The sequence below is a fragment of the Cibotium barometz genome, chromosome 58 (genome assembly GCF_041138505.1).
Source record: "Cibotium barometz isolate CiBa-2024 chromosome 58, ASM4113850v1, whole genome shotgun sequence".
Classification (NCBI taxonomy): domain Eukaryota; kingdom Viridiplantae; phylum Streptophyta; class Polypodiopsida; order Cyatheales; family Cibotiaceae; genus Cibotium; species Cibotium barometz.
This window is the reverse complement of record NC_141103.1, coordinates 33,735,503-33,879,681: the sequence shown is the minus strand read 5'-3', so window position 1 is coordinate 33,879,681 and position 144,179 is coordinate 33,735,503.

The following is a 144,179-nucleotide window of genomic DNA, read 5'->3' as shown; positions in this document are numbered from 1 at the left end:
ATAATACAATGGTCGGCATCAATACCATAGAGGTCTTCGGCAAGGGCTAACAATGACCTTCGAAACCGCCACTCGTCCCTCTATGCTGCTTGGTACCTAATGAGGCCATCCGGATAGCATCTTTTGAGGTGATAGTTTTGATAAGATGGGGTATGTGATTTCCAGTGTCCCCTTTTTGTTTTCATTGAGGAAACCAAGTAGTGAGTCATATTTGGAGATCACATACATGGAGATGATAAAATGGGGTCCTACATTGTGTGTAGTGAATGACCAGTTTAAAAGGTAGCTCACAGATGGGTGGAGAGATTTGTTTGGCAAAAATTTGGATGGCAATCACAAGGTCAAGGCATGGTATACACATGTAAGGAAAGGTAAACTTTGACATAATGCATTAACTCCATATATTTTATTAGCCTGCATTAATTCCATATATTTTATTAGCTTGGTCACATATGAGAGTGCGGTGCCAATTCATTGCTCTTGACAAGTTTAGGGAGGGGGAGCTCCTACTGGCACTTCAATGTGAGAGTGTGGTGCTAATTCATTGCCGTTGACAATTTTAGGGACGGGGAGCTCTTGCTAGCACTTTAATCATAGCATGAGTGAGTCTTGACAAGTTTAGGGAGGGGGAGCTCCTACTGGCACTTCAATGTGAGAGTGTGGTGCTAATTCATTTTGCCGTTGACAATTTTAGGGAGGGGGAGCTCTTGCTAGCACTTTAATCATAGCATGAGTGAGTCTTGTCTCGCAATGGTTATCACTTATATGTATTGCATTGTGTCATCTCATGTACAACGATGATGTTTGTTGTAGATTAACTTGTTTACATGTAGCTCCAATGATCTCGCACGAGATCTTTCTCTTCCAAAAGTTTGGATTAGCGGACAAGTCCTCATAATAATAATTGATCTATTGAGTGACGATATAAAGAAGTGGATAGAAATGGAAATGGCACTTAAGAAGAGAATGATAAATACATGGTATACTGCACCAACAACCGTGTTTGGAAAGTAATGATTTTTTCAATATTTGCATTGTCAATCTTCACACTGTTTACATTCATTCTATGACATTAATTAAGGTGTTTACTTTGTGAATGTAGACTGAATATTCTACGGCTATAAAAATTGATGTAGAGTCACTCAAAAGGCAATCCATGACACTCGAAGAATATACTAAGAAATATGAGAAGGGCGTGAGGGGAGTGGAGACAACCTTTACAAATAGAGCATACAAAATGCTTGCGATTGCAAATCCAACAAATGGAATGGTTTCTTTTAGATGCTCTAAAATTATGATTGGTCAAAGAAGGGGCTTGTCAATTTGACAAAGGATAAGCTGTATACCCTAGCAAGCATAGGTCGCAGTCTAGAAAGGTAATTAAGACCCTTTTAGACTACATTTTAGAGTACATATTTATGTGTTTTATCTAAACCCTAAACATGTGGATGTAGAAAAAAAGAGGTCCTCCGACAACAAAAGTGAAGAATGCTACAACCTTGGGAAAGTTTGTGGATGCTAAAAAGCTCCTCAACTATGTAAAGAAGGAAGTATAGTGGGAGTACCTTAAGGGTTTGAGGCCTTCTAGAAACGGCAAAGGGCATCACATCTTTTTTATTCTTCCCCCCTAATATTTGGAAAGATATGAGTGAGACAAAGGATTTGGAGAAGCATCCCTAAATGGAAGAAAGCTCAAAGCACTTGGTTTATAGGTACAAAATGGAACTCTTAAACATGTTTGTCTATTATATCTAGTTTGCCATTTATGCTTGATAAGAACTTTGTACAAACTTGATATCCATATATAGGGGTGGTACTTTGGAGAACCTCCCAAACCCTCTACGTGCATGGATAAATGTGAATAGTGTAGATTCCATGCACTCGGCATCATGGAATGACAAGGAAACCACTAGTGGGAAATTCAAGAATGCCCATAGTGGCTTGACTACCCAATGGATTCAATCCATGAGTTCAAGTATGATTTGTGGACAGGCTACTACTATTTCAAAACTGTACAAATGCATATATGCTATTATAAAATGTAGTGCTAATGTATCGTTTCTTGCTATTCTTATGTTGTAAAATTTGAGCAATATCACAAATAGGAAGGAAATGCAATAGAAAGAGATTTTCATGGTGTTGAGAAGGATAACAAGAACATGACATTGGACCTAATATAGTACCTCTAACTGAGTAAGCCTCTGCATCAAAGCAATAAAGACCTCCAGGGAGACACAGTAGAGACCTCTCAAGAGATACATAGCAAGAGAGGGCTTGACTTTCAAGGTCATGAACATTCTAGGGGAACAAAAAGAAAAAGTATGTATGGAGTCTTTACATGTGTTGATGTTAATGTATGTGATAGCTATAAGAAGAAAATGTATTTGCAATGTTTCTTATATTCTTTCCATCCTAGAGTGGCATATTATTTCACTCGAGCAACGATCATACCAATCGATGTAGCTGCTATATTGGAAAACCAGAAATTGTGAGTTCCTTTTTCCCCTTATGCTATACATCTCCCTCCTATACATCTATATGTTAATGGGTTACATGCAAGTTAGCCATACTTAGCATATATATCCACCAATATGTTGTCAAGCACATATCTTTTTTGTTAACTCATAAAATCCAAACAAAGGTATAGGCTACCAAAGCATTTTAGATGTTCTTAATTCATATATTTGTAAAGAAGCTTACTATTTTATTTTGTTTACAAAAAATCTCACCTAATGAAGCTCGCTAAAAAAATAACACCCGTGTCAGAGGTAGGGTATGGGCATTTCCTTTGGTCCAACATTCTGAGTGCTCGGTTAATATCTATCTCATTCTCGAGAGGATCATGCCAGTTGAATGGGCGGTTAGGTGGGTGCATTTGCTGCTCTGGTCGATTGTTGTTCTTCAATGGGGGCTTCAAGGATCTCACCCTCTTCCAAGACTTATGGTGGGAGAAAGGGGTGGTTATCTTGTGAGGTTGAGGCCTTGTTGGTGAGTCCATTAAGGAAGTCCTTGAGAGAGGTTGGTGGTGGGGCCAGCTTGGGAGATGAGGGCCTTTGATGATAGAGTTAGAGAGACAGGTAGGGATATCCAAGGAGGAGTAGCAAGTGGTGAAGTGAAGGCGAGGATAGGTGTAGCTGAGGTAGAGGGTTGGTGGAGGAGGAAAGGCACTGAGGCTTGTTCCTTATCATTGCCTTTCATTGAGGGGCCCAAAGTAGGTGCAGTGGAAGAGGGCCTCTTGATGTTGAAGGACCCTGGGAAGGTACATTAGGACCACCTACTTCCCTACTAGGGAGCTTTCTTTGGAAGATAGGTCTTTTCTACCAGCAAAGATGCATCATCATCCTCGCATTGTCCTTGGTAATTTTGTGGTGTCCTCTTCCTATTCTTGACTTCAAATGTAGGCTTCATGGTCTGATAAAATTATAAGGCCTATTGGGATTCCTCAATCAGAGATGTCCTAGTGTAAGCCACATGGACCATGTCGAAAAGGTGGCATTTAGCGATTCACATCAACTGCAAACATATGCGATAGTTTAGTACAAAGATTTTGATAGGGTTTAGTGGTGCATGTCAGGTTGCTTCCAAATGCAATGGTATAGTAAAAGGATTCCAAAGTAATGCGTGCCTTGGTACTGGTGAGATGGTGATAGGCATCATTAGCAACATGTCAGTCATGTGTGTGTATCCACTATATTGCTCGATTGTTGATCTAGGCAAGGTATGGGTATAACTCTTGTGGGACAAAGAAATCCTCCTCGTATGGGCAATCAAAAAAGTTGAGGACATGGCACCAATATTGGAGGTTTAGGCAAAGGACATGGTGAGAGAAGTGAAAGATGGTGGAGGGCTCAGTGAGGGAGATAGAATTTTGGAAGAAGAGTGAGGGTGGTGTGGGAGGCATAAGGGACCTTAGAGAGGATGGTGGAGAAAGCTCGTCGTCAAGAAATCTCTCTGAAGTTCAAGAGGAAGTGGCATGGTTGAGCTCTTCCTGGGTTTAGGCTCTTATGGCTTACGTCCCTTCAACCTCCATGTGGAAGGACTTCCAGTTCTTGCCTTTACAGCCGAGTGTTGATCGCAGAGTTAGCCTCTAGGGCATGGACCTATAATTAATCATTGAGGGCAATGGCCACATTTTTCTAGGTATCCAACTGGGCAAGATTGGCATGGGGTGCCACGAGGAGGGCTTGATGTGCTGCATCCATTTACTCCTTCTACTAAGCCATACAAACTAGCATGTTCCCTACAAGGTTCTGGCGAAGGGAGGAGAAGGTAATTGGGAAATCTGGAAGGCAGTCCTGTAAATGGAAAAGGGCTATGAAAAGATTGAGGTTACTTATAACCCTCTCCATTTGGCCATCCATCTCAGGTTGGTAGGCCGTGCTTGGAGTCAATAAGGTGCCATACTCTCAAACAGAGTTCTCCAAAATGTACCCATAAATTTCACATCCCAATTTACTGAGGCATCCATGCAATTTGAATACATATTCCATGTTGAGAGCGGTGATGTGTGTATGTGGGAAAGCACCCTAGAGGTGCAAGATATTGTGGTGAGATAGGAATGCCACATGTAATATTGAATGGTGTGTGAGTGTTGACCAAAAGAGTGGAAAAGGAGTTGCCACATGGATGATGACATGTAAAGTGGGATAAGGCTAGAAAGCTTATATCATTGTATGGTTCATTGTGATATGAAATAGAATAGAAGAGATCAAGTGTTGAGTGTGCAATCTCTCTCTCTCTCTCTCATGGAGTTTTTAGTGTGGTTTAATCCACCTTAATTATGTTGCTTAATCATGTCCTTCACCATGATCAATCCCAATTTTAGATTGTTAACATGGTATCAGAGCTTGGGTGCTTGGTCATGGTGAATATTTATGTATAGATTTAATGGTTATGAGTTCTTTGATTAAGCATTATTTTTAGTTATTTATGAAAAAAATTATGCACACTCATATTATCATTTGGATTTGCATTTGTGAGGATTTGAGAGAGATTTGGAGCTACCATTCTCAAGTTTGAGAGGAGATTTGCAACAAGGAGGTTGCATAGAAGCTGCCCAAGAGAGTTGCAAATGGGAGCTTGCAACATGGAGAGCTTGCTCATCATCAAAGAAGCTGAAAATGGAGATTTCAGCAAGTATGAAGCCTATGGAGCCTTCGGTGTCAACAATGAAGCTGCCCACCAAGGAGATTTGTGAAGGTATTTTGATGATATTGCCTCAATTTTTGTTTTGGGCATAGGAGAATGCTCATTTCTTGATAAGGGTTGCTTGATGGGATGGAAGAATCCCAAGGTTCTTTGCTTGCAAGCAAAGAGTGGAGGAGGTGCATGCTTGTCAAGTGATGGCAAGCAAAGAGTGGAGGAGGTGCATGCTTGTCAAGTGATGGGCTGATTTGTAGCTCATAATGGAGCATGCTTGAAGGGCATTGCTCATGGAGTTCGCTCATGGAAGATGAGTAAAATGGTGTGGAGGCCATTTAAGGCTTTCATTTTGATATGCACCTTTGGTTTTTCAAAAGAGAAACCTTGCATAAAAGCACCCTTAATACCATCACAATAATAGCAAGCAAATGGAGGTCATAAGAGTTCAATGAGGAGCTCAAATGGGAGCTCTAGCAACAGGCAAAGACCACATTGATGGTCATCACAGAAACCTCAAGGAGGTTGTGGGTTTCTAGAATTAGTAACTATGGAAAGGTTACACCAGAAGAGGTTGCTGCAGCAACCATGTTCCTCAAAGGTAGTCTAGGCCAGGAGGAGCAGGTCCGCTTCTTATGATGCAAGGAGGGTCTCGGCCTATGAGTAGAAGAGCACCACGCTCAGAGAAAAACATGCAGCCACCCTGAGAAGAGGAGACAAGCAAATGCCTTCAGCGCTTGTTTGCAGGCACAAGAGCAAGTGAGGTGCAGTAGTAAGGGAAGCATGATAGAACACAACAATGTAGATGAGCGGCTGGGCAGCTGGAGAAGAGGAAGGATGACAACACCGAGGAGAGGAAAACAGGTTCAGCACTTAAAACTATGAAGAGGGCAAGGGAGGAAGACGCGGATGATCATGATGCAGCTCAGAACGGGGATGTCAATGGGTATGTAGGAAGGGACCTTAAAATAGGGCTGGCTCGTTGCGTGGTTTTGCCTATGGAGATGTGGAAGACGATGAGTATGACAAGATTGTAGGCAATGAGCGCACCTAGCGAAGAGGGCCACGAGCGTAGGTCATCGTCCATGCAAAGTGCTAGATCTGCAGGTCACCACGAGAGCTCAATTGCAGAGGAGAAGACTGGCAGCAGGCAGCATTCAATATAAAAGCTGGCCAGGTGTGCAGATGAGACAGTGGTGGCAGAGCTGGCAGCATGCATTAATTTGAAGAAATTTTATTATTTTTTTAAAAAACTCTTAGCCATTATAAGGGTGTATTCACACACAACCAATTTTTAAAGCTTTTAAGAAGATGTTCACACACAACTCGAGGGTCCCTTGCCTAGTTTTGTGACCAAAATGGTTTGTATGATTTTTTACCCACAATTGATGATGGGCAATCATCCACGAGCCTGCGTGTCAAAACAAAAATTTTTATAATCACCCGTGGTATGAGGGTCGCCCTGCCCGAGCTCACCTAGAAGCTCGAAATGGTTTTCGTGTGATGTGTGCATGAGCGACGCACGTGTGAGGTGCATGTGCATGGGTTGGTTCCCACCCAAACTTCTATGTTCAAATCGGACTCAGTGGTTCCGCTGTGAGCGAGTCGGCTCAAAATGGACTTGGTGTCTAAGATGGTAGACCCACGCACACATGTTTGGTTGATGGACACTCCAATGTATCATTGAGAGTGTAAGATTCCTCTCCCAACCCCTTTCTGATGTCTAGTATCTTTCCCTGTAATCAATCCCTCTTCAGAAATATAAAGACCTTGTTTCTATCTGTTTTAGCCTAGAGAGAGAAAAATATTCTAGAGAGAGAATATTCAGATTTTGAATATTTTTGGATAGAAAAATATCTCTTCTAATTCAGATGAGTTCCCCTGAAACAGAAATTCAAAAAGAATTTTCCAATGTGCAATTGGAATTAATTGAAAATAGCTATAAAGAACCTTAGCCTAAGGGTCTAGATTTTCAGAAATCTTTAGACTATGGTCCAATTAAGGTTCCTATGGACCAATAGCATCAATCCATGTGTAGGGAGGAGATAAATCCAACTTGTAAAAAGAAAATACCCAAAAATGAGTAAATGCTCACATGAGGTGAAGAGTTGAAAATGTACAAGGTTTATTAGTAAAAAAAAACTATGAGCAATATTAAAAGTATGACATATGTAAGGAAGAGGAGTTCTTTAAAGGAGGTGCATATTTCACATAAGATGAAGAGTTGAAAATGTACAAGGTTTATTAGTAAAAAATTATGAGCAATATTAAAAGTATGACATATGTAAGGAAGAGGAGTTCTTTAAAGGAGGTGCATATTTCACATAAGATGAAGAGTTGAAAATGTACAAGGTTTATTAATAAAAAATTATGAGCAATATTAAAAGTATGACATATGTAAGGAAGGGGAGTTCTTTAAAGGAGGTGCATATTTCACATAAGATGAAGAGTTGAAAATGTACAAGGTTTATTAGTAAAAAACTATGAGCAATATTAAAAATATGACATATGTAAGGAAGGGGAGTTCTTTAAAGGAGGTGCATATTTCACATGCTTGAATGAGTTTTAAACTCATAAAAATTGAGATATTTCATCTCTCCTCTCTCCTCATTCAAGTCTAGTTCCAAAAAGTTAGCTTAACTGACCTAAAAATGGTCAAATATTGACCAAACTGATTTAGAAAATTCTAGAATCAGTTTGTTTGGTTAGGAGCTCAATTTTTCCTATAAATAGAAGCCTCACCCTTGTTGAAAAATATATAGTGTTTATGCATCGTTACTCTACTCCACCTAAGCCAAGAACTGTGAATTCATTTAATAATTCACTAGTTTTTGGAGCTTCCCTCTTTCTTTAATCCCCATTAGTGGCTCCATCAACATACTTAACCAATTGATTGGTTGGGGGCCTCTACCGTGAACAAAGAATCAAGCAAGTTGTAAGGTAATTAGTGAATATTCATCTTTCTATAATTTCTCAATGTTTCTCTCTTCTCAACCCCTCTCAAGCTTGAGAAGTTTAATTGGTATGGTTTTTTTTTTAAATGCTATTGAAGTTTGAATAGTAGTGAAGAGTTACATAATTTAATAAATGCTATTGAAGTTAATTTTCATTTATGTTTAAATTCTAATGATTCTTATGTAAATTCTCTCTCTCACTCAAGAAATGGTCATACTCATGACCCATTCTCAATCCAAATCAAGCTTTTCATAAAGCTTTTCCTTAACCCAAGATAAAGCTATGCTTGAGGCCAAATTAATGGCTTTTTCTTATGCTTTTAGTTTATGTATATTGATGATTCAATCCATTATGGATTAAGGATCCAATTAGAGAATCATTTTAATTATTTCCTTAATGATAAGCTTTATCCCTTAGAAAAATTGAGATTTATCAGTCATAGCAGCGGAGCTATGGCAAAATTTTTATAAAAATTATGCATAAAAATTTTTCATTCAAAGCATAAAAAGAGGACTTCCTACCATATTCTAGGAATCATCATCCTAGATTAATTGAAAGAATTTCATTATAATCATGGAGAAATTAAATTTTAATATTATGCATAAAGGATAAATTTTTATATCAAAAGTGTTATTTTTACCATTTTTATTTTCATGCATAGAAGTATGCATAATGGATAAATTTTTATATCAAAAGTGTTACTTTTATCATTTTTATTTCATACATAAAAGTATGCATAAAAGAAAATTTTTATATCAAAAGTGTTACTTTTATCATTTTTAATTTTCATGCATAGAAGTATGCATAAAGGAAAATTTTTATATCAAAAGTGTTACTTTTATCATTTTTAATTTTCATGCATAGAAGTATGCATAAAGGAAAAATTTTTATATCAAAAGTGTTACTTTTATTATATTGGATTTCATGCATATAGGTATGCATAAAAGATATTCTTTTTATACTAAAAGTATGATTTTCCTCATAAATGCATTTTATGCTTAACTTAGATGCATAAGAGAAATTCTTTTATTCTAAAAGTATAATTCCCTACCAAATTGAAATCATGCATAAGAAGGTGCATAAAAGATTGATTTTAATTTCGAAAGTGTTAGTCTCCTTAAATGGAATTTATGTATAAATAAATGTGTAGAGAAATCTTATATCAAATAAAAGAATTCTCTTTAAAAAAAAAAGAAAGATATGAAATGTGATAAGATGTGATAAGAGGTGTATGAGATGTGATAAGAATTGATAAGATGCGTATGGAAAGTGATAGGATGTGATAAGAGGTGTGTTAAGAGGTGATAAGATGCTAGGATGTGATAAGATGAATTAAGATGTGTATGGGGGGATGAGGTAAGAAGTGTATGTGATAGGATAAGATGTATATGGGTTGTGATAGGGCGAGAATGGATGTGATGTAAAAGATTAGATGTGAAGGTATATGGGGTTATATAAATGGGAATGTGAAAATGGATGTATGTATGTGGATGTGTGGATATGGAGATGGGAGTGTGGATGTATGAACATGAAAATGGATATATGCATGAAGATGTATATGCATAGATGTAAATGTGGATGTGGAATGTGGATGTATAGATGTGAATGTGGAATGTGGATGTGGATGTATGTATGTATGGGAATGTGGATGTGGATGTATGTGAATGTGAATGTAGATGTGGATGTATAGATGTGAATGTGAAATGTGGATGTGGATGTATGTATGTATGTGGATGTAGATGTGGATGTATGGATGTGTATGTATGAATGTGGATATGGGATGTGGATGTATAAATGAGGATGTGAAAATGGAGGTAAGCATGTAGATGTGGATGCATGTATGTGAATGTGAATGTAGATGTGAATGTGGAATGTGGATGTATAGATGTGGATGTATGGGAATGTGGATGTGGATGTATGTGAATGTGAATGTAGATGTGGATGTATAGATGTGAATGTGGAATGTGGATGTGGATGTATGTATGTATGTGGATGTAGATGTGGATATATGGATGTGGATATATGGATGTGTATGTATGAATGTGGATATGGGATGTGGATGTATAAATGAGGATGTGGAAATGGAGATAAGCATGTAGATGTGGATGTATGGATGTGAATGTGGATGTGGATGTGGATGTATGGATGTGGATATGGATGTGAATATATGATATGTGATGTGAAGGAATCTGAAGTGAAGAGATGGAAAAGGAGGTGATTGGATGAGTACACATATACATGGAATGTGGAATAAGTAATGTGGATTAATGAGGGATAATGTGGAAAAATGAGAGTTAATATAGAAACTGTATTTGTAAACTGTTGTAAATGCTGTTTGTAAATGGCTGTTTTATGTCAAGAATGCTGGGGAAGCATTTTGACCGTCTTGTGATTAAGGTCGTGGAGACCTAACTGATAAAGTTGCAACTGCTGACGGAGAGTCAATGGAGGACGTCTCGCGTAGCAAGGTCGACCGAGGTCTTGACCAGCCTCGGTTCGATTAAAATGGTGAGCTTCCGGTACGGTGGATGAGGGACCAAGGAAGCGGCCTATGAGTGAAGCGCTAGGTCACCTGCGAAGGATCCTAGAGGGTGCTGACCATACGGTGCTCGGGCTCTGGGTCGCCTAGGATACCCACGCGTGCGTCGAGGAAGATATTGGAACAAGGAGTAAGAGTTGTTTTGTGAAACCGGGCATGGATCTGGTTGACTGACCTTGCTGGTCCTCAACGGATGAGTCCATGGCTCTTTTATATGGATCTGTTGGTTGATCTTGCTAATCTTCAACGAGAGTCCATCTTGATAAGTGATTATATTGCCGAGTATTATGGGCTAGGAACTATGGAAACGGCCTCTGTGTGGACAGGTGGTGAGCGTTCTAGTTGCCAATGATGCCATAGATACTCTGATGAAGGAATGATGGGAAATTATGAATCAACTGGATAAATTGGGAGATTGTGATCAGTGGTACTATGGTTTCATTAAAGGATTGTTTTAAAGTTAGCTGATGCTAAGAAAAAGGCAATTTTCATATTGGGTGTGTAAGTGGTGTGGCTAGTTTTATGTTTGCATGAAATTCCGGCTAGGGGGCCTTGGAACTCTTTTCCTTGGTACCCGGGACAAAACCTAACCAAATTCCAAATTGGATCCCATCACTACAGTGGTTGGGCGGTTGGCTAACCCATGGGATCGGATGGGGTTAGGCTGGACTGATGGATCCATAAATCGAGACTCAACTTTGTTTTTACGATAGATAAAGTAAATCCCGGATAGAAATTGTTCTATGGATAGGAATCAACGGCTGTGCCTCTTGATGGGAAAAAAAGCGTTGATCCCAATGATCCAAGTGCAAGTTTCTACCTTGATTTGACCAAGTACCGTTAAAGGTGCAGTCAGATCAGTTGATCCGTAATGATCTTGACTACGTTAGAGTAAAGAGTTATCCTAGTGGAATCGCCCATGCTTTCCGAGTAAAGGAAGTTTTTCCAGTTTCGGTTTTGGACAAACCGACGGATTAGTCTCTTGTCCGGATATCCGTGGGCGAGGCCCCGAGTGTGAGACCCCTACCCACGCATGATGTGCTACTTCCGCTGCAAGTATCCCGAATCCGTTGATCGGTGGGGAACAGGGATCTCACAGAGAGGGAGTGTTGAGAGGTAGCGATTGTGTTTTTTGCAATGCTACATTGATATTATGCGTGATGGGTGAGTTGTAGAACACCACGATTAAGAGGGGGTATTGAGAGATGTAATCGCCGTGATGTGTGTGTGGGAAAGCACCCTAGAGGTGCAAGATAGTGTGGTGAGATAGGAATGCCACATGTAATATTGAATGGTGTGTGAGTGTTGACCAAACGAGTGGAAAAGGAGTTGCCACATGGATGATGACATGTAAAGTGGGATAAGGCTAGAAAGCCTATATCATTGTATGGTTCATTATGATATGCAATAGAATAGAAGAGATCAAGTGTTGAGTGTGCAATCTCTCTCTCTCTCTCTCATGGAGTTTTTAGTGTGGTTTAATGTGGTTTAATCCACCTTAATTATGTGGTTTAATCCACCTTAATTATGTGGTTTTAGTGTGGTTTAATCCACCTTAATTATGTTGCTTAATCTATGTCTATCACCATGATCAATCTCATTTTAGGATTATTAACATTCCATTAATTGCTTGGCAATCACTGATCCCATATATGTGACCTGTGTGGGAATGAAACGGGCTATCTCTATCAACCTATTCACACCGCTACATAAATGTTGTCTCGACCCTTCCTTGTGCCAGGGAGACTTGTAATAAAATCCATGGCAATGTGTGACCATTTTCCATCCAACATGGGCAATGGTTTGTAACAATCATCTAGGCTTGTGAGTTGGATCCTTGTTGAGTTGACAAGGCATACATTTTGACACATAAACATGTACGCCCTTCCACATAAACATGTACGCCCTTCCACATGCCATTCCAACAATGAAAACTTTTCCTCAAATCATCATAGGTCTTCAAGAGTACCAAATGCCTCGCCATTAGAGAATAGTGCATCTCCTCAAGTATTTTTAGCTTGTAGGTTGAATTGGTAACAAGATACACCTTATCCTTATAGTAAAGAAGACTATTTTGCAATTGAAAATGAGGAAATTCTTCATGTGACCCTTGCTATAAATTTTCCAACATGTGAACATCATTCTCATCATTCATATATTCCTCTTGTATGCTCATATCCAATCATTATGGACTTTCAAAATTGCCATAAGTATACATGCCCACATCCTTGACAAAGATTCGACCACCACATTATCTTTTCCATTAGTAGATGTGATATCAAAGTCATAATTTTGCAAAGTTGCCAACCACCTCTTTTGCTTGGGTGAGAGAGTGGTTTGAGAGACATAAAGTACTTCAAGACTCTATGATCACTTCTCACATAGAATCGGCTACCATAGAGATAGTGATGTCATTTCTTGATTGCATACAAAATAGCAATCATCACTTGATCATATGCATGCATTGCCACTTCCTTATCATTTTACTTGAGAAATGACCCCATGATCTTGATATAAAGCAGCCCCAACTCCTCTACCACATATGCATCCACTCATATGGCTAAAGGTTTAGAGAAATCTGGGCATTCTAAGATACGGATGAAAGAAAGCAACCTCTTGAGCTCTTCAAAACTCTTATTGGCAATGGCATCCCAAAAGAAAGCCTCTTTCTTGAGCTTATCATGAGAGGTGTCACCACTTGAGCATGCTTCTCAATGAATCTCCTATAAAAGAAGATAAGCCTAAGAACCCTCAACAACTAATCATTTCAAACTATAACAAAACCGCCAAAACTACACCTCACCTCACCTCAATCTTTACCTAAAAATTGCACCTCACCTCAATCGCCAAAACTACACCCCACCTCAATCTTTACCTAAAAATTAGAAACACACATTTTGGGAAAAAATGGCCAAAATCCACAAAAAGTAGCAAAACATGCATCAAAAAATAGTTAGATTTGCAATTTCTTTCAAAAATTGACATCACCAAAAGAATAACCATGTATGCATGTTGCCCATAATGACCTCATTTACGTTTCCTTTTCTTTTTGCTGACACATTGAGTTGACTTTCTTGCACCAACATAGGCCTCTCTTGTGTCTCCATGAACTAATGATAGTAATTCTTCTGTCATGGGTACAAAACCACTTACATCATTTGCAAGATTCTCTTTACTACCAAAAACATGATATTCACACTAAATAAATGGACCTTTCATCTGAAATAAATCATTTTTTAGATCTTCAATGAGTGTTTCTTATTCTGCAAATAACCTTGCCACCAATGTAAAGAGCTTGTTGGAAAATACACATGTGCCTACTGTCTCTTTAATCTCTACCAAAAGCATTGAAGATAATCAATTACACGGTTCTCTTTTTGAGCTTTAAGTGCCTCATTTGTTGAAGACAGAAGCATGTACCTTGCCCATGGAACTGGATGCTAAAAACTTCAAACCCTCTTCTGGAAGCCAAGACTCTGAATTATAATGTTTCTTGAAAGCTATGATTGTTAAGTTGCATAAATGAAGCAAAGCTTGAGTCTCCTTGTGTTGCAAAATGTCTAAAATCATACGTCTCCTTGATAATTTCTACCTCTAGTTGAGGAACATATGCTTTCTTGAGAACAAAGTAAATTTGAGGAAGATCAAATGCATTTTTCTTTTCCAATTTCACTGAAACCTTGCTAAACATATGATCAATTTGATTATGTGTGTGACCCACCAACAAAAAAACCAAGTTTTATATTCTTAAAGAGAACACTTGTGGTAGAGATCCTTGCTAGTCAAAGATAATCTTTTGAATGATAGAGACTGTTGAATTTGGATCATTGTGAATGTTAGGAAAATTGATGAACACTTTAGATGACAAACTCTGAATTAGAATGCTTCTTGCACCATAACCTAGTTTCAATGTCTTTCTCCTCAATATTGAATTGATGTTGAAAGCTATGATTGTTAAGTTGCGCAAATGAAGAGAATCTTGAGTCTTGCCAAGTTGCAAAATGTCTAAAATCATAAGTCTCTTTATAATTTCTACCTCTGGTTGAGGAACATATGCTTTTATGGAGCAGTAAGAGGCAGTCATATTTTGCCTTATCTACGACAGAGGCAGAGTATCGGGCTGCTTGTGATGCTGCTTGTGAGGTGGTGCGGCTACAAAGATTGCATTGCAGGATTGGGCTTCCAGTGGAGGAACCCATGGTCATCTAGAGGGACTTTGTTTGTGAACAGATCGTTGCTAATGACATCTTGCTAGAGTTCTGTTCAATGGAGGACAGTACGGTGGACCTCTTCACAAAGTCGTTATCTCAGGATTTGCTCAGGTGGCACCCCAACTCCTTGTGGTTGGTTTCACAGCCAGGCGCTGAGAGGGGGTGTTAGAAGTCATCTCCTGTCTTTCTATAGACACCAGGGCCTTTGTTGTGGGTGTGCCCGCCCTTGTAGGTGTTGTTCTCATTTTTCCCCACTCTCCATATTTTTTTCCCATTTTTCCCTATTTTTCCATGGTGTACTTAGCAACCCAATACTTTGGGCTAGGGACGTGAACCAGACAACTAAAAGATCACCTATACAGTGCTACAATTGTGGTGGACCTCACCGAGTGGCTGAGTGTCCCAAGTGCACTATAAGTGCTCCTGGCTTGCTCCATTGTGTGTAGGGTGTGGTATCGATCACCTTTACAAAGATTGTCCACTGAGACTAGGATTCTTTGGAAAGTCTCATGAAGCTAATCCCAACACCATCCTTAACCTACTGAGTGTTGGATATGGTTTCATTATTCGAGCAGTCCCTCTCAATGCAGTGGGGTGAAAGCATGTATAGGTGGTACCAAAAAGGAGTGTCTTGGACACTCCTTTTAGCCACCCCTTCGGGAGGAGAAAGAGGCTTAAAATTGAAATAGAGGTGGGCTTGAAAATGCAACTGAACATTCATTAAGGGAATGGCGTGCCCATTAAACGCTTCTGAATATTCACTCTCCTCTGCACTCGTCTAGCAATCCATTGGCCTGCCCCGTGACTCTCTCTCTCTCTCTCTCACTCTCTCACTCTCCGCCTCTCTCTCTCTCTCTCTCTCTCTCTCTCTACCATAGCCTCTGCTTCCTACCTACACAGAAGGGCCTCTCTTCCCGCCTAAGCGCAAGCTGTATTCATCTGTACTATCTCCCTCTCTCCTTTCTCTCTCTCTCTCTCTCTCTCTCTCTCTCTCTCCATGAAGACTACAGTTGTGCTTTAATGGTCTTCTTTGCAATAACCTCAGCCTCCTAGCTCCCTCATAACTGCCTCCACATGGAGTCTCATAGTGTACAGAATGGCAATATAGGCTCCGTATATCTTCCCCCATTGTCTATCACACAACACATCCCGAGAGAACTTCGAGAAGAGGATGGCACGTACGCGCGAGGATGGTGACATTGATGAGCGAGAGGCAAAGAAAATCTGCAGAGCAGTTTCTCAGTGCTGGCACAAACAAACAAACGAGCTTTTTGAGGGCCTTCAAACAAAGATTCTACAACAGCTCCTCCGTCATCCAACGTTCTTAGTGTTGCAGCACACATCAGAGATAGTTGAGAGACTCATTTTCTCTAACGTTTGTCATACATTATCTGAGGTGAAGACACCCCATTCAAATAACGAGTTGTTTTTAAAGCGGGCTACTGTCGTGGCATGCCTCAATCAAATGAGTGGTAGAGAAGTTGCCAAGGTTTTAGGAGTTCATGGAAGGAATGTCATTGCGGCCAATTTTCGGCTGCAACATGAAGCGGAGGAAGGGTCACTTTCCTTGGATTCTTGTCACTGTCAATTGCATAGGGCAAGCACCATCACCAGTGAAATCAGGGAAATCGTGTTTCAGTTTTGGTCGGTGGAAACTCGCATCTCCCCAAACAAGAAAGATGTTGTTCGAAAGAGGATAGGCAAGAGTGCGCATGTACTGCATCCAATGCATCTACTCAATTTGCCTTAGGTATATCACTGTGTTGAGAGTGTGTTGTAAGAGCTACACAGTTGCTCGCATATGATTGATAGTGTATCCGGATATGCTCTTCTATACGATATTGATTTCTAAATGTCAGTGGTTTAGAGTGAAAGTACTAAAATTTTGTATGATAGGGCATTAGAGTGCTTTACCATGCTTCCAAATGTTTGCAAGTGTCTCATAGTGCATTACAATGCTTAACCATGCACTATAGTGCTTTACAAAGCTTTACAATTGATTTCAGATGCTTCTGAGTGCTTCATAGTGATTCCAAGAAATTCCAAGTCATGAGTGCATCTTAGTGCTTCTGAGCATTTTCAGACCACTTCTGAGCATTTTCAGACCACTTCTGAGTGCCCGACAGTGCACTATATTGCTTAACCATGCTCTATAGTGCTTGACATACTTCTTCAAGTGATCACAAGTGCTTCTAAGTGGTTCATAGTGGTTCCAAGTAATTTTATGTCATTCCAAGTGCATCTAAATGTTTCTGTGTGCTTCTAAGTGCCTTTTGTTGCTTCTGAGTGCTTAGTAGTGCTTCAAAAAGTTGCCAGAGGTGCTTGAGAGTTCTTCCAAATGCTTCCAAGTGCTAATGCTCGTAATGGCTTAACAGAGCTTCAGAAGTGATAACAGGAGCTTCTAACTGCTTCCAAGTGCTGCTTGTAAGTGCTTGTAAGTGCTTCCAAGTGCATCTAAATGTTTCTGTGTGCTTCTAAGTGCCTTTTGTTGCTTCTGAGTGCTTAATAGTGCTTCAAAAAGCTGCCAGGTGCCTGAGAGTTCTTCCAAATGCTTCCAAGTGCTTATGCTCGTAATGGCTTAACAGAGCTTCAGAAGTGATAACAGGAGCTTCTAATTGCTTCCAAGTGCTTGTAAGTGCTTGTAAGTGCTTCCAAGTGCATATAAATGTTTCTGTGTGCTTCTAAGTGCCCTTTGTTGCTTCTGAGTGCTTAATAGTGCTTCAAAAAGATGCTAGGTGCTTGAGAGTTCTTCCAAATGCTTCCAAGTGCTTATGCTTCGTAATGGCTTAACAGAGCTTCAAAAGTGATAACAAGAGCTTCTAATTGCTTCCAAGTGCTTGTAAGTGCTTCCAAGTGCTTGCTAGGGCTTCTAAATGCTTGCTAGTGCTTCTAAGTGCTTGCTAGTGCTTCTAAGTGCTTGCAAGTGCTTCCAAGTGCTTCTAAGTGCTTGCTAGTACTTCCATGTGCTTCTAAGTGCTTCCATGTGCTTCCAAGTGCTTCTAAGTGCTTGCTAGTGGTTCCAAGTGTTTGCTAGTGGTTCTAAGTGCTTCCAAGTGCTTGCTAGTGATTCCATGTGCTTCTAAGTGCTTCCATGTGCTTCTAAGTGCTTCCAAGTGCTAACAAGTGCTTCCACATGCTTTACTTGCTTCTAAGTGTTTGCTAGAGTTTCCAAGTGCTTCCAAGAAATTCCATGTTATTCCAAGTTCATCTAAATGGATCCTCAGGCTTCTAAGTGCTTGTAGGTGCTTGAGAGTGCTTTATAGTGCTTTACAACCATTTACAAGTGCTGCCAGGAGCAGAAAGTGCTACTAAGTGCGTCTAAGAGCTTTACCCAATGAGTGTCATAGCTTTACACTAATTGAAAGGTCGTCATAATGCTTACCAATGCTATAGGTTGCTTCAGAATGATTTATAATGCTTGATAGTGTGTCTAAATTTGTCTTCTTTGTCACAGAGGGACTTCTATATGCGGTTCCAAGTGGCTCATCCTAACATAAGGATCTCCCTCAGATGTTTTGAGGGTCTAAAGCCATACTTCGTACGCTTCAACACTTGTTGCTGTGAATACCATGTGCAGTTTGTCTACTTCAAGGAAGCTCTTAATCAGATGCGCCAGGGAAGATATGGGCTACATGGCCGGCCATGCAGTTGTTTGCAGGTGCCTTGTTTGCAGTTCTCATGATGGAACAGCGTAGTGCACAGCCTCTAATGCCACATTTCCAAGCTTAACAGACCTGTGGGAGTCTGTATTGTGCCCAAAACCCATTGACTGTGCTTATCACCGTAGACAATGTCTTTTGGGTACATGCCAACATTTTGGCATTAAACAGATCTCCTTGTGTCCACATGAAAAAAGCGATGACATCTCTATGATGACTGTCAAGCTTTTTGACGACGTTCCTACACAGGAAGTGGATGAGAACGATCAAGCAAAAACTCGAAAAGATCTTGTTGTTCGCCAAGTAAGCCCGAGGACTTTCACTTCCTTGCTTCAAAACAAATTGGAAAACTTCATCAAACACAATTATAAGTACAGAGATGGCAAGCTGAACAATTCAAAGAGTGTTTGGATAAATTTCTAGATGATGTAGTGGTGTCGATAGTGGATTTTGTAGAGAATTACTCCTTCAAGGTGTAGAATGAAATTCAGTCAATGCATTGGTATTCAACTCAGGTGACAATCTTGGTCCACATTTCGTACCTGCGTGATGTGCTTGGTACCATTTGGAAGACAACCCACTTCTACATCTCTGATGACAAAATCCACGACACTTTGTTTGTGCAGCACTGCTTTCTTTTGCATAATGAGTGGCTAAAAGCTCAAGGATGCAGTGTCAAGCGACACTGGGTGTCTTCACAATTCAAAGCAAGGCGCCCTTTCTATTTTATAGCCCGATACTTCAATATGACAGGTATTGAGATGATGCACAGTTTCTTTGCATCCGGCCATGGGAAGGGCGAGCACGATGGGGCTGGTGTGGTGCTCAAAAGAGCTCTCATATAGGAGCAGCTGAAATCTGACGGAGGGTGTTACATAACGCTTTAAGTGTGGTGGCATTCCTTAACGCAACCCTCAGGAAAGAATGTCCATTGAGACAGGGAAGAAAGTCGATCGTAGATTCTGGGAGGTCAAGCTCGATGATGTAGACAGAGATAGAGAGTGGGATTGCATGCGGATCAAAGGGTCTCGATCCTTCCACTGTGTCAACAGCTACAGTCAATCAGATATGCACAGGCTACGGTGCAGACCATTGTCCTGCTTTTGCCATGCGTGCATGAAAGGCCAATGGAGGAGATGTGTAAACAAGGACCACATTGAGAGGTGGCAGTACTTGCGAATACAACCGACTATCAATGTTCAAAATGATGGAGAAGCATCCAGTGATGATGAGTTACCAGGAGCCCCCCATGTATGCTGGCCACCATGACGACCTAGTGATGCCTTGATGGTTGGCCAGAACTTCGCAGCAGTGAATGCAGAAGAGCTAAGTGCAGACTTCTACATCTTGAAGTGCACTAAAACCAAGTGCTTGACCATCAAATCTGAAAGGGATGAATGGCATAACCGTATTCAAAAGAACTCATTTGTCTCGTTGACTCTTCTTGCGACAAGGTAAATGGCCAAGATGATACCTACGTTCTTTTGGATGACAAGCCCCCTGCTTTTATCTACTCCCACCTGGTGCGATGCATCAGGTTTCCGATGTGCTCGGTAGAAGGTGAGCCTAATGTATATGAATTGTCAAATGATGTATTTGAACAAATCTATAATAGCATGCCCCCAGAGGAGAACTTGTAAGTTCTAACTTTCAAGCTAGCACAATGTGTCCTCCTAAGAAGCACTATTTCGCACGTTCAACTCTTTGACAACACTTTCAGTAGTAGACAAGCACTTTAAAACCACTTGACAAAGCACTTCTAGTACCTACATAAGAACTTCTAGGATCTACACAAGCACTTTCAGATTACTTGAAAAGCACTTTAAGTACCTAGACAAGCACTTTAAGTAACTAGACAATCACTTTTAGACCACTTGACTAGCACTTCCCAAACAATTGAAGTACCTACACAAGCACTTGACAAGCACCACATGGTAAGCACCTGTCAGGTACTTTTAGTACTACCTAGACAAGCATTCCAGACCACTTGACAAGCGCTTTAAGCACCTTGACAAGCACTTTCAGATTACCTGACCAGCAGTTAGCCAGCACTTTCTAGTACCTAGACAAGCACATGTTTAGTACTTTCAGACCACTTGAGAAATTCTTGTCAAACACTTCAGTACCTGGACAAGCACTTTTAGTATCTAGACAAGCACTTTCAAACCACTTGACAAGCACTTCAATACCTAGACAAGCACTTTCAAACCACTTGACAAGCACTTTTAGTGTCTAGACCAGCACTTTTAAACCACTTGACAAGCACTTCAGTACCTAGACAAGCACTTTCAGACCATCACTTTCTTAATAAGAGTCCACAAAATGCAACCACAGTATAAACTAAAGAAAATGACACCAGATCAACAAAATTGTTCCAAGGTCAAAACCATTTTTGTTTGTATATATGTCAAGGAGTGTTGAAAGTTAGCCACACAATAAAGGCACGATGTCAGAGTACATTAAGCTACACACAGTAAGGGCATGGTGTCATGGCAGTGAAGGGGCTACAGGCAGTCCTCTGTACAATGGGAAAAATGCCAGCAAAAGCACTTCTAATTTGCTGTTTTACTCTTTGGACGCTTATACTTTCTTTCTTTAGGATCCAGGTTGGGGGTAGTTTTCGGCAATGTGGGGGCTTCACTTTTTTTCATTTCCTCAACATTGTTCCACACGATTCTCCAATTCGACCGTTGCAAGGCATCATCCCTGACATCAAAAGGGCACTCTCTTACAGTTTTTGCTCTGTCAGCACTTTCTGCCCACCGCTGTAACACAAAGTCAGCCACATCTTGTTTCAGAAAATTTTCCCACTGCCCCTCAGTCTGCTTCTCCACTTCAAGAAGGATCACATAGCATGCAGGATCATTAGAGTACATTTTATACAATGAGTCATCTAGCAAAAGTGTATTTGTCTTATTGAGAAAAGATGTCAGAAGGTATCCAGGTTTTTCAAGAACATTGGCCTAGGAGGATTATCAAAGCGCCAAGTGCAAACATGGCAAGTGGTTTGCGACAGCCATCCACTCATGCATTTCTTGGCTTGAGGCAGGCACTTATCCATGGCTGTCTCCAATTCCCTGCCTCTGTGGGAGGTCCACACAAATACCTCTGCAACCTGACTCAACACAAGTAAGAACACCTCTGCATCCTGCCGTACGTAATAGGTGATATTCTCATCCTCACGGACTTTGGAAAAGTATAGCATTGAGACATTTGGGGGAATCTCTGTCTCACGCTTATCGTGCATGCACAAAAGAACCTTGTGGAAGTCAACAATGACTGCCAAGTCTCGAGAGTCATTGAAGCATCGAAACTGATAGCGTGGAGGACAGTGCTCAATGTGCTCTACCTCATCAGTGGGGTGGTAAGGTTTTTGAGCCAACAACTTGAATTTTAACTACATGCACAACAATTAAGATGGTCAAGACACGCACAGACACTGAGACAAAGGAATTATATATTATATTGTCGCAAAATAATGTGACTTGCATGAGCAAAAAGCTACAAAGTTGCAAGAAGCTAAAGCTTCTTGCATGCTCGAGCTTTGGGGAAAATTGGGTTAGTACTTTTCTTGGGGTCCCAAAGAGGCCCATCCTCCACCTGCCTTTTCTTCTTCTTCCGCAGCTCTCCTGCAACAACAAATCGGAGGGTCTCTTCCATATCTGGGTCCAACTCCTCTTCAGTATGTACACCTTTGTCAACGCGACTTGGCTCTCCAGTTGGAGCACTAACATGACTTAATGTCTTAATGACATCAGTACCTGGGATAGCAATAGGAAATCAAGTTAGGAGCACATGTAGTTAATATGATCACAATGATCATGGATAATCATGGCCCACTATTTTCCATATTACGAGAAGGGGGCGCCAAATCATTGCATGCTTTGAAGAGGGTGGCCCAATCCTTTTCATGATGGCCCACTATTTTCCATATTACGAGAAGGGGGCACCAAATCATTGCATGCTTTGAAGAGGGTGGCCCAATCCTTTTCATGATGGCCCACTATTTTCCATATTACGAGAAGGGGGGCGGCCAAATCAATGCATGCTTTGAAGAGGGGGGCCCAATTAATTTTATGATGGCCCACTATTTTCCATATTACTAATTTTAAAAACACTAAACTTCCCTCCTTTTAGGGGCTATTGGTGGTACCACCAAAAGGTGAAAAAAGTGGTACCACCTATACATGCTTTCACCCAGTGCCAGACTACAAAACAAGCAAAGGGCTACGGCACATACTATAGCAAAGGCATCAACCTCACAAAATCAGGGTTAAGCAAGAGCCCTTGAACAAGCACGAGCAACTCGGCGCTCGCGAAAGAAAGCCACCAAGGTTGGAAAGGGAGAAAGCCAAGTGATTATCAAAAGCGGTTCTAACTCTGGCACAACAACTCATCCTTTGACTTCTTCAACTAAAGAAGAAGATATGCTACGTGCCGTCACCTGAGCCCAAGAACCCATTGACACCTGTCAACAACTACCTAAAAAGCTTATAGAATATCCAAATCCTATTGAGGAAAAAGAAAGACTCCTAGCCGTTCAAGGGTTAGTTCCTGAGTGCCAAGCTCAGTTGGAAGCTGATCCTCCTATTGCCTAACTTGAACCATGCCCGTCTGTCTCAAACTAGAGACCTGCGCATGCAGAGGCCACTTTAAAAGCTATCCTTTTCAAAAAATAACGAAAAAAAGACCATGAGGATATGAAAAAAATTGTGCAAGAAGATGCCAAAGCGAGGCAAGCCAAGCTTAGGCAAAAACATATTATGGTCAACATGGCCCAACTGGTCGACTTAGAAGAAGAAGATTGGGAGGTGAAGCCATCTTGGTTATGGTTAGGAATGACCACCCCGACCAGCTTTGTCCAAAAATTAGCTCTTGTTATATAGGGACTAGTTATAATTTAATGTCATATGAAACATGGCATTCCCTAGAGGAACCTACAGTGAAAGTAACCCCAACCATTGTTACAACAGTTGCCTCTCACAGTATGTTGCATTGGCATAGTCACACTTTTATTCCACATCGAAAATAATCCCTTGGAAGGGAACTTTTATATTATGCCTACAGGAACAATGCGGGAAGAAATCCTCCTAGGCAGGGGATGGATGTACCATAACGGATGCAACATCGACTGGGATGTGCAGACAACGACCCTACAACTGGCCTCTGGCCACCTCTAGCCAAGTCACTGTTCTCATAATAGATGAAGAGCGAGTTCCCACCGCTCCCCCCTGCCAAGCACTCCCCAACACCCACCACTCACAATCACCCTGATAGCTCACCCTTCTCACTCCATTCCCCCAAAAAATAGGCCACTCATCATGCCAAATACATCAATGCCTCTCACACCCACACTACCACCATGCACAATGCCAGATCACTTCCACATTACCACCTCACCAGCTGCTGCTGTCTGTTGCCTCACACTAACCCCACTAACATGTCTGACCATACTAACAAATCTCCACAAGGTTCGATATTTCACCACTGGGTGCCCAAGCAACTTCTTGTTTGCAGGACAAGGCTACTATGATGGCGCATCTCAATTGTGGATCCCTAAAAGGTCCCACCATCCCCCTCACCACCACAGGCATTCAGAGCTCCTCGTCCCCAGCATAGGCCCCCCATTCTCGCCAACCTCAAGCCTACAAAGTACAAAATCAACACAAACCTAAACGCTCTTCAAGGCATTTTGACCCTCGACCAAACCCTAAACCCATGCACTCAACCTTTCGATGGATCCCAAAACCCCTTCTCCGCGCCCAAAATTTCTATGAAGGAAATCATACCATATGGATCCCCAAACCTCTCCAGGCTAACCCCCTACCTTGTGTCACACCACAGTCACCCACACTTCAGGGTACCTAGGGTCACATCTACAGTGAAGATTACTCGGGATAAAGGAAAGTAGAAGGTCCAGTGTAACACACCCACCCCCATGCTACCGCTGACACACCTTCTTTTACAGATACACCTTCAATGTCAGCAATTCCTTTGCCTATGATTCAAAGCCTCGACAGAACTACAAAACTCCCATCAACTCCCTCAGCCCAGCTACTCCCTCACCTCCCTCATCGGAATCTCTTCAGGAAGCGCTACCACTTACCTCACCATTGCCTAATTGGAATAGACTCCTCTCCTTGGCAAATTGGGCACACGGTTAGTACAAAACCCGTAATGGGGTGCTGATAGCCTAGCCTTTGTGCATAAAACCTATTTACAAGGTGCACCAAAAAAAGAGAAAAAAATGCCATGGCTGTACCAAGTTTGCCACGACCATTCTCTTCTCAGAATCTGGATTGCCGGACGTTCCAAGATTTGTACGGCTGTTCTTTCTTGCACATGTTGCCATGGACGTTCCAAGATTGGTACGGCCGTTCCTTCTTCCACCTGTTTCCACGGACGTACCAATTCTTGATCCAAAGCTCCCGGCCATTCCAACCTTCTTTGGCAAGCCTGTGGACATTCTACAAGATCCCACACCCGTTTGCTGTGCTGATAATCCCACGGTCGTACGCTGAAGTTCCCATGCTTGTGCACTCACCCTGTCTGACTTTGCACACCTATTCCTTTACAGTCGCATGCCCGTTCCCTGGATTTGACACGGACATGTCTTTCCCCTAGAACTATAAATATGCCCCCCCCCTCTTCCAATTCCTCACTTCCACCCTGGCCAAACTCTTGCAAAATTTCTCTTAAAATTTTCCCTTCACCAACTAACCAACACTATGTTAGAAGCTTCCGACTCATCTCAGGAAGCTTGTGACTCATCTCAGGAAGCTTACGACTCAACTCATCTCAGGAAGCTTACGACTTATCTCATGTTAGAAGCTTCTGACTCATCTCAGCTCTGCTGTTGCTGCCGGGGTGAATGCTTTGAAGAATATGCCAAGGACCCAACCCAACTTTCCCTTTTGGGTGAGGCATTGATGAAGCAGGTCAATGGACACACAATCCATTCTTTGATGAAAGAACAATCATAAAGTTGAGAGCATAAGCTCCTTTACTACGTAGGTCCTTGCTATAGAACCATTGCCGCCATTGACCCCATGGTGGTGCATAAGTTAGAGCTGCTCGGATTGGGGAGACTACCCACCCTGGAGCCTTGGGGGCCAGACCTCTATATGTCACTATTTTTCATAGAGACTTATGACACCAATCAACACACTGGCGAATGTAAGATTCCTCCCTCCGGCTTTTGAGGTGTGCAGGTGTAAGAACCTCCCCTTCTGATCTTATAATTATTCCCCTCTCTGAAATAAAAGAAAGATCTTGTTTTACCCTGTTTTAGCCTAGAGAGAGAAAATGTCTAGAGGGAGATAATTCAAAATTGAGATATTTTTGGATATAAAAATCCTCCTAGTGTCTAAAATGGTTTCCCCTGAAACAGATATTCAAAAAGAAATTTCCAATGTGCAATTGGAATAAATTGAAATCAGGTAAAAAGGACCTTAGCCTAAGGGTCCAGATTTTCTAAAAATTTTGAATTAAGGTTCCTATGGACCAATTAGATTAATCCAAATGTAGGGAGGATATAAATGAAAGAATAAAAGAAAATCCCCCAAAAATGAGTAAATGCTCACATAAGATGAAGAGTTGAAGAGTTGACTAAGGACAAGGTTATTAGTTAAAAAAGAAGAGATATTTAGAAGAAAGGATGCATTTTGACACCTCAGTGTGGGGAATTCCGCTCATGAAGGAGGCACCTATTTCACATGTGTGGTTGAGTTTTAAACTCACAAATAATGAGATATTTTCATCTCTCCTCTCTCCTGCTTCAACTAGATCCAAAAAGTAAGCTAAACTGACCTAAAAATGGTCAAAAATTGACCAAACTAATATGTAAAATTCTAGAATCAGTTTGCTTGGTTAGAGGCTCACTTTTTCCTATAAATGAAGCCTCCCCCTTTGTAAATGGTTAATAGTGTTTTATGCACTATTACTCTACTCCTCCCCCCAAAAAACAGTGAATTTATTGATAATTCATTAGTTTTTGACCATTTTCTCTTCATAAGAATTGGTGGCCACTCTTGTTGCAAACAAGAGTAGATCCCTCAAACCATCAAGCCAAAGGAAAGCTCACAAAAATTCATGTAAGCTAGGAATCCTACTTTTTCTTTATTCCATTTAATGGTTTTCTAATTTTTATTTTCTTTAAAATGAAAAATGATGTTATGCCTTGTTGGAAAGGCTTTCCCCCTCTCTTCATTCTTAAATTCAGCCTTTCTTTATCCTAGATATATAATCAAATTGTTAGAATTAAACTTTTCAGAATTTGATTAGTTTAGAATGCTTTAAACCATTTGGGATAATTTCTAAGTAACTTGAGAATGAAAAAAATTAAAAAATGGTCAGCCATACAAATGAGGTTATGGCAAAATTTTCTTAAATTTTGTGAAATAAGTTTTATCTTTTATTATTCAAAAAGAGTAATCCCCACCGTTTGTGTATTCTAAAAGTGTTATTTTCATTCTAGGCATAGAAAAATGCATAAAGAAATATTTTTATTATAAAAGTGTTATTTCCATTAGAATTAATTTCTATGCATAGAAAGATGCATATTGGATATTTTTTATTATAAAAGTGTGATTTTCATTAGAATTAATTTCTATGCATAGAAAGATGCATATTGGAAATATTTTTATTGTAAAAGCGTTATTTTCATTAAAATTAATTTCTATGCATAGAAAGATGCATATTGGATATTTTTTTTATTTATAAAAGTGTGATTTTTATTAGAATTAATTTTTATGCATAGAAAGATGCATAAAGAAATTTATTTTTATTCCAAAAGTGTTATTCTCATAAAATTTTGATTTTATGCATAGAAAGATGCATAAAGAATTTATTTTTATTTCAAAAGAGTTATTCTCATTAATTTTAATTTTATGTATAGAAAGATGTATAAAGAAATTTATTTTTATTTTAAAAGAGTTATTCTCATTAATTTTGATTTTATGTATAGAAAGATGCATAAAGGAATTTATTTTTATTTCAAAAGAGTTATTCTCATTGATTTTGATTTTATGCATAGAAAGATGCATAAAGGAATTTATTTTTATTTCAAAAGAGTTATTCTCATTAAATTTTATTTTATGCATAGAAAGATGCATAAAGGAATTTATTTTCATTCCAAAAGTGTTATTCTCATCAAATTTTGATTTTATGCATAGAAAGATGCATAAAGAACTTATTTTTTTTTCAAAAGAGTTATTCTCATTAATTTTGATTTTATGTATAGAAAGATGCATAAAGAAATTTATTTTTAGTTCAAAAGAGTCACTCGGATTAATTTTGATTTTATGCATAGAAAGATGCATAAAGAAATTTATTTTTATTTTAAAAGAGTTATTCTCATTAATTTTGATTTTATGTATAGAAAGATGCATAAAGAAAATTATTTTTATTTCAAAAGAGTTATTCTCATTAAAATTGAATTTATGCATAGAAAGATGCATAAAAGATTTATTTTTATTTTGAAAGTGTTATTCTCCTTAAAATTGAATTTATGCATAAATAGATGCATAAACGGATTTTTATAAAAGTGTTATTTCCCACTGAAGTTGTTCTTATGCATAAATAGATGCGTAAAGAATCTTTATATCAAAAATAAGAATTCTCTTACATTCTATAAATAGATGTGATATGAATTAGATAGATGAGAATGAATAGAGAATGGATGTGATGAGTGAATGATATAGGATGTGAATGAATGATAAGGGATGTGAATAGATGTGATGTGATGTGAATCAAATAAATGTGAATGAATAGATGAGATGTGATGTCATGTGAATCAGGATGTAAATGAATGATATAGACGTGAATGAATGTGTTAGCATGTGAATGAATGATATAGGATGTAAGGTTCCTCCCTTCTACAATAGGGGAAACACTTAAGATAGTCCACTAAGTCTTAACTTGGAGAAAATTTCCTATTCATCGACACCTTGACCATGTAGAGATTCAAGGATACGATTCATAGGTGAGACCTAGTTCTATCCCGCAGGGGGAGCGTAATCTTCTAAACATCAAATCACCCATAGGGCAATTGATCATAAATTGGGCAACTACTAGACTTGATTCCTAGAGGCAACGCTTTTTTCCTCATCTTATGCAAGGCACAGCTGCTAGCCTAGTCTTCTAGAATAGAGTTGCCCAAGAACCTATTTATCTAGCGTAGGGCTTTCTCTTAATTTGTTGGAAAGCTACCCGACTAATCGGGTCCACCCGTCCATAGGATGGTGCCGTCGGGCTCGGGGGGGGGGGGGGGGGGTCACTATATGTAAATCCTCTATATCACATGCGTTCAAGGCCTATTTAAAAAGTCCCTTATCTGTGAATTTTTTAGTGAATATAATGTATCCTTTCCTATTCAAATCTGTAAATTTTTTTAAATACAATAAATAAATCCCCTCTGTAAATATATTTCTGTAAGTTTTAAATATTTAAAATGTCCTTCTGTTGAACCCACGTGATACTTACATATTTATACGAGTGACCCCCCCAAGCCGTCGGGGCATTCCATCCTCCCACTTTCCACCCTACTCACGCATCAATTTGTTTTCTAATTAATCCTACCACACTGTTTGACATAAATAAACATATTCCTTAATTAAGGCCCTTTTCACAAGGTTTGTTAAAACAGCCTTTTTACACAATGCAATCATGCCAAAGACAAGATATATTTATATAAAAAGTTTATACATGAGTCAATTCCATATAAGCCAAACTGGCTCTCTTATTCATTTCCTTTATTCTGCCGATGATCTAGAATTCGGCCTTCCAGCCTCTACATGCTGGGCAAAACCCTACGGGACCATACACCTCATCGTCGGCCGCCGCTGGCGAGGACTCAAGCCGGCCTGTCGCCCTCTCAGGCTCCATCGCTTGATCCTCCCGCCCCTCAGAGGGATGTCTGCACACTAGGGTGGGCTTATTTACCGCACTAGCCTGGGCCCTCAGAACTAGGCAGCCTCATAATCTCTTGCCTCAATCGGCGATCCTTATTTCTCCCAATGGTATGAGGGATACCTTGGGCCGTTTCCGGGCTTTGCTAACGACACCGCCCGTCTACACAAGCACGGAACGGAGTTAGCGTTGAAGCCAAAAAAAATCTTGAATTCTAAAGATAACAACTTCAATGCAATTTATTAACTATAGCATTCACAATTCATGAAGATAACAATTTCAACGCAATTTATCGAATACAGCATCACATAATTCGTAACTTCATACAATTTTTATGTTATTATTTTAAAAGGAAAAGATACCATTCATTAATACTAAATTAAGGAAATTCTCTTCTTTTAAAAATTAACCAAGCTAACCTGGCCACCATTTCCTTGAGGAGCTTGAAAGGGCGGCTGTACTACAGCAAGTACGCTGCACGGGGACAGACGGCAGCACAATAGGGCATACGCAGCACAGAGATGCGTGCCGTCTGTGGAGCACCCCGGGGGTTTATATAGGTGAGGGATGAGGGTACGGGCACTGCGCAAAGCAAGGATGAAAGGACGGTGTACCATCAAAGGCTATGGATCAGTGGCCTGCATGGGTCTACGGGAAAGGTATGGTGTCAGTTGTCTGGGAAAGGAGTGGTACGCATGTACCTTATTTGGTCTGAGGCAGCATGGGTGTCCACGTAAGGGTACGTGTGGACCACATAGTGGGCGACCGTCCTTAGGTTCTTGGGCAGCCATCGTACGGGCACCCTAGTAAGTGTGTACGGACCAAATTTTGGGACGGGGTACCCAAATTTGGGACGTCCGCCTCGATTTGTGTGCCGGCCGCCCCGGGGGGCGATTTTTTTTTGTCCGAGAGGTTCTCTTGGTCGTAGGGGTTCAGACCGTTCGTCAATCGGACGCCCGGTCGTGCATTTATTAAGGTTTAAAGGTCGCCGTTTTTTAACTAAAATGACTGAAATTTGCGTATAGGCTTGATCCGGTGTCCGTTTTGGATGCTGTAAAATCCTATATTAGGGTAAAATCACGTGCAGATTTCAAATTTGGGCTCAAAATTTGAAGATTCTAAGTAGAATTGACTCAAATAATAAAATCATTGATTTTTATATCATAAAAACTCATAATTACATGGACATTTCTTTATTAGTGAAGATGGGTATGTTACATCCTTCCCCCCTTAAAGAAATCGAGATGTCCTCATCTCGTCATGAATTTGGGATAATCCTTTAAGAGTGTAGCTTCATCTTCCCAAGTTGCATCCTCTTCAGGGTAATCTTTCCACTGTACTAGATGTTCTACAAGAGTTCTATTTCGGAGTTGTCTTTCCCTAGAATCTATGATGCTACTGGGCTGTAATTCAAGGACTCCTTGAGTAGGGATTACAACTTGTTCATCATCAAGAATATGATCGAGACTGGGGACATATGGTTTTAACAAACTTACATGAAATACATTATGGACTTTATAGGGACCACAATACCTAGGGCTGAGCTTCTTATATTTCCCAAGTGATAGAAGAACTCTGTCTCCTTCCTTGAAGATCCTTTCAGACCTCTTGTTTGTCAGCATAATGCTTTTGTCGATCTTGGGCAGCTTTAATATCCTTTTGGATTGCCTTGGTTTGTTCCTCCATTTCTTCGAGCATTTTCCTGGATGCCTCGACTCTTATGGTTGGATCAGAGAAATTTAGAGGAGATAGGCATTCTTGCCCATAGAGTGCCTTGAATGGTGACATTCCTATGCTTTGATGATAAGACGCATTGTAGGCAAATTCTACCAGAGGAAGGTATTGAATCCACCTTCTTGGTTCCCACAGTATGCTCTGAGAGAATGTCTTCAATTACTTGATTGACTCTCTCAGTCTGGCCATCGGTCTCTGGATGATAAGCTGTGCTAAAGCAAAGTTGAGTTCCCAGGGCTTGAAATAAAGACTGCCAGAACTTTGAAGTGAAGTCAGAATCCCGATCACTTACTATCCTTTTTGGGAGACCATGAAGTTTGAGGACTTCCTTGATGAATATTCGAGCAACATCAGAAGCTTTGAAGGTCTTCTTTGCTGGTATAAGGTGAGCTACTTTGGTCTTCTTTGCTGGTATAAGGTGAGCTACTTTGGTAAGTAAGTCCACTACTACCAGAATGGAGTCATATCCTCCTTGAACAGTGGGGAGACTTGTGACAAAATCCATACTAATGCACTCCCACTTCATTTGGGGAATATCTAAGGGTTGAAGTTTCCCAGGCATCTTGACCCTTTCAGCTTTGATCCTTTGGCATGAGAGACATTGCTTCAAGTACCGAAGGACATCATTTTTGAAGCCTGCCCAATGAAAGCTCCTTCTTACAGCATTTAATGTTTTTGCATAGCCTAGGTGTCCTGCAGAGCAGGGCTATCATAAGCTTCATGGAGGATTAGTTTCTTTAAAGCAGGATCCTTAGGGATACATAGCCTGTGATTGAAGTAGAGGCTTCCTTCGTGAGTGGAGTACCCCTTGATTAGATTCTTCTCTTTCTCTGAATTTCCCCCTTCTTCTACTAACTTCATCATTCTCTGATAATCTGGATCATGAGATGAGACTTCTTCCACCTTGACTAGAATGGGATTATTTGGCATTGAAATAGCACTCAAGAAAGATTTGCGGCTAAGTGCATCTGCTACCACATTATCTTTCCCAGGGCGGAATTTGATGTCGAAATCATATTCTTGTAGAATTTCAATCCATCTCCTTTGCCGCATGTTGAGGTTAGGCTGGGTGAAGATCTACTTTAGACTTTTGTGATCAGTTACAAGCTGGAATTTGCCCCCCAAGAGATAATGTCTCCATAATTTGAGGCAATGAACAACTGCCAAGAGCTCCAAATCATGGGTGGCATAATTTGCCTCATATTGCTTCAGCTTGCGGGAAGTATAAGCAACTGGTCTTCCTTCTTGGCCTAAGACACCACCAAGTGCTAGACTACTAGCATCGGTAATAACCACTTCAAATTCTTTGGAGAAATCAGGAAGCTTTAAGACTGGGGCAGAAGTAATAATGACCTTCAGTTGATCAAAGCTGTTTTGATGGATTGGCAGCCACACTATTTTGCAATCCTTCTTAAGAAGATTCGTCAAAGGTGCAGCTACCAAGGCATAATCTTTGATAAAAATCCTATACCAACCCGTGATTCCCAAAAACCCACGAACTTCACGAACTGATTTAGGGGGTGGCCATTCTAGAATATCCTTGACCTTGGCGGGGTCTACTGAGATGCCATCTTTGGAGATGATGAATCCAAGATACTCAATTTGATGAGTAAAGAAGGTACATTTGCTTTTCTTGGCATAGAGTTTGTGTCTGCGCAGCAATTACAGAACTCTACGCACATGCTCCTCATGCTCTTCCATTGATTTGGAGTAGATTAAGATGTCATCAAAGAAAACAAGCACAAATTCATCCAAGTAAGGACGAAATATATCTTGCATTAGAGGCGGTTGAAGGTTACAGGAGCATTGGTTAACCCGAATGACATTACAATAAACTCATAGTGGCCATAACGGGTATTGAAGGCTGTTTTGGGTATATCTGCTTCCTTGACTTTGATCTGATAGAACCAGACCTCAAATCTATTTTTGATAAGACTTTGGCCCCATGAAGCCTGTTAAGAAGTTCGTGTCGATGCGAGGGATAGGATACTTATTCTTGACAGTGACTTGATTTAGCCCCATGAAGCCTGTTAAGAAGTTCGTGTCGATGCGAGGGATAGGATACTTATTCTTGACAGTGACTTGATTTAGCCCTCGATAATCTATGCAGAGGCGGAGAGTTCCGTCCTTCTTTTTTTGGAAAAGAACAGGTGCTCCCCAAGGAGAGCTATTAGGGCGTACAAAACCTTGTTCAATGAGTTGGAAAAGTTGCTCCTTAAGTTCAATGGCTTCAGGAAGGGACATTTTATAGGGAGTTTTTGAGACGGATTGAGCTCCAGGGATCACCTTGATTTCATGATCGACTTCACGAGGAGGCGGTAACCCTGTAAGCTCGTCAAGGAAGATGTCAGAGAATTCTTGGAGCCAAGTGGGTTCTGTCTCCATACTGGGTTGACTAAGAAAACTTACTGACCCTTACGTGTTCCCTTGAGAAGATGTTTTGCCTTGACTACCCTAGATTTAGGTTTTCCTGTTATCACCTGAACAGATGTTACTTGGCCATGCTCATTTTCAAAAGTGATACTCCCCTGGTTACAATGAATGCTAGCTTTGTTTGCAATTAACCAGTCCATCCCAAGGATTCCATCATAAATTCCTAATGGCAAGACTCTAAAGTGGCCATGAGTTTGCTCATTACCCAGCTCAAAATCAAGGTTTCCTATAGAGTGGCGAGATACTACTTCTTTTCCACTGGCTAACTCTACAATCATTCTTCTAGCTGTTTTTTGACCCAAGTTTAATTTTTGTAAACACCTAGGAGAAAGGAATGAATGGGTACTACCACAATCAATCAAAAGCTGAAATGGCTTACCATGATGAGTGGCGGGGGTTTGGATTACACCAAATTGTTTATTCGGACCTTGGTGTTCTACTGCCGCATGGACGGTGGCGCGCTCTTCTTCGGCCATTTCCAAGGTTGGTTCTTCACTTATAACACAGGCAGTCCTAGCAACTGCTCCTCCACGGCCTCTGCCAACCACGGCCACTGCCTCTTGCACCTTGGTGGATAGGGGTTCCACGGCCTTGATTTCCTCTGCTTCCTTGGGGAAATGATGTTGCCATCTTGGGACAGTTGGCTCTAAAGTGTCCCGGCTCATTGCACTCAAAAGACAGAGGGCCTTCTCTGGAAGAAGCAGCATACGAGTGGGGGACAAAAGAGTTGCCTTGTCGCCCTCCTCTGTTGTAGTAGGGAAAATTCTGTTGGGGCTTCTTGTAGGGTTGATCTTTAAGATTTGCCTCAGGGTAAGATCTCTTTTGATTCTTCGGTTTGTTAGCCTTCATTTCTTTCACAAGGGGCTTTGCTCGTATGAGAGCATCCTATAATGTGCTTGGCCTCATTGCTTCAAGGCGGGAATCTAAGGGTTCATTTAGCCCTTGGCAGAAACAAGCCACTTTGCTGGGAAGTAGTCATAGCTGGGGCATACTTCCGAAGGGTGATAAATTTGAAATAATAGTCCTCAAGAGTTAAGCTGCTCTGCCTAAGACTAAAAAACTCATTCATCTTTATGGATTCATGGGATGGGGGAAGATATCTTTCCTTCACTGCCTGCTTGATGTCGTCCCACGTTTGAGAAATCTTGGTGAATTCCTTGTCACGGCACCACTGTTTCCACCAGAGTTTAGCATCTCCGATGAGGCGAAACCGTGCGAGCATAGACTGATTTGCTACTCCAGTACCGGCAGCAGAGAAATAATCGTCCATCGCCTCAATCCAGACTTCAGCATCCTTCTCAACCTTTGAACCTTCTCCTTTAAAGGAGGGAGGTTGCATTTGCTTGAGCATGAGCTTCTTCTCCTGGGTATCGGTGTAAAGCGCATTGGGAAGTGGAGGGTGGTCGTCCTGGCCATCATTGTACAAACAATTTTAAGATTACAAGATTCATATTTGCACAACGCTTATTTTTGAAGAGTAAAACATTGAAATTATTTTATTTCCAAATATTTACAAGGACAAGTTTTATTACAAAGATCTGAGACTAATATAATTAGTCTTATTTGACATCAAGGGAAATTCCTAGGCTTGACTATGACATAAGGGTAGAGCGGTCCACATAGGTGAAATATGGGGGTTCCGCTGTAGTTTCTAAGACTCTAAAAACTGATGGTAAGGGTGGTAAACTCTGGATTGGGGTAGATCCCAACACAGCTACTCTATCAGGTAAGATCTGCATCACTTTGTCATACACCCAGCGATCCTGAGGTATGCGAACCCCATCTATAGTCATAGAGGTGTCGGCCCTGGGGGTACCGACGAACCAAAATAAACGGATCATCTTCAGCTTTTCAATCCAACGAATCCGTTTAAGGTCGGTGGTGAGGTTCCCAATTTGATCTGCTCGGATGAAGAAGTATCTCGGCCCACGACTCCAGAAATCTCTACCCCATCCTCTTTGAATACGAGAGAAATGAGGGAGGGATATCTTCTCTAATATCTGCACCATGGTGTCGCGGAACTCGAAATTCGAGGAATGACTAGCAGTCTCGAAGATGCATTGGAAAACTAGAAACTTGGAGTAGGCATCTTCCTCTTCCTACAATCATTCAACATCAATTCAACTTATTTGTTTTAGTAGGATGTTTTTACTAGTTAGCATTATGTTAGGTAAAACATTTATTATAAAACAGTCCTTAAATGGCAATTCCTAGGAGCTAAACTCGCTCTGATACCAATTGTAAGGTTCCTCCCTTCTACAATAGGGGAAACACTTAAGATAGTCCACTAAGTCTTAACTTGGGGAAAATTTCCTATTCATCGACACCTTGACCATGTAGAGATTCAAGGATACGATTCATAGGTGAGACCTAGTTCTATCCTGCAGGGGGAGCGTAATCTTCTAAACATCAAATCACCCATAGGACAATTGATCATAAATTGGACAACTACTAGACTTGATTCCTAGAGGCAACGCTTTTTTCCTCATCTTATGCAAGGCACAGCCGGCTGGCCTAGTCTTCTAGAATAGAGGTGCCCAAGAACCTATTTATCTAGCGTAGGGCTTTCTCTTAATCTGTTGGAAAGCTACCCGACTAATCGGGTCCACCCGTCCGTAGGATGGTGCCGTTGGGGCATTCCATCCTCCCACTTTCCACCCTACTCACGCATCAATTTGTTTTCTAATTAATCCTACCACACTGTTTGACATAAATAAACATATTCCTTAATTAAGGCCCTTTTCACAAGGTTTGTTAAAACAGCCTTTTTACACAATGCAATCATGCCAAAGATAAGATATATTTATATAAAAAGTTTATACATGAGTCAATTCCATATAAGCCAAACTGGCTCTCTTATTCATTTCCTTTATTCTGCCGATGATCTAGAATTCGGCCTTCCAGCCTCTACATGCTGGGCAAAACCCTACGGGACCATACACCTCATCGTCGGCCGCTGGCGAGGACTCAAGCCGGCCTATCGCCCTCTCAGGCTCCATCGCTTGATCCTCCCGCCCCTCAGAGGGATGTTTGCACACTAGGGTGGGCTTATTTACCGCACTAGCCTAGGCCCTCAGAACTAGACAGCCTCATAATCTCTCGCCTCAATCGGCGATCCTTATTTCTCCCAATGGTATGAGGGATACCTTGGGCCGTTCCCGGGTTTTGCTAACGACGCCGCCCGGCTACACAAGCACGGAACGGTTAGCGTTGAAGCCAAAAAAAATCTTGAATTCTAAAGATAACAACTTCAATGCAATTTATTAACTATAGCATTCACAATTCATGAAGATAACAATTTCAACGCAATTTATCGAATACCGCATCACATAATTCGTAACTTCATACAATTTTTATGTTGTTATTATAAAAGGAAAAGATACCATTCATTAACACTAATTTAAGGAAATTCTCTTCTTTCAAAAATTAACCAAGCTAACCTAGCCACCATTTCCTTGAGGAGCTTGAAAAGGGAGGGCTGAAGCCGCATTGGGAGCATCTTCCCTCATCTCGTTATTGCGCGCTCCTCTTGAGGCAATATTTTGACGTCTCCGAGAATAGGCCATCTTAGACGTCACCTTGTAGATCTCGCTGCTGCGATTGAAACGCTTCAGTCGGATCTGAATTCTAAGCTCGTTTGCTCACCGTATGAGCAAAAGAATATGGCGCACGAACCCTTTCTTGAGGCAAAAAACCCTTATTAAAGTCTATGCAAATGGGGGGGGGGGCAGGGGATTGTGAGATGTCCTTAAGGGCAAAAACGTGGAGAGGGCTGGGAGGGCTGCTGTAAGTCTATTCACACAGGGGGGGAGAAGAGTTAAGGACACTGCTTTCTAGCAAGAGGGGAATGGAGGAAAATTGGCCTATCTGAAAAGAGGCAAATGAGGGGGGTGTGAGAGGGTGGCTGCAAGGGGCGGCTGTACTACAGCAAGTACGCTGCACGGGGACAGACGGCGGTACAGACAACAGTATAACAGGGCATTCGCAGCACAGAGATGCGTGCCGTCTGTGTGGAGCACCCCGAGGGTTTATATAGTTGAGGGGTGAGGGTACAGGCGCTGCGCAAAGCAAGGACGAAAGGACGGTGTACCATCAAAGGCTATGGATCAGAGGCCTGCATGGGTCGACGAGAAAGGTACGGTGTCAGTTGTCTGGGAAAGGAGTGGTACGCATGTACCTTATCTGGTCTGAGGCAGCATGGGTGTCCACGTAAGGGTACGTGTGGACCACATAGTGGGCGATCGTCCTTAGGTTCTTGGGCGGCCATCGTACAGGCACCCTAGTAATGTGTACGGACTAAATTTTGGGGCGGGGTACCTAAATTTGGGACGCCCGCCTCGATTTGCATGCCGGTCGCCCCGGGGGGCGAAATTTTTTTTTTTGTCCAGGAGGTTCTCCTGGTCGTAGGGGTTCAGACCGTTCGTCAATCGGACGCCCGGTCGTGCATTTATTAAGGTTTAAAGGTCGCCATTTATTAAGGTTTAAAGGTCGCCATTTTTAACTAAAATGACTGAAATTTACGGATAGGCTTGATCCGGTGTCCGTTTTGGATGCTGTAAAATCCTATATTAGGGTAAAATCGCGCGCAGATTCCAAATTTGGGCTCAGAATTTGAAGATTCTAAGTAGAAATGACTCAAATAATAAAATCATTGATTTTTATACCATAAAAACTCATAATTACATGGACATTTCTTTATTAGTGAAGATGGGTATGTTACATAGGATGTGAATTGGGATGTGAATGAATGATAAGGGATGTGATAGGATGTGATGTGATGTGAATCAGATAAATGTGAATGAATAGATGAGATGTGATATCATGTGAATCAGGATGTAGATGAATGATATAGATGTGAATGAATGTGTTAGCATGTGAATCGGGATGTGAATGAATGATATAGGATGTGAATGAATGTGTTAGCATGTGAATCGAGATGTGAATGAATGATATAGGATGTGAATGAATGTGATAGCATGTGAATCGAGACGTGAATGAATGATAAGGGATGTGAATGGATGTGATGTGATGTGAATCGAGATATGAATGAATGATAAGGGACGTGAATGAATGTGTTAGCATGTGAATCGGGATGTGAATGAATGAGATGTGATGTGAAATGGATGTGATAAGATGCGGGATAGATGTTAATGTATGTGAAGTGATGAGATGTATGGGTAGATGCAAGTGGATGAGATCTGATGGGGATAAATGAGGAAATAAGTGATGAGATAGAACAAGATGTGATTAGATGAGAATGGGAATACTTATGAAATGAAGGTGGAAGATGTGGATGGATGTGTGGATAATGTGGATTGACGTGAATGGATATATGGATGATGTGGATTGACGTGTGGATGGATGTATGGAAGATGTGGATGGATGTGTGGATAATGTGGATTGATGTGAATGGATGTATGGATGATGTGGATCGACGTGTGGATTGATGTGGATGGATGTATGGATGATGTGGATTGATGTGTGGATAATGTGGATTGATGTGGATGGATGTATGGATGATGTGGATTGACGTGTGGATTGATGTGGATGGATGTATGAAAGATGTGGATGGATGTGTGGATAATGTGGATTGATGTGGATGGATGTGGATGATGTGGATGGATGTATGGATGATGTGGATTGATGTGTGGATGATACGATTGGATGTGATTTGATGTGGGAATGATGTGATGTGATAGGGATCGATGAAGAAAAAAAATTGTGGGAAGATGAGAAAAGATGGAGACTAATGTGAAAGGATGTGGAGTGATGAGAAAAGATGGAAATATTGTTGGAACTGTATTTGTATGTGAAATCTATTTTTAAATGACTGTATTATGTCAAGAATGCTAGGGAAGCATTTTGACTGTCTTGTGAATGAGGTCATGGAGACCTATCTATTAAAGTCGCAACTGCTGACGGAGAGTCAACGGAGGACGTCTCACATAGCAAGGTCGGTCAAGGTCTTGACCAGCCTCGGTTTGATTTAAATGGTGAGCTTCCGGTACAGTGGATGAGGGACCAAGGAAGCGGCCTATGAGTGAAGCGCTAGGTCACAAGAGAGGTAATTTAATATTGAGATATTTTTGGATATAAAAATTCTCCTAATATCTAAAATGTATATTCCTGAAACAAAAGTTCAAAATAAATTCTCCAATGTGCATTAGGAATCAATTAAAAATAATATAAGGGACCTTAGCCTAAGGGTCTAGATTTTTAAAAATTTCTGGATTATGGTCCAATTAAGATTCCCATGGGCCAATAGGATTAATCCAAGTGTTGGGATGAGATAAATCCATAAAATAAAAGAAAATACCCAAAAATGAGTAAATGCTCACATAAGATGAAGAGTTGAGTGAGTACTAGGTTTATTAGTTAAAAATTAAGAGATATTACTAAACAAATGAGATATTTTGAAGAAATGATGCATTTTTGACACCTTGGTAAGGAGGGGGGATCTTTGAGGTAGGCGCCTCCTTCACATGTGTGGAAGGGTTTTTAATTCAAAAAAATTGTGATATTTTTCTCTCTCCTCTCTCCTAGATCAAACTGGATCAAAAGGAGAGCCAAACTGGTCCAAATCTTGTCCAAATTGAGTCAAACTGAAGCTGAAAATTTCTAGAACCCAGTTGGACTCAATTAGTGGCCTCCTTCACCTATAAATAGACCCTCATTCTTTTGTATTCTCATCTGTGAGCTATACCATGCCAGTATTACATTAAAATAATCATATTTTCTATTATCCCTTAAAAATCCTCTACTTTTGGGGAGCTTGGAGCTTCTCTCTCTCTTCAACAACTCTTGGAACTCTCTTCTCCACTTGCTAAACCAATTTATTGGTTGGGGGCTTTACTTCTAGAAAAGAAGCAAGCTAATCCTTGAGGTGGTAAGAATGAATTTTATGGTTTTTTGTTAAATTTTCTCAAATCTCAACCCCTCTCAAGCTTGAGAAAATTTCTAATTGATTGTTTTAAATTCAAATCAAGCTTTCCCTAAGAATTTTAATGTGTAATCAAGAAAAAGTTAATCTTTATACTTAATTATAATGCTTTCTTATGTATATCTCTCTTTTAAAAAGAATAGTCATTCCTATGGCTAATTCTTTAGCAAAAGAATGCTTCTCATTTATTTATTCTTAATTCAAAACCAAACTCCAAGCTTGTTAAACTAGAGCATAAGAAAATGGTATTTTTATGCTTTTAGGTTAACAAAATAATGGTTAATTCTTCTTAGTTAAAAACTACTTTAATTGATTCTAAATGAGAAAGAGATAATCCTATCAATTTGGAAAAAGAGGAAAAATGGAAATAGCCTAATATAGTAGAATAATCATAATTAAGTTTATGATTATGGTTAAAATTATGATTTAAATTCATAGTTTAGATTTAAGCTTAAGAATAGATCTTCTATCATATTTGTATTACAATGTTTTATTCTTTTAAGAAATATTTAAAAATTATCAGTAATATCAGCGAAGCTATGGTAAAATTTTCAGAAAATAATAGATATCTTATTTTATGCGTAATGCTAAAAGAGGACTTCTTACCATATTCTAGGATTGGACATTTTATGCAAAAAGAATGATTTTCATCATATTCATGTGAAATAAATTTTTAGTATTTATGCATAAATTATATTTAATTAAAAAAAGAGGAATTTTTGGTAAATTTATTTTATGCATAAGAAATTTTTAAATGATAAAAGAGGAGTTACCATGACATTTGGAATTCAATCATTTAAATACAAAAAGAGGAATTTTTGGTATATTTAAAATAATGGATATTTTTATTTAATTTAAAAAAGAGAAATTTTAGATAAATTTATTTTGTGTATAAGAATTTTTAAATGATAAAAGAGAAATTCCAATGACAGTTGGAATTCAATCATTTAAATACAAAAAGAGGAATTTTAAGCATATTAAAAAAATGGATATTTGTATTTAATTAAAAGAAGAACTTTTATGGTATTTTAAGTAGAGAAAGTTTCAAATTAAATTTTGGTGTGACAAATGAGGATATTTAACCATAAATCCACCTAGAAAATTAGGGTTGATAATTAAATTGGTAGAAAGAATATTCTTAGATATTTTATGTGGATAAATCACCAAATTGATATTTACCCACCAAAATTAGATTAATGGAAGAAGAGTATTTTTTAAATAAAAATCCGATATTCTTATATAGAACCATTTCTTAACCTATTATGGTTAGGAAGGAATGAAATTCATAAAGTTGGAATTTTCCTTACGGTTAGAAGTTCAATAGATTTTTATTTGAAAGAAAAGCCTAAGGAATCAAAGTCAGAAGTAAACCGAATAATTTTGGTTAGACCACGACTGTGAGAGGGATGGCCAGTAAACTACTTGCCCATCTCTCGAATCTGAATCAAGCAAAAATCGTGTGACCAATTCCAATTCTTGACACAAAGAATAGACTACCGCGTTAAATTAGCATAGTTTTTCCTTAACCGAAATCATCAAGAATCTAGTTGGAAATTCAGTCAAATGATGGGTACATTACCCTAATAATGAGAGATCAATGATTCTCATTAAGAAAATCTAGATTAAGGAAAAAGGATTTTGTGGAACAACCAATCTCGAACTGGGAATTCTACTTGCATAGAACCTCTATTTTCTTTAAAGGATTGTTTTACGCCAGAATGCTGGAGGAAGCATTTGGCATGTGATTAACTAAGGAGAGACTCGTTGTTTGCAAATAGGGGAGTCGTCGAGGGATGTCGCTCAATGGCAAAGCCTGTTGAGGTCTTGAGACGAGCCTCAGTATGGCTAAAATGGTGCGCTTCTGGTACGATGGACGAGGACTGACGAAGCGGTCCCTGAATGAAGTGCTAGGACACCTAAGTAGGATCCTAGAGGGTTCTGACCAGGTGATGCACGGGCTCGCGATTGCTAGGACACCCATGAGTACGTCGAGGAAGATACTGCTCTATGGCACCACACTTCTCAACCACCCCCCTTGGTACCGTATCTCTAGGATGGGTAACTCAGATGCGAGGTTTACAACATGTCATCACCCCCCTCATTTCTTATCTTAGCTAGGTAACTCATAGGCTCTTTGGCTTGGTTACTTTCTAGCTCAAAGGTTATTTTTAGAGGTGGTCGGGTGTGAGTTACAACAATCATTACCCTTCCTGGGTGTTCCATTGGTGGCTACTCTTAGGTGGTCGGGTATGAGTTGTTACAATGACCAACCCCCATTGGGTGCTCAAGTGGCTACTCTTAGGTAGTCGGGTATGGTTAACACAACAAACAAGATGATAAGATAGGTGTCTACTCTTAGGTATTCGGGTATGATTAACACAACAAACAAGATGATAAGATAGGTGTCTACTCGGTGTCTACTCATATGGTGACCAACCCCTCTTTTACCAACAGATGGCTAGGATAGTGGCGGTAGCTTGATGTTGCTTAGTGCTCTTGCTGGCTCGAGTTCTCCTTGCTTTTTCTTGATGAAGATCCCTTGTTGCTTCATTTGTTCTTCATGTCGATGTCGTGTCCTTCTTCACCTTATTGACTACTTCTAAGCTCTTGGTCTTTGCTCTTTGGCTTGACTCTTGGCTCTTTGACAGCTTCTTTGGTGTGGACGTCATTCTTCTTGTTTGCCACTTGATGTTTGGTTTGTGATTTCCTAATGTGCCTTTGATGCATTGTGTGGATGCCATGCTATGTGCTATGGTCATCTCATGCACTTGTGCTTTAGACATGCTTAGGATTGTGCTTTGTGCCTTCATGTTTTGCTGATTTGCCCAAGGATATGTGACCCTTTCCCAATGAGCTTCCCAATGTTTGATGCCATGAGAGAGTCTTACCACCATGAGCTTGTAACAAGTCTCTATGGAAGTGTATGTACTCCCTTACAAGATTAAGCGTGCAAAGAATGATTTTCAAGTTTGAGTGCAATGATTAAGATGCAAGGAAAGAAGTGATTAAACTTGATATGTTTGGTTAACCAATAGTAAAATCATGAAAAGTGCAATATTAGGCAATGAACGAAGGATATTAGTGGATTAGAATGCAAATGGATGTTCCCTAATCCAAAACAAACCTAAATGTTTCAATTTTGAGTCCCAATTAACCCAATTTTCAGTTACTAATGATAGAGATTAAGTAAGCTTAATTGTGATTAGCAATGCAATGAGGTGGAGTGAAATTTTGAGCTTGGATAGCTTGAAGCTTAGAGGGCTTTTGGCATAGGATCCTTACCACCATGAATGTAATAAAGGTACTTGAAGTAAGAAATCCAGCTAATACTACACGAAAAAATGCAGAATGAGCTTACTCAGGCCGTCTGTTTATTTGCTTCTCTCCATGTTGCTACTGCGCCAATTCTCACAAGATTCAAGATGTGGAGTACTTGGGTAATGGGTTGCAAGCTCCTATGAGGGCTTGCCCTAATTTGACGCACACTCAGTGAATGGCTCAAATAACTAGTCTGCAGGAAAACAGCAATTTTGCGCATCACCAGCCGAGTTTTCTAGAATTCTCTAGAATGTGAGGTCACCTTGATGTGGAGGAGTTGTGGCTTGAAGGGCTTGAGAAATAGCTAAGGGAATGAGGAGAATGGAGCTTGGAAAATCTAGGCCACAAAAGGGGCAAAAGGATAAGATGATGATTAATGAACTTGATGATGAGATTAGTACTACTTATATAAAGATTAGCTAATGAGAAGTTATGGGGAGAGGGATGGCTCTGATACCATGTTGAAATCCATGGATATCATGTGTATGAGTAAGATGATTAGCACTAATCTGACACTAATCTAATGTGATTAGAGTGAATTAATCTAAGGTGGGTGTTATCTAAGTGTGCTCATGTTGATGAGTAAGTACAATAGACTCAAGCACAATTAGGTTATAAGATTAAGACTTGTACTCATAAAGAGGTTTGAGATGTGTGTAAGTGATATGATTTCATTGCTTGAAATGGCCCCCTTTTATATTAGGAGGTACACGCTTAGGCTTATACATCAATGTGGGATATATGGCTTTGCTCTTGTGGCTTCATGCTATGCTTTGCACTTTCTTGGCTACTCATCTCACTCCCTACCTCTTCCTTGTGCCCTATGGCACCACACTTCTCAACAATTTTGGTGATTATTTGTGCTTGTTCACATATAGTGTGATATTTCACATATATTGGGAATTTGTGGGAGTTCTTATAGTGGTTGTTCACACATAAACATGGGTTATTATTTCTATCCTTATTATGATTGCCATATTGTGAGCTCTTTTTTTCATCAACATCACTTTGTTACCATCACAAATGCCAATCATAGATTTTCTCATGCTTTGTTGTCGGGCCTTTCAGCCACTCAATGGGACTCTTCTCTCATGTCTCAGGGAGCCTAGACTCTAATCCAAACCCGATATGCCATGGAAAACATGCAATGCATTAGTGAGGCAACTCTCACTTACCCCTATCTCATTTGCTTGAATCGAGGACTCCCCATGGTAGCTATGCCAATGGAAGCACGCTAAAGTAGCCCAACAAAGCCACCACCACCATGCCTCAAGTGTAGCCAATGCTCTCTCTCACTCCCTCCCTCACACAAGCATTAAAGGCAAGAGATAGGCAAGGTCTAAGAGAAGAATAGAGCACTATATTTACTTGAGAGCATACAAGAGTGCATGCAAGAATGAGGATTTAGAGCTACAATTTGACCTTTATACTTGGCTCATAGTGTTCACACTTGGCCGACCAATGTAGGGCACACACACACACACACTCAGATAAACCCTAGAAGAGAACAGACAAGATGAGAGGAGGCTCAAAATTCTTCTTCTTCTTCACACAATAAAAGAGGTCTAAAAAGAAGATAAAGTGACTAACATACATAATAGAGTATATACAAGAGATCCATAATGTGAACACGCTAAGAGGAGTGGGTAGGTGTGGACTAGTTGGTGTAGTCCAATTGTAGAATCTCTGGTGAAGATATTGTTGAGATATCAAGCTCATCTAGTGAGGCAGTGGACACTGATGACCCGCCTGGGGGATAGGCCCCACACTTACACCACTAGCATGGTTAGTGAGATCATGGGTGATATGGGGCCAGTGGGATGATAGGCTGTGTGACAGCCATTCTAGAGACTGGCATAGTTATAGTGCCAACTCATTTAGTTGGGTTCACACTATAGAGAACCCTAATATGTATTTGGTTGAGTACCTTTTCATATTGTGTACTCTTATCCTTGTATATGGTGTGTTGAGTGGTGTGTGAAGAAGAAGAAGATTTTCAGCCTCTCACCTTGTGTGTTCTCTTTTAGGGTTTTGTGAGTGTGTGTGTGCTTGTAAGAGCTCAAGCTCTCTTCTCCCCTTCATCTTTTCAGATATGTTGATGCCAACTACCAAACCTGCCAGTGATGTAAATGTTAAATGGTCATGCAAGTCCCCCAAGGAGGCATGGGACATCTTGGTAAAACTCTCCGGATGCCAAGTCCCCCAAGGAGGCGTGGGACATCTCCTGCAAGTGGAAGAGGCCAATTCACAGGAGGCAGGTGGAGTCAAAGAGGTCGTGGAAATTGGCAAAGGTAGTATAATGATACACGTGGATGCTTTTACTGTGGTAAGCCTAGACATGTGCAGGCAGATTGTTTATAAGAAGCAGGCTGACAAAGAGGTCGTAGAAATTGGCAAAGGCAGTATAATGATACACATGGATGCTTTTATTGTAGTAAGCCTGGACATGTGCAGAGGCAGATTGTTATAAGAAGCAGGCTGACATGCAAAATGGGAAATTGCAGGAAAACAACTATGCATCCTCGAGCAGAAACAATGAGGATAATGAAAGCTTGTTTGTTATGTAGCATGTTGTTAAAGCCATGTCTGAAAATGGTGAAGCAGCACATAAAGATGATGTATGGTATGTTTATTCAGGTGCTTCGAACCACATGACAAGTCATGGGGAGTGGTTGTTCAAGGAGATGAAAAACCTTGAAAGACCAGGTTTTGTGAAAATAGGCGATGACACTGCTCATCCGGGTCCTACGAAGACCATGTCTATGGGAGGCTACAGGTATTATGTGATATTTATTGATGAGGAAAGTGTGGGTATACTTCATGAAGGAGAAGGGTGAGGTGTTCACTCATTTTCAAAATTTTAGAGCTATGGTTGAAAAGCAAACAAGGAAATATGTAAAGTGCCTAAGGTCAAATGAAGGGGGAGAGTACTTCTCCAATGAGTTCTCTAAATTTTTGAAGAAGAATGGTATTCGGAGACAGTTTGCATGTAGATATACTCTGCAGCAAAATGGAGTTGCTGAGTGGAAAAACAGGCACATTGCTGAGATTGTGCGAGCATTGATGGGAGAGAAGAATATGCCACATAGCTATTGGGCTGAGGCTGTTTCTACAGCAGTTTACATCATGAACAAGACTCCAACTACAGCCATACATGATGTAACTCCAGAGGAGAGGTTTATTGGTAGAAAACCTGATTTGTCTCATCTGCTGAAAGTCTTTGGATGCATTGCATGTGTGTTGGGAGAAAGCTATGGATGCGGAGATGGATGCACTATATGGAAATGAGACTTGGGATTTAGTGCAATTGCCTGAAGGCAAGAAAGCCATTGGATGCAAGTGGGTGTACAAAGTAAAACATAACAGTGATGGAAGCATAAGCAGGTACAAGGCTAGATTGGTAGCCAAAGGATATGCGTAGACATATGGCATTGATGATGATGAAACTTTCAGCCCAGTTTTTCAAGATGGCAACAGTGAGAGTTGTGATAGTAGTGGCGGCGTCAAAGCAATGGTCTTTACATCAGATGGATGTAAAGAATGCATTCTTGCATGGGGATTTGCAAGAAGAGTTGTATATGTTGCAGCCACTTGGTTATGAGGATGTGAGTCACCTCGAGCATGTTTGCATGTTGAAGAAGGCCTTGTATGGCTTAAAACAAGCACCAAGAGCATGGTCTGACAAGATTTTTGAATATCTTGTCACTATTGGCTTTCATGTAGCCAATGCAGATTTCTCGCGCTGTAGGTGAGACACAATGATAGAGGGGTTGTGCTTGTTGTCATCTATGTAGATGACCTGATCATTACGAGGGACCATGATGCAAAGATCTTTGATGTAAAGATCTTGCTTAGATAGAAGTTTGAGATGAAGGATCTAGGGGAGCTCAGATATTTCTTAGGCAGTGAGGTGATTAGGTCACCACATGGTATTAGATTACTACAAAGATAGTATGGCTTGGACATGTTATCCAAGTATGGTATGACAGGCTGTAAGCCTATCTCAGTGCCATTGGATCAAAATGGCAAGTTGAGTGCAGATTCAGGAGAGATTTTGGAGGATCCTACTATGTATAAGCGCATAGTAGGAAGCTTGATCTACATGACGATCACTAGGCCAGATTTGAGCTATACTGTTGGGTTGGTGAGTCAGTTTATGCAGGTTCCTCAAAAGCCGCATTTGGATGCATTGAGATACATACTGAGGTATGTGAGGTCTACTTTGCATTGTGGACTATTTTATGAAACTAGGACAGAGATATGTGTACATGGGTACACAGATGCTGATTGGGCTGGTAGTATCTGAGATAGAAGATCTACTAGTGGCTTCATGTTTTCTTTGGGGAGTGCTGCTGTGACTTGGAGCAGCAATAAGCAGCCTACGGTTACTCTATCCAGTACAGAGGCTGAGTACAGAGGTGCTGCTATGGCAGCATGTGAGGTAGCTTGGTTGAGAAAGCTACTTTTGTAGATTTGGGTCTATCAGTGGATAGACAAGTTGTCATTTTCTGCGACAACATCAGCAGTATACAGTTGGCTAGGAACCCAGTTTTTCATGCTCGCATGAAGCATATAGAGGTCCACTATCATTTTGTCAGAGAGAAGGTGTTGGCAGGAGATGTTGACCTTGTTTATGTCAGCACCACATAGGATCAGGTTGGTGACATCTTCACCAAAGCATTGGGTACAGAGAAGCTCCGCAGATTCAGGGCTTCGCTTGGTGTACATGAGATGGAGTTGAGCTCGAGGAGGGGTGTTGAGATATCGAGCTCATCTAGTGAGGTGGTGGACACTGATGACCCACCTGGGGGATAGGCCCCACACTTACACCATTGGCATGGTTGGTGAGATCATGGGTGATATGCGGAGGGGTGTTGAGATATCGAGCTCATCTAGTGAGGTGAGCTCGAGGAGGGGTGTTGAGATATCGAGCTCATCTAGTGAGGTGGTGGACACTGACTGGGGGATAGGCCCCACACTTACACCATTGGCATGGTTGGTGAGATCATGGGTACAGAGAAGCTCCGCAGATTCAGGGTTTCGCTTGGTGTACATGAGATGGAGTTGAGCTCGAGGAGGGGTGTTGAGATATCGAGCTCATCTAGTGAGGTGGTGGACACTGATGACCCACCTGGGGGATAGGCCCCACACTTACACCATTGGCATGGTTGGTGAGATCATGGGTGATATGCAGCCAGTGCGATGACAGGCTGTGTGACAGCCATTCTAGAGACTGGCATAGTTATAGCGCCAGCTCATTTAGTTGGGGGTTCACACTATAGAGAACCCTAATATGTATTTGGTTGAGTACCTTTTCATATTGTGTGTACTCTTATCCTTGTATATGGTGTGTTGAGTGGTGTGTGAAGAAGAAGAAGATTTTCAGCCTCTCACCTTGTGTGTTCTCTTTTAGGGTTTGGTGAGTGTGTGTGTGCTTGCAAGAGCTCAAGCTCTCTTCTCCCTTCATCTTTTCAGATATGTCAATGCCAACTACCAAACCTGCCAGTGATGTAAATGTTAAATGGTCATGCAAGTGCCTCGTGAGTGTCAGCTCATGTTAATCTTGACATCTCAACACTCCCCCTCAAGCTCAACTCTAGCTCATGAACTCCTAGAATATCTCAAAATCTACGAAGCTTCTGAGCTCCCAAGGCCTTTGTGAAGATGTCAACAACCTGATCCTATGTGCTAACGTAGGACAAGTCAATGTCGCCTGCCCCAAGACTCTCTCCCTGATAAAGTGGTAATGCACCTCAATGTGTTTCATCCATGCATTAAACATTGGGTTCCTGCTAACTGTATGCTACTTAGATTGTCACAATATATGACAACCTTTCTCTCCACATGCAACCCCAAATCAGCAAAGTAGCTTGCGTAACCAAGCTACCTCACACTCTACCTCTGCAGCTCCTCTATACTCGACAAGGCAATTGTGGGTTTCTTCGTACTGCTCCATGTCACAGCAACACTCCTCAATAAAAACATAAATCCACTGATAGATCTCCTATCTGAGAAGCTACTTGCCCAATCTGCATCTGTGTACCCATATATCTCCAATGGTACACGTGCTGCATAGAACAATGCATAATCAACAATGGCCCTCAAATACCGAAGTGTGTGTTGCTGCACACTGTCAAGATGTGGTTTGTGCAGAATGTGCATAAACTGGCTCTCTAAGCCAACAATGTAACTCAAATCTGGCCTGCTAATGTTGAAAAGATGCAGGGGAGAAGAGAGCTTGAGCTCTTGCAAGCACACTCACACTCACAAGACCCTAAAAGAGAACACACAAGGTGAGAGGCTAAAAATCTTCTTCTTCTTCACACAACACTCAACACACCATATACAAAGATAAGAGTACACACATATGAAAAGGTACTCAACCAAATACATACTAGGGTTCTCTATAGTGTGAACCCAACTAAATGAGCTGGCGCTATAACTATGCCAATCTCTAGAATGGCTGTCACATAGCCTATCATCCCACTGGACGCATATCACCCATGATCTCACCAACCATGCCAGTGGTGTAAGTGTGGGGCCTATCCCCCAGGCGGGTCAAAGTGTCCACTGCCTCACTAGATGCCTCACTAGATGAGCTCGATATCTCAACACTCCCCCTCAAGCTCAACTCCATATCATGTACACCAAGCAAAGTTCTAAATTTGCAGAGCTTCTCTGTACCCAATGCTTTGGTGAAGTTCTAAATCTGCAGAGCTTCTCTGTACCCAATGCTTTGGTGAAGATGTCAGCGACCTGATGCTGTGTGCTGACATAAGCAAGGTCAACGTCTCCTGCCACCAACACCTTCTCTCTAACAAAATGGTAGTGGACCTCTATATGCTTTGTGCGAGCATAAAAAACTAGGTTCTTGGCCAACTGTATATACTGCTAATGTTGTCACAGAAAATGACAACTTGTCTATCCACTGACAGACCCAAATCTGCAAGTAGCTTTTTCAACCAAGCTACCTCACATGCTGCCATAGAACCACCTCTGAACTCGGCCTCTATATTGGATAGACCAACCGAGGCTGCTTCTTTGCTGTGCACTCCCCAAAAGAAAACATGAAGCCACTACTAGTAGATCTTCTATCTGAGATACTACCAGCCCAATCAGCATGTGTACCCATATACACATATCTCTGTCCCAGTTTCATAAAATAGTCCACAATGCAAAGTAGACCTCACATACCTCAGTATGCGTCTCAATGCATCCAAATACGGCTTCCGAGGAACCTGTATAAACTGACTCACCAACCCAATAGCATAGCTCAAATCTGGCCTGATGATCGTCATGTAGATCAAGCTTCCTACTATGCGCTTATACATAGTAGGATCCTCCCAAATCTCTCCTGAATCTGCACTCAACTTGCCATTTTGATCCAATGGCACTGAGATAGGCTTACAGCCTGTCATACCATACTTGGATAACATGTCCAAGCCATACTATCTTTGTAGTAATCTAATACCATGTGGTGACCTAATCACCTCACTGCCTAAGAAATATCTGAGCTCCCCTAGATCCTTCATCTCAAACTTCTATCTAAGCAAGATCTTTACATCAAAGATCTTTGCATCATGGTCCCTCGTAATGATCAGGTCATCTACATAGATGACAACAAGCACAACCCCTCTATCATTGTGTCTCACCTACAGCGCGAGAAATCTGCATTGGCTACATGAAAGCCAATAGTGACAAGATATTCAAAAATCTTGTCAGACCATGCTCTTGGTGCTTGTTTTAAGCCATACAAGGCTTTCTTCAACCTGCAAATATGCTTGGGGTGACTCACATCCTCATAACCAGGTGGCTGCAACGTATACACCTCTTCTTGCAAATCCCCATGCAAGAATGCATTCTTTACATCCATCCGATGTAAAGACAATTGCTATGACGCAGCCACTGCTATCACAACTCTCATTGTTGCCATCTTGGCAAGTGGGCTGAAAGTTTCCTCATAATTAATGCCATATGTCTGCGCATATCCTTTGGCTACCAATCTAGCCTTATACCTGCTTATGCTTCCATCATTGTTATGTTTTACTTTGTACACCCACTTGCATCCAATGGCTTTCTTGCCTTCAGGCAATTGCACTAAATCCCAAATCTCATTTCCGTATAGTGCATCCATCTCCTCATCCATAGCTTTCTCCCAACACATATTTGCAATAGCCTCATCAATGCATGTGGGCTCTACAACCTGTACAACTTTTGCCATGTATGCATAGTGATGTGCCACATAACCATCATAGGTAAACCTTTGCATAGGATTCTTCACTCTCCCAGATCATCACAGCTTTGCATTCATGGCTTCCATAGCCTTCTTTACACCAAGTGTTCTCATAGTTTGTATCCCAAGATCCTCATCAAGGCTCGTCTCTGAGCCACTAGACTCTCCATCAACATGAGAATGCCCTGCAAAAATGTCATGCACTTTCTCTTTACCTTTATGTGATATACTAATCACATTTGCAGGACTGGTATTATGACGCAGCCTACCACTCCATGGTCTATCAACTGAACCACTAGATGAGGACTCTCCTGGTCCACTCAGAGACTGTGAGATTGCTGACTCGTATTCTGTGTAACCACATTTCCACTCACATCAGCCCCAAACAACTTCTTTTTCAGTAGCATACCAGCTACTCATCTCATCAAAAACAACATCCCTGCTTACCCTCAACTCATGGTGTAGCAGGGTTCTAACACCTGTATCCCTTTTGCTCAAGGGAATACCCAATAAACACACATTTTTCAGCTTTTGGATCTAGCTTAGTTCTCAACTCATTTGGCACATGCACATATGCAATGCATCCAAAGACTTTCAGATGAGACAAATCAGGTTTTCTGTCAGTAAACCTCTCGTCTGGAGTTACATCATGTATGGCTGCAGTTGGAGTCCTGTTCATGATGTAAACTATTGTAAAAATAGCCTCAACCCAATAGCTATGCGGCATATTCTTCTCTCCCATCAATGCTCATGCAATCTCAGCAATGTGCCTGTTTTTCTACTCAGCAACTCCATTTTGCTGTGCAGAGTGTATCTGCATGTAAACTGTCTCTTAATACCATTCTTCTTCAAAAATTCAGAGAACTCATTGGAGAAGTATTCTCCCCCTCCATCTGACCTTAGGCACTTTACATGTTTCCCTGTTTGCTTTTCAACCATAACTCTGAAATTCTAAAAATGAGTGAACACCTCACTCTTCTCCTTCATAAAGTATACCCACACTTTCCTTCTATGGTCATCGATAAATGTCACATAATACTTGCAGCCTCCCATAGACATAGTCTTTGTAGGACCCCATACATCTGAGTGCACAACATCTAGTGCATTTTTGCTCACATTTCTGTCACGTGGAAATACATGCTTTGTTTGCTTTTTCTCATGCTTCACATATTTTCTGCATACCTTCAACTTTAAACTTTGGCAGCCCTGTCACAATTCCTTTAGTCTGCATAGACTTCAAACTCTGCACATTCACATGTCCAATTTCGTTATGCCAAATGTCTGTATCTGCAATAATTCCTAAGAATGAACCATTTGCAAACATCGCAGCACTCACTTCAGGCATGTTTACATTCAATGTAAACATTCTGTCCACTCTGTTGCCTTTTGCAACCAACCTGCACTTGTCTTTAAAGTATTCAACATAACAACCATTAGGGTTAAACCGAACCTGCAAACCCTACTCAATCATCCAACTAAAACCAGATTCTTTGGTATGTTCGGAATATGAAGTATATCTGCAAGGTACTTCACTTTGCCATCCTGCATAGACAATGGCACATCTCCAACATGGGCAATTGGATGAGCGGTGTCATCCCCTATTTCTACAAAACCTGGTCTTTCAAGGTTTTTCATCTCCTTGAACCACTCCCCATGACTTGTCATGTGGTTTGAAGCACGTGAATCAACGTACCATACATCATCTTTATGTGCTGCTTCAACATTTTCAAACATGGCACCTACGACATAGTGCATAACAAACAACCTCTCATTATCCTCATTGTTTCTGCTCGAGGATGCATAGTTTTTTTGGTGCAATTTCTTATTTTGCAAGTCAGCCTACTTCTTATAACAATCTGCCTGCACATGTCTAGGCTTACCACAATAAAAGCATCCACATGTATCGTTATACTGCCTTTGCCAATTTCCATGACCTCTTTGACTCCCCCTGCCTCTGAATTGGCCTCTTCCACCTGCGTGTTGTTGTTGTGAATTCTGGGACTGTTGTTGTTGCTGCTACTAGCCATAATTCTGATTACCTATTCGGCCACCTCCTTGGCCGCATCCACGGCCTCCTCTACCTCGTCCTCTTTCTGAACTTGTGTAGAAGGCCTATTGCTCTGAAGTGTTTTTGTTTTGTGAAGACTGTTGGTCTTCACTGTTGGTCTTCACCCGAGCTCTTCTCTTCTATAATCAACATAGACACTAAATCTGTGAAATCGGGAATGTTTTTCCGAGTCTAAATTGAAAAGATGCAGGGGGGAAGAGAGCTTGAGCTCTTGCAAGCACACACACACACTCACAAACCCTAATAGAGAACACACAAGGTGAGAGGCTGAAAATCTTCTTCTTCTCTACTCAACACTCAACACACCATATACAAGATAAGAGTACACAATAATATGAAAGGTACTCAACCAATACATACACGGGTTCTCTATAGTGTGAACCCGACTAAATGAGCTGGCGCTATAACTATGCCAGTCTCTAGAGTGGCTGTCACACAGCCTGTCATCCCACTGGCCGCATATCACCCAGGATCTCACCAACCATGCCAGTGGTGTAAGTGCGGGGCCTATCCCCCAGGCGGGTCATCAGTGTCCACCGCCTCACTAGAGCTCGATATCTCAACACTCCCCCTCGAGCTCAACTCCATCTCATGTACACCAAGTGAAGCCCTGAATCTGCGGAGCTTCTCTGTACCTAATGCTTTGGTGAAGATGTCAGCTACCTGATCCTCTGTGCTGACATAAACAAGGTCAAGGTCTCCTGCCAAGACCTTCTCTCTGACGAAGTGGTAGTGGACCTCTATGTGCTTCGTACGAGCATGAAAGACTGGGTTCCTGGCCAACTGTATACTGCTAATGTTGTCACAGAAAATGACAACTTGTCTATCCACTGATAGACCCAAATCTGCAAGTAGCTTTCTCAACCAAGCTACCTCACATGCTGCCATAGCAGCTCCTCTGTACTCGGCCTCTGTACTCGATAGAGCAACCGTAGGCTGCTTCTTGCTGCTCCAAGTCACAGCAGCACTCCCCAAAGAAAACATGAATCCACTGGTAGATCTTCTGTCTGAGATACTACCAGCCCAGTCAGCATCTGTGTACCCATGTACACATATCTCTGTCCCAGTCTCATAGAATAGTCCACAATGCAAAGTAGACCTCACATACCTCAGTATGCGTCGCACTGCATCCAAATGCGGTTTCCGTGGAACCTGCATAAATTGACTCACCAACCCAACAGCATAGCTCAAATCTGGTCTGGTGATCGTCATGTAGATCAAACTTCCTACTATGCGTCTGTACATAGTAGGATCCTCCAAGATCTCTCCTGAATCTGCACTCAACTTGCCATTCTGATCCAATGGCACAGAAATAGGCTTACAGCCTGTCATACCATACTTGGACAACATGTCCAAGCCATACTGTCTCTGCAGTAATCCAATACCATGTGGTGACCTAATCACCTCAATGCCCAAGAAATATCTGAGCTCCCCCAGATCCTTCATCTCGAACTTCTGTCTAAGCAAGATCTTTACATCAAAGATCTCTGCATCATGGTCCCCCGTAATGATCAAGTCATCTACATAGATGACAACAAGCACAACTCCTCTATCACCATGTCTCACATACAATGAGAAATCTGCATTGGCTACATGAAAGCCAATAGTGACAAGATATTCAGAAATCTTGTCAGACCATGCTCTTGGTGCTTGCTTTAAGCCATACAAGGCTTTCTTCAACCTGCAAACATGCTCGGGGTGACCCACATCCTCATAACCAGGTGGCTGCAACATATACACCTCTTCTTGCAAATCCCCATGCAAGAATGCATTCTTTACATCCATCTGATGTAAAGACCATTTCTTTGACGCAGCCACTGCTATCACAACTCTCACCGTTGCCATCTTGGCAACTGGGCTGAAAGTTTCCTCATAATCAATCCCATATGTCTGCGCATATCCTTTGGCTACCAATCTAGCCTTGTACCTGTTTATGCTTCCATCACTGTTATGTTTAACTTTGTACACCCACTTGCATCCAATGGCTTTCTTGCCTTCAGGCAATTGCACTAAATCCCAAGTTTCATTTCCATATAGTGCATCCATCTCCTCATCCATAGCTTTCTCCCAATGCACATTTCCAACAGCCTCATCAATGCATGTGGGCTCAACAACCTGCACAACCTTTGCCATATATGCATAGTGATGTGCCACATAACCATCATATGTAAATCTCTGCACAGGGTTCTTCACTCTCCCTGATCTTCGCAGCTTTTCATTCATGGCTTCCATAGCCTTCTTTACACCAGGTGTTCTCATAGCTGGGATCCCAAGCTCCTCATCAAGGCTCATATCTGAGCCACTGGACTCTCCATCAACATGAGAATGCCCTGCAGAAATGTCAGGCATACCAAGGGGCTCAACCATTTTCTCTTTTCCTTTACGTGATGTACTAATCACATTTGCAGGGCTAGTATTATGACGTAGCCTGCCACTCCATGGTCTATCAACAACAGACCCACTAGATGAGGACTCTCCTGGTCCACTCAAAGACTGTGATTGCTGACCTGCATTCTGTGCAACCACACTTCCACTCAAATCAACCCCAACAGCTTCTTTTTCAGCAACATACCAGCTGCTCATCTCATCAAAGACGACATCCCTGCTTACCCTCAAACCACGTGTAGTAGGGTTATAACACCTGTATCCCTTTTTCTCAAGGGAATATCCAATGAACACACATTTTTCAGCTTTCGGATCCAGCTTAGTTCTCAGCTCATCTGGCACATGCACATATGCAATGCATCCAAAAACTTTCAGATGAGACAAATCTGGTTTTCTGCCAGTAAACCTCTCCTCTGGAGTTACATCATGTATGGCTGCAGTTGGAGTCCTGTTCATGATGTATACTGCTGTAAAAACAGCCTCAGCCCAATAGCAATGCGGCATATTCTTCTCTTCCATCAATGCTCGCGCAATCTCAGCAATGTGCCTGTTTTTCCGCTCAGCAACTCCATTTTGCTGCGGAGTGTATCTGCATGTATACTGTCTCCGAATTCCATTCTTCTTCAGAAATTCAGAGAACTCATTGGAGAAGTATTCTCCCCCTCCATCTGACCTTAGGCACTTGACATATTTTCCTGTTTGCTTTTCAACCAAAACTCTGAAATTCTGAAAGTGAGTGAACACCTCACTCTTCTCCTTCATGAAATATACCCACACTTTTCTTGTGTGGTCATCAATGAAAGTGACATAGTACCTGCAGCCTCCCATAGACACGGTCTTCGTAGGACCCCATACATCTGAATGCACAACATCTAGTGCATTTCTGCTCACATATCTGTTACGTGGAAACACATGCTTTGTTTGCTTCCCAAATTGGCATGCTTCATAGATTTTATGCATACCTTCCACTTTAAATTTTGGCAGCCCTGTCACAATTCCTTTTGTCTGCATAGACTTCAATCTCTGCACATTCACATGACCAATTCTTTTATGCCATATGTCTGTGTCTGCAACAACTCCTGAACCATTTGCAAACATCGCAGCACTCATTTCAGGCATGTCTACATCCAACGTAAACATTCTTCCCACTCTGTTACCTTTTGCAACCAACCTGCACTTGTCTTTGAAATCTTCAACATAACACCCATCAGGGTTAAACCGAACCTGCAACCCCTGCTCAATCATCTGGCCAACTGAAACCAGATTCTTTGTTATGTTCGGTACATGAAGTACATCTGCAAGGTACTTCACTTTGCCATCCTGCATAGATAATGGCACATCTCCAACGTGGGCAATTGGATGAGCAGTGTCATCCCCTGTTTCCACAAAACCTGGTCTTTCTAGGTTCTTCATCTCCTTGAACCACTCCCCATGACTCGTCATGTGGTTCGAAGCGCCTGAATCCACATACCATACATTATCTTTTTGTGCTGCATCAACATTTTCAGACATGGCATTTACAACATGCTGCATAACAAACAACCTTTCATTGTCCTCATTATTTCTGCTTGAGGATGCATAGTTGTTTTGCTGCACTTTCCCATTTTGCATGTCAGCCTGCTTCTTATAACATTCTGACTGCACATGTCCTGGCTTACCACAATAGTAGCATTCACGTGCATCGTTATATTGCCTTTGCCAATTTCCACGGCCTCTTTGACTCCCCCTGCCTCTGAATCTGCCTCTTCCACCTGCGTGTTGTTGTTGTTGTTGATTCTGGGACTGTTGTTGTTGTTGCTGCTGCTGCTGGCCATAATTCTGATTACCTGTTCGGCCACCTCCTTGACCGCGTCCACGGCCTCCTCTACCTCGTCCTCTTCCTGAACTCGTGTAGAAGGCCTGTTGCTCTGAACTGTTTTTGCTTTGTGAAGTCTGTTGGTCTTCACCCAAGCTCTTCTCTTCGATAATCAGCATAGACACCAAATCTGTAAAGTTGGGAATGTTTTCCCGAGTCTGAATAGACGTCTTGAACGCCTTGTATTGTGGCCCGAGACCATGTAGACAGACTTCCACCTTGTCATCATCATCTACTGACACACCAATAGATGCAAGGGATTCCACAATACCCTTTATCTTCAACGCATAGTCATTCACAGACATGCTCTTTTTCTCCACAGTATGAAGTTCATTCTTCAACTGTATCTTACGTGCCTTGGTATTTGTTTCATAAAGCTTTACCAAGGTGTCCCACGCCTCCTTGGGGGACTTGGCATCCTGAATGTGCCCAATCATGGTGTCCTGTATACTAATGGAAAGCCAATACATTACTTTCCTGGCTCCTTGGTTCCAATCTTTAAACTCTTTCACATCTGCAGCAGTCGGATTTATATCCGGTATCTCCGGTGCCTCTTCATGCTCACCTTCTATGTAGTCCCAATAACCTTTTCCCATCAGGAAATTCGTTAACCTGAACCTCCAAGCATGGAAGTTATTCTTGTCCAGCTTCTCAGCCACAATTTGTGTTATGCCATCATTAGACATCTTGCCAAACACACAATTTTACCAGAAACTGCACTCTGGTTTTTCTGCACAACCTGCAGTATTTTTTGCACAGTGGTACTGGAGTACTCAAATGTCACAATCAGTGACTTCAATGTGCATACATACACCCAATGGCAACTGTAGACCTCTTTGCAACACCCACAGTGTCTGCACAGTCAATCTGTCTTCCTGCAGTTCTTAAAACAGAGTTCTGCAGAGAATCGATGACTTACCCGCAGTGCTCGAAATCGCCTGATTTCTGAAAAACGGAGGTCCAGACGCGCCCGAAACGCATTTTCGGCCCTGTATAGTTGCCCTGTAGCTTTACTCCCGCGAAGAAATCTCCTCAATCAGAGATCGTTTGCCGGTGCCTCCCGTAGAGCTCCCGACAAGGGTGTAGTCACCAACACAATAGGGAAGAGTAGTTGCAGCTCTTACCCTCGTACCGCTTCCTGTGGTTCTCTTGCTTGCAGCTCAGCCCTTAGCACGAACCAGGCTCTGATACCATGAAAAGATGCAGGGGGGAAGAGAGCTTGAGCTCTTGCAAGCACACACACACACTCACAAACCCTAATAGAGAACACACAAGGTGAGAGGCTGAAAATCTTCTTCTTCTCTACTCAACACTCAACACACCATATACAAGATAAGAGTACACAATAATATGAAAGGTACTCAACCAATACATACACGGGTTCTCTATAGTGTGAACCCGACTAAATGAGCTGGCGCTATAACTATGCCAGTCTCTAGAGTGGCTGTCACACAGCCTGTCATCCCACTGGCCGCATATCACCCAGGATCTCACCAACCATGCCAGTGGTGTAAGTGCGGGGCCTATCCCCCAGGCGGGTCATCAGTGTCCACCGCCTCACTAGAGCTCGATATCTCAACATAAATAGATGTCTTGAATGCCTTGTATTGTGGCCCGAGACCACGTAGATAGACTTCCACCTTATCATCATCATCTACTTAACCGCCAATAGATGCAAGGGATTCCACAATACCCTTGATCTTCAATGCATAGTCATTCACAGACATACTCTTTTTCTCCACAGTATGAAGTTCATTCTTCAACTGTATCTTTCGCACCTTGGTATTTCATAGAGTTTTACCAAGGTGTCCCACGCCTCCTTGGGGGACTTGGCATCCTGTATGTGCCCAATCATGGTGTCCTGTATACTGATAGAGAACAATACATAACTTTTCTGGCTCCTTGGTTCCAATCCTTGAACTCTTTCACATCTGTTAGCAGTCAGATTGATCTCCGATATCTCATGTGCCTCTTCATGCTCACCTTCTATGTAGTCCCAGTAACCCTTTCCCATTAGGAAATTTGTCAACCTGAACCTCCAAGCATGGAAGTTGTTCTTATCAATTTTCTCAGCAATAATCTGGTTTATGCCATCATTTGACATCTTGTCAGACACACAAATTTACCAGAAACAGCACTCTGGTTTGTCCTGCACAAACTGCTGTATTTTCTACAGCAGTACTCTACTCCACTGAAATGTCACAAACCAGTGACCTCAATGTGCATACATACACCCAATGGCAACTGTTGACCTCAATGTGCATACATACACCCAATGGCAATTGTTGACCTCCTTGCAGCACACACAATGTCTGCATAACCAATCTCTCTTCCTGAAAATAGAGTTCTGCAGAGAATTGATGACTTACCCGCAGTGCTCGAAATCACCTGCTTTCCAAAAAATGGAGGTCCTAACGTGCCCAAAACGTATTTTTGGCCCAAAAAATTTGGTCCAATAGGACATTATAGTTGCCCTATAGCTTTACTCCCACGAAGAAAGCTCCTCAATCAGAGATCGTTTGCCGGTGCCTCCGCTCCCGAGACAACAAGGGTGTAGTCGGGAGATCGTTTGCCGGTGCGTCTCGTAGAGCTCCCGACAAGGGTGTAGTCGCCAACACAAATAGGGAAGAGTAGATGAAGCTCTTACCCTCATACCGCTTCCTGTGCTTCTCTTGCTTGCAGCTCAGCCCTTAGCATGAACTAGGCTCTCATACCATGAAAAGATATAGGGGAGAAGAGAGCTTGAGCTCTTGCAAGCACACACACACTCACAAAACCCTAAAAGTGAACACACAAGATGAGAGGCTGAAAATCTTCTTCTTCTTCACACACAACACTCAACACACCATATACAAAGATAAGAGTACACACAATATGAAAAGGTATCCAAATACATACTAGGGTTCTCTATAGTGTGAACCCAATCGAATGAGCTAGCGCTATAACTATGCCAGTCTCTAGAATGGCTGTCACACAGCCTGTCATCCCACTCGCTGCATATCACCCTTGATCTCACCAACCATGCCAGTGGTGTAAGTGTGGGGCCTATCCCCCAGGCGGGTCATCAGTGTCCACTGTCTCACTAGATGAGCTTGATATCTCAACAACAAATGTGACATAGATCAAACGCCCCACAATCTTCCTGTATATAGTGGGATCCTCCAACACATAACCTACATCCGCACTAAGCTTGCCATTTTGCTCTAATGGCATTGAGATTGACTTACAATCAGCCATCCCATACTTGGATAACATGTCCAATACATAGTGTCTCTGTGATGACAGGCAAATACCCTTAGGTGTGCGAATGACCTCAATTCCTAAGAAGTAGCGTAGATCTCCCAAATCCTTCATCTTAAACTTCCTTTTGAGAAGACTTTTCACATGCTCAATCTCATCCAAGTTGTCGTCTCTAGCAAATAAGATCATCTACATATATGGTGATGATCACAATACTCTTATCACTCTTGTGCATATACAAAGAGTGATCTACATCTACCATATATGAAAACCAATAGTGACAAGATACTCAGCAATCTTGTCATGCCATGCTCGTGGAGCTTGCTTTAGCCCATACAAAGCTTACATACATACTCTGGGTGACCTGTATCCTCAAAACCAGGTGGTTGATCCATATACACTTCTTGTTGCAAGTCGCCATGCAAGAACGCATTTTTTACATCCATTTGATGTAAAAAATAGCCTTTATCTACAACCACCACAATCACAACTCTAACAATTGCCATCTTTGCAACCAGGGCAAATGTCTCCTCAAATCATAATCAATCCCATGTGTCTGCGTATATCCTTTGGCTACCAATCTAGCCTTGTACCTGCTTACGCTACCATCACTGTTATGTTTCACCTTATACACCCACTTATAGCCAATAGTTTTCTTGCCTTCAGGAAATGTCACCAAATCCCAAGTCTCATTTCCATACAATGCATCCATCTCCTCATCCATAGCTTTCTCCCAACACACATTTCTAATAGCCTCATCAAAACATGTGGGTTCTACAACCCACACAACTTTTGCCATAGAAGCATAGTGATGTGCCACATAACCATCATAAGTCAACCTCTGCACAAGGATTTTGACTCTTCTAGATCTTCGTAACTTTGCATTCATGGCTTCCATAGCCTTCTTCACACCAGGTGTCCTCATTGCTAGAATCCCAAGCTCCTCATCAAGGCTCATCTCTGAGCCCACTAACCTCTCCATCAAGTGAATGCCCTACAGAAATATCAAGCATACCAAGGGACTTAACCACTTTCTCTTTGCCTTTATGTGATGTACCAACAACATTTCTAGGACTGGTATTATGATGTAGCCTGCCACTCCATGGTCTATCAATCGAACCACTGGATGAGGACTCTCTTGGTCCACTTAATAACTGTGATTGCTGACTTGTATTTTGTAAAACCACATTTCCACTTACATCATCCCCAACAGCATCTTTTTCAGCAACATACCATCTACTCATCTCATCAAATACAACATCCATGCTTACCCTCAATTCACGTGTAGTAGGATTATAGCATCTATATCTCTTTTGCTCAAGGGCATACCCAATAAACACACATTTTTTTGCCTTTGGATCTAGCTTAGTATGCAACTCATTTGGCACATACACATATGTAATACATCAAAAACTTACACAAGTGAGACAAATCAAGTTTCCTGCCCTAGTAAACTTCTCCTCTGGCATTATATCATGTATGGCTGCAGTAGGAATCTTATTCATGATATAAACTGTTGTAGACATAGTTTTAGCCCAATAGCTATGCGGTATATTCTTCTCTGCCATCAATGCCCGTGCTATCTCTGTAATGTGCCTATTTTTCCACTCAGTAACTCCATTTTGCTACGGAGTGTATCTACATGTAAATTGTCTCTTAATGCCATTCTTTTGCAAGAATTTAGAGAACTCATTGGAGAAGTATTCTCTCCCTCCATCTGACCTTAGGCACTTTTTATGCTTTCCTGTCTGTTTTTCATCATCACTCTGAAATTCTGAAAATGAGTGAACACTTCACTCTTCTCTTTCATGAAATACACCCACATTTCCTCATGTGGTCATCAATGAATGTTACGTAGTACTTGCAACCACCCATAGACATAGTCTTCGTAGGACCCCATACATCTGAATGCACAATATCTCGTACATTCTTACTCACATTTCTATCATGTGGAAATACATGCTTTGTTTACTTTCAAAATTGATATGCTTCACATAATTTCTGCATACCTTCAACCTTAAACTTAAGCAGCCCTATCACAATTTCTTTAGTCTGCATAGACTTCATTCTTTGCACATTTACATGCCCAATTCTCTTATGCCAAATGTTTGTATCTGTAACAACTCCTAAACCATTTGCAAACATTGTACCTGAAAGCTCCCTGCTCGCAGCGGAAGTAGCACTTCTTGCACACGGGGCAGGGTCCCTCACTCGGGGCCTCACCCACGGATATCCGGACAAGAGAATAATCCATTGGTTCTTCCAAAACCAAACCCAAAAAAACTTCCCTCGCCCGAAAAGCACGGGTGATTCTTCCAGGATAATTTTACTCTAACGTAGTCAAGAGTCTTAATTAACTGAACTGATCTAACTAAACCCGTAAGTCCCATAGTCAGGTCAAGGAAAAGACTTGCACTTGGATCATAGAGACCAACGCTTTTTTCCTCATTGAGAGGCACAGCCGTTGATTCTTTTCCATAGAACAATTTTTATCCGGGATTTACTTCATCTATCATACCATAACAGAATTGAGTCTCATTTTAGGGATCCATCAGTCCAGCCTAACCCCATCCACAGTCTCTAGGTTAGCCAACCCTCCAACCATTGTAGTGATGGGATCCATTTAAGAATTTGGTTAGGTTTTGTCCCAGGTACTAGGAAAAAGATTTCCCACGCCTCCTAGCCGGGATATTCATGTGCAAACTTAAAACCAGTCACACCACTTACTCACCCAATATGAAATTGCCTTTTTCATAAATTCAGCTGTCTTTAAAACAATCATTTAATGAATCCATCATATCATTGATCATAAACCTCCAAAATATCCGCTTGAATCCTAATTTCTAATTTTTCCTTCATCGGTGTACCTATGGCATCATTGGCAACCAAAACGCTCCACTTGTCCACTTAGGGGCCTTTGCAATAGTTTCTAGCTCATAGTACCTGATAATATTTTCACTTATAAAAATCAAAATGGAATCTCCGTTGAAGATCAGCAAGATCAACCCAATAGATCCATATAAAAGAGCCATGGACTCATCCGTTGAGGACCAACAAGGTCAATCAACCAGATCCATGCCCGAATTCAGAAAACAACTCTTACTCCTTGTTCCAATATCTTCCATGATGCATGTGTGGGTATCTTTGGCGACCCAAAGCCTGAGCACTGTATGGGCAGCACCCTCTAGGATCCTTCGCAGGTCACCTAGCGCTTCACTCATAGGCCACTTCCTTGGTCCCTCATCCGCCGTACCGGGAGCTCAGCATTTAAATTGAACCGACGCTAGTTAAGACCTCGACTGACCTTGCTACACGAGACGTCCTCCATTGACTCTCCGTCAGCTGTTGCAACTTTATCAATTAGGTCTCCATGACCTCATTCACAAGATGATCAAAATGCTTCCCCAACATTCTTGACATAAAACAGGTCATAAATATAGTTTCTATAACAAACTCTCGTCTTTCCACATTGTTCCACATCAATCCACATTATATAATCCACATCCATTTCATATGCATTCCCACATCAATCCACATTATTTAATCCACATCCATTTCATATCATTCCCATTTTCATCTAATTCTTGCATCTACCCATATCCACATCTCATCACATCACATTCATTCACATCTCATCCATTCATATCTACCCCAATCCACATCACATCCCTTTTCACCTCACATCTCATTTATTCACATCTATCCCGTTTCACATCACATCACATCACATTCATTCGCATCACATATCATCCATTCATATCTATCCTAATTTACATCACATCTCATTCATTCACATCCTGATTCACATCACATTCATTCTCATCCATTCATTCTCATCCATTCATTCTCATCACCATCCCATCACATACATTCTATCCACATAACATCACATACATTCTATCCACATAACATCACATCACATCTATCCACATCATATCTCATTCATACACATCATCTCATTCATCCATATCCATCCAATCGTTCACATGTACAACTATCCACATCTATCCATACATTCATATCTATCACTTCACATCCTATATTCATGTCACATCACATCTCTTTACATCACATCACATTCTTTCACATACACATCCACATCTATTCTTTCACATACACATCCACATCCATTCTTTCACATACATCCACATCTACATCCACATCCATTCTTTCACATACACATCCACATCCATTCTTCACATACACATCCACATCCATTCTTTCACATACATCCACATCCATTCTTTCACATACACATCCATATCCATTCTTCACATACACATCCACATCCATTCTTTAACATACACATCCACATTCATTCTTCACATACACATCCACATCCATTCTTTTGTTGAGATACCGAGGTCATCTAGTGAGGCGGGTGGACACTGATGACCCGCCTGCTGGGGGATAGACCCCACACTGACACCACTGGCATGGTTGGTGAGATCATGGGTGATATGCAGCTAGTGGGATGACAAGCTGTGTGATAGCCATTCTAGAGACTGGCATAGTTATAACGCCAGCTCATTTAGTTGGGTTCACACTATAGAGAACCCTAGTATGTATTTGGTAGAGTACCTTGTCATATAGTGTGTACTCTTATCTTTGTATATGGTGTGTTGAGTGTTGTGTGAAGAAGAAGAAGATTTTTAGCCTCTCACCTTGTGTGTTCTCTTTTAGGGTTTTGTGAGTGTGTGTGTGTGCTTGCAAGAGCTCAAGCTCTCTTCTCCCCTCTACATCTTTTTATGGTATCAGAGCTTGGTTCAAGCTAAGGGGTGAGCTGCAAAAGCAAGAGAAGCACAGGAAGCAGTACGAGCGTAAGAGCTTCATCTACTCTTCCCTATTTGTGTTGGCGACTACACCCTTGTCGGGAGCTCTACGGGAGGCACCGGCAAACGATCTCTAATTGAGGAGCTTTTCTTTATGGGAATAAAGCTCATTTAGTTGGATTCACACTATAGAGAACCCTAGTATGTATTTGGTTGAGTACCTTGTCACATAGTGTGTACTCTTATCTTTATATATGGTGTGTTGATGTGTGAAGAAGAAGAAGATTTTCAGTCTCTCACCTTGTGTGTTCTCTTTTAGGGTTTTGTGTGAGTGTGTGTGTGTGCTTGCAAGAGCTCAAGCTCTCTTCTCCCCTACATCTTTTCATGGTATAAGAGCCAGGTTCATACTAAGGACTGAACTGCAAGCAAGAGAAGAAGCACAGAAAGCAGTACGAGGGTAAGAGCTTCATCTACTCTTCCCTATTTGTGTTGGCGACTACACCCTTGTCGGGAGCTCTACGGGAGGCACTGGCAAACGATCTCTGATTGAGGAGCTTTCTTCAGGGGAGTAAAGCTATAGGGCAACTATTATGTCCTATTGGACAATCGGACAAAAATGTCTGGGCCAAAAACGTGTTTCGAGCGCGTTAGAACCTCCGTTTTTCAGAAAGCAGGCGATTTAGAGCATTGCAGGTAAGTCATCGATTCTATGTAGAACTCTGTTTTAAGAACTGCAGGAAGACAGATTGGTTGTGCAGACATTGTGTGTGCACATTGTGTGTGCTACAAGGAGGTCAATAGTCGCCATTGGGTGTATGTATGCACTGTTACCATATTATAGTAGTGATGTGTGTGAACACACTTAGGACCGCCGGGGCACTTTTTCCCTCACTAGGAGGTTTTTTCCCCCGTGCATTGTATATACGCCCATTATCTTCTAGGGCTTGTAATCTTTCATTTTTGGCACTCATAATACACTACTGTGTTGTGCTCAAGCTTCCTTATCTTCTTGAAGTTGTGTGTGCATTCCTGCAACCCTAATTCCAACAATTGGTATCAGAGCAGGCTTCCTCCTCCCGGGCAGCATCACCGGCACCTGCCGCTTCATCTCCTCCGATTGCAACGAGGTTTCACGAGCGTCTGCAGGTTAGTATATGCCGTGGGAGAACCCGTAGGGCTCGGTCGTTTCAGAATTTTGATCTGAAGTCATTTCGCCCTCCGTTTTTGCATTCCAAGTACTGCGCAGGCAAAATCGTCCTACTGTGCAGATTTTCTATCAAGATTAAAATCTGCAGGACAGGTGCCCATTCATCTGTTTTGGGCTGTGCTGCATAGCACAGGTCGATTTTATACAGGTTTACCTCTTACAGGCAGCATTTACATCTAGTAGTACAGTCATTGGCCATGGCTGACAACAATGATGTATTCCGCATGTTGGCTGCTGAGGATAAGTTGGATGGCACCAACTATCCATTGTGGGCATATATGATGCGACATGTATTGGTAGCAAAGGGGTTATGGAATATTGTGCAGGGTATTGATGCACGTCCTATTGTGGCTGGGAATGCTGCAAACACATCAGAAACAGGTACTGTTGATGATGGTGCAGGCACAAGTGCTGTAGCAGCTGTTCGAGAACCACCACTTTCAGCAGAGCAGATTCGTTGGGATGGTAGAGATGCGCAGGCTCATGCCTTGATTGCGCTGTTTGTCAAACGTACCATTATCCCACATATTCGCTCCTGCAGGACTTCTAAGGATGCTTGGGATGTACTTGCCACATTGTATCAGGCAAGAAATGAGGCTCGTGTTGCTTATCTCCGAAAACAGTTGGAGAGTGAGCATATGAACGAAGGTGATTCTATGGATAGCTTTTTGACAAAGATCAAGGATTTCAAAGAGCAGCTCATTTCTGCAGATGAAATCCTGTCAGACAGTTCACTTGTGCAGACTGTTTTGAATGGTCTACCAGATTCTTATCAGGGTTTTGCTTCCACTCTTCGCTTGATGATGAAAGGCAATCCCAATGCCTTATCATTTGAGGAGTTAGTTTCTGTTTTGCTGCAAGAAGACCAGTCAAGGCAAAACAGGAATATTATGCGTGTCGCAGATCAAGCTTTCGTTGCTAGTCAGAGAAGCGGAAAAGGTAAAGCTGGCTTTTCTTCTAGTAAGCAGAAATCTGCAAATGCTGCGCAACCAAAGAAGGAAGACAAAGATGAGAAGAAGGGTGACAAACAGAAGACATTTTGCAAGTACTGTAAGGGAAATGATCATGTCATCAAAGCGTGTCCTAAGCTGGCTGCGAAAGAGGCTAAGAAGAAAGAGGCTGGTATGGCTGTTGCAGATGCCTCTCCTTCTAACAATGAATCTGCTAATGTTGTGCTAGATACAGAATGGGCATTCAATGCGCAGTGCAGTTATGACCCATCTTTGCATGACACATGTATGTCTGCAGTAGATTCAGATGTATGGTACTTTGACAGTGGTGCCACTAAGCATATCACCTCGCAGCGCAGTTTATTCACTTTCCTTGAGTCTGCTCCCACAGGGAATACTGTCACTTGTGCCAATAACTCCTCTTATCCCGTTAAAGGAGTTGGACAGATTGTGCTGAATGTTGCAAATGGCAACACCTTTACACTTTTTGATGCATTGTATGTGCCAGGGATCAAAAAGAATCTGCTGTCAGTCTCCGCATTTGCCAAAACAGGTTTGGTTGTAAAATTTGTGGATGACAGATGTACTGTTCATGATCTCTCTTGTGGTGACATCATTGTAGCATCTGGTTCACTATGTCGAGGGCTGTATAAGCTCAATATGGATGGCAAATGTGTAGAGGATTCAGCATGTGCTATTATGGATACACAGGCTATTTCAAATGCAAAACTGTGGCATGCACGTTTTGGTCATCTGAATTTTGCAAGTTTGCTGCGCCTGCAGAAATCTGAAATGGTGTCTTCTTTGCCTAAGCTTGAGGCACCTGTCAAGCATGTTTGTGAGGGCTGCATATTGGGTAAAATGCAGCGTGCTTCCTTTCCCAAAGATGGATCAGTGAGAGCTGAACGCAGATTGCAGCTTGTTCACAGTGATGTTTGTGGTCCCATGCAAACTCCATCATTTGGAAACTACCTTTACTTCGTGACTTTCATTGATGATTTTACCAGGCATGCATGGGTATATCCTTTGAAGGCAAAGTCCGAAGTGTTTTTGTGCTTCAAACAGTTTTTGGTTATGGCTGAAAATGTGTCAGAAAGTAAGATGGGCACCCTCCGTTCAGATCGAGGGGGGGAGTATATGTCTTCAGAATTTAATGCATTTCTGGCTGAGCGTGGGATAAAACACCAATGTACAGTGCCGTATACACCACAGCAAAATGGTGTGGCTGAGAGAAAAAACAGGTCTCTCATGGAAATGGCAAGATGTATGGTTAAGAGTCAAAGTCTACCACATGGTTTTTGGCTTGAGGCTGTCATGTGTGCCACTTATGTACTAAACAGGTGTCCCACCAAAGCATTACAGGTTGTCACTCCATATGAGGCTTGGCATGGCCGCAAGCCATCTGTTGGCCATTTACGTGTTTTTGGTTGCCTGGCATATGCATTAGTGCCTGTGCAACATCGCAGAAAATTGGATGACAAAGCTGTCAAATGTATTTTTGTTGGATATAGTGCTGAGAGCAAAGGCTATCGTTTGTATCATCCACAGACAAAGCGCATTTTGGTTAGCCGTGATGTTGTATTTGTGGAAGATGCAGTTCAGCCCTTGGTTTCATGTACTAAGGAGACAGATATCAGCTCACGTGATGTCTATGATACATTGTTGCCTCTTTTCAGTGGTGCACAGTCAAGTGCAATACCTCATGAGGCAGTTTTTCAGCCTATGCAGGTTTTAAATGATAGCACAGATCAGCCTATATCTGATGCAGATGTGCATGATGCACTTGAGGATGAGAGACAAGAGATTGAGGGCTCTAGGAATATGCCTAGATGGCTGGTGCAGACTTTGCGTGACAGCAAGTTGGATGCCCCTTTGTCTAGTCGCACTCGTTCTGGCTCTCATGGTGCCTCTTATGCGTCAGATTGTTATGCATTGGCTGTTTCTAGTATGTGCGATGAAAGTGAGCCTGTTTCATTTGATGAGGCACAAAGTTCAGAAAATTGGATGGTTGCTATGCAAGCAGAATACGATGCTATTATGAAGAATGGTACATGGTCTTTATGTGACTTGCCCCCTGGCAAGAAGGCCATTGGCACTAAGTGGGTATACAAATTGAAGCGTAAGCCTGATGGCACAGTGGATCGCCATAAGGCTAGGCTTGTTGCAAAAGGTTATGCTCAAGAGAAGGGCATTGATTTTGATGAGACTTTTGCTCCCACATGTCGTATGACCACTGTTCGTAGCATCTGTGCATTAGCAGCTCATAATGGTTGGAATGTACATCAGCTGGACATAAAGACTGCGTTCTTAAATGGAGATTTGCATGAGGAGGTGTATGTATCGCAGCCTCGTGGTTTTGTTCAAAGAGGGCAGGAAAACAAAGTGTGCAGGTTAAAAAAGGCTTTATATGGTTTAAAGCAAGCTCCACGAGCTTGGTATGAAAAAATACATGCATATTTGACTGCACATGGGTTTCAGAATAGTCCAACAGAAAGCACTTTGTATGCTAAACGTGTGGATGGTGTACATCTAATCATTGCTCTCTATGTCGATGACATGCTGCTCACAGGACCAAATGAGAGTCATATTGCTGATTTTAAGGCTGATTTGAATGCCTCTTTTGAGATGTCAGATTTGGGGCATTTGCATCATTATTTGGGGATACAATTTAAGCAGTGTGATGGAGGTATTGCTTTGTGTCAGACAAAGTATATTGAAACATTGTTGCTGAGATTTGGCCTTGAAGACTGCAAGCCTATTGCTACTCCAATGGAGACAGGTTTGAAGTTGAGTCTTCATGATGCTGGAGATCACTTTGATGTCACACTCTATCAGACAGCTGTTGGTTGCCTCATTTATGTATGCATTACGAGGCCAGACATTCAGTTTGCAGTCTCACAGGTGAGCAGATTTATGCATAGCCCAGGCATTAAGCATTGGCAGGCAGTGAAGCGTATCTTTCGCTATTTGAGTGGTACTCGGCATCTTGGGTTGTTTTATCCCAAGGGGGGATCATTGCCGCCAGATTTACATGCTTTTTCAGATTCTGACTGGGCTGGTTGTTATGACACACGCGTGTCCACGAGTGGTTTTTGCTTCATGCTTGGAAGCTCATGCATATCATGGTTGAGCAAGAAGCAGCCTACTGTGGCCACTTCTAGTTGTGAAGCTGAGTACAGGGCAGCTTTCACAGCTACGGTTGAGTGTGTGTGGCTCAGACGCCTTATGGCTGATTTGGGTGTTGGGCAGCCATCTGCCACCACCATCTTCACTGACAGTCAGAGCGCATTGGCAGTTGCGCGGAACCCAGTGTTCCATGCTCGTACGAAGCACATTGAGGTGCACTACCATTATGTCAGGGAGAGACTCTCTGCAGGAGAGATCAGTTTGGCTTATGTGCCAACACAGGATAACCTTGCAGACCTTTTCACAAAGGCTCTGCCTCGTGAGAAGTTCGAAGCTTTTCGCAAAGCTTTGGGCTTACTCCCTTTTGTGGATTCGTCCACATAGCTAGACACTTCCCTATACATGAGTGCTAGCTCTTGTTCACCGCATCACTCCAGGGGGGATTTGTTACCATATTATAGTAGTGATGTGTGTGAACACACTTAGGACCGCCGGGGCACTTTTTCCCTCACTAGGAGGTTTTTTCCCCCGTGCATTGTATATACGCCCATTATCTTCTAGGGCTTGTAATCTTTCATTTTTGGCACTCATAATACACTACTGTGTTGTGCTCAAGCTTCCTTATCTTCTTGAAGTTGTGTGTGCATTCCTGCAACCCTAATTCCAACATGCACATTGAGGTCACTGGGGTTGTTGTGACATTTGAGTGGAGTAGAGTACTGCCTGCAGAAAATACAACAGTTTGTGCAGGACAAACCAGAGTGCTGTTTCTGGTAAATTTGTGTGTCTGGCAAGATGTCAAATGATGGCATAAACCATATTATTGCTGAGAAGATTGATAAGATCAACTTCCATGCTTGGAGGTTCAAGTTGACAAATTTCCTCATGGGAAAGGGTTACTGGTGGGACTACATAGAAGGTGAGCATGAAGAGGCACCGGAGATACCGGAGATCAATCCAACTGCTGCAGATGTGAAAGAGTTCAAGGATTGGAACCAAGGAGCCGGAAAAGTTATATATTGGCTCTCTATCATTGTACAGGACACCATGATTGTGCACATATAGGATGCCAAGTCCCCCAAGGAGGCGTGGGACACCTTGGTAAAACTCTATGCAACAAATACCAAGGCACGAAAGATAAAGTTGAAGAATGAACTTCATACTATGGAGAAAAAGAGTATGTTTGTGAATGACTATGCATTGAAGATCAAGGGCATTGTGGAATCCCTTGCATCTATTGGCGTTTCAATAGATAATGATGATAAGGTGGAAGTCTGTCTACGTGGTCTCGGGCCACAGTACAAGGCATTCAAGACGTCTATTTAAACTTGAGAAAACATTCCCAACTTCACAGATTTGGTGTCAATGCTGATTATAGAAGAGAAGAGCTTGGGTGAAGACCAACAGTCTTCACAAAACAAAAATAGCTTAGAGCAACATGCCTTCTACTACAGAAGTTCAGGAAGAGGATGAGGATGCGGTAGAGGAGGCCGTGGATGCGGCCAAGGAGGTGGCCAAATAGGTAATCAGAATTATGGCCAGCACAGCAACAACAACAACAGTCCCAGAATTCACAAAACAACAACACACAGGTGGAAGAGGCCAATTCAGAGGCAGGGGGAGTCAAAGAGGTCGTGGAAATTGGCAAAGGCAGTATAATGATACATGTGGATGCTTTTATCGTAGTAAACCTAGACATGTGCAGGGGCAGATTGTTATAAGAAGTAGGCTGACATGCAAAATGGGAAATTGCAACAAAACAACTATGCATCCTTGAGCACAAACAATGAGGATAATGAAAGGTTATTTGTAATGTAGCATGTCGTTAATGCCATGTCTGAAAATGTTGAAGCAGCACATAAAGATGATGTATGGTACGTTGATTTCAGGTGCTTCGAACCACATGACAAGTCATGGGGAGTGGTTCAAGGAGATGAAAAACCTTGAAAGACCAGGTTTTGTGGAAACAAGGGATGACACTGCTCATCCAATTGCCCATGTTGGAGATGTGCCATTGTCTATGCAGGATAACAAAGTGAAGTACCTTGCAAATGTTCTTCATTTTCTGAATATAATAAAGAATCTGGTTTCAGTTGGCCAGATGATTGAGCAGGGTTTGTAGGTTCAGTTTAACCCTGATTGTTATTATGTTAAAGACTTTAAAGACAAGTGCAGGTTGGTTGCAAAAGGCAACAGAGTGGGCAGAATGTCTACATTGAATATAAACATGCGTGAAGTGAGTGTTGCAATGTTTACAAATGGTTTAGGAATGTTTGCAGACACAGACATTTAGCATAAAATAATTGGACATGTGAATGTGCAAAGAATGAAGTCTATGCAGACTAAAGGAATTGTGATAGGGCTGCCAAAGTTTAAAGTTGAAGGTATGCAAAAAATATGTGAAGCATGCCAATTTGGAAAGCAAACAAAGCATGTATCTCCACGTGATAGAAATGCGAGCAAAAATGCACTAGATGTTGTGCATTCAGATGTATGGGGTCCTACTACGAAGACCATGTTGTGCATTCAGACATTTATTGATGACCACTAAAAAGCAAACAGGGAAATATGTAAAGTGCCTAAGGTCAGATGATGGAGGGGGAGAGTACTTCTCCAATGAGTTCTCTAAATTTTTGAAGAAGAATGGTATTCGGAGATAGTTTACATGCAAATAGACTCCGTAGCAAAATGGAGTTGCTGGGCGAAAAAACAGGCACATTGCTGAGATTGCGCAAGCATTGATGGGAGAGAAGAATATGTCACATAGCTGTTGAGCTGAGGCTGTTTCTACAGCAGTTTACATCATGAATAGGACTCCAACTACAACCATACATGATGTAACTCCAGAGGAGAGGTTTACTGGTAGAAAACCTGATTTGTCTCATCTGAAAGTCTTTGGCTACATTGCATATGTGCATGTGCCAGATAAGCTGAGAACTAAGCTGGATCATCCAAAAGTTGAAAAATGTGTGTTTATTGGGTATTCCCTTGAACAAAAGGGATACAGGTGTTATAACCCTGCTACACGTGAGTTGAGGGTAAGCAGGGATGTTGTTTTTGATGAGATGAGCAGCTGGTATGCTACTGAAAAAGAAGCTGTTGTTGGGACTGATGTGAGTGGAAATGCGGTTGAACATAATGCAAGTCAGCAATCACAGTCTTTGAGTGGACCAGGAGAGTCCTCATCTAGTGGTTCAGTTGATAGACCATGGAGTGGCAGGCTACGTCATAATACCAGTCCTGCAAATGTGAATAGTACATCATATAAAGGCAAAGAGAAAGTGATTGAGACCCTTAGTATGCCTGACATTTTTGCAGGGCATTCTCATGTTGATGAAGAGTCTAGTGGCTCAAAGATGATGAGCCTTGATGAGGATCTTGGGATACCAGCTACTATGAGAACACCTGGTGTAAAGAAGGCTATGGAAGCCATGAATGCAAAGGTGCAAAGATCTAGGAGAGTGAAGAATCTTGTGCAGAGGTTTACCTATGATGGTTATGTGGCACATCACTATGCATACATGTGGCAAAAGTTGTACAGGTTGTAGAGCCCACATGCATTGATGAGGCTATTGGAAATGTGTGTTGGGAGAAAGCTATGGATGAGGAGATGGATGCACTATATGGAAATGAGACTTGGGATTTAGTGCAATTGCCTAAAGGCAAGAAAGCCATTGGATGCAAGTGGGTGTACAAAGTAACACATAACAGTGATGGAAGCATAAGCAGGTACAAGGCTAGATTGGTAGCCAAAGGATATGCGCAGACATATGGTATTGATTATGAGGAAACTTTCAACCCAGTTGCCAAGATGGCAAGAGTGAGAGTTGTGATAGCGGTGGTTGCGTCAAAACAATGGCCTTTACATCAAATGGATGTAAAAAATACATTATTGCATGGGGATTTGCAGGAAGAGGTGTATATGTTACAGCCACCTGGTTATGAGGATGTGAGTCACCCCGAGCACGTTTGCAGGTTGATGAAAGCCTTGTATGGCTTAAAACAAGCACCAAGGGCATGGTCTGACAAGATTTTTGAATATCTTGTCACTATTGGTTTTCATTTAGCCAATGTAGATTTCTCACTGTATGTGAGACACAATGATAGATTTCTCACTGTATGTGAGACACAATGATAGAGGGGTTGTGCTTGTTGTCATCTATGTAGATGACCTGATCATTACGGGGGACCATGATGCAGAGAACTTTGATGTTAAATTCTTGCTTAGATAGAAGTTTGAGATGAAGGATCTGGGGGAGCTCAGATATTTCTTGGGAATTGATGTGATTAGGTAACCATAGGAATTGAGGTGATTAGGTCACCACATGGTATTGGATTACTGCTGCTGAGACAGTATGGCTTGGACATGTTGTCCAAGTATGGTATGACAGGTTGTAAGCCTATCTCAATGCCATTGGATCAGAATGGCAAGTTGAGTGCAGAGACAGTATGGCTTGGACATGTTGTCCAAGTGTTGTATGACAGGCTGGAAGCCTATCTCGGTGCCATTGGATCAGAATGGCAAGTTGAGTGCAAATTTAGGAGAGATTTTGGAGGATCCTACTATGTATAGGCACATAGTAGGAAGCTTGATCTACATGACGATCACCATGCCAGATTTGAGCTATGCTGTTGGGTGTTGAGATATCGAGCTCTAGTGAGGCGGTGGACACTGATGACCCGCTTGGGGGATAGGCCCCGCACTTACACCACTGGCATGGTTGGTGAGATCTTGGGTGATATGCGGCCAGTGGGATGACAGGCTGTGTGACAGCCACTCTAGAGACTGGCATAGTTATAGCGCCAGCTCATTTAGTCGGGTTCACACTATAGAGAACCCGTGTATGTATTTGGTTGAGTACCTTTCATATTGTGCGTACTCTTATTCTTGTATATGGTGTGTTGAGTGTTGAGTAGAGAAGAAGAAGATTTTCAGCCTCTCACCTTGTGTGTTCTCTATTAGGGTTTTGTGAGTGTGTGTGTGTGCTTGCAAGAGCTCAAGCTCTCCTCCCCCTGCATCTTTTCATGGTATCAGAGCCTGGTTCATGCTAAGGGCTGAGCTGCAAGCAAGAGAACCACAGGAAGCGGTATGAGGGTAAGAGCTTCAACTACTCTTCCCTATTGTGTTGGTGACTACACCCTTGTCGGGAGCTCTACGGGAGGCACCGGCAAACGATCTCCGATTGAGGAGCTTTCTTCGCGGGAGTGAAGCTATAGGGCAACTAACGGACATTTTTGGGCCGAAAACGCGTTTCGGGCGCGTCTGGACCTCCGTTTTTCAGAAAGCAGGCGATTTCAAGCACTGCGGGTAAGTCATCGATTCTCTGCAGAACTCTGTTTTAAGAACTGCAGGAAGACAGATTGACTGTGCAGACACTGTGGGTGCTGCAAAGAGGTCTACAGTTGCCATTGGGTGTATGTATGCACATTGAAGTCACTGGTTGTGACATTTGAGAGTACTACAGTACCGCTGTGCAGGAAATACAGCATTTGTGCAGGAAAAACCAGAGTGCAGGTTCTGGTAAAATTGTGTGTTTGGCAAGATGTCTAATGATGGCATAACACAGATTGTGGGTGAGAAGCTTGACAAGAATAACTTCCATGCTTGGAGGTTCAGGTTGACGAATTTCCTGATGGGAAAAGGCTATTGGGACTACATGGAAGGTGAGCATGAAGAGGCACCGGAGATATCGGACTGCTCTGCAGATGTGAAAGAGTTTAAAGACTGGAACCAAGGAGCCAGGAAGGTTATGTATTGGCTTTCCATTAGTATACAGGACACCATGATTGGGCACATTCAGGATGCCAAGAGGCGTGGGACACCTTGGTAAAGCTTTATGAAACAAATACCAAGGCACGTAAGATACAGTTGAAGAATGAACTTCATACTGTGGAGAAAAAGAGCATGTCTGTGAATGACTATGCGTTGAAGATAAAGGGTATTGTGGAATCCCTTGCATCTATTGGTGTGTCAGTAGATGATGATGACAAGGTGGAAGTCTGTTTACGTGGTCTCGGGCCACAATACAAGGCGTTTAAGACGTCTATTCAGACTCGAGAAAACATTCCCAACTTTATAGATTTGTCTATGCTGATTATCGAAGAGAAGAACTTGGGTGAAGACCAACAGTCTTCACAAAGCAAAAACAGTTCAGAGCAACAGGCCTTCTACACGAGTTCAGGAAGAGGACGAGTTAGAGGAGGCCGTGGACGCGGTCAAGAGGTGGCCGAACAGGTAATCAGAATTATGGTTAGCAGTAGCAGCAACAACAACAGTCCCAGAATCAACAACAACAACAACACGCAGGTGGAAGAGGGAAATTAAGAGGCAGGGGGAGTCAAAGAGGCCGTGGAAATTGGCAAAGGCAATATAATGATGCACGTGAATGCTATTATTGTGGTAAGCTTGGACATGTGCAGTCAGAATGTTATAAGAAGCAGGCTGACATGCAAAATGGGAAAGTGCAGCAAAACAACTATGCATCCTCAAGCAGAAATAATGAGGATAATGAGAGGTTGTTTGTTATGCAGCATGTCGTGAATGCCATGTCTGAAAATGTTCATGCAGCACAAAAAGATAATGTATGGTATGTGGATTCATGCGCTTCGAACCACATGACGAGTCATGGGGAGTGGTTCAAGGAGATGAAAAACCCGGAAAGACCAGGTTTTGTGGAAACAGGGGATGACACTGCTCATCCAATTGCCCACGTTGGAGATGTGCCATTGTCTATGCAGGATGGCAAAGTGAAGTACCTTGTAGATGTACTTCATGTACCGAACATAACAAAGAATCTGGTTTCAGTTGGCCAGATGATTGAGCAGGGTTTGCAGGTTCGGTTTAACCCTGATGGGTGTTATGTTGAAGATTTTAAAGACAAGTGCAGGTTGGTTGCAAAAGGCAACAGAGTGGGCAGAATGTTTACATTGAATGTAGACATGCCTGAAATGAGTGCTGTGATGTTTGCAAATGGTTCAGGAGTTGTTGCAGACACAGACATATGGCATAAAAGAATTGGACATGTAAATGTGCAGAGTTTGAAGTCTATGCAGACAAAAGGAATTGTGACAGGGCTACCAAAATTTAAAGTGGACGGTATGCATAAAATCTGTGAAGCATGCCAATTTGGGAAGCAAACAAAGCATGTGTTTCCACGTAACAGATATGTGAGCAGAAATGCACTAGATGTTGTGCATTCAGATGTATGGGGTCCTACGAAGACCATATCTATGGGAGGCTGCAGGTATTATGTGACTTTCATTGATGACCACACAAGGAAAGTGTGGGTATATTTCATGAAAGAGAAGAGTGAGGTGTTCACTCACTTTCAGAACTTCAGAGTTTTGGTTGAAAAGCAAACAGGGAAATATATAAAGTGCCTAAGGTCAGATGGAGGGGGAGAGTACTTCTCCAATGAGTTCTCTGAATATTTGAAGAAGAATGGTATTCGGAGACAGTATACATGCAGATACACTCCGCAGCAAAATGGAGTTGCTGAGCGGAAAAACAGGCACATTGCTGAGATTGCGCGAGCATTGATGGAAGAGAAGAATATGCCGCATTGCTATTGGGCTGAGGCTGTTTCTACAGCAGTATACATCATGAACAGGACTCCAACTGCAGCCATACATGATGTAACTCCAGAGGAGAGGTTTACTGGCAGAAAACCAGATTTGTCTCATCTGAAAGTCTTTGGATGCATTGCATATGTGCATATGCCAGATGAGCTGAGAACTAAGCTGGATCCGAAAGCTGAAAAATGTGTGTTTATTGGATATTCCCTTGAGCAAAAGGGATACATGTGTTATAACCCTGCTACACGTGAGTTGAGGGTAAGCAGGGATGTTGTCTTTGATGAGATGAGTAGTTGGTATGCTGCTGAAAAAGAAGCTGTTGGGGCTGATGTGAGTGGAAGTGTGGTTGCACAGAATGCAGGTCAGCAATCACAGTCTTTGAGTGGACCAGGAGAGTCCTCATCTAGTGGGTCTATTGATAGACCATGGAGTGGTAGGCTACGTCATAATACCAGCCCTGCAAATGTGATTAGTACATCACGTAAAGGAAAAGAGAAAGTGGTTGAGCCCCTTGGTATGCCTAACATTTCTGCAGGGCATTCTCATGTTGATGGAGAATCTAGTGGCTCAGATATGAGCCTTGATGAGGAGCTTGGGATCCCAGCTATGAGAACACCTGGTGTAAATAAGGCTATGGAAGCCATGAATGAGAAGCTGCGAAGATCTGGGAGAGTGAGAAATCCTGTGCAGAGATTTACCTATGATGGTTATGTGGCACATCACTATGCATATATGGCAAAGGTTGTGCAGGTTGTTGAGCCCACATGCATTGATGAGGCTGTTGGAAATGTGTGTTGGGAGAAAGCTATGGATGAGGAGATGGATGCACTATATGGAAATGAAACTTGGGACTTAGTGCAATTGCCTGAAGGCAAGAAAGCCATTGGATGCAAGTGGGTGTACAAAGTTAAACATAACAGTGATGGAAGCATAAACAGGTACAAGGCTAGATTGGTAGCCAAAGGGTATGCGCAGACATATGGCATTGATTATGAAGAAACTTTCAGCCCAGTTGCCAAGATGGCAATGGTGAGAGTTGTGATAGCAGTGGTGGCTGCGTCAAAGCAATGGTCTTTACATCAAATGGATGTAAAGAATGCATTCTTGCATGGGGATTTGCAAGAAGAGGTGTATATGTTGCAGCCACCTGCTGGTTATGAGGATGTGGGTCACCCCGAGCATGTTTGCAGGTTGAAGAAAGCCTTGTATGGCTTAAAACAAGCACCAAGAGCATGGTCTGACAAGATTTCTGAATATCTTGTCACTATTGGCTTTCATGTAGCCAATGCAGATTTCTCATTGTATGTGAGACATGGTGATAGAGGAGTTGTGCTTGTTGTCATCTATGTAGATGACTTGATCATTACGGGGGACCATGATGCAGAGATCTTTGATGTAAAGATCTTGCTTAGACAGAAGTTTGAGATGAAGGATCTGGGGGAGCTCAGATATTTCTTGGGCATTGAGGTGATTAGGTCACCACATGGTATTGGATTACTGCAGAGACAGTATGGCTTGGACATGTTGTCCAAGTATGGTATGATAGGTTGTAAGCCTATTTCTGTGCCATTGGATCAGAATGGCAAGTTGAGTGCAGATTCAGGAGAGATCTTGGAGGATCCTACTATGTACAGGAGCATAGTAGGAAGTTTGATCTACATGACAATCACCAGACCAGATTTGAGCTATGCTGTTGGGTTGGTGAGTCAGTTTATGCAGGTTCCACGGAAACCGCATTTGGATGCAGTGAGACGCATACTGAGGTATGTGAAGTCTACTTTGCATTGTGGACTATTCTATGAGACTGGGATAGAGATATGTGTACATGGGTACACAGATGCTGATTGGGCTGGTAGTATCTCAGATAGAAGATCTACCAGTGGATTCATGTTTTCTTTGGGGAGTGCTGCTGTGACTTGGAGCAGCAAGAAGCAGCCTACGGTTGCTCTATCGAGTACAGAGGTCGAGTACAGAGGAGCTGCTATGGCAGCATGTGAGGTAGCTTGGTTGAGAAAGCTACTTGCAGATTTGGGTCTATCAGTGGTGGATAAACAAGTTGTCATTTTCTGTGACAACATTAGCAGTATACAGTTGGCCAGGAACCCACCAGTCTTTCATGCTCGTACGAAGCACATAGAGGTCCACTACCACTTCGTTAGAGAGAAGGTCTTGGCAGGAGACCTTGACCTTGTTTATGTCAGCACAGAGGATCAGGTAGCTGACATCTTCACCAAAGCATTGGGTACAGAGAAGCTCCGCAGATTCAGGGCTTCGCTTGGTGTACATGAGATGGATTTGAGCTCGAGGGGGAGTGTTGAGATATCGAGCTCTAGTGAGGCGGTGGACACTGATGACCCGCCTGGGGGATAGGCCCCGCACTTACACCACTGGCATGGTTGGTGAGATCTTGGGTGATATGCGGCCAGTGGGATGACAGGCTGTGTGACAGCCACTCTAGAGACTGGCATAGTTATAGCGCCAGCTCATTTAGTCGGGTTCACACTATAGAGAACCTGTGTATGTATTTGGTTGAGTACCTTTCATATTGTGCGTACTCTTATTCTTGTATATGGTGTGTTGAGTGTTGAGTAGAGAAGAAGAAGATTTTCAGCCTCTCACCTTGTGTGTTCTCTATTAGGGTTTTGTGAGTGTGTGTGTGTGTGCTTGCAAGAGCTCAAGCTCTCCTCCCCCCTGCATCTTTTCATTGGGTTGGTGAGTCAGTTTATGAGGTTCCTCGGAAGCCGCATTTGGATGCATTGAGACGCATACTGACGTATGTGAGGTCTACTTTGCATTGTGGACTATTTTATGAAACTGGGACAGAGATATGTGTACATGGGTACACAGATGCTGATTGGGCTGGTAGTATCTCAGATAAGAGATCCACTAGTGGCTTCATGTTTTCTTTGGGGAGTGCTGCTGTGACTTGGAGCAATAAGAAGCAGCCTACGGTTGCTCCATCCAGTACCAGAGGCCGAGTACATGCCGAGTAGAGAGGTGCTGCTATGGCAGCATGTGAGGTAGCTTGGTTGAGAAAGCTACTTGTAGATTTGGGTCTATCAGTGGATAGACAAGTTATCATTTTCTGTGATAACATTAGCAGTATACGGTTGGCCAGGAACCCAGTTTTTCATGCTCGCACGAAGCATATAGAGGTCCACTACCATTTTGTCAGAGAGAAGGTTTTGGCAGGAGACGTTGACCTTGTTTATGTCAGCACACAGGATCAAGTCGCTGTCATCTTCAGCAAAGCATTGGGTACAGAGAAGCTCCGCACATTCAGGGCTTCGCTTGGGGTACATGAGATGGAGTTGAGCTCGAGGGGGAGTGTTGAGATATCGAGCTCATCTAGTGAGGCGGTGGACACTGATGACCCGCCTGGGGGATAGGCCCCACACTTACACCATTGACATGGTTGGTGAGATCATGGGTGATATGCGGCCAGTGGGATGACTGGCTATGTGACAACCATTCTAGAGACTGGCATAGTTATAGCACCAGCTCATTTAGTTGGGTTCACACTATAGAGAACCCTAGTATGTATGTATTTGGTTGAGTACCTTGTCATATAGTGTGTACTCTTATCTTTGTATATGGTGTGTTGAGTGTTGTGTGAAAAAGAAGAAGATTTTTAGCCTCCCACCTTGTGTGTTCTCTTTTAGGATTTTGTGAGTGTGTGTGTGTGCTTGGAAGAGCTCAAGCTCTCTTCTCCCCTGCATCTTTTCATCTTTCACATACACATCCACATCCATTGTGGCGTAAGACGGTCCTTTAAGAAACAGAGTTTCTAAGCAAGTTTTCAGTTTGATTTTCTTTTAAATATACAAGAGTATTTCTTGAATCAGTATCCCCAAAACTCCTTGATCGAAATTCTGAATTTTATACCAGATTTCCTCGAATTCTATAACCTTGATCCACTGATCAATTCGAAGGGTCTCAAACTTAGTTTCAAATTTGGCGAGAGTTTTGAGTGTATTTTTTTAAACTGGTCACACCTTCTTTCCTCAAAACTGACGAAAGAGTTTGGTCTTGGTCATAATCTGATTCAAGGTTTGAGTCGAATAAGATTTTTCCTGAACTATCTTTCTCGAAAAGGTTTGATAATTGAGTTACTATTTAACTGAATTTCTTTCTTTGAATATTCACTTAACTGATTTCTAAATTAGTTACGAATTCCAATGAGGAATAAATTAATCATTTATCTGAATATTTCGATCTCGATAGATTTCTTGAATTTTCTTTTTACAGTCCGTGTGAATGTAAAACGATAGGAATTTCTCTCTTAGAGTATTTATTTATTCATTTATCAAATACTCGTAGAATTTAAACATAGAATTTAAGAGAATTCTAATCTTGATATGAAAATTCTTTATGCATCTATTTATGCATAAAATCAACTTCAATGGGAATAACAGCTTTATAAAAAAATCCTTTTATGCATCTATTTATGCATAAAATCAAATTTGATAGGAATAACACTTCTAAAATAAAAGAATTTCTTTATGCATCTATTTATGCATAAAAATCAATTTTTATAAGAATAATGCTTTTATAATAAAAAAATTTCTTTATGCATCTTTCTATGCATAATAATCTATTTTAATAAGAATAACACTTTTGTAATTAAAAAATTTCCTTTATGCATCTTTCTATGCATAAAAATCAAATTTAATAAGAGTAACACTTTTATAATAAAAAAATTTCTTTATGCATCTTTCTATGCATAAAAATCAAATTTAATAAGAATATCAGTGATATCCATGCATATTCATAGGTAAATATGTACATGGAGTAATTAGAATATTTCTTTTAGATGCAAAAATGGTGGGAATTACTCTTTTGGAATAACATAAACAAAAACTTTCTTTTTCACAAAATTTTGGAAAATTTTTCCATAACCTCCTTTGTATTGCTGACCATTTCTCATTTTTATCTTTCTATAATTAACCCAATTTATATTTATGGAACTCTAATCTATACAATTTTCTAAATTCAAGAGAGTAAACAATAAGAAGAGTTTGATTAGTCACTTAGTTAATCTTTCTAGGATTAAGAAAGGTTGGAATATAAAGAAGAGAAGGGGGTGGCCTTTTCATCAAAGGCATAGTATTTGAATTTAATTCAATCATCTGCAATTCATAGAAATCAAGAAAACCATAGATTTTTCATCAAAGGCATAGTATTTGAATTTAATTCAATCATCTGCAATTCATAGAAATCAAGAAAACCATAGATTTTTCATTAAAATTCATAAACAAAGTAAGAAAAATAGCTTACATGGAGCTCGTAAGCTCTCCTTTGGCTTGAGGGATTGAAGGTTCTACTCTTGTTTGAAGCAAGAGTGGCCACCAATTCACTTTGGAGAGGATTAGGCTAAAAACAATTGAATTATTAAAAAATTCAATGTAGATGGCTCAGGACAGGAGTAGAGTAACATTGCATAAAACACCATTAAGCTTTTACAAGGGGGAGGCTTCTATTTATAGGAAAAAGTGAGCCTCTAACTAAGCAAACTGATTCTAGAATTTTCCAGATCAGTTTGCTCAATTTTGACCATTTTTGAGTCAGTTCAGCTTACCTTTTGGATCTAGTTGAAACAGGAGAGAGGAGAGATAAAAATATCTCATTATTTTTTAGTTTAAAACTCATCTACACATGTGAAATACGCGCCTCCTTGAAGAGCCCCCTTCTCCTTACCAAGGTGTCAAAAATGTATCATTATATCCAAAATATCTCATTTTTTTAGTAATATTCATAGTTTTTAACTAATAAACCTTGTACTCAGTTAACTCTTCATCTTATGTGAGCATTTACTCATTTTTGGGTTTTTTTTTATTCTTTGGATTTATCTCATCCCAACACTTCGATTAATCTTATTGGTCCATAGGAACCTTAATTGGACCATAATCCAAAAATTTTTAAAAATCTGGACCCTTAGGCTAAGGTCCTTTTTACCTATTTTCAATTAATTTCAATTGTACATTGGAAAGTTCTTTTTGAATTTCTATTTCAAGGGAGACCATTTTAGACACTAGGAGGATTTTTATATCCAAAAATATCTCAATTTTGAATTACCTCCCTCTAGACATTTTCTCTCTCCAGGGTAAAATGGGATCTTTCTTTTATTTCAGAGAGGGGAATAATTATAAGGTCAGAAGGAAAGGTTCTTACACCTGTACACGTCAAAAGTTGGAGGGAGGAATCTTACAGCAGCACTCACTTGAGGCATATTTACATTCAATGTAAACATTTTGCCCACTCTGTTGCCTTTTGCAACCAACTTGCACTTATCTTTAAAGTCTTCTACATAACATCCATCCAGGTTAAACCGGACCTACAAACCCTGCTCAATCATCTAGCCAATAGAAACCAGATTCTTTATAATATATAGAACATGAAGTACATCTACAAGGTACTTCACCTTACCATCCTACATAGACAGTAGCACATCTCCAACGTGGGCAATCGGATGAGCAGTGTTATTCCCTGTTTAAACAAAATTTGGTCTTTCAAGACTCTTCATTTCCTTAAACTACTCACCATGACTTGTCATGTGGTTCGAAGCACCTTAAGCAACATACCATACATCATCCTCACATGTTGCTACATCATTTCTAGACACAGCATTAACCACATGTTGCATAACAAACAACCTCTCACTATCCTCATTATTTCTGCTAGAGGATGCATAGTTGTTTTGCTACACTTTTCTATTTCGCATGTCACTCTGCTTCTTATATCAATCTCTCTACACATGTCCAGGCTTACCACAGTAAAAATAGCCTCATGTATCATTATGTTTCCTTTTCCAATTACCACGAGCTCTTTGACTCCCCCTGCCTCTAAACTGACCTCTTCCTCCTGTGTATTATTGTTGCGAATCCTCGGACTATTGTTGCTGACCATAATTCTGATTACCTATTCGGCTACCACCTTGGCCACGTCCACAACCTCCTCTACCTCATCCTCTACCTGCACTTGTGTAGAAGGCCTGCTGCTCTAAACTATTTTTGTTTTGTGAAGATTGTTGATCTTCACCCAAATTCTTATCTTCAATGATTAGCATTGACACCAAATCTGTGAAGTTGGGAATGTTCTCCTAAGTTTGAATAGACGTCTTGAACGCCTTATATTGTGACTCGAGACCACGTAGACACACTTCCATCTTATCATCATCATCAAGAAACACCAATCAATGCAAGGGATTCCACAATGTCCTTGATCTTCAAGGCATAATCAAACCCTAAAAGAGAACACACAACATGAGAGGCTGACAATGTTCTTCTTCTTCTTCACACAACACTCAACACACGATATATAACACTCAACACACCATATACAAAGATAAAGGTACACAATATGAAAATGTACTCAACCAAATACATACTAGGGTTCTCTATAGTGTGAACCCAACTAAATGAGCTGGTGCTATAACTATGCCAGTCTCTAGAATGGCTCTCACACACAACCTGTCATCCCACTGGCGGGTCATCAGTGTCCACCGCCTCACTAGATGAGCTCGATATCTCAACACTCCCCCCTCGAGCTCATCTCCATCTCATGTACACCAAGCAAAGCCCTGAATCTGCGGAGCTTCTCTGTACCCAATGCTTTGGTGAAGATGTCAGCTGAAAAGATGCAGGGGAGAAGAAAACTTCAACTCTTGCAAGCACACACACACTCACAAAACCCTAATAGAGAACACACAAGGTAAGAGGCTGAAATCTTCTTCTTTGCTCTCAACACTCAACACACCATATACAAAGATAAGAGTACACAACATATGAAAGGTAAACCAAATACATACTAGGGTTCTCTATAGTGTGAACCCAACTAAATGAGCTGGCGCTATAACTATGCCAGTCTCTAAGCCTGTCATCCCACTGGCCACATATCACCCATGATCTCATCAACCATGCCAGTGGTGTAAGTGTGGGGCCTATCCCCCATGCGGGTCATCAGTGTCCACCGCCTCACTAGATGAGCTCAATATCTCAACACTCCCCCTCGAGCTCAACTCCATCTCATGTACACAAAGCGAAGCCCTGAATCTGTGGAGCTTCTTTGTACCCAATGCTTTGGTGAAGATGTCACCTACCTGATCCTGTGTGGCTGACTTAAACAACGTCAACATCTCCTTCCAAGACCTTCTCTCTGACAAAATGGTAGTGGACCTCAACAATAGCATAGCTCAAATCTAGCCTAGTGATCGTCATGTAGATCAAGCTTCCTACTATGCACCTATACAAAGTAGGATCCTCCAAAATCTCTCCTGAATCTGCACTCAACTTGCCATTCTGATCCAATGGCACTGAGACAGGCTTATAGCCTCTCATACCATACTTGGACAACATGTCCAAGCCATACTATCTCTGCAGTACTCCAATACCATGTGGTGACCTAATCACCTCAATGCCCAAGAAATATCTGAGCTCCCCCAGATCCTTCATCTCAAACTTCTATCTAAGCAAGATCTTTACATCAAAGATCTCTGCATCATGGTCCCCCGTAATGATCAAGTCATCTACATAGATGACAACAAGCAAAACCCCTCTATGACTGTGTCTCACATATAGCGAGAAATCTACATTGGCTACATGAAAGCCAATAGCGACAAGATATTTAGAAATCTTGTCAGACCATGCTCTTGGTGCTTGTTTTAAGCCATACAAGGCTTTCTTCAACCTGCAAACATGTTGGGGGTGACTCACATCCTCAAAACCAGGTGGCTACAACATATACACTTCTTCCTTCAAATCCCCATGCAAGAATGCATTCTTTACATCCATCTGCTGATGTAAAGACCATTGCTTTGATGCAGCCACTACTATCACAACTCTCACTGTTGCCATCTTGGCAACTGGGCTGAAAGTTTCCTCATAATCAATGCCATATGTCTACGCATATCCTTTGGCTACCAATCTAGCCTTGTATCTGCTTATGCTTCCATCACTGTTATATTTTACTTTTTACACCCACTTGCATCCAATGGCTTTCTTTCCCTCGGGCAATTGCACTAAATCCCAAGTCTCATTTCCATATAGTGCATTCATCTCCTCATCCATAGCTTTCTCCCAACACACATTTCCAACAGCTTCATCAATGCATGTGGGCTCTACAACCTGCACAACCTTTGCCATGTATGCATAGTGATGTGCCACATAACCATCATAGGTAAACCTCTGCACAGGATTCTTCACTCTCTCAGATCTTCGCAGCTTTTCATTCATGGCTTCCATAGCCTTCTTTACAATAGGTGTTCTCATAGTAGCTGGGATCCCAAGATCCTCATCAAGGCTCATCTCTGAGCCACTAGACTCTCCACCATCAACATGAGAATGCCCTGCAAAAATGTCAGGCATACTAAGGGGCTCAACCATTTTCTCTTTGCCTTTATGTGATGTACTAATCATATTTGCAGGACTGGTATTATGACATAGCCTGCCACTCCATGGTCTATCAACTGAACCACTAGATAAGGACTCTCCTGATCCACTCAAAGACTGTGATTGCTGACTTGCATTATGTGCAACCACATTTCCACTCACATCAGCCCCAACAGCTTCTTTTTCAGCAGCATACCAACTGCTCATCTCATCAAAAACAACATCCCTGCTTACCCTCAACTAACGTGTAACAGGGTTATAACACCTGTATCCCTTTTGCTCAAGGGAATATCCAATAAACACACATTTTTCAACTTTTGGATCCAGCTTAGTTCTCAGCTCATTTGGCACATGCACATATGCAATGCATCCAAAAACTTTTAGATGAGACAAATCAGGTTTTCTGCCAGTAAACCTCTAGAGTTACATCATGTATGGCTACAGTTGGAGTCCTATTCATGATGTAAACTGCTGTAGAAATAGACTCAGCCCAATAGCTATGCGGCATATTCTTCTCTTCCATCAATGCTCGCGCAATCTCAGCAATGTGCATGTTTTTCCGCTCAGCAACTCCATTTTGCTGCGGAGTGTATCTGCATGTAAATTGTCTCCGAATACCATTTTTCTTCAAAAATTCAGAGAACTCATTGGAGGTACTCTCCCCCTCCATCTCACCTTAGGCACTTTACATATTTCCCTGTTTGCTTTTCAACCATAACTCTAAAATTCTGAAAGTGAGTGAACACCTCACCCTTCTCCTTCATGAAGTATACCCACACTTTCCTTGTGTGGTCATCAATAAATGTCACATAATACCTGTAGCCTCCCATAGACATGGTCTTCATAGGACCCCATACATCTGAATGCACAACATCTAGTGCATTTTTGCTCACATATCTGTTACGTGGAAATACATGATTTGTTTACTTTCCAAATTAGCATGCTTCACATATTTTCTGCATACCTTCAACTTTAAATTTTGGCAGCCCTGTCACAATTCCTTTAGTCTGCATAGACTTCATTCTCTGCACATTCACATGTCCAATTCTTTTATGCCAAATGTTATCTATGTCTGCAACAATTCCTGAACCATTTGCAAACATCGCAGCACTCACTTCAGGCATGTTTACATTCAATGTAAACATTTTGCCCACTCTGTTGCTATTTGCAACCAACCTACACTTGTCTTTTAAGTCTTCAACATAACAACCCCATCAAGGTTAAACCGAACCTGCAACAAACCCTGCTCAATCATCTGGCCAGCTGAAACTAGATTTTTTGTTATGTTTGGAACATGAAGTACATCTGCAAGGTACTTCACTTTGCCATCCTACATAGACAATGGCACATCTCCAACATGGGCAATTGGATGAGCGGTGTCATCCCTTATTTCCACAAAACCTGGTCTTTTAAGGTTTTTCATTCAAGGTTTTTCATCTCCTTGAACCACTGCCCATGACTTGTCATGTGGTTCAAAGCACCTGAATCAAGGTACCATACATCATCTTTATGTGCTGCTTAAACATTTTCAGACATGGAAGTAACGACATGCTGCATAACAAACAACCTTTCATTATCCTCATTGTTTCTGCTCGAGGTTGCATAGTTGTTTTGATGCAATTTCCCATTTTGCATGTCAGCCTGCTTCTTATAAAACAATCTGCCTGCACACATGTCCAGGCTTACCATAATAAAAGCATCCACGTGTATCATTATACTATCTTTGCCAATTTCCACAACCTCTTTGACTCCCCCTGCCTCTGAATTGGCCTCTTCAACCTGTGTGTTGTTGTTGTTGTGAATTCTGGAACTGTTGTTGTTGGTGCTGCTGGCCATAATTCTGATTACCTGTTCGGCCACCTCCTTGGCCACGTCCACGGTGCCTCTACCTCATCCTCTTCGTGAACTTGTGTAGAAGGCCTGTTGCTCTGAACTGTTTTTGTTTTGTGAAGACTTATATTCAAAAATCTTGTTAGACCATGCTCTTGGTGCTTGTTTTAAGACATACAAGGCTTTCTTCAACCTGCAAACATGCTTGGGGTGACTCACATCCTCATAACTAGGTGGCTGCAACATATACACCTCTTCCTGCAAATCCCCATGCAAGAATGCATTCTTTACATCCATCTGATGTAATGACCAGTGCTTTGATGCAGCCACTACTATCACAACTCTCACTGTTGCCATCTTGGCAACTGGGCTGAAAGTTTTCTCATAATCAATGCCATATGTCTGCGCATATCCTTTGGCTACCAATCTAGCCTTGTACCTGCTTATGCTTTCATCACTGTTATGTTTTACTTTGTACACCCACTTGCATCCACTGGCTTTCTTGCCTTTAGGCAATTGCACTAAATCCCAAGTCTCATTTCCATATAGTGCATCCATCTCCTCATCCATAGCTTTCTCCCAACACACATTTCCAACAGCTTCATCAATGCATGTGGGCTCTACAACTTGTACAACTTTTGCCATGTATGCATAGTGATGTGCCACATAACCATCATAGGTAAACCTCTGCAGCACAGGATTCTTCACTCTCCTAGATCTTCGCAACTTTGCAGTCATGGCTTCCATAGCCTTCTTTACACCAGGTGTTCTCATAGCTGGTATCCCAAGTTCCTCATCAAAACTCATCTCTAAGCCACTAGACTCTCCATCAACATGTGAATGCCCTGCAGAAATGTCAGGCATACTAAGGGGCTCAACCACTTTCTCTTTGCCTTTATGTGATGTTTTAATCACATTTGTAGGACTGGTATTATGACGACACAGCCTGCCACTCTATGGTCTATCAACTGAACCACTAGATGAGGACTCTCCTAGTCCACTCAAAGACTGTGATTGTTGACTTGCATTTTGTGCAGCCACATTTGCACTCACATCAACCCCAACACCTTTTTTTTCAGCAGCATACCAGCTACTCATCTCATCAAAAACAACATCCCTACTTACCCTCAACTCACGTGTAACAGGGTTATAACACCTGTATCCCTTTTGATCAAGGGAATATCCAATAAATACAGATTTTCAGCTTTTGGATCCAACTTAGTTCTCAGCTCATCTGGCACATGCACATATGCAATGCATCCAGATGATGTGAGACAAATCAGGTTTTTTGCCAGTAAACCCCTCCTCTGGAGTTACATCATGTATGGCTACAATGTATGGCTACAGTAGGAGTTTTGTTCATGATGTAAACTATTGTAGAAATAGTCCCAACCCAATAGCTATGTGACATATTCTTCTCTTCCATCAATGCTTGTGCAATCTCAGCAATGTGCCTGTTTTTTCGCTCAGCAACTCCATTTTGCTGCGAAGTGTATCTGCATGTAAACTATCTCTGAATACCATTCTTCTTCAAAAATTCAGAGAACTCATCGGAGAAGTACTCTCCCCCTCCATCTCACCTTAGGCACTTTACATATTTCCCAGTTTGCTTTTCAACCATAACTCTGAAATTCTTAAAATGAGTGAACACCTCACCCTTCTCCTTCATGAAGTATACCCACACTTTCCTTGTGTGGTCATCAATAAATGTCACAAAATACCTGCAGCCTCCCATAGACATGGTCTTCGTAGGACCCTATACATCCGAATGCACATCTAGTGCATTTCTGCTCACATATCTGTTACGTGGAAATACATGCTTTGTTTGTTTTCCAAATTGGCATGCTTCACATATTTTCTGCATACCTTCAACTTTAAACATTGGTAGCCCTATCACAATTCCTTTAGTTTGCATAGACTTCATTCTCTGCATATTCACATGTCCAATTCTTTTATGCTAAATGTCTATGTCTGCAACAATTCTTGAACCATTTGCAAACATCGCAGCACTCACTTCAGGCATGTTAACATTCAATGTAAACATTCTGCCCACTCTATTAGCTTTTGCAACCAACCTGCACTTGTCTTTAAAGTCTTCAACATAACAACCATCAGGATTAAACTGAACCTACAAACCCTGTTCAATCATCTGGCCAACTGAAACCAGATTCTTTGTTATGTTCGGAACATGAAGTACATCTGCAAGGTACTTCACTTTGCCATCCTGCATAGACAATGGCACATCTCCAACATGGGCAATTGGATGAGCAGTGTCATCCCTTGTTTCCACAAAACCTGATCTTTCAAGGTTTTTCATCTCCTTGAACCACTCCCCACCATGACTTGTCATGTGGTTCAAAGCACCTGATCAACATACAATACATCATCTTTATGTGCTGCTTCTACATTTTCAGACATGGCATTCATGACATGCTACATAACAAACAACCTTTCATTATCCTCATTGTTTCTGCTTGAGGATGCATAATTGTTTTGCTGTAATTTCCCATTTTGCATGTCAGCCTGCTTCTTATAACAATCTACCTGCACATGTCCAGGCTTACCACAATAAAAGCATCCACATGTATCATTATAGTGCCTTTGCCAATAGATGCAAGGGATTCCACAATACCCTTGATCTTCAATGCATAGTCATTCACAGACATACTCTTTTTCTCCACAGTATGAAGTTCATTCTTCAACTGTATCTTTCGTGCCTTGGTATTTGTTTCATAGAGTTTTACCAAGGTATCCCATGCCTCCTTGGGGGACTTGGCATCCTGAATGTGCCCAATCATGGTGTCCTATATACTGATAGAGAGCTAATACATAACTTTTCTGGCTCCTTGGTTCTAATCCTTGAACTCTTTCACATCTGTAGCAGTCGGTGATCCCCGGTATCTCTGGTGCCTCTTCATGCTCACCTTCTAGAAAGTCCCAGTAACCCTTTCCCACCATCAGGAAATTTGTCAGCCTGAACCTCTAAGCATGGAAGTTGTTCTTATCAAGCTTCTCAACAACAATCTGGTTTATGCCATCATTTGACATCTTGCCAGACACACAAATTTACCAGAAACAACACTCTGGTTTGTCCTGCACAAACTGCAGTATTTTCTGTAGTGGTACTGTACTACACTCAAATGTCACAACCAGTGACCTCAATGTGCATACATACACCCAATGGCAATTGTTGACCTCCTTGTTGCAGCACACACAATGTCTGCAACATTGTGTGTATGCACATTGAGGTCACAACCAGTGACCTCAATGTACATACATACACCCAATGGCAACTGTTGACCTCCTTGTTGTAGCACACACAATGTCTGCATAACCAATCTGTCTTCCTGCAGTTCTTAAAACAGAGTTCTGTGCAGAGAATCGATGACTAACTCGGAGTGCTCAAAATCGTCTGCTTTCTGAAAAACGGAGGTCGTAACGCGCCCGAAACACATTTTTGGCCCAAAAAATGTGGTCCAATAGGACAATATAGTTGCCCTATAGCTTTATTTCCGCGAAGAAAGCTCCTCAATGAGAGATCGTTTGCCGGTGCCTCAGGTAGAGCTCCCGACAAGGGTGTAGTCGCCAACACAAATAGGGAAGAGTAGATGAAGCTCTTACCCTTGTACCGCTTCCTGTGCTTCTCTTACTTGCAGCTCAGCCCTTAGCATGAACCAGGCTCTAATACCATGAAAAGATGCAGGGGAGAAGAGAGCTTGAGCTCTTGCAAGCACACACACACTCACAAAACCCTAAAAGAGAACACACAAGGTGAGAGGCTGAAAATCTTCTTCTTCTTCTTCACACAACACTCAACACACCATATACAAAGATAAGAGTACACAATATGAAAAGGTACTCAACCAAATACATACTAGGTTCTCTATAGTGTGAACCCAACTAAATGAGCTGGCGCTATAGCTATGCCAGTCTCTAGAATGGCTGTCACATAGCCTGTCATCCCACTGGCCGCATATGACCCATGATCTCACCAACCATGGTAGTGGTGTAAGTGTGGGGCCTATCCCCGAGGCGGGTCATCAGTGTCCACCGCCTCACTAGATGAGCTCGATATCTCAACACACACAAGGTGAGAGGCTGAATATTATTCTTTTTCTTCACACAACAAAAGAGGTCTACAAAGAAAATAAAGTGACTAACACACGTAATAGAGTATATACAAGTGGTCCATAATGTGAACACACTAAGAGGAGTGGGTAGGTGTGGACTAGTCGGTGTAGTCCAACTATAGAATCTCTGGCAAAGATATGTCGGTGCCAGCTACCAAACCCGCCAGTGATGTAAATGTCAAACGGTCATGCAGGCGCCTCGTGAAGTGTCAGCTCATGGTGAGCTTGACATCTCAACAAAAATGAGATCCTAGTGCATCGAAGATTGCCTACACTAGTGCAAACACCTTGCCCTAGCTAGTAACTCTAACCTTATTATCCCATGGTGTGCCTTTCATATACAAGAAGCAATCGTACATGTAAAATAATCCATTACAAGAGATATATGAATTCTGTAGTACCTAGGCAAGTCAAAATATGTGATGGCCGACCGTAGTGTCATAGAAGTCTCGATAGAGACTGTCTTCGAATGGCACTTAACATGCTCCCCTTCCTGAAGCAGATTTTGTCCTCGAAAGATGTGGTTGAAAAAGATTTGAGGTCACAGGAGGAAAGCAATGCAAGGCTTGGGATGATCTGCATGGCAACAATAATAACAAGTAAGATGTTCTTTATGTTAGGGCATTAAAAATATGTACTTCGGGGATGCCAAGAGGTGTGTGTGTGTATGGCACAAAGGGGTGCAATGCTTCTTTATATTGATGTAACTCCTCAATGAATGAATGTGAATTAGTTATCTCTCTTCTTGTTCGTAAATCTAATTTGCTGTTTTGAGAGCCTCTCGTGTATGTTTTTCCCCCTTTGGGGCTATACATGGCCCCAATACATGGCGACCACAATCATACGAATCTCCTTCCTTTGGTGATGAGGAGAAAACAGCACAGTGAAGCTCTCTTGTGGATGGGGCTGCAAACAATTTAGGAGCTGCAAGCCTAGAAAGGCGAAGATAGCAAAGAAGGTGGAGGGGCAGTGTGGAAGGAAAGACTCTCGTGTATGTTTTTGAGAGTCTCTCGTGTATTTTTTTCCCCCTTTGGGGCTATGGCCCCAATACATGGCGACCACGATCATATGAATCTCCTTCCTTTGGTGATGTGAGGAGAAAACAGCACAGTGAAGCTACCTTGTGGGGGGGGCTGCAAACAATTCAGGAGCTGCAAGCCTAGAAAGGCAAAGATGGCAGAGAAGGTGGAGGGGCAGTGTGGAAGGAAAGAGGCTTGTCATGGTGTTTTGTATGCTTGGCTAGAGAAGGAGCGAGCACATGCTGCTTGAGCAGCATGGGTAGCACAGCATGCATTCCGAGTAAGCAAGGGCAACCCATATTGCTGGCCATAAAGCAGAGGCTCCATAGAGCACGTGCAACAGCAACACACGGCAACACTTGGATTAAGCAAAGATGCATTGCAGAGGGCAAAGTGGTGTGTCTTTCATTAAGAAGGGGTTGTGGCCCCAACACAAAGAAGGGAAAGATAGTCAATCCATCTTGTTAAGCCATTTGCGGGTGCAGCCATTAATTGTGTGAAGCAATGGGAGCACTGCAACAATCGAAGGGTTGTGGATGAGGTAGAGGTCTGCGGTTGTGCAAGCAAGTGTAGGATCAGTCCTCGAGAGCCCTGCAAGATAGATTGTGACACTATATTGTGATCATGCAGGTAGTAGCATGGCATCTAGGTTAATTTTGTCATGCTAGCAATGGACCAATTTAGCATAGGGCTAGACATCGCAAAGGGTTGCATAAGTGTTGTGGATGTTTGCGGAGATGCGGTTGATTGATCATGTGGACCGAGTTAGATATCCGAGAAAAAAAACTAGTAAGGCATATTTTCCACAACTTCTAGCAATCACCAACAAATGCACAGGAATTTTTGGTGCCTTATTTTGTGTTGCACTTGCATAAGAAGATATTGCATTTCTTTTTCAAGTAAACCAAGGCAGCTGTAGTGTCCAAGAGATGGAGGCAGATGCGGTAATGGGGACATACTAGCAAAAGGTCGGATGTAGTGCCTAAAACTGGGCATCTGATTCATGGAGGGGAAGCATGCAGAGTGCTGACACTAGTTTCCATTCACTTAAGTGGAGGGGTGGATGGCTAGATCCATGGGACTTGGATGGGGTCTAGGCTCAAGCTAATGGATATGGGAAGTAAGGAACTAAAATCATGGCAAACATTCATGGGATATAATACTCATTAGTTTCTCTCTTTAATCAAGGAGTATAGTCTATCTTGTTTGAGTCACAGGGAGCCACTTGATATTTTTTATTGTGAGAATTAAAGGAAGAAAACGTCTAAGAAAACATTCATGGGATATAATACTCATTAGTTTCTCTCTTTAATCAAGGAGTATAGTCTATCTTGTTTGAGTTATAGGGAGCCACTTGATAGTTTTCCTTGTGAGAATTAAAGGGAGAAAACAACTGAGCAAGGTTATAGATTATTAATCCAGAGGAATCACTACATTTCTCTACTAAGGGATTTTTTTTTAGTTGAGCCTCTGGGGGAGCCGTTGGAATAGCCAATGGTAGAGACAAATGTAGGAGAGCTTCTAAGTGAAGATTTCCCTATCCTTTAAAATAGACTTCCACTAACCATTTAGTATAAAACAAGGGGGTAGGGGTCCTACGCTTGGTATCAAAGCATGGTTTTGGTGCTCTCAATCACACAAACAGGTGGAAGAGGAGGCCACTCTAGAGGCAGGGGTTTGGGGGCCAAAGAGGATGCAGTGGATGGCAAAGAAATCAAAAGTGGAAAGAGCATAGAATGCTACTATTGTGGAAAACCATGGCATATAGTGAGGGAATGTTATAAAAGAAAAATGATATAAAAAGTGGGAAGCTGTAGCCAAGTGAACTATGCATCCTTCAAGTAACATGCTGAAGTTAGAAGTGAGCAATTATGATACACTATATATGCTTAGTTTCACAACCCATAGATGCACCAAATTTAGGAGATATACGGTATGTTGATTCTAGTGCCTCTAACCACTTAACTGTGACTATGCATCCTTCAAGTAAACATGCTGAAGATAGAAATGAGCAGTCATGCTACATTATAGAAATGAGAAGTTGTGATACATTATATATGCTTAGTTTCACAACTGCAAATGCACCAAATTTAAGGTTAACCTTACTTGTAGCCCCCTACTTAACCATATGTTCTCTAACAAAAACCAAGTTCTTTGTGATACCCTGCACATGAAGTATATATAACAAGTACTTTGTTTGACCATCGGGCATAGACAAAGGAACTTTTCCAACATGTGTAATAGGGTGGCATGAATCATCACCCATCTCAATATAGCTTAGATTTTCTAGCTCATTTATTTCCTTGACCACGCAATATTACGGCTAGTCATGTGGTTCGATGCACTTGAGTCCAAGTACCATACATCTCCTTATGTTCCAATTCCATTGGTAGCAATCAGCATGTGCTTCATAATAATAAGTGCTCATCTCCATCATTAGATGGCTTACTTGATGATACATTGTTTCCTTGATATAATCTCCTTATTTTCATGTCATTCCGCTCCTTATAACCTTGGGCTACAAAACAATTTGCCCTAGTAGGTCGCCACAATAATAGCATCCACCATTATTTCCACTTGGCCTTTTCTATTAGAGGAGATGAAACTTGGTTTAGGTGCTTTATCTAGTACCAATGAACATGCAAGGGATCAAGAATTTTATGCTCATAGAGGTGCTAGATGCAGGGGGAGATCTAGTCCGAGAGGCGTATAGGTGGACATGGTTGGTAGGATAGGTCACCATAGTCTCAACAGAATTTTCAGCCATCGTTCGGTGCTAGAGGTGGTCATGGTTATGCACCTCAAAGAGGTCAAGGTAATGCTCGTGGAAGAGGTCGTTGGTAAGGCCAACAATCATCTATGTAGAATGTGGAATGCCACTATTGTGGAAAGTTTAGTCACATGGCTCATGACTATTAATGCAAATATAATTATTTGAGAGAGGGTAGAGTACATGGTGGTAATTTTGCATCCAAAAATCATGGTGGTAGTGCAAATCACTTGTTTGCAAAATGAAGCATGTAGTGGGTTCCATGATGACACATGGAGACAGTGAGATGATACATGGTATGTGGATTCAGGAGCATCAAATCAGATGACTTGCATGGTGAGTGGTTCAAGCACATGAAACCAATGGATGAAAAAGGATATGTGGAGACAAGTGATGACACTCAGCAAGCTATCACTCATGTTGGGAGTGTGCCATTGGTGATGCACAATGGCGAGGTGAAGTCTATGTTGGATGTTTTATATGTGCCTTCCATTACAAAGAGTTTGGCTTTTGTTGGTCAAATGGTTGAGCAAGAATTACATGTATAATTCAGCAAACATGGTTGCTTTGTTGAAGACTTTAAGAATGGTTATAGAGTTATTGCCAAGTGGTGCAAGAAGGACGGCACGTTATTCAAATTGGTGGATGAAGGTATTCGAGAGTTGAAATTGACTATGTTTTCTTGTGAGACCCCTGCCCTCTTCGCGCGGCCTTCTCCGGGGCGTTGGTAGAGCGGAAGTAGCAGCCTCTTGCACATGGCAGGGACTCCCACTGGGGGACTTGCCCACGGATGTTCAGACAAGAGACTAATCCATCGGTTCCTCCGAAACCGAGACCGAAAAAACTTCCCTCGCCCAAAAAGCACGTGCGACTCTTCCAGGAAAATTTTCTAATGAGAATCATAACTAATGGGTTAAGGCCTTAACTATCCTTTCTATTCTGACCGAACGCGTAGGCCATGTGGCCAGATCAAGGAAGAGACTTACACTTGGTTCATTGAAATCATCGCTTTTTTCCCCTTAAGCGAGGCACAACTGTTGATTCTTTCCCATAGAACAAGAATCTTCCTGGGACTTATTCTAACTAACATAGCTTGAATGTATCTAATTATATCGTAGGAATCCACCGATCCAACCTAACCCCAACCGGCCCATGGGTTAGCCAACCGCCCCCAACCACTGTATTTGTGGGCTCCCTTTTTATAAAAATTTGGTTATGTTTTGTCTCGGGTACCAGGGAAAAGAGTTCCCAGGTCCCCTAGCCGGCACTCAAGCAAATTACAAAATAGACACACTACTTACACACCCAATATGAAATTTCCTTTTTCACAGATTCAGTTGTCTTTAAAACAAAGTTGGAATGAAACCATAGTAATGCTATGTGCTGGCATGTTAGGTAGGAACATGTGTGAGACATAAATGATCGCGTGTCCAGCTGGTCATAGTGTATAGCTAGGGTTAGATGTGTGTGGACACAACTCATAGTGTGTTGTGTGTATTATGGATTATGGCTTTATGCATTGTGTGAGAAGGGAGATGGATTCCCTCTATGGTTAGGGTTTGTAATATACATTAGGGTTTGCTCCTGTGTGTGTGTCTCCTCTCCCTCTACCGCTTTTTCAACATGGTATCAAAGCCTTGTGCTGTCTATTTGGGTTTATGAGTGAGTGAGAGCAGAGGGAAAGGAAGCTGTGAAGCTTGCCATTGAAGCTGTGAAGCTTGGAGCACACCGATTACTATCAGATCTGAGAGCTTGGCCTACCAAGTAAGGTCTTCTAAACATCCTTGAGTGGATTATTGCAGGTGATTCAGGCAAAAACAAAGCAAATTAGAGCAACTCAAAGCAAAGAAAAATTTTGGTTTTTTGGAAGCTTTCCATTAAAGCTTGGAAGCACTGATGTATGGTGGAAATACATGTAAATCTGGCAAAGACACATGTATCTGACAAGGAGGAATGTATTGGCAATTCTTTTGCAAGCCCTACACTGATTTTGGAGCAATTTACATGCATTTGAATGAGTGAAAAATTTTGGTTTTTGAGCTCTCACAAAACAGAGAAAAGCAACTCAAAATTTGATGCATTTGGAGCATGTTTTTGGCAAAAATCAAGGCATTGACTGGTTACACACTTGCCTAGGTGTGTTGAGCACTTGATTACCTCATCAATTAATACTTTAATCATTCCCAAAGCCCTTAGGAGCAGGCGACGCTGACTGGACAGCAAAAACAGAGCTTTTTGCATACTATTTGACAGGTGGAGGATCAAATTCAACTCCGGTGCTTGATATATTTCAAAATTGGTTTAGCAATTGGCTAATACACACACTTGAGAAAAAGGCTACATGTTTGGTTTGATCAATTATGCTTAATTGAGCTGGGAATGAGCTGATTAAAAAGCCACTGGTTGTTGCAGAGAAACAAAGTGAGTTTAATCGAACAATTACTCTTTGGTCTTAAACAATTGGACTAATTCCTCTTGCATGGAGTTAGTGGACATCATTGCTAAGCTAATGAATGCCTGGTTGCTCAATTTGGACAAGGATTGAAGAAATTAGAGCAAAATTACTACTGGTTTTTTTTTGTTTTTCTGGTTTTCCCCAAAACAGAGAAAGGGGTTTTACAAAATTGATATGTACACATGTCGGATGGTGTTGATACTCAACATTGAGGTTGTTTAGGTGTAAATGCAAGTTACCCACACTTGATTGCACCACTACATTGTAATTTGGAGCCTTGGAAAGCACATCAAATCAGGGTATCTCGGACTACGTGAGCGAGTTCATTTTGGATGCATACAGGTTGATTTTCTACATCAAATTTGAAGATTGTTAACTACTTTGGAGTATCTGGAACATCCATTGGAGTGTGGTTGAGCTGAGGAAGACTCATTTACAGATTTGAAGTGTACGCAAGGTGTTTTTGCATTGAGCAAACATGTCAGATAATCCAATACAGATTGTTGTGGTGATGTAAGATTCCTCCCCAGCCTCTCAAAATGTCCAGCATCTTCCCCTGTAATCAATCCCTCTTCAGAAATATAAAAGACTTGTTTCTAACTGTTTTAACCTAGAGAGAGAAAATATTCTAGAGAGAGAATATTCAGATTTTTAATATTTTTGGATAGAAAATTATCTCATCTTATTAAAATAAGTTCCCCTGAAACAGAAATTCAAAAAGAACTTTCCAATGTGCAATTGGAATTAATTGGAAATGGGTATAAAGGACCTTAGCCTAAGGGTCTAGATTTTCAGAAATTTTTGGATTATGGTCCAATTAAGGTTCCTATGGGCCAATAGCATCAATCCATGTGTAGGGAGGAGATAAATCCAATTTGTAAAAGAAGATACCCAAAAATGAGTAAATGCTCACATAAGATGAAGAGTTGAAAATGTACAAGGTTTATTAGTAAAAAACTATGAGCAATATTAAAAATAAGAGATATTTTGGGTATCCAAAAATGAGTAAATGCTCACATAAGATGAAGAGTTGAAAATGTACAAGGTTTATTAGTAAAAAAACTATGAGCAATATTAAAAATATGAGATATTTTGGGTATAATGATTCCATTTTGACACATATGTAAGGAAGGGGAGTTCTTTAAAGGAGGTGCATATTTCACATAAGATGAAGAGTTGAAAATGTACAAGGTTTATTAGTAAAAAACTATGAGCAATATTAAAAATATGAGATATTTTGGGTATAATGATTTCATTTTGACATAAGGAAGGGGAGTTCTTTAAAGGAGGTGCATATTTCACATGCTTGAATGAGCTTTAAACTCATAAAAATTGAGATATTTTATCTCTCCTCTCTCCTCATTCAAGTCTAGTTCCAAAAAGTTAGCTTAACTAACCTAAAAATGGTCAAATATTGACCAAACTGATTTAGAAAATTCTAGAATCAGTTTGTTTGGTCAGGAGCTCAAATTTTCCTATAAATAGAAGCCTCCCCCTTGTTGAAAAATATATAGTGTTTATGCATCGTTACTCTACTCCACCTAAGCCAAGAACTGTGAATTCATTAATAATTCACTAGTTTTTGGAGCTTCCCTTTTTCTTCAATCCCCATTGGTGGCTCCATCAACATACTTAACCAATTGATTGGCTGGGGGACTCTACCGTGAATAAAGAAACAAGCAATTTGTAAGGTAAATGGTGAATTTTGATCTTTTCTATAATTTCTCAATGTTTCTCTCTTCTCAACCCCTCTCAAGCTTGAGAAGCTTAATTGGAATGGTTTTTGAATGCTATTGAAGTTAATTGATGAATGTTAGTGAAGAGTTACATAATTTGATGAATGCTATTGAAGTTAATTGATTAATGATAGTTAAGAATTACATAAATTTTTATTTATGCTTAATTCTAATGGTTTTTATGTAATTTCTCTCTCTCACTCAAGAAATGGTCATACTCATGACCCATTCTCAATCCAAATGAAGCTTTTCCTTAATTCAAGATGAAACTATGCTTGAGGCCAAATTAATGGCTTTTTTCTATGCTTTTAGTTTATGTATATTGATGATTCAATCCATTATGGATTAATGATCCAATTAGAGACCATTCTAATTATTTCCTTAATGATAAGCTTTATCCCTTTAAATTTTTTTTGAGATTTATCAGTCATAGCAACGGAGCTATGGCAAAATTTTTATAAAAATTACGCATAAAATAATTTCATTCAAAGCATAAAAAGAGGACTTCCTACCATATTCTAGGAATTATCATCCTAGATTAATTGAAAGAATTTCATTATAATCATGGAAAAATTAAAATTTTATATTATGCATAAAGGATAAGTTTTTATATCAAAAGTGTTACTTTTATCATTTTTATTTTCATGCATAGAAGTATGCATAATGGATAAATTTTTATATCAAAAGTGTTACTTTTATCAAATTTTATTTTTATGCATAGAAGTATGCATAAAGGATAAATTTTTATATCAAAAGTGTTATTTTTATCATTTTTATTTTCATGCATAGAAGTATGCATAAAGGATAAATTTTTATATCAAAAGTGTTATTTTTATCAATTTTTATTTTCATGCATAGAAGTATGCATAAAGGATAAGTTTTTATATCAAAAGTGTTATTTTTATCATTTTTATTTTCATGCATAGAAGTATGCATAAAGGATAAATTTTTATATCAAAAGTGTTATTTTTATCATTTTTATTTTCATGCATAGAGGTATGCATAAAGGATAAATTTTTATATCAAAAGTGTTACTTTTATCATTTTTATTTCATGCATAGAAGTATGCATAATGGATAAATTTTTATATCAAAAGTGTTACTTTTATCATATTTGAATTTCATTCATAAAGGTATGCATAAAAGTTGATTATTTTATTATAAAAGTGTGTCTTTTATTATAATTGAATTTCATTCATAAAGGTATGCATAAAAGTTGATTATTTTATTATAAAAGTGTGACTTTTATCATAATTGAATTTCATGCATAAAGGTATGCATAAAAGTTGATTATTTTATTATAAAAGTGTGTCTTTTATTATATTGAATTTCATGCATAAAGGTATGCATAAAAGTTGATTATTTTATTATAAAAGTGTGACTTTTATCATAATTGAATTTTATGCATGAAGGTATGCATAAAAGTTGATTATTTTATTATAAAAGTGTGTCTTTTATTATATTGAATTTCATGCATAGAGGTATGCATAAAAGTTGATTATTTTATTATAAAAGTGTGACTTTTATCATAATTGAATTTCATGCATAGAGGTATGCATAGAAGTTGATTATTTTACTATAAAAGTGTGACTTTTATCATAATTGAATTTCATGCATAGAGGTATGCATAAAAGTTGATTATTTTATTGTAAGAGTGTTACTTTTATCATATTGGATTTCATGCATAGAGGTATGCATAAAAGATATTCTTTTTATACTAAAAGTGTGATTTTCATCATAAATGGATTTTATGCATAACTTAGATGCATAAGAGAAATTCTTTTATTCTAAAAGTATAATTCCTACTACCAAATTGAATTTATGCATAAGAAGATGCATAAAAGTTTGATTTTTAATTCAAAGTGTCATTCTCATCTAAATTGAATTTATGCATAGGAAGATGCATAAAAGAATAAGATTTCAATTCAAAAGCGTTATTCTCATCCAAATTGAATTTATGCATAGGAAGATGCATAAAAGATGGATTTTTAATTCAAAAATGTCAATTCTCATCCAAATTGAATTCATGCATAGGAAGATACATAAAAGATTGAATTTTAATTCAAAAGTGTCATTTTCATTTAAAATGAAATTATGCATAGGAAGATGCATAAAAGATTGATTTTTAATTCGAAAGTGTTAGTCTCCTTAAATGGAATTTATGCATAAATAAAAATGTAGAGAAATCTTATATCAAATATAAGAATTCTCTTGTATTCTATAAAAAGATATAAAATGTGATAAGACGTGATAAGAGGTGTATGAGATGTGATAATATGTGATAAGATGCGTATGGGAAGTGATAAGATGTGATAAGAGGTGTATGAGATATGATAAGATGTATATGGAATGTGTAGGGCGAGAATGGATGTAATATGGATGTATGGATGTAGATACGGATATGTATGTATGAATGTGAATGTGGATGTGGATGTATGGATATGAATGTGGATGTGGATGTGGATGTGGATGTATGGATATGAATGTGGATGTGGATGTGGATGTGGATGTATGGATGTAGATACAGATGTGGATGTATGTATGTGAAAGTGGATGTATGAATGAGGATGTGAAAATGGATGTATGCATGGATGTGTATGTAGAATAATGAATGTGAATGTGTATGGGAAATAATGTGTTGTCGATATGAGTGAATGGATGATGATGAATACATATGAATGGGATGTGGAATAAGTAATGTGGACTAAGGAGGATAAAATGGAAAGACGAGAGTTCGATATAGAAACTGTATTTTGTGAACTGTTTGTAAATGAATGTTTTATGTCAAGAATGCTGGGGAAGCATTTTGACCGTCTTGTAGATTAAGGTCAAGGAGACCTAACTGATAAAGTTGCAACTGCTGAGACGGAGAGTCAATGGAGGATGTCTCGCGTAGCAAGGTCGGCCGAGGTCTTGACCAGCCTCGGTTCGATTTAAATGGTGATCTTCTGATACGGTGGATTAGGGACCAAGGAAGCGGCCTATGAGTGAAGCGCTAGGTCACCTGCGAAGGATCCTAGAGGGTGCTGACCATACGATACTCGGGCTCTGGGTCGCCGAAGATACCCACACGTGCGTCGTGGAAGATATTGGAACAAGGAGTAAGAGTTGTTTTCCGAAACTGGGCATGGATCTGGTTGATTGACCTTGCTGGTCCTCAACAACGGATGAGTCCATGGCTCTTTTATATGGATCTGTGGGTTGATCTTGCTGATCTTCCACGGAGATTCCATTCTATTATATGAATATATTGCCGGTTACTATGAGCTAAAACTATGGAAAAGGCCCCTGAGTGAACAGGTGGTGAGCGTTCTGGTTGCCAATGATGCCATAAGTATACCGATGAATGAATGACTGGAAATAAGGATTCAACCAGAGACTTTGAGGATTGTCATCAGTGACATAATGGTTTTATTAAAGGATTATTTTGAAGTTAGCTGATGCTAAGAAAAAGGCAATTTCATATTGGGTGTGTAAGTGGTGTGACTAGTTTTATGTTTGCATGAACTTCCGGCTAGGGGGCCTTGGAACTCTTTTCCTTGGTACCTGGGACAAAACCTAACCAAATTCTTAATTGGATCCCATCACTACAGTGGTTGGGCGGTTGGCTAACCCATGGGACTAGGCTGGACTGATGGATCCGTAAATCGAGATTTAATTTCTATTATTACGATAGATGAAGTAAATCCCGGATAGTAATTGTTCTATGGATAGCTGTGCCTCTTGATGGGAAAAAAAGCATTGATCCCAATGATCCAAATGCAAGTTTCTTCCTTGATCTGACCAAGTACCGTTAGAGGTGCAGTCAGATCAGTTTGATCAGTAATGATCTTGACTACGTTAGAGTAAAGAGTTATCCTGGTGGAATCGCCCGTGCTTTCCGGGTAAAGGAAGTTTTTTCGGTTTCGATTTTGGACAAACCGACGGATTAGTCTCTTGTCCGGATATCCGTGGGCGAGGCCCCGAGTGTGAGACCCCTACCCGCGCACGATGTGCTACTTCCGCTGCTAGTACCCTGAATCTCACAGGTGAAAAGCTGGATAGGAAGAACTTCCAGGCATGGAAGTACAGGATCAAAAGTTTCTTGAAAGGAAAAGGTTTTTGGAATCTCATTACAGGTGCTGAGCCAGAGCCTGAACTACCCCGACAACCTACACAGTAGCAGGTTATAGCTCATAAACAATGGTCAGAAAGAGCATTCAAAGTGTTGCATTATCTGTCTATATGTATTTCGGATGCTATGCTCATACACATACATGATGCTGAGAATCCCAAGGATGCATGGGATACATTGGTGAAGTTGTTTGATATAGACACGAGTGCTCGCAAGTCTCAGTTGCAACAACAGATACATAATGTGAAGCGGAATAGAAGGAGCATCCATGATTATGTGCAAGAAATAAAGAAGTTTGCAGATGCATTGGCAACAATAAATGCCCCCATGCCTGATGATGATTTGGTGGATATTACCTTGCGTGGTCTTGGTAAGGAACATAAATCTTTTGATACATCTATCTCGGTTCGGAGTACAGGTTTACCAGACTTTGATGAGTTGGTTTCACTCTTGCTTGTTGAGGAAATCAAACTTAGTGATTCTTTTCTAGATGCATCTACTAGCCATGATGATAATGGCAGAAATCAGGCTTTCTATTTGCAGGTTTTAGAGGCAGGGGGAGATTCGCATCACGTGGCCGTGGTGGTATTGGTCGTGGATGGCAGGACAGGTCATCACAACAGAATTTTCAGCCCTCATATGGTGCTAGAGGTGGTCGTGGATATACACCTCAAAGAGGCAGAGGTAATCCTCGTGGTAGAGGACGTTGGCAAGGCCAACAAACATCTATGCAAGATGTGGAATGCCATTACTGTGGGAAATTCGGTCATATGGCAAGAGATTGTTTCCGCAAATAGAATGATTTGAGAGGGGGTAGAGCACAACATCATGGAAATTATGCATAACATGTTGGTAGAAATTATGCATCAAGCAGTAATGATGGTACAGCAAATCACTTGTTTGCCATGAAACATGTTGTTGGATCTATGATGACAAATGCTGAGAATGATGATACATGGTATATAGACTTTGGAGCATCAAACCATATGACTTGTCATGGTGAATGGTTTGAGCATATGAAGCCTATGGATGTGAAAGGCTATGTGGAGACAGGAGATGATACTCAGCATGCCATTACACATGTTGGAAGTGTACCATTAATTATGCACAATGGTCAAACAATATCTATGTCAGATGTATTGTATGTGCCTTCTATCACAAAAAGCTTGGCCTCAGTTGGTCAAATGGTGGAACAGGGATTACAGGTTCGTTTCAACGAGCATGGTTACTTCGTTGAGGATTTCAAACATGGATGTAGAGTCATTGCTAAAGGCAAGAAAGAAGGCAGGTTGTTTAAGCTGGATGCTGGAATTCCTGAGTCAAAATCAGCCATGTTCTCTAAAAGCAAAAATGTGGTACATGACATTGATATGTGGCATAAGAGGATTGGACATGTCAATATACAAAGATTAAAGAACATGCAGACAAGAGGCATTGTTAGTGGGCTGCCTAGATTCAAGTATGATGGGCATATGCATGTTTGTGAAGCCTGTCAGTTTGGAAAGCAAGCAAGGTTGCGGTTTCCTAGAGAAGGCAACATGAGTAGCAGGCCACTTGAGATAGTACATAGTGATGTATGGGGTCCTGCACAAAACCCATCTATCAAAGGCAGTTTATATTATGTGACATTCATAGATGATTTCAGTAGGATGACATGGATATACTTTCTCAGAGAGAAAAGTGAAGTGTTACAGAAGTTTATGGATTTCAAAGCTTTTGCAAAGAAGCAATATGGCTGTTGGATTAAATGTTTGAGGACAGATGGACGTGGTGAATACACCTCAAAAGCTTTTGAGCATTTCTTGAGGAAGCATGGTATAAGAAGACAATTGACTTGCAGGTATACACCTCAGCAAAATGGTGTGACTGAGAGAAAGAATAGAGTCATATGTGAAGTGGCCAGGGCAATGCTCAATGAAAAGAGCATGCCAGATTATTATTGGGCAGAAGCATGTGCTACTGCAGTGTATATACTGAACAAAACACCTACAATAGCCATTCATGGAAGTACGCCAGAGATGCGGCTTACAGGTTATAGGCCAGACATTGGACACCTCAAAGTTTTTGGATGCATAGCTTATATACATGTGCCTGATGAAAGAAGGAGGAAGTTGGATCCTAAGGCAGAAAAGTGTGTGTTTGTTGGATATGCACAGGATCGTAAGGCATACAAATGTTACAATCCACAAACTAGGCAAGTGGTCATCTCACGAGATGTGGTGTTTGATGAGCTTGCTAGTTGGTACAAAGCAAAGGATGAGGGTGTCATTGAGTCACTTGAAGCTGATGTGCATGTGAACTTGCCACCACAAGCAAGTTCTAGTTCTACTACTATGTCTGGGCCAGCAGAGGCTGAGAGTAGCACTGTACGTTCATGGCCAGGACGTTTGAGGCATGAGAGTGTGAGCACTGGGAGTAGTGCTGTGGATAAAGGAAAGAAGAAGGTTGACGGAATTGGAATTACAAATTATGAGTCATCCAGTTCAGAGAGTTTGGATGAGGAGCTTGGCATACCTGTTTTACGCACACCTGGTGCAAGGCAGGATAGATATGTGCCACCACATGCTAGAGTGACAGGTGTTAAGAGTGATCCGCATGCATTGCGGAGATCACAAATAGTCAGATATCCAGTTGACAGATTGACATATCGAGATTTTGCTATGCACTATGCATATATGACATCTATGGTGAAGCATGTGGAACCTACATGCTATACAAAAGCTATTGGAAAGCATGTATGGGAGAAAGCAATGGATGTTGAGATGGACGCATTGGTTCATAATGACACATGGGATTTGGTTGCACTACCACAGGACAAAAATGTCATTGGTTGTAAATGGGTTTACAAAGTGAAGTGCTGGTTCCATTGAGAGACACAAAGCAAGATTGGTAGCAAAGGGTTATGCACAAACCCAAGGCTTGGACTATGATGAAACGTTTAGTCCAGTGGCAAAGATGGAAACAGTAAGAGCAGTCATTGCTATGGCTGTAGCTAATGGTTGGGAAATGCATCAAGTGGATGTCAAAAATGCATTTCTAAATGGTGATCTACAAGAGGAAGTGTATATGGCACAGCCAGAAGGTTATGTACACCCAAGGTATCCCACTCATGTATGCAGATTGAAAAAGGCATTATATGGTTTGAAGCAAGCACCTCGTGCTTGGAGTGATAAGATGAGCAGATATCTTATCTCTCTTGGTTTTCAGATTTCTACAACAGATTCTTCACTCTATGTGAAGAAAACTAAACATGGGATTGTTTTACTTGTCATCTATGTGGATGACTTTATTATCACAGGTGATCATGGTATAGATGTGATGCATGTCAAGAAAGCATTGAGTGGGCAATTTGACATGAAAGACCTTGGTGAGTTGAGATACTTTCTTGGAATTGAAGTGATCAAAGACCATGCAGGTACATGGTTAGTACAGCGCCAATATGCATTGGATATGTTGGCAAAATATGGCATGACAGGGCCTATGAGTACACCTTTGGAGCAAAATGTGAAGTTGCGGGCTGATTTTGGTGAGGAGTTGGATGATCCATCTATGTACAGAAAGATGGTTGGTAGTCTCATTTACATGACTATCACACGCCCGGATTTGAGTTATGTTGTGGGGCTAGTAAGCCAATTTATGCAGAGCCCCAGAAAACCACATTTGGATGCAGTGAGATGCATTATGAGATATGTGAAGACCACTGCACATTATGGTCTTCTATATGAGAGTGATAAAGGCTTGGATATACATGGCTACACAGATGCTGATTGGGTAGGTAGCTCATATGATAGGAGGTCTACTAGTGGTTATGCTTTTACACTTGGAAGTGCCGTGGTGAGTTGGAGTAGCAAGAAGCAACCTACAGTTGCTTTATCTAGTACCGAGGCTGAATACAGGGGTGCAGCCACCATTGCTACTTGTGAGGTAGTATGGTTAAAGAATCTCTTGGCAGATTTGGGTGAGCCTATTGATGGCAAAGTTTTCATTCATTGTGACAACATGAGCAGTATACAGTTGTCATTCATTGTGACAACATGAGCAGTATACAGTTGGCCAAGAATCTAGTGTTTCATGCGAGGACCAAACACATAGAGGTCCATTATCACTTTGTCAGAGAGAAGGTGCTGGATGGTACAGTTGATCTACAGTATGTGAAGACTGATGAGCAAGTGGCTGACATCTTTACCAAGCCAAAGGGAAAAGTTTGAGTACTTCCATACTATGTTGGGAGTACATGGGATGAGCTTGAGGGGGAGTGTTGAGAGCTTTGATATCCCAAGCTCATCTACATCTTCATCGGCAGTACATCATGAGCTTGAGAGGGCCTGTTGAGATTCAAGCTCGATGTCAGTGTGAGCCAACTATGCTATGTGCTGGCATGTTAGGTAGGAACATGTGTGACATAAATGACCGCGTGTCCAGCTGGTCATAGTGTGGACATTAGCTAGGGTTAGATGTGTGTGGACACAACTCATAGTGTGTTGTGTGTATGTTGGATTATGGCTTTATGCATTGTGTGAGAAGGGAGATGGCTTCCCTCTATGGTTAGGGTTTGTAATATACATTAAGGTTTGCTCCTGTGTGTGTGTCTCCTCTCCCTCTACCGCTTTTTCAACAAGATGAAGATGTAGATAAGCTTGGGCTATCAAAGCTCTCAACACTCCCCCTCAAGCTCATCCCACATACTCCCAACATAGTACGGAAGTACTCAAACTTCTCCCTGCTAAGTGGCTTTGTAAAGATGTCGGCCACCTTCTCTTTAGTCTTCACACATACTGCAAATCCACTATACCATCCAACACTTTCGCTCTGACAAAATGATAGTGGACCTCTATGTGTTTGGTCCACGCACGAAAAACTAGATTCTTGGCCAACTGTATGCTGCTCATGTTGTCACAATGAATGACAACCTTGCCATCAATAGGCTCACCCAAATTAGCCCCAAGAGACTCTTTAACCATACTCCTTTACATGTAGCAATGGCTGCACCCCTGTATTCAGCCTCTGTACTAGATAAAGCAACTAGATAAAGCAACAGTAGGTTGCTTCTTGCTACTCCAACTCACCACTCAGCGGCACTTCCAAATGTAAAGGCATAACCACTAGTAGACCTCCTGTCATACGAGCTACCTGCCCAAACTGCGTCTGTGTAGCCATGTACATCCAAGCCTTTACCATGCTCATAAAGAAGACCATAATGTGTAGTGGTCTTTACATATCGCATAATGCGTCTCACTACATCCAAATGAGGTTTTCTGGGGCTCTGCATAAATTGGCTTACTAGCCCCACAGCATAACTGAGATCCGGGCATGTGATAGTCATGTTAATATTTCTTCTCTGCAAAAGCTTTCAAGTCTATAAACTTTCCCAACACTTTACTTTTCTCTCTGAGAAAGTAAATCCAAGTCATTCTGCTGAAATCATCAATGAATGTCGCATAATACAAGCTTCCTTTAATGGATGGGTTTTATGCAGGACCCCATACATATTAAGATACCAAGGTTATGCAAAAGGGGAGGAGAAGGGTGTGTGTGTGAATGGACTTAAGGTCCACTAGCTCATCTATTTAAAGGTGGAGCTAGAAGGCATTTTGTATGGAGCAAGAAGCCTAGTTGTATTTTGAGAAACTTAATAAGCAAGATATTTTCTTGTATTTTGTGAGTCTCTCTCCTCCACATAGTTGATCTAGCATGAGCACCACGAATTCTAACATGGTATCAGAGCTTGGCAAGAGTAGGTCACTTTTGTGGTATAGAATAGGTCAATTTTCTTATCTTTTCCTTTGTGGAGCTGAACCTCATGGCAGTGGAGGCCTTCCAGCATCTCGTGGAGGCAATATCTCAACTTGTTTTCATCAGGGCAAATGCAGAGGACAGCCGAGCGCACACATTCGTACGGCCAATCGACGGAGACCCTCCCTCGCTACTACTGCGGCATTTCGATTGGTTCAACACGAGGCTATTTTCTGCTCTGCCCACTGCCGTACAGCGATTCGTCATCTACAGGTGACTATAAGCTATGAGAGTTGAGGGCTTTTGAAGCCCATAGCCTCAAGCATCTACAGTTCTAATCTTAGCCCCAATGGCTGCTCCATGCGTGCGCTACAGTCAAAAGACAAGGCTGCTCTTTTGGTAGCCATTGAAGCTCACCATTAAAGCTTCAAAATCTAAGGTTTTCTTTCACTAATCCTCTCCTCTTTGCTCTAATCACCTAAGTGCTCTTGTGAGGGCTTCTTGGCTGATCCTATTTTTGATTCTGAAGCGGTGGCCATACACCATGAGGTATTCATGAGCCTCATTCTCATCAAGCTCCATCATCTTCAAGTGCACAAAGTTTTTCAAAAAGTAGTGTGCTTATAAGCACTAATAGTGTTGATTAACACTAATGAGGCTTCTAATCCAACAAAGGGGAGTCATTCCAAAGTGTTTTTAAACACTAAGAGTGTTCTTAAACACTAATGGTGAATCTAATCACCAATACAAGTGTCATTAGATGCTAATGTACTCTTAAGCACTAATTGTGTTTTTTAAACACTAATGGTGATCTTAATCACCAAATAAAGTGTTCATTGACACTAATGAAGCTCTCCCCATAAGAATTAGTGGTTTGGCACAAACCCTAAGTGCTAAACCATAAGCTTAACCATCTTAATCTCCTTTTTATGCAACATCCTTGGCTTGATTAAGGGTGGTTGCACTCTCATAAGCCTTTCTCTTTCTACTTAAGCTAAAATATCAAAATTTTTTGGTTTTTTCCTCTTCATAAATCAGCCCATTACTCTCTAGTAATCTCCTTCAATACCCAATGTCAAAGGACAATACCTAAATTAAGAAGTTCTTAGGAGAGGGCTTCCACACTTGGCAAGTCCTTGTGTCAAGTACGAGATGATGTCCAAAGGCTTTTGGCCATTCATCTCCGGCACTAAGGTTATTAATCGAACTAAGGCTGAAGATATTGAAGATGATGAGAGGGCACAAGCCATTATCATGCTTCATCTTGATGAGGCTCTCATCCACCATGTGGACCAGCTTTCGACTGCAAAGGAGAAATGGGATGAGCTTGATAAGCTCTATGGAGCTCGTGGTAAGAATTCCAAGATCTCACTTAAAATTGAATTTTTCAGCTTGGAACTCAAAGAGGGAGACAGAATTGGAGCCTTCATCTCTCACTTGAAGGGCCTTATGGCTCAACTTGCATCAGTGAATGCGAGAATGGATGAAGATGATGTAGTGGGGGTTGTTTTGCTAAAAGCAGTCAAGAAGGTGTACCCCACCTTAGTCACCACCCTAAAGAACATACCTAATCCCACCCTTGAAGGAGTCATTAAATCTTGTCTTGATGAAGAAAAGAGGCCAAAGGGAGGAGCTGAATCTTCAAATGCAACAACTTCATCGAATATCGAACAAGCTTTGTCACATCAAGTGATCAAAGTAAGATGTGCCCATTGCAAAAAGGTGGGTCATTTGGCAAATAATTGTTGGATCAAATATCCCAACAAAATGAAATGTAACAAGTGTAAACAAACGGGACATATCACTTCTAAATGTCCTAACAAAGAGTCAGAGGCTAACTTTGTATCAACCTCTAACTCCACTGAGAAATTGTTTTAAATCTCAATGTAACCACACCTATATTCCTAACCTTGTACGCCTAATGTTATAAAGGCATCCTATGTCCAACACCACCTATTCCACTTTTTTTTCATAGTTGGTATTGAGGGGGATATTAAGAGACTAAGGTTATGTAAAAGGGGAGGAGAAGGGTGTGTGTGTGAAGGGACTTAAGGTCCACTAGCTCATCTATTTAAAGGTGGAGCTAGAAGGCATTTTGTATGGAGCAAGAAGCCTAGTTGTATTTTGAGCAACTTAATAAGCAAGATATTTTCTTGTATTTTGTGAGTCTCTCTCCTCCACATAGTTGATCTAGCATGAGCACCATAAATTCTAACAATACATCACTATGAACTATCTCAACTGGCCTGCTACTCATGTTGCCTAGGAAATGGCAACCTTGCTTGCTTTCCAAACTGGCAAGCATCACAAACATGCATATTCCCATCATACTTGAATCTAGGTAGCCCACTAACAATGCCTCTTGCCTACATGTTCTTTAATCTTTGTATGTTCACATGTCCAATCCTTTTATGCCACATGTCAATGTCCTATACCACATTTTGGATTTTAGAGAACATGGCTAATTTCAACTCAGAAATCCCAGCATCCAACTTAAATAACCTGCCTTCTTTCTTGCCTTTGGCAATGACTCTACATCCATTTTTGAAATCCTCAATGAAGCAACCATGCTCGTTTTGTTGAAACAAACCTATAAACCCTATTCTACCATTTGACCAACTGAGGGCCAAACTTTTTGTAATAATAGAAGGCACATACAAGACATCTGCCATAGACTTTGTTTCACCATTGTGCATAACCAATGGTACACTTCCAACATGTGTGATAGCATGTTGGGTATCATCTCCTGTTTCCACATAGCCTTTCACATCCATAGGCTTTGTATGCTCAAACCATTCGCCATGACAAGTCATATGGTTTGATGCACCAGAATCCATATACCAAGTGTCATCACTTTCACCATTTGTCATCATAGATCCCACAACATGTTTCATGGCAAACAAGTGATTTGCACTGCCATCATTACTGCTTGATGCATAATTTCCACCACCATGTTGTGCATAATGTCCACCATGTTGTGCTCTAGCCCCTCTCAAATCATTTTGTTTGCGGAAACAATCACGTGCCATATGACCAAATTTCCCACAGTAATGGTATTCCACATTTTGCATAAATGTTTGTTGGCCTTGCCAACGTCCTCTACCACGAGGATTACCTCTACCTCTCTGAGGTGTATATCCACAACCGCCTCTAACACCATATGTAGGATGAAAATTTTGTTGTGGTGACCTATCCTGCCATCCACGACCATTACCACGACCACGTGATACAAATCTCCCCCTGCCTCTAAATCCCTTTGTGAATAGAAAGCCTGATTTATGCCATTATCATCATGGGGGCTAGTAGATGCATCATGAAAAGAGTCATCGAGTTTGATTTCTTCAATAAGCAAGAGTGAAACCAACTCATCAAAATCTGGTAAACCTGTACTCTGAACCGAGATAGATGTATCAAAAGACTTATACTCCTTTCTAAGACCATGCAAGGTAATGTCTACCAAATCATCATCAAGCATGGGGGCATTGATTGTTGCCAATGCATACTTCTTTATCTCTTGTACATAATCATGGATGCTCCTTCCTTTTCGTTTCACATTATGAATTTGTTGTCTCAACTAAGACTTGCGACGAGCACTAGTGTCTGTATCAAACAGCTTTACCAATGTATCCCATGCATCCTTGGGATTCTCAGTATCATGTATATGTATGAGTAAAGCATCCGAGATACATATAGACAGGTAATGCAAAACTTTGTATGCTCTTTCTGACCATTGCTTATGAGCTACAACCTATTGCTGTGTAGGTTGTCGGGGTAGTTCCGGCTTCAGCTCCGCACCTGTAACAAGGTTCCAAAAACCTTTTCCCTTCAAAAAGCTTTTAATCCTGTACTTCCATGCCTGGAAATTCTTCCTATCCAACTTTTCACCCACAATTTGTACTGGGTTGTCTGACATATTTGCTCAATGCAAATGCACCTTTTGCACACGTCCAAATCTATAAACAAGCCTTCCTCAGCTCAACCACACTCTAATAAGTGTTCCAGATACTCCAAAGTACTCAACAAACTTCACTTTTGATGTAGAAAATCAAATTGATTGCATCCAAAATGAACTGGCATATGCAGTCCAAGGTACCCTGTTTTAGCATGCTTTCCAAGGCTTCAAATTACAATGTAGTGGTTCAATCAAGTGAGGATAACTTGCATTGACACCTAAACAATCTCAATGTTGCATATCAACACCAACCAAGATGCGTACATACCAAATTTGTCAAATCCCCTTCTTTGTTTTGAGAAAAACCAATAAAACCAGAAAAGACCAACAGTAAAATTACTCTAATTCCTTTGATTCTTGTGCAAATTGAGAGACTAGGAATTCATTAGCTTAGCATTGATGTCTACTAACTCTATGTAAAAGGAATCAGACCAATTGTTTAAGATGAGAGAGTAATTAGCCGATTAATCACCCTTTGTTTCACTAATCACAGTAGACAGCCTGTTTAATCAGCTCATTTCTAGCTCATTTCTAGCTCCATAATGCATAATTGCTTTAACCAAACATATAGCATCCTTCTCAAGTGTATGTACCACACAATTTCTAAGGATATTTTGGAATTTATCAACCACAAGGCTTGATTTTTGGCCTCCACCTTGCAAAAAGATGAAAAACTACTCTGTTTCCTCATCATGACAGTCTACGCCGCCTATAAATATGTTTGTTTGTAGTGGTATTTGGGAGCATATATGGTTACCTAACACTCCAAGTCATGTGCACAATCCATCAATTGACTGAGTTTTGCAAAAAACTAGCTCTAATTGCATTCACAATGAGCATCATTTCTCTGTTTTTGTGAAGGCTTCAAACCAGTGATTTTCCTCTCACATAAATGCATCAACTTGGCTCCAAATTCAATGTAGGGCTTGCACATGAGTTGCCAATACATTAATCCTTGTCACATACATGTTCCTTTGCCATATTGTATCTGTTTTCACAATACATCACTGCTTTCAAGCTCCAATGGAAAGCTTGCAAAAAACCAAAATTTTCTTTTACTTTGGGCAACCCTGATTTGCCTTGTTTGTGCTTGAATCACCTGCAATCCACTCAAGGGTGTTTAGTAGTCCTTACCCGATAGGCCAAGCTCTCAGATTTGATGAAAATTAGTGTGCTCCAAGCTTCACAGCATCAATGGCAAGCTTCACAGCTTCTTCTCCCTCTTCTCTCACTCACTCATAAACCCTAATAGAGAGCACCAGGCTCTGATACCATGATGAAAAACAGGTAGAGGGAGAGGAGACACACACACAGGAGCAAACCCTAATGTATATTGCAAACCCTAACCATAGAGGGAAGCCATCTCCCCTCTCACACAATGCATAAAGCCATAATCCATAATCTACAACACACACTGCTAACCCTAGCTAATGTCCACACACTATGACCAGCTGGACGTGGTCATTTATGTCTCACACAACATGCTTCTACCTAACATGCCAGCACATAGTGCAACTGGCACAAGCTGACATCGAGCTTGAATCTCAATACTTTTTAAGTAAACTGACATGGAATACATTATGTACTTTGAGATGGGGAGGCAGAAGAAGTTTGTAAGCTAGATCTCCTACTTTCTTAGTAATGGCGTATGGCCCACAGTATCTCGGAGACAGCTTTTTGTACTTCCCTAAAGATAAAGAACTTCTCTTGGGTCGTACACAAAAATGAAGACCATATCTGCTTCTTTAAACACTCTCTCCGATCTCTTCTTATCGGCATACTGCTTTTGTCTATCCTGGGCAGCCTTGATATCTTTGCGGATTGCCTGTATTTAATGTTCCATATCATCAAGCATCTGTCTGGACATCTCGACCCTGATCAATGGGTCAAACCAAGTTAATGGTGTGAGGCAATCAATCTTGTCTCCACACAGAGCTTTGAATGGGCTCATCCCGATACTTCGGTGATAAGAGGCATTGTAAGCAAACTCCACTAGATGTAAGTAGCTTAGCCACTTTTTGGGTTTCCTACCACAGCATGACCACAGAATATCTTCAATTACTTGGTTTACTCTTTGAGTCTGATTATCTGTCTCTGGATGATAAGTTATGCTGAGATCCAAGGAAGTTCCTACTACTTTGAAGAATGCAGTCCAGAACCTTGATGTGAACTTAGAATCTCTGTTGCTCACTATTCTTCTGGGTAAGCCATGCAACCTAAAAATCTCCTTGAGGAAGACTCTAGCAACATACACTGCAGAGTAGGTTTATTTTATTGGAATCATATGGGAAACCTTGGTTAATCTGTCAACTACTACAAAAATGGAGTTGTAACCTGATTGCACTGACGGTAATCTAGTAACAAAATCCATACTGATACATTCCCACTTCATTTGTGGGATGTCTAAGGGATGAAACTTTCTTGGCATCTTAACCCTTTCTGCCTTGACTCTTTGACATGTTAAGCATTGACGTACATGATTGAGTACATCCCTTTTGAGTCTTGGCCAAAAGAAGCTTTTCTTTAACAGACATGCAGGTCTTTATGAACCCGTGGATGTCCAGCTATTGGGCTATCATGAGATTCCCTCAGAATTTTTCCCTTTGTTTTCTCATCTCATTAAGAATGCATAGCCGATTATTGTAATACATACATCCTTCGTCCATTTTGTACCCAAGAACTCGATTTCCTGAGGAGTCTTGCTTTCCTGCATCAGTAGGGTAGCAATGGGGGCAAAGAATCCGTCTTGCATGATCTTCTCTCTTGTTTCACTGATTAATGGATTTGACACCAATGTTATTGCAAGCAAGGAGGCTTTCCTACTGAGAGCATCGGCTACCACATTTTCTTTCCCTGGTCGGTATTTTATCTCAAAGTCAAAATCCTGTAGGGTCTATTAAGAGACTAAGGTTATGTAGAAGGGGAAGAGAAGTGTGTGGAGGAGAGGGACTCACAAGATACAAGAAAACTATCTTGCTTATTAAGTTGTTTATGAATACAACTAGGCCTTGCTCAATACAAAATGCCTCCTAGCTCCACCCTTAAATAGATGAGCTAGTGGACCTTAAGTCTCTTCACACACACACACACCAAGATTTCAAGATTGAATTTAAAATTGAATTTTAAATTCAGCTTGGAACTCAAAGATTTCACTTAAAATTGAATTTTTCAGCTTGGAACTCAAAGAGGGAGACGACATTGGAGCCTTCATCTCTCACTTGAAGGGCCTTATGGCTCAACTTGCATCAGTGAATGCGAGAATGGATGAAGATGATGCAGTGGCTGTTTTGCTAAAAGCAATCAAGAAGGTGTACCCCACCTTAGTCACCACCCTGAAGAACATACCTAATCCCACCCTCGAAGGAGTCATTCAATCTTGTCTTGATGAAGAAAAGAGGCCAAAGGGAGGAGCTAAATCTTCAAATGCAACCACTTCATCGAATATCGAACAAACCTTGTCACATCAAGTGGTCAAGGTAAGATGTGCCCATTGCAAAAAGGTGGGTTATTTGGCAAATAATTGTTGGATCAAATATCCCAACAAAATGAAATGTAACAAATGTAAACAAACGGGATATATCACTTCTAAATGTCCTAACAAAGAGTCAGAGGCAAACTTTGTTTCAGCCTCTAACTCTGCTGAGAAATTGTTTTAAATCTCAATGTAATCACACCTATATTCCAAACCTTGTACGCCTAATGTTATAAAGGCATCCTATGTCCAATACCACCTATTCCATTCTTTCACAGTTGTTATTGAGGGGGGGTATTAAGAGACTAAGGTAATGTCGAAGGGGAAGAGAAGGGTGTGAGTGTGAAGGGACTTAAGGTCCACTAGCTCATCTATTTAAAGGTGGAGCTAGGAGGCATTTTGTATTGAGCAAGGCCTAGTTGTATTTGTAAACAACTTAATAAGCAAGATAGTTTTCTTGTATTTTGTGAGTCCCTCTCCTCCACACACTTGATCTAGCATGCGCACCACGTTTTCTTAACAGGATCTGCGTCCACCTTCTTTGACGCATGTTGAGATTCCTTTGGGTGAAGATCCACTTCAGACTTTGATGATCTGTCTCATCAAGGTGAATCTCTGTCCCAAGAGATAATGTCTCCCACAAATTCAAAGCATAAACTACTGAGAATAACTCCAAGTCATGGACAACATAATTTATCTCATGCGTTCTGAGTTTTCTGGAGTCATAGGCTACTGCATGACCTTCCTGCGCATAAGAGCACCTCCTAGGGCAAAACCACTGGCATCTATCACTACCTCAAAGGGTAAGGAAAAATCTTACAATTTTAGGACATGGTTGGTTACTAAGGCTGTCTTCAGCTTGTCAAAAGCACTATGACAAATAGCGGTCCAATGAAATAGGGTGCTCTTCTTGAGAAGGTTAGTCAAAGGGGATGCTATTTAAGCATACCTGGGTATAAAGAATTTATACCATTAATCCTAGGAATCCTTTGACTTCTTTCACTGTTTTGGGCTCTGACCAATCCATGACGACTACTTGGATTTTAGCGAGGCCAGGAGAAATCCCATCTTTAGATACTATGAATCCCAAGTATTCTACATGGTCAGCAGAGAAAGTGCACTTGCTGTTTTTTGCAAAGAGTTGGTGCTTCCTTAGGATCTCCAAGACTTTACGCACATGATCTTCATGAGATTAGCTGTATTCCAGCCAACCGGCCCATGGGTTTAGCCAACCGCCCAACCACTGTATTGGTGGGATCCCTTTTTATAAAAATTTGGTTATGTTTTGTCTCAAATAATTTAAATATTAAAAGAGAAATTCTTAGCATATTTCAAAACATGGGTAATTTTATTTATTTAAAAGAGAAATTCTTATCATACTTTAATTTAAAAATACATAAATTAAATTCGGTGTTAAAAGATAAGGTTTGACCATAATTTTATGTAGAAAATTATTGTATATTAATGTTGAGGATCAAAATGGAGAAAAGAATATTTTAAGATATTTTTATGCGAATAAATCAATAAAATGATGTATGCATATTCACAAATGGATTATTGGAAAAAGAGTTATCTTTATAAAATTTCATTATTCTCAAATAGAACTATTTATAATTCTATTATGGCCAAGAAAGAATAAATTTTCATAATTTTGAAATTTACCCTTACAATTGAAAATCCTAGATAATTTATCAGATAAATAGAAGAAAAATCCTTAGGAATCAAAGCTAGGATTGAATCCGAGTAATTTATGGTTAGTAGACCACGACCACGTGAGAATGGTGGGCAAGTAATATGCTTACCTATCTCTCGAATCAGAAATTAAGCAAAACCTTGTGACCATTCCCATTTCTTCAATCAGTACGAAGAATGGATTACCCATGATTTAGAGAAGTTTTCCTTAGATCGGAAACATCGAGAAATAAGTCAGAAATTCATTGTAATTGATGGGTGGGTTACCAAGATACTCGAATTGTAATTTCATTAAGAAAGTCTGGATACTGAGAAAAAGGGTCTTGTGGAATCAAACTTAAGGAAAAATTGTTACTTGCATAGAAACTCTGTTTTTCTAAAGGATTGTCTTATGCCAGAATGCTAGAGGAAGCATTTGGCTTATGGTTTAATCTAAGGAGAATTACGTTGTAACAGTTGGCAGGGAGTCATTGAAGGACGTCTCTCGCGGCGGTAAAGCCTACCAAGGTCTTGACCAGCCTTAGTATGGTTAAAATGGTGCGCTTCCGGTACGATGGGCGAGGGCCGATGGAGCGGTCCCTGAGTGAAGTGCTAGGACACCTAAGGAGGATCCTAGAATGTTCTAACCAGGCGATGCATGGGCTCGCAGCAGCTGCTAGGACACCCATGTGTATGTCGAGCAAGATATTGATGGACTGAAAAAAAATTATCTAAGTGAACTGGAACTTGAAATTGGATCTCGTTGGTTAACTAGCTGGTGTTCAACGGAGAGTCCGGATGACATTTTGATTGTAAAACATTGGACTAGAATTTTGAGGATTATGATGGAAATACTATGGTTTCATTTCAACTCTGTTTTAAAGACAGCTGAATTTGTGATGAAAAGGACAATTTCATATTGGGTGTGTAAAAGGTGTGTCTATTTTGTAATTTACTTGAGTGCCGGCTAGGGGGCCTGGGAACTCTTTTCCCCTAGCTAGAATATCGTGGGAATTCCTCTTTTGCATCTTTTTTTTTGTATTTAAAAATAAATATAACAAAAATTCCTCTTTTCTCTATTTAAACAATTATGCATAAATACTATAAAAGTATTTTCCATAAATATGACAAAAATCATTCTTTTAGTATTAAAATATCTCTGTCTAGAATTCAATGGGAATTCCTCTTTTCTCTATTTAAATAAATATGCATAAATACTATAAAAATATTTTTCATAAATGTAACAAAAGTCATTCTTTTAGCATAAAAATGTTTATGCCTAGAATATGATGGGAATTTCTCTTTTTGTATTAACAAAATTATGCATAAAATTAACTTCATTTTTTTTAAAATTACCATAGTTTTGATGTATTTTCTAAGAATTTTGAGAATTCTACTTTTAAGTAAATACCCATAACTATGAAATCTGATAAGAACTCCTCTTTTAAACTAAAATTTTATTATGCATAGATAGCATAATTATAAACATAATTATATTTAAAACTTTTGATTATTCTTAAAGTATCCATTCATCATTACTATATGAAAATACTTACAAAAATATTAGCATAACTCTCTTTCAATCTTAAAATAAATTAATATGATTTTTCTTAATCATAAACAAGCTTAAAAGAATTAATCATCATTTTTAACTAGATTAAAATCATAAAAATACTTAATCTTCTTCTCTAGCTTATTAAGCCTAGAGTTTTGATTAAGATAATGAGATTATTATTAAGATCCATCCTTCTAACAAGGATCTAACGAGAAAGATGATTAATTTTTCAAATGGAGAGATTTACTAATAAAAAAATATTATAATTAAGTATAAAGATTAGTATTAAACCATTTAAACATTATGAATCATTAAAAAGCTTGATTTCAAGAAAAAATCATTGATTAAAAAGCTTCCTAAGCATTAGAAGGGTTGGGAAGAAGATTATTATTGAGAAAGATAGAAAAACACTATGGATTAAGGCTTACCCTTGATTTTTGGCTTGATTCTTTAAAAAAGAAGTGAAGCCCACAAAGTAGAGGCAAAATAGAGGGATAATAGAATTACACTAAAATGAAGATAATACTAGCATGTAAATACACAAAGATGAAAATACAAAGGAATGAGGGTCTATTTATAGGTGAGGGAGGCCACTAACTAAGTCCAACTGGGTTCTAGAGGCTTCTAGCTTCAGTTTGACCCAATTTGAATAAGATTTGGACTAGTTTAGCTCACTTTTTGATCCAGTTTGCAGGAGGAGAGATAAAAATATCTCATTTTTTTGAATTAAAAATGTAAGGTAATGATGAAAAAAAGGCTCCTCCTTCATGAGCCCTCTCCCTCCTTTACTGAGGTGTCAAAAATTAAATTTTTTACTAATAAACCTTAATTTTTAACTGATAAACCTAGTACTTGGTCAACTCTTCATCTTATGTGAGCATTTACTCATTTTTGGGGGGTCTTTCTTTTATTCTTTGCATTTTTCTTATTGAAACACTTGGATTAATCCTATTGGCCCTTTAGAACCTTATTTGGACCTTAATAAAAAATTTCTAAAAATGTGGACCCTTAGGCTAAGGGCTCTTATACACATAATCAGTTAATTTCTATAGCACATTAGAAATTTTTTTTTGAACTTCTGTTTTCGGGGAATTCATCTTAAATATAAGGAGAAACTTTGTATCCAAAAATATCTCAAAATTAAATTATCTCTCTCTAGAATATTTTCTCTCTCTAGGCCAAAAACAAGGAGGAACCTTACATTTCTAAAAGCCGTAATGTGGTCCAAGATATTGAGATGTGGCACAAACGTAGTGGGCATGTGAACAAATAGAAGTTGAAGAACATGCAAGCAAGAGGCATAGTTGGTGGACTGCCCAGATTCAAATATGATGGAAGTATCCATGTATGTGATGCTTGTCAGTTTGGAAAGCAAGCAAGGTTTCCATTCCCTAGAGAAGGCAACATGAGCAGCAGGCCACTTGAGATTATTCACAGTGATGTATGGGGGATGCACAAAGCCCATCCATTAGTGGCAACAGGTACTATGTAACCTTCATTGATGATTATAGCAAGATGACTTGGATATATTTTCTCAAAGAAAAGAGCGAAGTGCTAGCAAAGTTTATGGATTTTAAAGCATTTGCAGAAAAGCAATATGGTTGTTGAATCAAATGCTTGACAGATGGAGGTGGTGAATACACCTCACATGCATTTGAGGACTTCTTGAGGAAGAATGGCATTAGAAGGTAGCTTTCATGCAGGTACACACCTAAGCAAAATGGTGTTGCTGAGAGAAAAAACTAGGTCATTGGTGATGTGTCTAGGAAAATGCTAATTGAGAAGAGCGTGCCAAACTATTATTGGGTAAAAACATGTGCTATAGCAGTGTATTTGCTTAATAAGACACCTGCAGCTGCCATACATGAAAGTATGCCAGAGATGTGTCTTATTGGATATAGGTCAGATATTGGGCATCTAAAAGTGTTTGGTAGCATTGCTTATGTGCATGTGCCAAATGAGAAGAGGAAGAAGCTTGATCCAAAGGCAGAAAAGTGCATCTTTGTTGGGTATGCACAGGATCACAAAGCATACAAATGTTACAATCCAGATACTAGGCAAGTGCTCATTTCACGAGATGTGGTGTTTGATGAGCTTGCTAGTTGGTACAAAGCAAAAGATGAGGATGCCAATGATTCTAGTGATGATGATGTGCATGTGAACTTGCCACAAGCAAGTTCTACTTCTATGTCTGGGGGGCCACAAAGAGTCAAGTGGTAGCAGTGTATGTCCATGGTCAGGGCGTTTGAGGCATGATAGTGGAAGCAGTAGTTGTAGTGTTGTGGACAAAGGAAAGAATAAAGTTAAAGGTATTGGCATTACAGGATATGAGTCATCTAGTTTGGAGAGTTTGGATGAGGAACTTGGCATACCAGTCTTACGCACATCAAGTGCGAAGAAAGAGAGATATGTACCTCCACATGCTAGAGTGATAGGTGTACAGAGTGATCCACAAGCTTTGCGGAGATCACAGAGTCAGATATCTAGTTGACTGGTTGCCATACCGTGATTTTGCTATGCACTATGCATATATGACCTCTTTGGTAAAGCATGTGGAACCTATATGTTATGCAGAAGCTATTGGAAAGCATGTATGGGAAAGGCAATCGATGAGGAGATGGACACATTGGTTCATAATGATACTTGGGATTTGGTTGGCTTACCACAAGGCAAGAATTTCATTGGTTGTAAATGGGTTTATAAGGTAAAATGCAAGTCATATGGCTCGATTGAGCATCGTAAAAAGCACGGCTGGTTGCTAAGGGTTATGCATAGACCCAAGGCTTGGATTATGATGAGACGTTTAGTCTAGTGGCAAAGATGGGAACTGTGAGGTCAGTTATTGCCATGGCAGTGGAAAATGGTTGGGAAATGCATCAAATGTATGTCAAGAATGCATTTCTAAATGGTGATTTGCAAGAGGAAGTTTTTATGGAGTAGCCAACGGCTATGTACACCGAACGTACCCCACTCATGTATGTAGGTTGAAGAAAGCACTTTATGGGCTAAAACAAGCACCTCGTGCTTGGAGTGATAAGATAATCCGATATCTTATCTCTATTGGTTTTGAGGTTTCTATGGTAGATTCTTCACTATATGTGAAGAAGATAGATCATAAGATTTTTGTGGTTGTCATCTATGTGGATGACTTGATTCTGACAGGTGATCATGCTACATATATTATTCATGTCAAGAAGGCATTGAGTGGGCAGTTTGATATGAAAGACTTGGGTGATTTGAGGTATTTTCTTGCCATTGAAGTGGTCAAAGATCATGCAAGAATATGGCTAGTCTAGCATCAATATGCATTGGATATGTTGGCTAGATATGGGATGACTGGGTGTAAACCCCTAAGTACACCTTGGAGCAAAATGTGAAGTTGAGGGCCGATTTTGGTGAAGAGTTAGAAGATCCATCTATGTACAGGAAGATGGTTGGCAGCCTCATTTACATGACTATTACATGGCCAGACTTGAGTTATGATGTGGGGCTAGTGAGTCAGTTTATGCAAAGCCCTAGGAGGCCTCATTTGGACATAGTGAGATAGATCGTGCGTTATGTAAAGACCACTGCACATTATGGTCTTCTTTGTGAGCATGGTAAAGGCTTAGATGTATATGGCTACACATATGCAGATTGGGCAGGTAGCTCTTATGAACGGGAGATCTACTAGAGCGGTTATGCCTTTACATTTGGGAGTGCAGTGGTGAGTTGAAGTTGAGGGCCAATTTTGGTGAAGAGTTAGAAGATCCATCTATGTACAGGAAGATGGTTGGCAGCCTCATTTACATGACTATTACATGGCCAGACTTGAGTTATGATGTGGGGCTAGTGAGTCAGTTTATGCAAAGCCCTAGGAGGCCTCATTTGGACATAGTGAGACAAATCGTGCGTTATATAAAGACCACTGCACATATGCAGATTGGGCAGGTAGCTCTTATGAACGGGAGATCTACTAGAGCGGTTATGCCTTTACATTTGGGAGTGTAGTGGTGAGTTGGAGTATCAAGAAGCAACCCAATGTTGCTTTATCTAGTACAAAGGCTAAGTACAATGAGAAGAGGAAGAAGCTTGATCCAAGTTAGGGTTTGCATATAAGTTGCTATTGCATTCACCAATGCCACATACATGTGTCCTTCACCTATTACATACATTTTTCTCTTTGTATTCAAGCTCTCAAGCTTTCCATTAAAGCTATTTCCACTTGCTTTGGGTAACTCAAATCTTGCTTTGCTTGTGTCAAATCACTCAAGGGTGTTTAGCTTTGCTTACCCATGGTCCTAGGTTCTAGATCTGTTTAGTAGATGTGTGCTCCAAGCTTCTTCTTTGCTCTAAGCTTCAATGGCTTTCTTCTTTACAGCTTCGTTACCTCTTCTCTCACTCTCACAAAACCCTAATAGAGAGCACCAGACTCTGATACCATGATAAAAGATAGATAATGAGAGAGAACACACACACAAGAGCAAACCCTAATAGATTGATGTAACCCTAACTATAGAGGGAAGCCATATCCACACTCACATAATGCATAATAGAAGAAGACTACACAACCACACAATACATGTGTTGTGTTCACACACCAAATAACCCTAACTAATGTCCAGACATTGTGGCCAGTTGGACATGGCCATTTATTGCCACACACATGCTACTGTCTACCATGCCAACACATATCATGCCTAGCTCCATCTGTCTCATCGAGCTTGTAATCTCAACATCGATGAGGGTCCTTATATCCTCATCTCTTTAGTGATCATCATCGATGAGTTAAGTCTCCTATACATACACTAAGGTTGCAAATGGTCTCCAAAAACTATTATTTAGGCCATTCAATGGTGTGGATACCAAATGTCATCATCTTGTGGTGCTGCAATAGATGCAAGGGTATCAGTAGTGCCCATGATGTTCAATACGTACTCATTTACTGACATATTTTTCTTCTTTACATTATTCATCTCCTACTTGAGTTAAATTTTCATTGCCTTTGTATTGGAGCTATAGAGCTTTTCCAATGTCTTCCATACATTGTATGCACTGTCCACTTCTTCTATGTGTCCAATTATGCCATCAAACATTGCGAAAAACAACCAACACATCACCTTTTTGTCTTGTGTGTTCCAAGCTTTTCAAGATTGAATGTGCCCTATATAGAAATGTATTTGGGGAGATGTGGCTCCTTCTCTTCACCTTTAATGTACCGCCATTTGCAATTATCAACCCATTCTATTTGTTGGTCACCATCCTTGCCATAAACTTTTAGTGCTTGAATTCAAGCTTTACATGTGACAGTCGTCTCACATGGACATCATCAAAGACCCATTCAAAACATGAAGTAATCAGTTCAATGTTGCTTTTGTACATTAAAATGAAGTAAGCGCCTGTTGTGCTGACGATGTGGAAGACGAAGAAGAATAAGAACGAGACACAATGGTCATGTGATCTAATAGAAGAACGAGACATGAACAAGGTATCACCTTCTATCAGATCACATGACCATCGTGTGATCCCGTTCTTCTTCTTCTTCTTCTTCGTCTTCCCCATCGTCAGCAACAGCAGTCGCCATCTTCTCCTTCCTTGCCTCCAGCAGCTACTACTGCTTCTTCTAATTATACTATTGCTCATTAATGGGGGGTTACGTTGATTCGTCACTGGCAGCGTGGCAAAACCCTCGGCAGAGGCTCCTTAGCTGTGAACCTCGATGACGACACTCTTTGTGCCATCAAGACCTGCCCAGGCTCCGCAGATTTTACCACTAGTAATGACGATGGTGATAAGATGTCTCCTCCAGCTCTTCCTTTTTGACCTCCTGCTGTTGTAGCCCTCCGCTTCTGGCCCTACAAAATGAACGCAGAATTCTGGAGAGCTTGGACAGCCCTAGGATCCTGCGTTGCCTCGACAGCGACATTGGTGATGGTGATGGTGATGGCTGTGATAGCGATAGACGTGACAACTCCTTCTCCTCCTTCTGCACTCATGATGCAGCCAGTGGCTCTGACGTAATTTGCCACAATCTTTTACTCGGGTTTATGGATAGTGGCAGCCTCACGGATTTCATACAAGCATCTAGAGGTCACTTGGATATTAACCAGGTGTGCAAGCTATCACTGGAAGCATCCTTGAAGGGCTGGTTTACTTGCACCAGCACAATATCGTCCATTGTGATATTAAAGGTCAGAATATCTTGCTTGACTCAGCAACCCTCGAAGTGAAGATATCGGATTTTGGCGCTGCCAAAAGCATCAACAATGCCGCTGCTGCCAGTAGTGGTGATTATACCCTTCATCACCACCATTATCATCATCATCATGCCACCAACCCCATCCCTCCTCCTTTCAGAGGTACTGTAGAGAAAAGGGCCTACAGGTAGGCGAACACCAGATAACAAATACACAAGCGCTGAATTCTCTGTAATGATTAATTTCAGTTAGACCCCTGAAGGGTATTTGTACATGATGGTGCATGACCTTTCAATATGGTCGTGCCCATTGACAATAAATCAAATATATAATCATTTATAATGTTCTAAGGTTAGCGCGTTGGTTTTAATTCCAACATCCCCCTTTAAAACCAACTTTCTAACTTTCTGTAATTCTTGTTAACCCCAAATGTGTATAGCAATCTTTAAATTTTTCTACGACCACTGGTTTGGTTAAGAAGTCAGCCCACATGCTTGTTGTTGGTGTGTGCTCCAAATCCAACTTCTTTTCTTTAATCAATTCTCGGATGAAATGATACTTTAGGTCTATGTGCTTTGTCTTTTCAGAGTGTTTGGGATTCCTTGATACAGGAGATATTATCGCAGTAGTTGCATGGGGATTTGCAGGAAGAGGTGTATATGTTGCAGCCACCTGGTTATGAGGATGTGAGTCACCCCGAGCATGTTTGCAGGTTGAAGAAAGCCTTGTATGGCTTAAAACAAGCACCAAGAGCATGGTCTGACAAGATTTCTGAATATCTTGTCACTATTGGCTTTCATGTAGCCAATGCAGATTTCTCGCTGTATGTAAGACACGGTGATAGAGGGGTTGTGCTTGTTGTCATCTATGTAGATGACTTGAGAGATATTTCTTGGGCATTGAGGTGATTAGGTCACCACATGGTATTGGATTACTGCAGAGACAGTATGGCTTGGACATGTTGTCCAAGTATGGTATGACAGGCTGTAAGCCTATCTCAGTGCCATTGGATCACAATGGCAAGTTGAGTGTGTAGATTCAGGAGAGATTTTGGAGGATCCTACTATGTATAGGCGCATAGTAGGAAGCTTAATCTACATGATGATCACCAGGCCAGATTTGAGCTATGCTGTTAGGTTGGTGAGTCAGTTTATGCAGGTTCCTCGGAAGCCACATTTGGATGCATTGAGACGCATACTGAGGTATGTGAGGTGTACTCTGCATTGTGGACTATTTTATGAAACTGGGACAGAGATATGTGTACATGGGTACACAGATGCTGATTGGGCTGGTAGTATCTCAGATAGAAGATCTACTAGTGGCTTCATGTTTTCTTTAAGATATGCTGGATGTGAGCCCTGATGTATGCGATGAAGAAGGCTGAGATAAACGCTGATATAAACCCTTACGTAAGCCTGCTGTGATAAGCGTAGATGTTGGCTGATGTGAGCTGCAGCAATTGTAGATGTTTGCGGAAGCAAAATGATGATGTAAGCTAATGTATAAACGCTCATATATGCTTTGATGTAGGCACTGACATATGCTGAGGTGAAACGTAGATGTGAGCTGAAGAAGGCCTGATGTAAGCGCCAAGAAAATAGCTTGATGTTGGCTAATGTGAGCCCTACAGAAGGCGGCCTGGACCAACAGAGAAAAATGTAGATATGAGCCTCTGCTTGTATAGGCGGCCAGGTGGTGGTACCTGATATGGCGATGAAGTGGTACACTGATGATGAGGTATGGGCAATGCTATATATAGTGAAGGGGGGTGCTGGTCGGTCACCATAAAGGTGTAGGCCAGCAGCAAGACAAAAACCCCAAAAATATAAAATATAAAATAACCAGAAAGTCCCTTTTTAAGGCTTTCCTACTGAGTGTTGTTTCTTCACACCCCCTCTCAGGCCAAAAAGGGGACCACGAGAGAAGATGTATGCAAGGGTCCCACACAAACACAATGACAGAAGGAATGTATCCCCCTCTCTCTGGAACAAGATCTGATAAAGTCTGAGAGGGAAATCATGATGGCAAAGGTGGTGTGGATGAGGTGATGTGCATGGCTTGATCGTCTCCCATATGATCTTGAACAGAATTCTCCACTGAGTAAGAAATCCCATTCCCTATGTGGTGCAAATCAGAGTTTGGAGAAGCATCTTCTGGTGAGAAGAATCGGTCCTCCGGGAGTGTGGGTAGACGATCCATGCTATGTGCTCTCGAGGTCTTCTCAATCCCTTTTCTCACGATAGCTCTGATGTGAGGGCAAAAGGATGGAAGGATCAGATATACGAGAGATCAGAGTAAAACCACACTGCATGAAATATGTGAGTGGATATATATAAAAAGGTGAGTGCAAATATGTACAAGAGCCCTCGTATGAGAGATGCATTAGGACCTCAATGGAGTCTTTTTAGGCCCTTTTATTTGGCAGTTTAAGGGAGTCAAACCTTTTCTCTTAAGAAGAAACGTTTTCTAATTTGAAGCTTCAAAACGGCTACTTTATTCGAATTTGAATTTTGGAGGGAAAATAGAATTTTAAATCTAGCAGATAAAACCATATCATGTAACATATCTATGGAAAGCTCTTGATGCGTAGATCACGAATCTGTAATCTCCGCTCAAATCGGAGCTTGTATGTAGAAGTTATGGAGGTCCGAAAATTGTAAAATTGCCCCCTCCCCTTTTGGGGAGAAAAAGTGCACCCTTTGACCACTCTTACACCTCTCTTAATCACCAATGGTTTTTGCTTACATGGCGGGCTCCTATTTGTCAAAAAGTTAAACGTTTCCATAACCTCATGGCAAATTAAAAGGCCCAAAAAGACTCCATTGAGTTCCTAATGACTCTGAGAGAAAAAAGGAGACCAGTGCTGAAGCATAGAAGGATGTTTAAGTCATTCTTTTTAGTCCATCCGAATCTTCCTCGACGCACGCATGGGTGTCCTAGCAACCGCGAGCCCGTGCATCACCTGGTCAGAACCCTCTAGGATCCTACTTAGGTGTCCTAGCACTTCACTCAGGGACCGCTTCGTCGGTCCTCGCCCATGGTACTGGAAGCACACCATTTTAACCATACCGAGGCTGGTCAAGAAAATACTCTTCTTCCATTTAATCTAATTTTGGGTAAATATTACTTTGGTGATTTATCCACATAAAATATATAAAGATATTCTTTCTACCACTCTTAATTTATCAACCCTAATTCTCTAGGTGAAATTATGGTGAAAATTCCTCTTTTGTTACCAAAACTTAATTCAAATCTTTCTCTAATTAAGTACCGGGTGAAAGCATGTATAGGTGGTACCAAAAAGGAGTGTCTTGGACACTCCTTTTAGCCACCCCTTCGGGAGGAGAAAGAGGCTTAAATTTGAAATAGAGGTGGGCTTGAAAATGCAACTGAGCATTCATTAAGCGAATGGCGTGCCCATTAAACGCTTCTGAATATTCTCTCTCCTCCACTCAGTCTGCACTCGTCCTGCAATCCATTGGCCTGCCACCGTGACTCTCTCTCTCTCACTCTCTCTCACTCTCTGCCTCTCTCTCTCTCTGCCGTAGCCTTTGCTTCCCGCCTACACAGAAGGGCCTCTCTTCCCGCCTGAGCGCAAGCTGTATTCATCTGTACTATCTCCCTCTCTCGCTCTCTCTCTCTCTCTCTCCATGAAGACTACAGTTGTGCTTTAATGGTCTTCTTTGCAATAACCTCAGCCTCCTAGCTCCCTCATAACTGGCTCCACATGGAGTCTCATAGTGTACAGAATGGCAATACAGGCTCCGTATATCTTCCCCCACCATTGTCTATCAGACAACACATCTCGAGAGAACTTCTGTCAAGTCTTTGAAACTGCTGGGTTACAAAGAAGAGGGAACAAAGAAGCATTGAGAAGAGGATGGCACGTACGCGCGAGAATGGTGACATTGATGAGCGAGAGGCAAAGAAAATCTGCAGAGCAGTTTCTCAGTGCTGGCGCAAACAAACAAACGGGCTTTTTGAGGGCCTTCAAACAAAGATTCTACAACAGCTCCTCCGTCATCCAACGTTCTCAGTGTTGTAGCACACGTCAGAGACAGTTGAGACTCATTTTCTCTAATATTTATCATACATTATCTGAGGTAAAGACACCCCATTCAAATAACGAGTTGTTTTTAAAGCGGGCTACTGTCGTGGCATGCCTCAATGGCGCATCTGGTGTTGACAATCAAATGAGTGGTAGAGAAGTTGCCAAGGCTTTAGGAGTTCATCAAAGGAATGTCATTGCGGCCAATTTTTGGCTGCAATATGAAGCGGAGGAAGGGTCACTTCCCTTGGATTCTTGTCACCGTCAATTGCATAGGGCAAGCACCATCACTAGTGAAATCAGGGAAATCGTGTTTCAGTTTTGGTCGGTGGAAACTCGCATCTCCCTAAACAAGAAAGATGTTCGAAAGAGGATAGGCAAGAGTGCGCATGTACTGCATCCAGTGCATCTCCTCGATTTGCCTCAGGTATATCACTGTGTTGAGAGTGTGTTGTAAGAGCTACACAGTTGCTCGCATATGATTGATAGTGTATCCGGATATGCTCTTCTATACGATACTGATTTCTAAATGTCAGTGGTTTAGAGTGCTTGACAGTACTAAAATTTTGTATGATAGGACATTAGAGTGCTTTACCATGCTTCCAAATGTTTGCAAGTGCCTCACAGTGCATTACAATGCTTAACCATGCACTATAGTGCTTTACAAAGCTTTATTTTATGAGGAATATTTAAATGATAAAAGAGGAATTCCTATGACATTTGGAATTCAATCATTTAAATAGGAAAAGAGAAATTCCTAGCATATTGAATTAATGGGTATTTTATTTTAGATGAATTTATTTTATGAGAAATATTTGATGATAAAAGAGGAATTCCCATGACATTGGAATGCAAATAATTAAATGCAAAAAGAGGAATTCCCATGGTATTTGAGATCCAAGAAATTAAATGGGAAAAGAAGAGGAATTTTTAGTATAATTCAATTTATGATTATTCATCAAAAGTGAAAATATGGGTAGAATTGATTTTTGTAAATCCCATGAATTCGTTTATTCAAAAGAGGAATACTGAATATAATTCAATTGAGGAGTTAAGAAGGAATATGGAAATAGTCGTCCTCGAGAAAAAGAACCTTTATCTAGGCCAAGCAATTGGTAGAAATTTAGAAAAAGTCCCATTATCGGTATCAAATTAGAAAAAGCTACTAAATGGAAATAGCATATGAATGGATGTGATAAGATGTAAATGGGATGTGATAGGATGTGAATAGATGTGATAAGATGTAAATAGGATGCGATAAGATGTGAATGGATGTAAATGGGATGTGATAGGATGTGAATGGATGTGATAAGATGAAAATAGGATATGAATGGGATGTGATAGGATGTGGTGTGATGAAAATGAATGGGGATGAGATGTGAAGTAAATGGATGTGGATGTGAATGATGAGATGAGAATGAGATGAGAGGATATGTGAAAGGATGAGATGGAAAGTAAATGGATGTGGATATGTATGTGAAAGAATGTGATATAAATGAATGTAGATGTGGATGTGAAAGGATGTGATCTGATATAAATGGATGTGGATGTACGTGGATGTGAAAGGATGTGATGTGATGTAAATGAATGTGAATGTGGATGTGGATGTAAAAGGATGTGATGTAAATGGATGTAAAAGGATGTGATGTGATGTAAATGGATGTGAATGTGAAAGGATGTGATGTGATGTAAATGGATGTGAATGTGGATGTGGATGAGATTTGATGTGATGAAAAGGGATGTGGATGTGAATGTGGATGAGATATGAAAAGGGATGTGGATGTGAATGTGGATGAGATATGATGTGATCTGATGTGAATATATGTGGATGTGAAGTGATAGATGTGAATGTATGAATAGATGTGGGTAATCATACATGTGAATGATTGGATGGATGTATGAATGAGATATGATGTGGATAGAATGTATGCGATGGGATGGTGATGAGAATGAATGTGATGGATATGAATGAATGTGATGTGATGGATGTAAATAGATGTGATGTAAATGAATGTGATGGACGTGAATGTAAATAGATGTGATAGATGAATGTGATGGACGTGAATGATTGATATGGGATGTGAATGGATGAGATGTAATGTCATGTGAATCGGGATGTGAATGAATGATATGGGATGTGAATGGATGAGATGTGATGTGATGGGAATCAGGGTGTGAACGAATGAGATGTGATGTGAAATGGATGTGATGAGATGTGATGTAAAGTGGATAGATATGAATGGATGATGTGTGATGTGAATGAATGTGATGTGATGTGATGTGAATTGGGATAGATGTGAATGAATGAGATGTGAATGGATGAGATGAGAGGTGAAATGGATGAGATATAAAGTGGGATAGATGTGAATGAATGAGATGAGAGGTGAAATGGATGTGATGTGATGTGATAGGATGTGAATCGGGATAGATGTGAATGAATGAGATGTGAGGTGAAATGGATGTGATGTGATGTGGATTAGGGTAGATATGAATGGATGAGATGTGGATATGGGTAGATGCGAGTGGATGAGATGTGATGAGGATAAATGAGGAAAGATGTGATATGAATGGATGAGATGTGGATATGGGTAGATGCGAGTGGATGAGATGTGATGAGGATAAATGAGAAAAGATGTGATGAGATGGAAAATGATGTGATTGGATGAGAATGGGAATACATATGAATTGGATGTGGATTAAGTAATGTGGATTGATGTGTGAAACAATGTGGAAAGATGAGAGTTCGTTATAGAAACTGTATTTATGACCTGTTTTTAAATGATTGTTTTATGTCAATAATGCTGTAGGGGAAGTCAAAGAGGTCGTGGAAATTGGCAAAGGCAGTATAATAATACACGTGGATGCTTTTATTGTGGTAAGCCTGGACATGTGCAGGCAGATTGTTATAAGAAGCACGCTAACATGCAAAATGGAAAATTGCAGCAAAACAACTATGCATTCTCGAGCAGAAACAATCAGGATAATGAAAGGTTGTTTGTTATGCAGCATGTCGTTAATGCAATGTCTGAAAATGTTGAAGCAGTACATAAAGATGATGTATAGTACGTTGATTCAGGTGCTTCAAACCACATGACAAGTCATGGGGAGTGGTTCAAGGAGATGAAAAACCTTAAAAAACCAGGTTTTGTGGAAACAGGGGATGACACTGCTCATCCAATTGCCCATGTTGGAGATATGCCATTGTCTATGCAGCACGATGGCAAAGTGAAGTACCTTGCGCATATGTACTTCATGTTTCGAACATAACAAAGAATCTGGTTTTAGTTGGCCAGATGATTGAGTAGGGTTTGCAGGTTCGGTTTAACCCTGATGGTGGTTGTTATGTTGAAGACTTTAAAGACAAGTGCAGGTTGGTTGCAAAAGACAACAAAGTGGGCAGAATGTTTACATTGATGAATGTAAACATGCCTAAAGTGAGTGCTGTGATGTTTGCAAATGTTCAGGAATTGTTGCAGACACAGACATTTGGCATAAAAGAATTGAACATGTGAATGTGCAGAGAAGGAAGTCTATGCAGACTAAAGGAATTGTGACAGGGCTGTCAAAGTTTAAAGTTGAAGGTATGCAGAAAATATGTGAAGCGTGCTAATTTGGAAAGCAAACAAAGCATGTATTTCCACGTGACAGAAATGTGAGCAGAAATGCACTAGATGTTGTGCATTCAGATGTATGGGATCCTATGAAGACCATGTATATGGGAGGCTGCAGGTATTATGTGACATTTATTGATGACCACACAAGAAAAGTGTGGGTATACTTCATGAAGGAGAAGAGTGAGGTGTTCACTCATTTTCAGAATTTCAGAGTTATGGTTGAAAAGCAAACAGGGAAACATGTAAAGTGCCTAAGATCAAATGGAGGGGGAGAGTACTTCCCCAATGAGTTCTCTCAATTTTTGAAGAAGAATGGTATTCAGAGATAGTTTACATGCAGATACACTCCGCAGCAAAATGGAGTTGCTGTGAGCGGAAAAACAGGCACATTGCTGAGATTGCGTGAGCATTGATGGGAGAGAAGAATATGCCGCATAGCTATTGGGCTGAGGCTATTTTTTCAGTAGTTTACATCATGAACAAGAATCCAACTGCAGCCATACATGATGTAACTCCAGAGGAGAGGTTTACTAGCAGAAAACCTCTGATTTGTCGCATCTGAAAGTCTTTGGATGCATTGCATATGTGCATGTGCCAGATGAGATGAGAACTAAGTTGGATCCAAAAGCTGAAAAATGTGTGTTTATTGGGTATTCCCTTGAGCAAAAGAAGGGATACAGGTGTTATAACCGTGCTACACATGAGTTGAGGGTAAGCAGGGATGTTGATTTTGATGAGATGAGCAGCTGGTATGCTGCTGAAAAAGAAGCTGTTGGGGCTGATGTGAGTGGAAATGTGGTTGCACAGAATGCAAGTCAGCAATCACAGTCTTTGAGTGGACCAGGAGAGTCCTCATCTAGTGGTTCAATTGATAGACCATGGAGTGGCAGGATGTTGCGTCATAATACTAGTCCTACCATGTTGATGGAGAGTCTAGTGGCTCAGAGATGAGTCTTGATGAGGATCTTGGGTTACCAGCTATGAGAACACCTGGTGTAAAGAAGGCTATGGAAGCCATGAATGCAAAGCTGTGAAGATCTAGGAGAGTGAAGCCATGAATGCAAAGCTGCATTCATGGCTATGGAAGCCATGAATGCAAAGCTGTGAAGATCTAGGAGAGTGAAGCATCCTGTGTAGAGGTTTACCTATGATGGTTATGTGGCACATCACTATGCATACATGGCAAAAGTTGTACAGGTTGTAGAGCCCACATGCATTGATGAGGCTGTTGGAAATGTGTGTTGGGAGAAAGCTATGGATGAGGAGATGCATGCACTATATGGAAATGAGACTTGGGATTTAGTACAATTGCCTGAAGGCAAGAAAGCCATTGGATGCAAGTGGGTGTACAAAGTAAAACATAACAGTGATGCAAGCATAAGCAGGTACAAGGCTAGATTGGTAGCCAAAGGATATGCGCAGACATATGGCATTGATTATGAGGAAACTTTCAGCCCAGTTGCCAAGATGGCAACAGTGAGAGTTGTGATAGTAGTGGCTGCGTCAAAGCAATGGTCTTTATATCAAATGGATGTAAAGAATGCATTCTTGCATGGGGATTTGCAGGAAGAGATGTATATGTTGCAGCCACCTAGTTATGAGGATGTGAGTCACCCCGAGCATGTTTGCAGGTTGAAGAAAGACTTGTATGGCTTAAAACAAGCACCAAGAGCATTGTCTGACAAGATTTTTGAATATCTTGTCTCACTATTGGCTTTCATGTAGCTAATGTAGATTTCTCGCTATTGTATGTGAGACACAGTGATAGAGGGGTTGTGCTTGTTGTCATCTATGTAGATGATCTGATCAGGATGCAGAGATCTTTGATGTAAAGATCTTACTTAGATAGGAGTTTGAGAGGTGAAGGATCTGGGGGAGCTCAGATATTTCTTGGGCATTGAGGTGATTAGGTAACCACATGGTATTGGATTACTGTAGAGACAGTATGGCTTGGACATGTTGTCCAAGTATGGTATGACAGGCTATAAGCCTATCTCAGTGCCATTAATTCAGAATGGCAAGTTGAGTGTGCAAATTCAGGAGAGATTTTGGAGGATCCTACTATGTATAGGAGCATAGTAGGAAGCTTGATCGACATGACGATCACTAGGCCAAATTTGAGCTATGTTGTTGGGTTGGTGAGTCAGTTTATGCAGGTTCCTTAGAAGCCACATTTGGATGCATTGAGACGCATACCGAGGTATGTGAGGTCTACTTTGCATTGTGGACTATTTTATGAAACTGGGACAGAGATATGTGTACATGGGTACACAGATGCTGATTGGGCTGGTAGTATCTTAGATAGAAGATCTACTAGTGGCTTCATGTTTTCTTTGGGGAGTGATGCTGTGACTTGGAGCAGCAAGAAGCTTGCTCTATCTAGTACAGATGCCGAGTAGTACAGAGGTGCTGCTATGGCAGCATGTGAGGTAGCTTGGTTGAGAAAGCTACTTGTAGATTTGGGTCTATCGGTGGGATAGACAAGTTGTCATTTTCTGTGACAACATTAGCAGTATACAGTTGGCTAGGAACCCAGTTTTTCATGCTCGCACGAAGCATATAGAGGTCCACTACCATTTTGTTAGAGAGAAGGTTTTGGCAGGAGACATTGACCTTGTTTATGTCAGCACACAGGATCGGGTCGCTGACATCTTCACCAAAGCATTGGGTACAGAGAAGCTCCGCAGATTTAGGGCTTCGCTTTGTGTACACATGAGATGGAGTTGAGCTCGAGGGGGAGTGTTGAAATATCGAGCTCATCTAGTGAGGCGGTGGACACGATGACCCGCCTGGGGGATAGGCCGCCCGCACTTACACCACTGGCATGGTTGGTGAGATCATGGGTGATATGCGGCCAGTGGGATGACAGGTTGTGTGATAGCCATTCTAGAGACTGGCATAGTTATAGCGCTAGCTCATTTTGTTGGGTTCACACTATAGACAACCCTAGTATGTATTTGGTTGAGTACCTTTTCATATATGGCGTGTTGAGTGTTGTGTGAAGAAGAAGAAGATATTCAGCCTCTCACCTTGTGTGTTCTCTTTTAGGGTTTTGTTGTGAGTGTTTGTGTGCTTGCAAGAGCTCAAGCTCTCTTCTCCCCTGCATCTTTTCATCCTTACCGAGGTGTCAAAAATTCATCATTTCTCTAAAATATCTCATTTTTTAGTAATATCTCTTAATTTTTAACTAATATACCTTGTACTCAGTCAACTCTTCATCTTATGTGAGCATTTACTCATTTTTGGGTATTTTTTTTATTCTTTGGATTTATCGCATCCCAACACTTAGATTAATCCTACTAGGCTCATAAGAACCTTAATTGGACCATAATCCAGAAATTTTTAAAAATCTAGACCCTTAGGCTAAGGTCCCTTATATCATTTTTAATTGATTCCTAATATGCACATTGGGAAGTTCATTTTGAACTTCTGTTTCAGGGAAAACCATTTTAGACACTAGGAGGATTTTTATATCTAAAGATATCTCAATTTTGGATTATCTCTCTCTAGACATTATCTCTCTAGGCCAAAACAGGGTAAAACAAGATCTTTCTCCTATTTCAGAGAGAGGAGAATAATTACAAGAACAGAAGCCTGGGAGGTTCTTACACATTTACACCTCAAAAGCTAGAGAGAGGAATCTTACACATAAGAAGGAATAAGCTACAGAAGAATCTCCTGAAATTTATTTTCCCAAGCTCTACCTTGAAGTCTTTCTTCTGAAATCTTTCTCCTTCTTGGTTCCATTTTTGAAAAAAAGAGAGAAGAAGAAGAATAGGCTGAAAGCTTTGTCCTTCATGTTTGCACCTGGGTCAAAGAGTGCGAGAGCCATTTTGATAAAAAGAGAGAAGAATAGGCTAATAGTAAGGAGAGCAAACGTGAAGAAGCATTCAAAATTCCCCCTCCTCTATAATATTTTTCCTTCTTCTTTGTACTTTGTCAGGCTTCTTTAATGCCATTGGTTGTCATTTTCTTCAAAAAGGTACTACTTTTAAGATGAAAATGGCAGTTTTTGAATATACTATAAACTTTTTTAATAGATTTTTATATTCATTTAGCTATTTTCCAATGTTACGTTGGCCTCTTGTTGATTGGTGGGCTTCTATTTTCTCACTCTTCTAAAAGGCCCTCTAAATGACCTCCAAAATGTCCTAATGAGATGGTGGACACAATACTTTTCAAATCCATTCAATAATTACTTGGTGGAGCATGGCATCAAGAGGGAATTTACATGTAGGTATGCCTTGGAGCAAAATGGGGTTACTAAGAGAAACAACAGGCACATTGCAAAGGTTTCTCGTGCTTTGATGAGTGAGATGCCACATCACTATTGGGTTGAAGCAGTACATACTGTTATGTATATCATGAACACAACCCACTCTATAGTAATGTATGGCATGATGCTAGAAGAGAAGTTCACTAGTAGAAAACCAAATTTGGCACACTGGAAAGTGTCTAGATGCATTGTTTATGTGCATGTCCCATATGAGATGAGACCAAGGTTGAGAAATGCATCTTTATTGGGTTCTCACTGAGAAAAAGAGTACCACTACTATAATTTTATCACAAGTGAGATGAGAGTGAAAGGATGTTGCTCGGATGTTTTTTTTATGAGATAAGCACGCGGTATGAAAAAGTAAAGGAGATCTTGGAGGATGATGCAAACAATGACATTGTTATCAAAAACGTGATGTAAGAATCTCATGTTGTGACCTAGAGAGTCCTCGATGAATAGAAAGTCTAGTGTTAGCCCTTGTTCAGGGAGATTATGGGCACATGAGAATAGTCCAAACATTGGTTGGAAGAGTTGGAAACACTAAAAACTCATAAAAGATGCAAAAGGGAAAGAAAAAAGGTGGATGCATGTTTGGACTTGAATGCAAGACATTTGGTACATGATGGAAATTGTAGCGGCTCAGAAAACCTTGTTGATGAGATTGGGATACTAGCACTAAGAACACCTAGAGTGCAAAAAACACAAGCTATAGTGAAGACACCTGCGAGTGATCTTGGTGTATATAGGCCTATGAGGGTCAAATACCATGTGGAGAGATCGGGGTTTCAAACCTATGCAGCTGGGTTTCAAACCTATGAAGTTCACCATTATGTATACACGGTGAAGATAATCCACAATGAGGTACCTACTTGTTTTAAGAAAGTAGTTGGTGTCACAAGCATTAGGAAAGCAGTGTAGTGGATAAGGAGACGGTTGCGTTGGATTCTCCTCAAGAAGCACTTTGAGATGAAGGATTTCGGTGAACTCCAATATTTCCTTGAGATTGAGGTTGTGAGTGGAGAAGATGGGATTTTGTTGTTGCAAAGGTAATATGGTTTCGATATGTTGTCCAACTGTTAGATGACATCACATGTAAACCAATTTTGGTGCCATTGGAGAAAAATGTGAAGCTGAGTGCTGATGCAAGAGAGATTTTAGAGGGCCCTGCTATGTATGGGTGGGTAGTAGGGAGTCTTATCTACATGACAATCACTAGGCCAGATTTGAGCTATGTATTGGGCTTAGTGAATCAACCTCTGTAGGCCCATAAAAGCCACATTTGGATGCTACTAGATGCATTTTTAGGTATGTGAAGTCCACGTTGCAATATGGACTATTCTTAGAGGCTAGGGGAGAGATAGAAGTGCATGATTACATTGATGCGAATTAGGATGGTAGCATATTGGATAGAAGATCTACCAATGGGTTTATGTTTTCCCTTGGGAGTGCTTCTCACACATGGAGTAGTGATGAGAAGCATCCCATAGTTGCATTTTATCAAGTACACAGGCTGTGTATAGGAGGTGCTATTATGGCCACATGCAAGGTGGTCTAGTTACATAAGTTTTTGGTTGATATTGGTAAAAATATGGTGTTAGAGTTTGATATTTCACCTCATTGGTGTTCACTCACTTTATCTGAGAAGTCTCTACGAGAACTTTGTATTTTACTTTGCTACCTCCTCTTGTCTCCTCTTATTCTATATAAGGGGAGCCAAGTTGAGGAATTTCAACCTAGCATTGTACATTGTTTCTTGGGAATGGAGTTGAGGAGAGGCATAGGTGTGTGGTGGTAGAGGAGAGCATGGTTGTGCCAAAGTGTTTGTATCATCTCTCTTGCCCTTTGTAAGCTCATGCATATCTAATGGAATCCATTTCCCATCTCTTTTGCATTTACATGTGTTTGTAGTTGTTTTGCATTTTTGCTTTCACTCTTATGTAAATTCTAATAGATGGATGATGTAATTATCATATATTGTGACATCATTAGTAGAATATAAGTTGCATACAATCCCATCTTTCATGCATAATCAAAGCACATTGAGGTTCATTACCATTTTGTGAGGGAGACATTTCTAGCAGGTGAGATTGCTCTAGTATATATCAGCGCATAGGATTAGGTAGCTGACATCTTTATAATGGCCTTGAGTGTAGAGAAGCTTTGTATGTTGTGAAGATTTCTTGGAGTACTAAACATGGGGTTGAGCTTAAGGGGGAGTGTTGAGAAGTCAAGTTCAACCTACGTGGGGACATTGATGACCCACCTCACTGATTTTCCCACGCTTACCTCACTAGCTTTCTTGGTGGACATCATGATCAAGATATCACCAGTAATTCTACATTATGGGTGACAACTAGTGTAGCTAGTTTACAGATGGAAATTTTATAGTGCCGTCCTATCTATTTGGTGTTGTGTTCACAATATGGATGAATTAGCTACCCCTTTCATGTATATTTTATATTACCTTAATTTGTAAGTTTAGAAGAGAAGAAGAGAAGAAGAAGAAAAATGTCTTGGCCTCCATCCTTGTGTTTGTGTGCAAGCTCTTCTCTATCTCTTGCTCATTGTGTGTGTGTGTGTGTGTGTGTGTGTGTGTGTGTTGGGAGTTGTTTGTAGGTAACCATACCCCCATACCTTATGGTGAGCATGAAACATAGAATGAGAAAAATTAATTTTTACAAGGCCTAGCCTACAACAGATGCTAATGTACTAGAATGGCCTTGAATGGTCAATTGACTTTTTTTAGAAGGATATTGATGACCTTCCTAGTTGACAATTATGCACTTATATGATGAGCAAGGTTGATGGATATCATGATCAAGATAAAACCAATGATTTTATGCCATTGGTGAGAGCTAGTATAGCTAGTTTACAACTAGCATAGTTATACCACTAGCCTTTCTACTTTCAATTATGTTCACACTACAATGAGTTAGAAAGCCCCTTCCACTAATATGTTATGTTATATTATTTTGTAAGGTTTGAAGAGAAGAAGA